Source organism: Rosa chinensis, chromosome 2 (assembly GCF_002994745.2).
Source record: "Rosa chinensis cultivar Old Blush chromosome 2, RchiOBHm-V2, whole genome shotgun sequence".
In the NCBI taxonomy this organism is placed as follows: domain Eukaryota; kingdom Viridiplantae; phylum Streptophyta; class Magnoliopsida; order Rosales; family Rosaceae; genus Rosa; species Rosa chinensis.
The window spans coordinates 19,182,523-19,326,701 of NC_037089.1; the positions used below are offsets into that span (position 1 = coordinate 19,182,523).

Sequence of the window (144,179 nt, forward strand, 5' to 3'; positions counted from 1 at the left end):
CCGCTAGGATCCTGCATGCCATCCGCCCGGCACACGCAAAGACACCAAAGATGTCACATTACAGCGGCATGACTGACCCATTTGTCCATATGGACACCTTTAAAAAAATCACCAATAACATGGGCTTCGATGACACTACCCTCTGTCATTTGTTTAGCGAAATGCTGGATAGTGAGGCAATGAGTTGGTTTTTTGAGTGTCCGCCAAGGTCCATTGACTCATTCAATGCACTATCAAATGCTTTCCTTTCCCGGTTCATCTTATTGGCTGCCAGACACCACAATACATCTCAGCTATTCAACCTCAAGCAGGGGGCAGAGGAGACATTGAAGGCGTTTGTCACCAGGTGGCGAGCGGCAACGTCCCAATGCCGCGATCTTAATAAAACAATAGCGCTCGCAGCTTTCAAACAGGGACTCCTCAAGGGACCATTTCTCTATCACCTCAACTACAACCATCCAAATGCCGCTTACAACCATGTCATGAGCGAGGCTGTCATCCATGCACAGGCAGAATTCATTACATATGGAGAAACCCCTACCACCACCAACACTTGTAAAGTCCACCCAACCCTCCTCTAGCCATCAGGAAACCGCTAGCAAAACTTCCGCCACGCCTCCAACTGATAAGAAGAGAGAGTGGCAGCAGGGCAACTACCAGAGCAAGTGGCAGAAGGACCAACAATATAATACGGGCAACAACTCATCTCAAGGGGATAACTGTAATAAGCAGGAGTCATCCCAGCGGTACGTAATCTTTACAGTCCTCACGGCCTCGTATGAAGAAATATATGACCAGTGCAAGGATCGGATACCGCCACCACCCCCAAGGAAATACCCAAGGGTGGGAAAGCCCAGAAACACTGGCAAGTGGTGAAAATATCACGAGAACAGCGGCCACAACACTAACAATTGCAACGCCCTCAAAACTGCCATTGAAACCTTATACCGAGACAGTAAGATGGAACAATTCAAGGTACACCAACCACCACCCGTGATCGCCAACATTGAGCCCTTGGGCCGCATCAAAACCATCGACGGTGGCGCTGCAATCACCAACATGTCTCACAGGGCAAAAAAGCGCTATGCGCGTGCCAACCACCCCAAGGAGGTGTGCAATATCTGTTATGAGAGGTCCGCTAAACTCCCAAAATCTGGTTAGGAGCCCATTACGTTCTCAGAGGAGGAGAAGCGCGGAGTACATCTATCCCACGACTATCCATTCTTGATCGACACCGTACTCAATAAATGGTCAGTGGGAAGGATCCTTGTCGACAGCGGATCCGCTGTAAATGTCATCTTCAACAGGTGCTACGACAAACTTCGGCGGAACAGAAAACTACTGCAGGATCATGAGCCGTTGCTTAGCTTCTCCGGCGATGTCACACAGCCATTGGGTTCTGACTACATGCGACTGGTTATCGGTGCCAGCCCACGAACGGCGGAGATCCATACAGAGTTCATCATTGTGGACTGCTTCAGTTCATATAATGCCATCATTGGTTTATCGGCACTTAACAAACTCAAGTGCATCATCGCCAGATACATGCTCCTCATGAAGTTTCCCACTCCCAACGGAACCGGTTGTGTGAAGGGAAGTCAACAATTAGCACAAGAGTGCTATTCCACAACCGTGGCACAATCAGCGCGCCGCCATGAAATCGGGAAATCATGCAGTGGCACCAGATATCTTTGAGGACCCCAGGGATGACGAGAAGAAGTATGTCAAAAAGGAGCCTGTCAACCCAGAAACATCCTTAAGCGTTATCAGCATCCTGAGCGGACAGTCCGTATCGGCGCTCAGCTAGACCTAGAGGTAGCGGCTGAACTCACCCAGTTTCTACGTGACAACGCCGCCGTCTTCGCATGGTCCTACGCTGACATGCCAGGCATCTCCCCCGAGATCATCACTCACAAATTAAGTATCAAACCATCCGCCTACCCTGCCAAGCAGCGGCGAAGGGCCTTTGATGAGGAGAGATACCGTGCCATAGGGGAGGAGGTTGCCAAGCTCTAGAGCATTGGATTCATCTACCAGGTAAACTACCCTCAGTGGATTTCCAACTTGGTCATGGTCAAAAAACCCAGCGGAAAGTGGCGAATGTGTGTCGACTTCAAAGCCCTCAACAAGGCATGCCCCAAGGATAGTTTCCCACTACCTCACATAGACCAATTGGTCGATGCAACCGCTGGGCACGAGTTACCCAGCATGATGGATGCCTTCTCCGGCTACAATAAGATGAAAATGCATTTGATAGATTATCCAACCCCGAGCAATCTTAGTTATTGGTGGGGGTTCGGTCCGTTAGCTTGTATTTGTTTAGTCATTCAGATACCCTGGTAACCAAGAGTGCACCTCCTTCACCACCGACTAGGGCCTATACTGCTACAATGTCATGCCTTTTGGTCTGAAGAACGCCGGGGCAACTTACCAGCGGCTGATGAATGCTATGTTTGCTGAACATTTGGGCGAAATCATCGAGGTCTACGTGGACGATATGTTGGTAAAAAGCATAAAGGCCAGCGGACACATGGCAAACCTCAGAATTATATTCGCCATTCTCTTAGCCTACAGTATGCACTTTAACCCAGAAAAATGATTCTTCGGCATCACCGCCAGCAAATTTCTAGATTACATAGTCAGTGAACGGGGCATAGAGGCCAACCCTGACAAGGTACAGGCCATCCTCAACATGAAGGCTCCAGAGTGGAAGAAACACATTCAGAGTCTCCAGGGCAAACTAACGCCCTTTCTCGGTTTATCTCCAGACTCACCGACAGATGTCTCCCATTTTTCAAAGTCCTGAAAACAACCCACAAAAAGTCATCGATTGGAACCCAGACTGTGAGGCAGCGTTCCAAAGCTTGAAAGAGTACTTGGCGGTAGTTCCGCTCCTCTTTATTCCTGTGCAGGGGGAGACATTATATGTATACCTAGCGGTATCGCAGACAGCGGTAAGCTGCGCCATTATCCAGCGGGAGGGCCAAGATGAGCTCCCCGTATTCTACTCCAACAGAGGCATGAACGGGGCCGAAACAAGATATCCACCCCTGGAACAGCTCGCTCTTGCACTCATAGTCTCTGCTAGGCTCATCCGCCAGTACTTTTAGGCCCACACAATCCACTTCTTAACGAATCAACTGCTGAGGCAGGTAATGCAAAACCTTGAGCACTCGGGGCGTCTCAGCAAATAGGCCATCGAGCTCAGCGAGTTCGACATTGACTACAAACCAAGAACTGCCATAAAGGGCCAGGCGGTGGCAGACTTCATTGCTGAGCTCACCAAGCGATAGATTAAACCCAGCACGAAAATAGTAACCGCTGAGGAACCAGCTCCCCAGTAGTCAGACTGGAACCTACACGTGGACGGCTCCTCTTGCGCCAAGGCCAACGGCACCGGAGTCATCTTAACTGGGCGAAGGGGACTAAACGTGGAATACGCATTAAAATTCAACTTCAAGGCCTCAAACAACATGGTGAAGTACAAAGCGCTCATCGCCGGCCTACTCCTCGCCATCGACTCGGGGGCTGACAGTGTCAACATATTCAGCGACTCCCAGTTAGTCGTCAACCAGGTCAACGACAGTTTCCTGGCCAAGGATCAACAGTTGGCGGCATACTTGGGTTACGTCAAGACGCTCCTCAAAAAATTCAAATTTCACACCATCGCGCAGATCCCCAGGGAAAAGAACGCCAAGGCTGACTTACTAGCAAGACTAGCAACCGCCCAACCACACCAAAGTCCAGTGGACACAAGGGTGGAGTGTCTTGACAGGCCTATCATCACAAAAACTCTAGCGGAAATCTTCAACATGGAGGCCAATCTCAGTTGGATGGACGAGATCATCGAATACAAGCGCAATGGAACATTGCCAGAGGACAAGGTTGAAGCAAGACAGCTCAAGCGGAGAGCAACCCTCTACAACATCCAGAATGGCAAACTTTACTGCCAGGGGTTCACCCACCCCAACCTCCGATGTCTAACCCCAGTGGAGGGAAAGGTCATTTTGACAATGATACACGGCGGAGAATGTGGCAACCACTCAGGCGCCAGGTCCTTAGCCAATCGTACAATGCGACAAGGTTGTGGCCGATCCAGATCTTGCTACAAATGTCAACAATATGCTGATCTCCCACATACCCCGGCGGAACCACTGTCGATCATCATTGGTCCATGGATTCACTCAACGTGGGGTCTTGACTTGATAGGAAAATTCCAAACTGCCACAGGCCAGTTCAAGTACATCATCGTCGCCATTGACTACAACAGCAAGTGGATAAAGGCAGAGCCACTGCGGCAATAACTACCGCCAAGGTAATTCACTTCCTCTGGAAGAACATTTATTGCCGCTGTGGTGTCCCCCACACAATCATCACAGACAACGGCATACAGTTCAACAATAGGGAACTCATATCTTTCACCGCTAACCTAGGCACCAAGATGAGTTTTGCATCTGTTGCTCACCCCCAAACCAACGGTCAGGTCGAAGCAGCAAACAAGATAATCAAGAAACTGCAAAAAAAAAGAAACTCGACGACGCCAAGGAGTTATGGGCAGAGAAACTTCCGGAAGTTCTGTGGGCCATCAGAACTACCCCAACTTCCGCCACTGGTGAAATACCATTCTGCATGATGTTCGGAACTGAGGCTGTCCTACCCATTGAGGTAACTCAACCTACCGCTAGGGTCGAAAGCTACTGCCCCGAGTCCAACGGTGAGGGCATCAACCTCAACAGAGACCTCCCAGAGGAAAAACGACACAAGGCCCATTTGCACAATTTGCAAAACAAACAGCGGGATCGCGTTTCTACAACACCAAGGTCAAAGCCCGGAACCTCCAACTGGGGGACTGGGTAATGAAGGAAGTCATTCCACCGCCAACAACACTCCGCCCAACTTGGGAAGGTCCATACAAAATTGGGGAAGTCGTTAGCCCCGGCACCTTCTTCTTAATGGACAAGGATGGCGTCACAACGACCCACCCTTGGAACACCGAGCACCTTCGATATTACTACAAGTAGTCATACCGCTACCTTAGAGCATCTTGGCTTAGCTAAATTTTTGACTCAACATTTAGCTAAGGGAAGCTACCCAACGGGTACAACCCTGCTTTTTTGTAAACGCTGACATATCAGCTATCAATGAAATGAGGAATTATTCAAACCATTGTCGCCAAGTCCAAGCACAGGAATCAAATGGCAACGCCAACAACATTCGGCAGACTACGTCCGCTACATCGTGCACTTTGAACAATTTTGATCCCTTTAATGTTTCATTGAGTCACAAAATAGCAGTCAAAACTCTAGCGGTTCAGAAACATTCAAACAATACAATCAGCAAACGCAACCACACTTGGAAAAATCCTAGAAACCAACTACCAATTGCATTTTAGGGGTCGGGACTCCCCGCCCAAGAACATTGTTGAATTACAAAGGCCTCAGCGGCACACAAGAAAAAAAACAAACAAAAAAACAAAGATAAAGGCCTCTGCGGCACTACTTCACACTATGGAGCTATCTTCATGGATGAGGGGTATCAGCGGCAGTCTCACCCTCCGGCGGCGATTGTTGCTCAGATTGATGGCTCGTCTGGTCAGACCCACGAGCGGTGGGGCTCAGTGTTATAATAGTACAATCCGCACGGGTGTGGGCAGCCAGAAAGCCAGCACGAGCGACCTCGGACTAAGTAGGAGGAGGGGTCTGCTGAGAGACGTCCGCCGGACGCACCCCACTCTCCCCACTACCTGAACGGGCAACCTCAACCTCGGCGCGAACCACACCCTGTGCAGGCGGTGCATTCTGACTGGACGACCCAACTGGTTGGGACGCCTTGACCCAGTCAATGGCGCCCTTTTGAGTCAGCAGCTCCACTTTGGCAATAGCACCGGCCTTTGCCGCCTCAGTCAACGCTTTCTTGTACTCCATCGATTGCTTGAACGCCTCCACAGCGGCAGACGCCGAACAATCCCCCTCCGCTCCTAGACGAGCAACCTCATCCTCCAGCCTCTTCACCTCAGCAGACTTAACAACAGAATCCCGCTGAAGGATCTCAACTTTTTTCACCTTTGCCGCCACTTGATCCTTCAGCAGGGCTATGTCTTGCTCTAACCTGGAGAGTGGTCATTCCGCGCCACGTCCCGCTCAACAGCGACAGACAGCTTGCCGCAGGCATCAGCGGCATCACATTCTGCCTTGGTCAGGTGCCGCTTTACATTCGCCATCCTGTCCTTGGCCTCCGCCAGCTCCCTCTGGAGACCCTCGACCTCTTCCCTGAGCTACCGCTCCACTCGGGGCTGCTTTGAGGCTACCAAGAACATCTCATGTAACCCAACGGACAAGTGCCCGAAGGCCGTGCTGTAGGGCGACTGATCAATGGCGGTTGAGCGTACGATTCCCTCCAGCCCGCCGAACCCCAGCCGCTCGCAGAGATGGAAGATAAACTCCCACTCAGGCTCCGTCAGGAATTTAGCATATACGGCAAACGAGTCGAGGTGGCTCTTCTGCACCTCCGGCCCAACGGTCACAATCGCCTTCGAGGGGGCCTGCCTTGCCTTCTTCACTGGCGGACCCCAATAGTCGACCGGGTCATTTTGTCGCCGCTTCCCTTGGTGTATCACCTGTGTCACACCAGTGGCGACGGGGAGCGCTCCCGTCTGCGGCTCCAGCCCTGCAATAGTCACTGGCCCCTTTGTGGGCGCCACTCTCTCCTTCGACCCACGCCTAATGGCGGGCACCCTCTCTTTCTGCTGCACTGGCGCAGCACGAACATTGCTTCCGCCTGCAACACGGGCGAGCCGTTAGGGCCGAGGTGTGAGTGATGCGGCATCGACAACACCACGGGAACCTCAGATAGGCTCAGCGCCAGTGTCTGAGAGTCGACGTTAGTCTTTTGGGCCTTTAGCCCAGAGGCATACATGCTCTCTAGGAAGTTGTTGATCTCAGCACTGTCCATGGTTTTTTTCGAATGCCTCGCGGCTTGCTCTGTTACCCGGCGGAAAGTCTGTACAAAAACAACGGGTTAGCTTGACGACAATCGAACTAAGACACACATCAACACAAGGTACTTACCAAGGGCTCGTGTCAACTGCTGACCGACCAACAGCTCTCAGCCGGTAAGTAGGCGGAGATCTAACAAGTTGCGGTTCTGCCAGCGGCCGCGGATCCTTGCCAAGCGGCACTCTTCATCGCACGTCAGACTATAGCACAGACCCGCTACAAAAGAAATAACAACGAAGCGGTCATTACAAAAAGGAAGTATTATGCAACAAAAATCAACTCTAATCAGCGGCAGACAGACAACCTCGAATAGGTTGGAATTCTGAATTAATCCTGAATGTCGGCTCCTCTGCATTCTACCCCGCTTGGTACTCCCATCCATCGGTGGCAACGCAGAAGGTCCCCCGCCAAGGTGACATGGAATCCTTCAAATTCTCTATCAGCTTGGGCGCCCCCTGGCGGCGACTCAGATTCACTTGCCCGCCTCATCCTTCCCGCTTCACGTACACCAACTCGTAGAAATGCAGCACCTCCGCCATGGTTGGACCCTCGCAACCTGACAGGCGCCATAGAGAGTTGAGCGCCATCAGCAACCGCCACATGTTAGGGCAAATCTACCCAAAAGCGAGGCCAAATTCGCAAACCAAAATCTGGAGGTTTAGCAGTAGCGGGAATGTCACTCCCTGGCGGAAGATCGCCTCATGCACGACAGCATGCCACGCTGGCAGAAACGACGCTCTCTCATCCTTCAGCGGCGGTCGCGGTTTCACAACGCCCGGTAGGAGGAACACCCGCTTGACGCGGTTGACGGCGGCCACCGTCATCGACCCTCCCATCTCATCAACTGCTGTACCGTCGCAGAGAACCCAAGCTAACTCAACCTCTTCCCCGCCAGCCTCTCTCACCCCATCAGCAGAACCGCTAGCGGCACTAGTGCTTGCCAACCTCTCCTCCCGCCTTTTGCGAGTAGCGGCATCCTCTCCTGCCCTAGAACTCTCATGACGACCAGCGCGACCCATGGCAACTTCCCAAGGTATGGTCTGTAGCGGTTCAATGCCTAGTGGTTCGGACCGGGAGATTCCTGCAAGGGCAGACTGACGCAACGAGTCAATAAACACCCTATTCGCCACGTTGAACAACTCGTCAGACCCGGAACCCTCACCGCTTGAGATCTCTACAACACTAGCCATCCCAAAACCCTAAAACTCAAACCAGTCAGTTTGCACAGGATTTAAGCTATCCCTTTATCACATACATCAAGGGGCATCAAGAACAATTGCCCAGAAAATATCAAAACAAGAACAGGAAGCACCCATATACTTAACCCAGATTCGACCATCTAGCAAATCCCTGAACCCCAACCCTCTACCAAACACCAAAACCCATCCCCAAAACTCTCTTTACACCCTCAGAGCACACCGGGGAGGAACAGAGTAACCCAAATTGAAAAAAAAAAAAAACAAAAAAAAACCCAGAAACCGACAAAAGCAAACGCAAAAATCCAATAAAACAGGGATGAGATTCAGAGTACCAACCTCAAAAGCTGAGAACTTGGGTGCATTCAAAGGCGCTTCTCTTCACTACAGAAGATCTTCGTGCTTCAAAAACTGAATACCTTCACTGAATCTTAGCAATCCTCTTCTCGGAACGCAGGGCGAAGCTTGAAGACGACAACACAAGGTAAAAAGTACGAAGTGCCAAGACACAAGGTTTCCCTCTCTTTTATGTCAACATCAAACTAATCTAGGCCGTCCGCAAAAAAATGACATCGCACCACAACCGTACACGTGCCACACAAATGCACTTATTTTCTGGGTCGCCACGATTACAAAATCAATAATTACTCGCATTAATGGCGAGACGACGGGCGTGCTGAAGAGACATTATCGCACACGCTAATCCAATACATGTAGGCCACGTGTCTGGCACCATCACACGAAGCGTTTGTCCAAGGTAACCATCGAAAGGAAAATTGTCAATCATTGAAGCACTCAGCGAGATAGTCTCCACTAAACGCAACTCTGCTAGCAGAACTTCTCCCCATCTTGCAAGCGAGATAGTCTCCACTAGCAGAACTTCTCCCTTTCTATCTTGCAAGCGCGATAGTCTCCGCTAAGCGTAACTCCGCTAGCGGAACTTCTCTCTGCCCATCTTGCAAGCAAGATAGTCTCCGGTAAGCGCAACTCCGCTAGCGGAACTTCTCCCTTTCCATCTTGCAAGCGCGATAGTCTCCGCTAAGCGCAACTCCACTAGCGAAACTTCTCTCTGCCCATCTTGCAAGCGAGATAGTCTCCGCTAAGCACAACTTCTCTAGCAGAACTTCTCACTTTTCATCTTCCAATGCGAGCTAGTCTCCGGTAAGGACAACTCCGCTAGCGAGACTTCTCCCTCAACACCTGGGAAGATCGTCACCCGCTGACCGCAACGCCATGCACCAGGCTGCAGCCAGGCAGGTCCTCACAACATTGCCGGCCACTTATCATCAGCGAGGGACTTCCGCCAGCGGCGATTCCCGAGGCAACGCCTCACTTTGATAACGACCGCAAAGAGGCGTTGCAGTCAAAACATGGTCTTCCGAGACAGGTAGGGGGTGCGTCAACAATCTTTGACCGCCCTGATCAAGCATGTTGACCCCCGCCACTTGGGTATCAAAGATTGGGTTCGCTACCCAACACCCTCACAGCAGCTCCCCTCAACAAACAATACACCGGCCAAACAGAGGTCTATCATAGCCCGGGAGTGGGGGACTCCTTAGGGGGCCTAGCAGGGGACCACCCGGAAGGGTATAAAGCGTTTTTCAGTAAGTCCATGGTTGACAATGCACTGACGCTAATTATGCTACTGCAAGTGTGGCGGAAGCAATGCTTCGAAACTGCTAGGCAACTCCCCAACCAAGAATGCCCTCCATGACTAGGGACTTGGGGACTTGTACTTACATAGGCATTTGCAAGCATAATTAGCTATAATGAGCCACGCTCATGCTACCACCAGTGATACCGACTCCAGCCAAAGGAGTGACCTACGGAAACACAGCCAAGCAAGCTACCGCCTGAACCCCGGCTTGCCCTCAGACCACCTCTGACGCGCCGCCACGCACCGTGCCAAGACAGCATCAGAAGCTCTAGAAACTGGGGACTAAAGCATATCAGTCCCACATTGAAAACATGGAGAAGATTAACTCTCTCCTCACCTGTTAATGTTCAGGTCCGGCGGTAGCCGACTCTTCACTTAACGCGGGTCCAGTGGGCGGACCGCTACTCCGAGGATTAGATGACCTCTATTTGCTGCAACACGAGAGACAGGGCGTTAGAGGGAGACGGCGCTGGGCGGTCTTCACTTCTCCGATGCCTAAGTCAGTCACTGTATATGGGCAGCATAACAATAAATAAGTAGGAATTGCGTAATTAATGAGGAGAGAGGAGAGGACCTTTTATAGGTGAGGAAGAGGTTGATCCTCTTCTTGTTTCCGATGTGGGACTGATATGCTTCGATTCCCAGCATCTGGAGCTTCTGATGCTATCTTGACGCGGCGCGTGGCAGCGCGTCAGCGGTGATTTGGGGGCGGTCCAGGGCTCGAGCGGTAGCCCGCCTGGCCGTGCCTTCACAGGTTACCCCCTTGGTAGGAGTCGGTACCTCTGGCGGTACCATGAGCGTGGCTCATTATAGCTAATTATGCTCGTTTTGGCACATGTAGGTACAAGTCCCCAAGTCCTCAGTCAATGAGGGCAATCTTAGTTGGGGAGTTGATCGGCGGTGTGAAGCGTTACTTCCGCTAGACTTGCAACAGCATAATTAGCGTCAGTGCGTTGTCAACCATGGATTTACTGAGCGAACGCTTTATACCCTTTCGGGTGGGCCCTTGTCAGGCCTGCCAGGGAGTCCCCCACTCCCTAGCCAAGACGAACCCCCGGATGGTAAGCAAATTGTTTGTTGAGGGGAAGCTGTGCGGAGCAGAGGGTGTTGGGTAGCGAGCCCAATCTTAGTACCCAGGTGACGGGGGTCAACGTACCTGATCAGGGTCGTCATAGACTGTTGACAAGTCCCCGTGTCCCGTAGGGACGATCTGACCGTAACGCCGCGTGGCGGTCGTTGTCAGAGTGAGGCGTAGCCTCGGGATTCTCCTCTGGCGGATACCCCCCGCTGGATGTAGCAGGAAACAGAGTTGCGTAGACGTGTTTGGAGGTAGTTATTAAGCGGAGTTGCGCTCAGCAACGTACGGGGTTTGCAAGATGGAGGGGGTTCTGCCGGCAGTGTCACGTGTAGCTGAGGCTGCCCCTTGCAAGTTGACGAGTAGAAGTTCTTCTAGCGGGGATTCGCTCAGCAGACTTCGACACTTGGAAAGTGACAAAGGGGGAAGTTCCGCTAGCGGGGTTTCGCTCAGCGGACTTCAACACTTGGAAAGTGACAAGGGAGAAGTTCCGCTAGCGGGGTTTCGCTCAGCGGACTTCACCACTTGGAAAGTGACAAGGGAAAAGTTCCGCTAGGGGGGTTTCGCTCAGAGGACTTCACCACTTGGAAAGTGACAAGGGAGAAGTTCCGCTGGCGGGGTTTCGCTCAGCGGACTTCAACACTCGGAAAGTGACAAGGGAGAAGTTCCGCTAACGGGGTTTCGCTCAGCGGATTTCAACACTTGGGAAGTGACAAAGGGGGAAGTTCCGCTAGCGGGGTTTCGCTCAGCGGACTTCAACACTTGGAAAGTGACAAGGGAGAAGTTCAGCTAAAGGCGTTTCGCTCAGCGGATACCGCAGGCGATTGGCGCCTTCTTCCCAAAAGTGGTGGCTTCTATTAGACGCTTCGTCCGATGGTGGTTTACACGTGGCGAACCCCTAAAGGGTTAGCGTGCGGAGGCGTGTCTCCTCCGCCTAGCCGTCTCCTCACCATTAATGTTGAGTAATGATGGATTTTGTAACCAAGGCGACGCCTTGGTTAATCCGGAGAGTAATTGGAGTCATGGGACACGTGTACGGCTGACACACGATGTCGTTTTTTAATGGACGGCGTAGGACTATTTGACGTTGACATAAAAGGGGGGGGGAAGTTGGCATATTTGACACTTTGCTCTAAACTTTGAACCGTACTCGTCGTCTTGAAGCTCTCTGCGTCTGAGATCGGAGAAGAAGGCTGAGGCGATATTGCCGAGTTTTCGTACGTGGAAGAACCGACGACCCCCGGCCCCGAAGAGAAGTGCTCACACTGCTATCAGAGACTCCATTGTTGAGGTTGGTATTCTGACTTATATCCCTGTTTCATTGGATGTCTGCCATGGCGAATTTTTGGGTTTTGGGTGTTCTTGTGAAATGTTCTTCGTTGACGTGCTGTAAGGGTGTGAGAGTGGTTTTGGGGATGGGTTGCTGTGTTTGACAGAATTGGGGTTTTTAGGGATTTTCTAGATGGTCGAATCTGGGTTTGAGTGCGTTTGTTCTTGTTTTGGTATTTTCTGGGTTGAGTGTTGTTGATGTTCTTGGGCACTGACTGATATAGGGATAGGTTAGATCTTGTGTGAGCTAACTGATTTGGGTTTTAGGGTTTTGGGATGGCCGACGTCATAGAGATTTCGAGCAGTGAGGATTCGGGATTTGAAGTGTCGTTCAGCGCGGCGGATAGAAATTTTATTGACTCGTTGCGTCCGTCTGCCCGTGCAGGAACCTCACTGCCAGAACCGCTAGAGGTTGAGCCGCTTCAGACCATACCGTGGGAAGTAGCTATGGGTCATGCATCGCGTCCGGAGAGTTCTAGGGCGGGGGAGGCTGCCGCTGCCCACACTATGCACGAATAGCGCCTAGAAAGCAATAGTGCCGCCAGCGGATCCGCTGGGGGGGAGGTGTAGCGAGGGAGGATACCGAGTCGACGTGGGTGTTCGAGGACGGCACCCCCGTTGACGAGGTGGGAGGTAGGATGACTGATGTTGCCGTCAACTGGCTGAAGCAGGTGTTCCGGTTGCCCGGCGTGGTGAAGCTGCGTCCGCCGACGGTGGAGGAGAAGGCCTCGATCCTGCCAGTGGGCCACATGGCGTGTACGAGGCTATATTCCGCAAGGGAGTGACCTTCCCGCTGGTGCCAAACCTTCATATCTTGGTGTGCGAGTTTGGCGTTGCTTTTGGGCAAATCTACCCCAACATGTGGCAGTTGATGCTGGCGTTGAACTCGTTGTGGCGGTTGTCAGGTTGCGAGGGACTGACTGTGGCGGAGGTGCTGCACTTCTATGAATTGGTGTACGTGAAACGCCAAGGTTGCAGGGGGCAGGTAATCCTAAGTCGCCGCCAAGAAGCGCCTAAGCTGATCGAGAATTTGAGGGATTCCATGTCCTACTAGCGGGGTACCTTTTGCGTTGCCACGACGGGGTGGGAGTACCAAGCGGGGTCGAACGAGGGGGAGCCGACGTTTAGAATTAAATCGGAGTTTCAGCCCATTCGAGGTCGTTTGTCACTTCCGCTGAACATGACTGGCGGGGTTTCCCCCCTTTGTTTTTTTTTTTTTACACAGCCTTGTACGCTGTACTGATCATGACCTTTTTGTGCAGCGGGGTTGCGGTACAACCTGACTCGTGAGGAGGAATGCCGCGTGGCACGCATCAGAGGTTGCTGGCGGAATCGTAACTTGCTGGACTTCCGTCTCCTTACAGGCTGGGAGTTGCTGGTGGGTCAGCAACTGACTCGTGCCGTTGGTAAGTACCCTCCGCTATATCACACCCTTGGTGATATTGTCATGCTGATCGGTTTGTTACTTTTTTTTTTGTTTTTTAGAAACTCCGCCGGGGAACAAAGCAAGCCGTGACGCCTTCGCGAAAGCCATGGACCACGCCGAAATTAACAATTTCCTGGAATCCATGTACGCGTCTGGGCTGGCGGCTCAGAAGACGGTGGTGAACCCGGAGACGCTGGCGCTGAGCCCGCCCGAGGTTCCGATGGTGCTGCCAATGCCGCACCAATCTCACCTTGGTGGCCTGCTGTTCAAGAGGGGACCGGCGTGGCGAGCGAGGCGGCGCTGCGGAAAGAGAGAGCGCCGGCGATAAGACGCGAAGTGCGGAAGAAAGCGGTGCGCCCAACGGAGGGTGTCACCATAGCGGGGTTGGAGCCGCCGACGGGGGGTTCGAGGCCTGCCATTGCTGGAAGCACGCGGGCGCTTCAGCGAAAACGCCGTCAACACGACTCGGGCTGGGAAGAGGAGGAAGTGGAGGTAACCGGGGCCCGCAAGCAGCCGAAGAAGTCGAGGCAGGCTCCTCCCGAGGCTCCGGCTGACGTGGCTAAAGCGGTGGGTACGAGGGGCTTGGACTCATTTGCCGCTTACGCCGAGTTCCTCAATGACTGTGAATGGGAGTTCCTGTATCACCTTTGCGAGCGGTTGGGGTTCGGCGGCCTAGAGGGGATTGTTCGGTCGACCGCCGTCAATGAATCGCCCTTTAGCACAGCCTTTGGGCACGTCGCCGTTGGACTACATGAGATGTTCCAGGCGGCGTCAAAACAGCCCCTAGATGAGTGCGAGCTTAGGGAGGAGGTGGCGGGCCTACAGAGGGACTTGGGGAAGGCCCAGGAAAAGTTGGCTGATGTCGAGCGACGCTTGACAAAGGCCGACTGCGATGCGGCAGACGCCCGTGGCAAGTTGAACGTTGCCATTGAGCTGCACTTGGAGCGGAACGAACAGTTCGCCAAGTTGGAGCAAGACATGTCCCTGCTGCAGGATCGGGTGGCCGCCAAGGATAAGAAAGTTGAGATCGTTCAGCGGGAGTCCGCCGCCAGACAGGCCGAGGTTAAGCGGCTAGAGGGTGAAGTCGCTCGCCTGGAGGCTGAGGGGAGCCTTGCTGCAGCCTCCGCTGTTGAGTCATACAAGCAGTCGGCAGAATACAAGAAGGCGCTGACCGAAGCCGCGAAGGCCGGTGCCCTAGCTAATGTGGAAATGCTGCAGCAGAAGGGTTCCATCGACTGGGCGAATCCATCGACTGGGCGAAAGCATCGATGCCGGTCGTGCATCCATCGAAGGAAGCTCCGCCTACAACAAGTACCGACCCTGCTGCCTCCCCTGGTTAGGTTGAAGGAGCCTGCTCGGGTAGCGGGGAGAGTGGCGGACTTCCGGAGGGGGACTCTCAGCGGACGCCTACCCAGTCCGAGGTGTCCCGTGCTGGGCCCACACTCGGGCAGATGGCACAATAAAGACCCCCAGTCCCACAGCCCGAGGGTCCGACCAGACGAGCCGTTCACATCCGCCGCAGGCCTCCAGTGGAGATGCTGAAGGTAGCGGAGCCGACCTCGCCAACCCTGCCAACCCCTGAATAGGAGTAGGAAAATTTTTGTAGCCGCTGAGGCATAAATATCTGATGTACTTCACTTGGGATATAAATGGAATTTTGGAACCTAAGCTCCTATACTTTGTTTTTTGTTTGTGATGATGTGTGTACCGCTAGAGGTCTTGACAATTTCGTTTTTGGCCATGAATAAAACATTAAAGGAATTAAAATTGGTCCAAGTGCACAATGTAGCTGACATAGTCCACTGACTGGCGTTGCCAGTTGCCCCCAGTGCTAGACTTGGTAACAATGGTTTGAATAATTCCTCGTTTCATTGATAGCTGTCTGAACAACATTTACAAAAGCGGGGTCGTACCCGTTGGGTAGCTTCCCTTAGCTAAATATTGAACAAAAATTTAGCTAAGTCAAGATGCTCTTGGGTAGTGGTATGACTATTTGTAGTAATACCGAAGGTATTCGGTATTCCAAGGGTGGGTCGTTGTGACGCCATCCTTGTCCATTAAGTAGAAGGTGCCTGGGCTAACGACCTCTACAATTTTGTATGGACATTCCCAAGTTAGGCGGAGTTTTGTTGGTAGTGGTATGACTTCTTTCATTACCCAGTCCCCCAGTTGGAGGTTGCGGGCTTTGACCCTGGCGTTGTAGAAACGCGATACCCTTCGCTTGGTCTGGAGATTGCACAAATGGGCTGCGTCTCGCTTTTCCTTTAGGAGATCCCTGTCGAGGTTGACGCCGTCGCTGTTGGTCTCGGGGCAGTAGCCTTCGACCCTAGCGGTTGGTTGGGCTACCTCGATAGGCAGGACGACCTCAATTATGAACATCATACAAAAGGGGGTTTCACCTGTGGCAGAAGTTGGGGTTGTTCTGATGGCCCATAGAACTTCCGGGAGCTTCTCCGCCCACAAACCCTTGGCATTATCAAGCTTCTTCTATAACAGCTTCTTGATTATCTTGTTTGCCGCTTCGACCTGGCCGTTGGTTTGGGGGTGAGCGACTGATGCAAAAAGCATCTTGGTGCCCAGATTGGCGGTGAAAGAGACGAGTTCCTTATTGTTGAACTGTGTGCCGTTGTCTGTGATGATTGCATGCGGGACACCGTAGCGGCAGTAGATGTTCTTCCAGAGGAAGTGAATTACCTTGGCGATATTTATTGCCGTCAGGGGCTCTGCCTCTATCCATTTGCTATTGTAGTCGATGGCGACAATGATGTATTTGAACTGACCTTTGGCGGTTTGGAATTTTCCCATCAAGTCCAGGCCCCACGTTGAGTGAATCCAGGGACTGACGATAACCGACAGAGGTTCCGCCGGGGCATGTGGAAGATCAGCATATTGTTGGCATTTGTGACAAGATTTTGATATCCGCTGGGCGTCATCACCAAGCGTAGGCCAAAAGTAGCCTTGTCGCATTGTGCGATTAGCCAAGGATCTGGCGCCTGAATGATTTCCGCATTCTCCGCCATGTATTGTTGCCAGCACGATCTTTCCCTCCTCTGGGGTTAGACAGCGGAGGTTGGGGTGAGTGAATCCTTGCCTGTAAAGTTTGCCGCTCTGCATGTTGTAACGGGTTGCTCTCCGCTGGAGCTGTCGCGCCTTGATCTTGTCCTCTGGCAATGTCCCGTTGCGCTTGTACTGAATAATTTCGTCCATCCAGCTAGGATTGGCCTCAATGTTAAAGATCTCCGCCAGGGTTTTTGTGATACTTGGCCTGTCCAGAGACTCTAACCTTGTGTTCGCTGGACTCTGGTGTGGCTGGGCGGTTGCCAGTCTTGCCAGTGAATCAGCCTTGGAGTTCTTTTCCTTGGGGATTTGTGTGATGGTGTGGAACTTGAATTTTTTTAGCAGCGTCTTGGCGTACCCTAAGTATGTCACTAACTGCTGGTCCTTGGCCTGAAAGCTGTCGTTGACCTGGTTAACGACCAACTGAGAGTCGCTGAAGATGTTGACACTGTCGGCCCCTGAATCAATGGCGAGGAGTAGGCCGGCAATGAGTGCCTCATATTCCGCCATGTTGTTAGAAGCTTTGAAGTTGAATTTCAACGCGTATTCGACGCTAAGCCCCCCTGGTCCTGTTAAGATGATTCCGGCGTCGCTGGCTTTGGCGCAAGCGGAACCGTCCACGTGTAGGTTCCAGTCTGATTGTTGGGGAGCCGGCTCCTCGGCTGTCACTACTGCCGTTCCGACTGGTACATCGATCTTGGATTCGGGCTGACGCTCGGTGAGCTCAGCAATGAAGTCTGCCACCGCCTGGCCCTTCATGGCGTTTCGTGGTTTGTAATCTATGTCGAACTCGCTGAGCTCAATGGCCCACTTGCTGAGGCGCCCCGAATGTTCAGGGTTCTGCATTACTTGTCTCAGCGGTTGATTGGTTAACACATGGATTGTATGGGCTTGGAAGTACTGGCGGAGGCGTCTGGCGGCAACTATGAGTGCGAGAGCAAGCTTCTCCAAGGGAGGATACCGCGTTTCTGCTCCGTTCATGCCCCTACCAGCATAGAACACTGGGAGCTCGTCCTGGCCTTCCCGCCGGACGATGGCGCAGCTCACCGCTGACTAAGATACCACTAGGTAAATGTATAATGTTTCTCCTTGCACAGGAATGGAGAGGAGTGGAACTGCCGCCAGGTATTCCTTCAGGCCTTGGAACGCCGCCTGGCACTCTGGGTTCCAATCGATGACCTTCTTGTGGGTTGTTTTAAGGACTTTGAAAAATGGGGCGCACCTGTCGGTCAGTCTGGAGATGAATCGAGACAGGGCGGTTAACTTGCCTTGTAGGCATTGGACGTGCACCTTCCATTCTGGGTCCTTCAAGTTGAGGATGGCTTGCACCTTGTCAGGGTTGGCCTCGATGCCCCGCTCACTGACAATATACCCCAGAAATTTGCTGGCGGTGATGCCAAAGAAACATTTTTCTGGGTTGAGGCGCATACCATAGGTCAAGAGGATGGTTATTATGATTTTTAGGTTTGCCACATGTCCACTGGCCTTTATACTCTTGACCAACATGTCGTCTACGTAGACCTCGATTATCTTGCCCAGATGTTCCACAAACATGGCGTTCATCAGTCGCTGATAAGTTGCCCCTGCGTTCTTCAAACCGAAAGGCATCACATTGTAACAATACAGGCCTTTATCGGTGGTGAAGGTGGTGCACTCTTGGTCGTCGGGATGCAACCTGATCTGGTTATAGCCGGAGAAAGCATCCATCATGCTGAGGAGCTCGTGTCCAGCGGTTGCATCGACGAGTTGATCGATGCAAGGTAGTGGGAAGCTGTCCTTCGGGCATGCTTTGTTAAGATTTTTGAAGTGGACGCACATCCTCCACCTGCCGCTAGCCTTTTTGACCATAACCAGGTTGGAAATCCACTGGGGATAGATGACCTGGCGGATGAACCCAATGCCCTGGAGCTTGGCAACCTCCTCTCTTATAGCACGGTACTTCTCTTCGTCGAAGGCTCTGCATTTCTGTTTGATAGGGTAGAAGGATGGTTTGATGCTCAACTTGTGTGAGATGATTTCAGGGGAGATACCTGGCATGTCTGCATATGACCAGGCAAAGACTGTAGCGTTGTCACGTAGGAACTGAGTGAGCTCTGCCGCCAGCTCTGGGTCTAATTGAGCGCATATGCGAACTGTCCGCTCAGGGTGCTCGTCCGAGATGCTGACAACCCTCAATGATGTTTCTGGGTTGACCGGCTCCTTCCTTACGTACTTCTTTTCGTCTTCCCTGGGGTCCTCAAAAATGTTTGGTGGCTGTGCCTGACTGCTTACCACTAGGATCTCATGGCGGCGGGTAGATTGTGATATAGTAGTAGAATAACACTCGCGTGCCAACTGTTGACTTCCCTTGACACAGCCTGTGCCGTTGGGTGTGGGGAATTTCATGAGCAGCATGTACCCGGCGATGATGCACTTAAGTTTGTTGAGCGCTGGCTGACCAATGATGGCGTTATATCAGCTGAAACAATCGACAATTATGAACTCCGTATGTATTTCAGCCATACATGGACTGGTGCCGATAACTAGTCGCATATAGTCAGAGCCCAGCGGTTGCGTGACGTCACTGGAGAAGCTAAGCAATGGTTCATGACCTTGGAGCAATTTTCTATTCCGCTTAAGGTCGTTATAACAACCACTGAATATAACGTTGACAGCGGAACTGCTATCAACTAGGATTCTTCCGACTGACATTTTGCAGAGAATAGCGTCGATCAAGAAAGGATCGTCATAGGGCAGATGTACTCCGCGTTCCTCCTCCTCTGAGAAGGTAATAGGCTCCCAACCAGACCTTAGGAGTTTGGCGGATCTTTCGTAGCGGATGTTGCAGACTTCCTTTGGGTGATTAGCTCGCGCATAACGCTTTCTAGCTCTGTGAGACATGTTGGTGATTGGAGCACCTCCGTCGATGGTGTTGATGAGGTCCATGGGCTCAATGTCGGCGATCACAGGTGGCGGTTGGCACACCTTGAACTGCTCAAGCTTGCCATCACGGTACAAGGTCTCAATGGCCGTTTTGAGGGCGTTGCATCTGTTGGTATTGTGACCGCTGTCCTCGTGGTATTTGCACCACCTGCCGGTGTTTTTTGGCTTTCCCGTTTTTGGGTATTTTCCAGGGGGCGGCGGTGGGATCTGATCCTTGCACTGATTGTATATTTCTTCATACGAGGCCATGAGGACCGTAAATACTGCATAACGCTGGGAAGACTCCGTATGTTTGTTGCGGTTGTCCCCATGGGATGGGCGGTTTCCCTTGTAGTGCTGGTCCTTTTGCCGCTTGTTCTGGTACTGGCCCTGCTGCCACTCCCTCTTTTTGGTCAGTTGGCGGTGTGTTGGAGGTTTTGTTAGTGGTCCCCTACTGACTGGAGGGTTGTGTCGACTTTGCTAGTGCTGCTGGTGGCGGTGGGGTTTCTCCATATGTGATGAATTCTGCTTGGGAATGAATGACCGCCTCACTCATGAGGTGGTCGTATACCGCATTTGGATGATTGTAGTTGAGGTGATAGAGGAATGGCCCTTTGAGGAGTCCCTGCTTAAAAGTCGCTGAAGCCATTGTTTTATCAAGATCACGGCACCGAGATGCTGCCGCTCGCCACCTTGTGACGAATGCCTTCAGTGTCTCCTCCGTACCCTGCTTGACGTTGAACAGTTGGCTTGTATTGTGGTGCCCGGCGGACAGTAGGATGAACCGAGAAAGGAAAGCGTGCGATAATGCCTGGAATGAGTCAATGGATTCCGGCGGGCATTCGAAGAACCAATTCATTGCCTCATTGTCCAGCGTTTCGCTGAACAAGTGGCACAGGGTGGCGTCATCGAATCCCTTGTTGTTGGTGACTTTCTTGAAGGTGTCCATATGGACGAAGAGATCAGTCTTACCGCTGTAATGCAACATTTTTGGAGTCTTTGCATACGTCGGTCTGACGGCCAGCAAAATTGCAGCGGTAAACGGTCCCGGCCTGAACGCGAAAATTGGATTTGAAGTTGGTGCTAGAGTGCCTGATTCTGCCCGGATTAACCTTTGTTCCAACTGCTGCATCCTTTCCAGTATTTGAGCTGTTACATCGCCGGCGGGGTCTAGCCGGGTACTCCGTTGAACTGATCCTCGCCTGGGAGCGGGTGGGTTTCCCTCTGTTCTTGCCCGAGGTCTCGAGCGGTGGGTGTGCAGTGATGACTCTGCCTCCTGTTCCAACATTAGCTGGGGTACAGGGGGCGGCCCCATTCCCGCTAGCTCCGGTGGGCGCAGCGGGACCTGCATATGCACGACTGGTGCTGGTATCAATGTTCCTGTAACAGGTCGGCTGTGCATGGTGCTCCGTGACTGCTCACTTCGTGCCGGGTTGGCGGTTGCCTCCAGCGTTCTCTTTAGCTCTTCAAAGAGGGACACAAGCGTGGCCACTTGCCTTTGGGCCTCAGCCTTTTCTTTTCGTTCTTGTTCACGCTCTCTGTTTGCTTTGTGAAGATCCGCCAATGCCAGCTCATACAGTGAGGCAAGGTCTTGGCCTGGCGAGCGGCTGTTACTTGGGTTTGTCTCACCGTCGCGGTTGACCGGGGTGGTGAACAACGCGCGGTTGATGCCTACCGTTGGGTTGGTGGGTTGGGGAATGGCGGACTGATCTGCCTGCTCGTCAGCGTCTTCCCCGCTACTGTTAGTCATGGTGGTGGTGGGGTGACCTTTTTTTCAAGGTTTCCCACAGACGGCGCCAATGTTAATGCTCAGGTCCGGCGGTAGCCGACTCTTCGCTTAACGCGGGTCCGGTGGGCGGACCGCTACTCTGAGGATTAGATGACCTCCGTTTGCTGCAACACGAGAGACAGGGTGTCAGAGGGAGACCGCGCTGGGCGGTCTTCACTTCTCCGATGCCTAAGTTAGTCACTGTATATGGGCAGCATAACAATAAATGAGTAGTAATTGCGTAATTAATGAGGAGAGAGGAGAGGACCTTTTATAGGTGAGGAAGAGGTTGATCCTCTTGTTTCCGATGTGAGACTGATGTGCTTCTATTCCCAGCGTCTGGAGCTTCTGATGCTATCTTGACGCGGAGCGTGGCAGCGCGTCAGAGGTGATCTGGGGGCGGTCCAGGGCTCGAGCGATAGCCCGCCTGGCCGTGCCTTCGCAAGTTACCCCCTTGGTGGGAGTCGGTACCTCTGGCGGTACCATGAGCGTGGCTCATTATAGCTAATTATGCTCGTTCTGGCACATGTAGGTACATCACCTATAAATGGTTCTCTCTTCTCTCCTCATTAATTACGCATTTAATACCTACCTACTATTACTTTGTCAACATAAATACATTGACTAACTTAGGCATCGTAGAAGAGAAGACCGCCCAGCGCGGTCTCCCTCTGACGCCCTCTGTATTTTACTTGACAGGTAGCAGAAACTGAGTATCATAGGTAGCGGTCCGCCCATCGGACCAGCGTTAACAAATGTTTAGCTACCGTTGAACTTTTAAGCATTAACAGGTGTGAATATTTTCCATGACATGAGAAATAATTAGGGCTTGATTCAAGTATTCATTTAGCTATTTCCGAATCAAATCATCTCCAAAATAAAAATCAAACCACTACACTACCTTGCATATATTCACCTTGAACTTTGGTTCACTTGTGAGCCCTTACTTATGACTTGTACATTTGCATATTTATCTAGCATCCTCTAGGTTTTTCCTAGCTAGACTGAGATTTTCCAATCTCTTTGATACGATATCCCCTACTCATAATCCCTATACTATAACTTGACCCTTATACTAGGCCTCGTCAACGGGCCGGGCCCGGGCCGGGCCTAATTACATTTTTAAATAGTCATGGGCCGGGCTTCATTGTAAATCAACGGATCCAAGCCCGTCCATATAAGGCGGGCCTTGCGGGTTTTTACGGGCCGGGCCGGGTAGCCCACCTGTTTATGCGAGTCTCAGACCATTTTATTGTGCAATATTTAGCCTCGTCCACAGCAACTAATTTTACTCAACCTCATTCAACTAATTGACAAGGTCTTGGGCTGAAATGGATACATCTCAGGTCATATTAAGGATGCTATTTTTTTCCTTTTAAAGTTTTAAAGGGTTTGGAACCTAGCCGAACTAGGAGGCTCATCCCAACGCCCGTTTTAATGTACTGAAATAAAATGACAGAATACAAAGTGTCCCAATTTACAACTTAGAACGAAAGCAAATTATTAATACAATTTCTATGAGTTTATCTAATTAGGCATATTGTCTTCCATTCAGACTTGGTATCAATGAGGCTCACAGCCTCACACTTAGAATCTGCCTGCAGCCCTGCATAATTGGTACAGCCCTGCAAAAAATTCTTGAAATGAGCCACTTATTTGTAATGCACGGACTACACAGAATAACCAAAACTCCAGTTTTATTTCTACTTGGGCATGTGAAACAAAAATTATTTGTAATATACAGGATATCTATGTATATATCCAATCAAGCACACAAATTAGATATATAAATATACAGGATATCTATGTATATATCCAATCAAGCACACAAATTAGATATATAAATATATATAGGTATATAGTTACAATTCCTTTTTGTTTGTGGTATATATCAGACCCAGCTGCATCAAGAATTGGTAACTTCACAAATATAACTCCTTATAATCTTAACAACACAAAACAAAAACCACTTCAAACAAAGAATCATGTTGCACGCATGTGAAACAAAACCAGAGACCAAAGACATCAACAAAACCAGTACCTGCTTGATCAAATCTTTGCTCTCAGATTATCCCCTCTTGCAGCCCGTGAGATGAGAAGGAGAGGAGCTCGCCGTGACGGGCTTTACAACATGAACATATCCAACTCACTGTGAAGCCGCCGTGTTCAAATCGTTGGTGGATATCCAGCCGGAGTGGAACACGCTAGATCAGATCCCATTCTTGACCTTCTCCAATCTCTCTTTCACTGTCCCTGAGTCGTGGCTGAGAAAGTGAGTCGATGGAGCTATGGAGGTTTAGGTCGAGAGGAGGTTGAGGAGCTATGGAGGTTTAGGTCGAGATCTGAGACTCTGAGTCATCGAGAGGAGGCTGAAGAGGTATGGAGGTTTAGGTCGAGAGGAGGCTGAAGAGGTATGGAGGTTTAGGTCGAGAGGAGGCTGATCAGGTATGGAGGTTTAGGTCGAGTCGTCGAGAGGAGGCTGAGGAGCTGTGGAGGTTTAGGTCGTTTAAATCTGAGAGGCTGAGGAGCTATGGAGGTTTAGCAGTTTAGGTCGTTTAGATCTGAGAGACTGAGACTCTGAGTCGTCAAGAGGACTCAGAGGAGGCTGAGGCTTGACTGCTTGAGAAATGAGAAACAGAGAAAGTGATCAATTTTAGGACTTAAGTTTAGGTTTAGGTCATTGTCTCACAGCTGGTATCCAACGGTACGATTAGAAAACGGACGGATCCAACGGTAGGATTAGAAAACGGTAACTTCACAGTTTTCTAAAAACATATATATAATTTTACATAATTTAAATATAAATCTATATTTATATATCATACACTACAAAGAGCAACCCCTATCAATTCAAAGAAAATGAAAAAACCGATCATTGGATGAGTTTATTACAATAAATTATGAGTGTGGTAAAAAATTTAGTCAATTTCACCATATTTTCGAATCCGATCGGATTGGTCAACCGTAGTCACTTATATGTTTTCTTGGTTGACCGGTGGCATGACAACCGCGAAACGTGCTTATTTTTTCACATCACGTTTGTATATATTCCATCGATGGATGTGCGTGAACATAAGATAAAAAAAATTAATTTTAATTACAAACACATTGGCCTATACCAATTTTCTTCCTAAAGTTGTATGACTTATACATTACATTTAAATTGTTTAGGTTCATTCTAAAGCAACCATGAAGTGGAAAATGAATTCAGAGAAACCAACCGCTCGATGGAGATATTGTAATGTTTTATGGTGGTTGTAGAAAATCCAGCCAATTTGGTTCTCGTTTTGAATTCGATCAACTAGGTCAAACGTAGTTACTCTTATAAACCTATATTTATATATCATACACTCCAAAGAGCAACCCCTATCAATTCAAAGAAAATGAAAAAACTGATCATTGGATGAGTTTATTACAATAAATTATGAGTGTAGTAAAAAATTTAGCCAATTTCACCATATTTTCGAATCCGATCGGATTGGTCAACCGTAGTCACTTATATGTTTTCTTGGTTGACCGGTGGCGTGACAACTGCGAAACGTGCTTATTTTTTCACATCACGTTTGTATATATTCCATCGATGGATGTGCGTGAACATAAGATAAAAAAAATTAATTTTAATTACAAACACATTGGCCTATACCAATTTTCTTCCTAAAGTTGTATGACTTATACATTGCATTTAAATTGTTTAGGTTCATTCTAAAGTAACCATGAAGTGGAAAATGAATTCGGAGAAACCAACCGCTCGGAAAATGAATTCGGAGAAACCAACCGCTCGATATATATAAACTCTCTATATATATATATATATATAAACACACACACACACACACAATATATATATATAACACACACACACATATATATATAAACACACACACAAATATATATCTATATGTGTGTGTGTGTATATATATAATATTTTACGGGTTTTTGCGGGCCGGCCCACTACCCACCAAGGCGGGCTTTTTAACCGGCAGGGCCAGGCTTTTAGCCCTCAGGGCCGGCGGGCCTCCATCGGCCCACTTGATCCGCGGGCTTTTTGATGAGGCCTACCTTATACTTGAGGATGACTATTTGGCTAACAAACAACAGCAACGAAACTATTGCCACCAAGCATAGGAAGCCACCACCTTTCAAACAAGTTAGTAATGACTTCATTTGTAGGCCCTAGAAGATGAGGTGACCCTCAAAAACTCTGGAGCACCTCGCCTATGATACGAGGTGCTGTGAATGGTTTTCTCAAGTTCAATACGGGACTAGTGGAAAAGGCCAGTAAGCATTCGAACAAGTGACATGCGTTTGACCAAGGACTGTTGCTGCGATATGCATTGCAGGCCCAACTAGCCCGTGTTCATAGTTAAAGATAATGAACGAAGACGAAAACTATGGAGCAAGGGATCAGTTACCAACTCCTCGCTCTTATTCTTATCGGTGAGAATTGTGGCGGGCACTCTTTAGGAATAAGCGCAAAGAATATGGAGAAGAGGGCTTCAATCACGACAGGATCAGGTTTGTTTTCGGAAGAGGATGAGATCCGGTACAGAAACGAGCCCATGGCCTTCAAATAAGCTATAGTCGTCAGAGCCACCTTCTGATCATGGGCCATTCCTACTATGATTTTGCAGATTTCTAGGTGCTCCTTGCGTGCTGGATTGGTGAAACGCATCAGGATCGCACCGCTGATGCTCAAGTCGTCATAGTTGGAGTTGGAATTTGGAGCGAGTAGGGTATCCATCCCTAAATTGAATCAATATGTGTCTATCTTGTTGATTGAGCAATAGGATTGGAAATTATGGGCTCTGGGGATATCGGATTTCAAACTACACATATAAGCAGTAATTTGGATTGGGGGTTTGTCTAAACTTTCCTACTTCAAGAGGGGATATCTTCCTAATTCCTTAGAGTCAGTGGGCAGTAACTTCACTTCAATCTCATGCCGGTTTCTATGGTTTTTGGCACATACCCTTTCCTACTCTCCAGAGGAATAGGTAAACGGTAAAAAAAAAATTATATTCCTATTATCCAAAGCAGGAATAGAACTTAATGGCGTCTATTTTCTTTGCAGGTTTCTTCATCCCCTTCTCATGTCCACCTGAATCCAACCACTGAAGATAAGGAAGAGCATCACCCACCGCCAAAAGCCCAATAAAGTAAGAAAACTCTCTCAATGCATCATGTACTCGACGCGCTTCTTCCTTCTGGTTCTCATCAGTGGTAATACAGTAGCGCTTTCCAGCAATCATCCTAAGAATCACATTGAGAGTCAAGTCCCCAAGCATTTGTTTCAACTCCACCAACACTACTCGATCACCATCACAGCTGCCCTCTGTCTTGTTGATCATACTAGTCGTGCTCCAAGCTTTGTACGTACAACTATTTGACTATTTCAAGAAGGTCCACACTTCAGACACTCGAATGTGTCCGAGAATCTAAAGCCGGTGGTTGGAGAGCAGATCAAGAGTCGCAATCTACGAATTTGTCGCCAATCTGGCCCTGAGGAAGTAAACCTAAACATGTCATTGTCACAACCTATGATTTGCACAGCTACCATTTTCTAGCGCGAGGAGGCTCTCAAGTCAAGGGTTGTAAAACATTCCTTGGCTACCTCACTGCTACTCACCACCAAAGTTTGATAGACACCAAGCCATACCGAGAAAAGTGGTCCATACTTGTCAGCCATGGCTCCAAATGCTATGTGGGGAGGCTGCGGTCCTCTGAACAAGGGAAGATGACCTACAAAAAGCCATGCACCCATTGCTTCAGGTGCTAATTTCGCCTTCAGCCAGTAGTTTCTTTGTGATAGATAAAAAAAAACACACAACGACTAGTGCAAATAATCCAGCGGTGATAGTGTTTTCATAAGGAACGAGAAAATACATCGATCTACAAGTGTTTGCAATTAATTAATCGAACAAATTGTGTTTTAGCATTTTGTTTCTTTTGGTTCCACCAATGTTCAAAATATCTAGTATCGAGGAAATGGTTCGGAAAATGGAAATTTCAATGGAAACATCGAGAAAGTTATGATATCGATAAATTTTCAAAAAAAATGATGGAAATTGGGAGAAAATCATTGAAATTTTAAGTGAAATTTTGTGAACTACTTTTTTGATCAATTATCTATTATATTGGGAAGAAAGAGAAAAAAATAAAACGAACGGTGACCAAGCTTCATTTCATAGTGAATTATAGTAATTTAGAGTAAATGTTTGAAGTTGCCCGTATAATATTTGGTACTTTTAGAATATATAATTCTAATTAGAAATTTTATAAAGTTGTAAAGCTATTCAATCAATAAATAGAAATGAATTAATATTACGCAATCAATAATATTTTGTCTTGTTGCTGTACAATCTGTTACTAATCAGGTTGGTGACCATTCTCTACTAAGTAACCTAGTAGATGACATCAAGGACTTATGTAAGTCCTTTCATTTATTGAATTGCTTCATGTAAATAGGCAAGCAAACTTTGTTGCACATAGGTTGGCTAGCCTTGGTTTTGAATCCTCTATTCAGACAGAGTGGTTCACTTCTGCTCCGACTATTATCTTGGATGCCCTATTGTATGATCTAAATCATATTTGATGAATAAAGTCTTTGTTCTTTCAAAAATAAAAGAAATGAATTAATATTTCTACAACATGGCAAAAGTATTTAGGAATGTTAGAGACAAAAAAAACTAAAAATCTAGAATTGCTGAAATTATATCTTAGAAGTTAGAGGTTTAAATTAATTGTCTAAAGAAATTAGTAATTTATTCTATCAAACAGCGTATTAATAATAAAAACAGTTTAGAAGAACTAAATTCAACTCCAGTCGAGTTGGTTGGGGTGCTTTTTGACTTGATATTGGAGGAGACAGGTTCGAGTCCTGACTCTGTCAATTTTTTTCTTGTATTTTGTCTGAGGAATATTCGCGAATATTCCCTAAAATTTCGGAGATATCGCAGATTTTTTGAAACTATCGCGATATATCGTGAAATTCTGAAAATATCGCACAAAACATTGTTGGAAGTCATCCAAAATATCGGAGCCTCAAAAAATGAAAATTTCTCCGATATTTCTGCTAAATTATCAATTTTTTAGTCATTTTTCATGGGCCTTTTAGTGTGGGCAGTCTTTGTGGTACTACATTGATCCTGCCAGTTGCTTATCTGCTATTCTTTGTACAATTTCACTGTGCCTTACACTTTGTTTCTTGTCCTTGACATCTTTGTGTTGCTTGTTTGAACTTGTTTGATAGTATAAGTTTCTTGTTAATCCAATGACGCTTCAACGTAGTCGATCTTCACGAGGAGTCGAGGACTCCTATGAATTGCATTTTGAGAATTTCCGGTTCGCCGATAAATGGACGAGAGTTGTTTTGTTGTGGGCAGCGATCCACCTTTTGGCTTTTTAGATCTGCTTTGGCAGTATCTTGAGCCCTTTTAGTGCTTTGGCACTCTTACACTACAGGAACCAGATAACTATAGCTAGTTCTGTAAGATGCCTCTTGGTTTTCAATTCTGCGATGAAGTGGAAAATTAGCCAACATATTGACCGCTGCTCTATTCAATTTTGATGCACATTAATTATACATACTTTGATTCCAAAAAGAATAGCGATCCACCTTTTGGCTTTTTAGATCTACTTTGGCAGTATCTTGAGCCCTTTTAGTGTTTTGGCACTCTTGCACTACAGGAACCAAATAACTATAGCTAGTTCTGTAAGATGCCTCTTGATTTTCAATTCTGCGATGAAGTGGAAAATTAGCCAACATATTGACCGTTGCTCTGTTCACTTTTGATGTACATTAATTATACATACTTCGATTCCAAAATGAATAGCTAAATTTAAAATTCTTCAAGATCTCTAAATGTGATCAAACAAACTGACTAAACATTATTCTTTTTGCTAAGGGTGCAGCTATTGCCACCCTACTAACTACTTTGTTCACTCTACATTCTCTTCTCACCCTATAAATTTTTTTTAGTTTCATGTTTATTTTGTTCACACCCAAAATGCTCTTTTCCAATATAGGATTTAGCTCGAAATCTTTTTCTATTTGGCTTCCTCAATGTCTCTCTCAGTTGTTTTTGGCTTCCTCCTCGTCTTTATCAATCAATCTCATGAATCTTATCAATCAGTCTCACTGAGTTCAACGATGAATGAAAAAATTAAAAATGAAGTTTAAGTACGTATTCTGTAGGGGTAATAAGAAAAATTAATTGTAATTTTTAATGGTCTTAGTCAATCAATCTCACCGGGTTTAACGATGAATGAAAAGATTAAAAATGAAGTTTAAGTACGTATTCTGTAGGGGGTAATAAGAAAAATTTATTCTAATTTTAAGTACGTATTCTGCGGGGATAATAAGAAAAATGAATTGTAATTTTTAATCTAATATTGTCCTTTATTGTAATTTCATATTAGGATATTGTAGTATTTTAATAAATCAAAAACTTGTAGGGTGAATAAAGTAGTTATTAAGGTGGTAATAGCCTAAACCACGTGGTGTGGTGTGCTGGTCGAGCGGCCTAGTCTGGAACCCTCAGTTCTAGCGTTTGATTCCCAGCTTCATCCCGTGGCCAGTAGATTTGAGGGATCTAGGTTGATTTAACACCAGGGTTCGTGCGTCTGCGGTGCAGTGATTAGTCTGGGAACGCTGGATACACTGCATAAGTGTGTGTGTGTGTGTGTGTGTGTGTGTGTGTGTGTTTGGCTCTACTGACGTCTTCCACTCAAAAAGAAAAAAAAAAAAAAGGTGGTAATAGCCGCACCCTTTTGCTAATTATCCTAAGAATAATCATTCATTAAGTTTCATTTTTATTGTTTGGGCAGAAATGAGCTCAATATGCAATCCCTCAATTTCTTTTTGTAATTATTGCAAAAGATTAACTACCATACATGATATACCACATCATATATGGCCCTTCTAGTGAGGGATCCCTATTTTTGGTCTTTTATAGGGATAGGGCATTTGACCAACTTTCCGATCATATTTTTTCATCTCAACCGTTCAGTTTTTAGGTCTTAATGTGTAGATCACTTCTGCAAATTTTCAGTCAAATTGATTATCGTTAAGGCATTCAAAATGGCAATTTAAGATTATAAGTATGAATGGTTTAAGTTTGACAGATTTGATTCGTCCGTTGATTTAATCTAGTTTGATACATTAACGATCACCGATTTCGCTGAAAATTTGCAGAAATGATCTATACATTAGGACCTAAAAGTTAAACGGTTGAGATGCCGAAATGTGATTGAAAAGTTGATCTAATGTCCTATCCCTAGAAAAACAAAAAAAAATGGATCCCTTAGTGGAAGGATCCTCATACACACACACACACACACACACACACACACACACATATACATATTTTATCCAGAGCGAGACCTCACTTTAAAATTTATAATAAGTGCATCAAACGATCCACTCCCATATGATGAGCTTGAAGGAAATAACATAGACATGAAATTATAGACACTTGGTTTATTTATGCATAAAGTTGGGAAGACAACCGAGGTTTGATAAGAACTTCAAGCGGAGTCGCTCTGATGTTTGTAAGACCAGAGCTTTCGGACATATCAACTGGGCCATTGGAGGGAGTCCAGATTTTGAATGCATGCAGAAAGCTAGCCAACGTGAACTGTACCGTTTGAAGGCCAAATGATAAACCAGGGCATACTCTTCTACCGCTTCCAAAGGGAATTAACTCAAAATGCTGACCCCGAACATCCGTGGTCTTGTGGGTGGTCAAGAATCTCTCCGGCTTGAACTCTAATGGGTCGGACCATATTCGTGGGTCAGTCTGAATCTTCCAAAGGTTTGTGATCAACCGTGTGCCCTTGGGGACATGATAGCCAGCTAGGGTACAATCCTCATTGAATTCATGTGGTGCCGATAATGGTGCTGCAGGGTATAAACGAAGGGTTTCTTTCACTATTGCTTGGATGTAAACCAGCTTGCTCAAATCTGACTCAGTCACAACATTTTCTCTGCCTATTACAGTGTCGAGTTCCTCTTGAGCCTTGTTTAGCACGTGAACATTGTTCAACAACAATGAAATTGCCCATGTCAATGTTACCAAGGTGGTATCGCTACCTCCTGCAATCAGCATCTGTAAAAAGTGCAATAGTTTGGTAGGATGGTCAATATTTAGAGTGAGATAGCTAGGTTAAATCTCCAAAAAAATTTATATATGAAAGTATGAAACTGTAATCTATTTTTCTACGAACAAGAACAAATCAACAAATTTCTTTATCCAAGTAGTAAAAATCACCATTTGAATAACTAATTGTGCAATGCTTTAGAGTATGTGGTGAGTGCTTTTCATTGTTTGGCAAATTTTCAAGTTGAAAAACTCAAATAACATCATATGCTCTGTAACCTAATTAATTTACCAATATTGTAAAAGTCATGGATTCGATTCTCACTGACATATGTAAAGGTATGGTGGGCCAAAGTTTTCTTTAAAAAAAAAAATAACTAATATATAAGTGATGATTATATATGAATACCAAGCATGTAGCTTTGTTGACGGTATCAGCATCATAACCACCGAAGTCTACCCCTTCAAGCGCTGAAATCATCGCGTCCATGAAGTCTTGATCATCATCCCCTTTAGCATCACCACCATTTGCTTTGAGTGATTTCCTTCGCTTGTGCTCTTCTAGCCACCCCCCAATAATGGCGTCTATTTTCTTTGCAGTTTTCTTCATTCCCTTCTCATGTCCACCTAAATCCAACCACTGAAGATAAGGAAGAGCATCACCCACCGCCAAAAGCCCGATAAAGTAAGAAAACTCTCTGAATGCATCCTGTACACGACGCGCTTCTTCCTTCTGGTTCTCATCAGTGGTAATACAGTAGCGCTTTCCAGCAATCATCCTAAGAATCACGTTGAGAGTCAAGTCCCCAAGCATTTGTTTCAACTCCACCAACACTACTCGATCACCATCACAGCTGCCCTCCGTCTTCTTGATCATATTAGCGGTGCTCCAAGTTTTGTACAACTCGTTCAAGAAGGTCTGCACTTCGAATACTCGAATGTGTCCGAGAATCTGAAGCCGGCGGTTGGAGAGCAGATCAAGAGTGGCAATCCTACGAATTTCTCGCCAGTATGGCCCTGAGGAAGTAAACCCAAACATGGCATTGTTATAGCCTATGATTTGCACAGCTGCCATTTTCGGGCGCGAGGAGGCTCTCAAGTCAAGGGTTGTAAAGCATTCCTTGGCTACCTCACTGCTGCTCACCACCAAAGTTCGATAGACACCAAGCCGCACCGAGAAAAGGGGTCCATACTTGTCAGCCATGTCTCCGAACTTTATGTGGGGAGGATGCGATCCTCCGAACAAAGGAAGGTGACCTAGAAAAGGCCATGCACCCTTTGCTTCAGGTGCTAATTTCACCTTCGGCCTGTAGTATCTTTGTGATAGATAATAGAAACACACAATAACTACGGCAAATAATCCAGCTGTGATAGGGTTTTCACAAGGAAGGAGAAAATCCATCTACAAGAGTTTGCAACTAATTAATCGAACAAATTGTGTTTCAACTGTTTTATGTGTATGATCTCGATCTCTCTCTCACGCATGGATTTATAGAGTAATGTGTGTACATATGGTCGATCAGACTGATTCAGTAGAGTTGCTACAATTTCGCAATCGGATCTAGATGTTAGATCTTGATGGAGACTTTGCACTAATTTAATTTGGATAGTAGGACAGTAGGTACATGCATGCATGTCAATGCTACCAAGATCTCATGGCCCCAAAAATGTCGTAGTAGGTTTCCAGATATATTATTCAACTAGCTAATAGTAATAAAAAGTTAAAACTATTAATTGGCACTGATAATCATTTAACTCTCTCTGACGCTTGGAACTTGGAAACTAGTTTAACTATTACATATGTATTACTGTAACGGTTCCTTTTCTTCACTAATTGATCACGAGAAGATTGATTGATAAATGTGTATTACTTTTTGAGCAAATTATTGATAACACTTTACCTTTAGTTGTTATCTTGATTACATTTATCTAATCAATTTGAGTACTTAAAAGCCACGTTTGTTTCGTGATTATTTTTCGCACTGTCATCTGCACACTAATGGCAAAACAGGCAACAAATAATACTATTCCACAAGGATATCAGTAGATAAAAGGTTGTACATACAATGCAAGCACGGAATGTTTTTCGGTTGTCTTCGGAGGGGGCGCTAATGCTCTATTCCTACGATTTTGGGAGTCCGTGTAAAAATTCTTGTGGGTCCCACTTGTCTTCCAACATACATAGTTAAATTTTATGTAATACATGTGAGATGAAAATAATATGTTAATACATCAGTTAGTGTGGAATACCTTTTAACTCACACATATGGCTGTGTGAAATACATTCTTAAGTCACACAAATATTACTACGTACTATTATACATTCTTAATTGGCACGGATGACTATATGAAATACCTTCTTAACTTACCTAGATTTTTGTGTTGAATACCTTCTTAATTCATACAGACGTCTGTGTGATTGATTAATGTACTCACACAGATTTTTGTGTGGAATAGACTCATATAGATATCTATGTGAAAATATGAATAGGCAATTGTTCAAGTAAACCCAAAATATGTGTCTTGCCCAAACTCTAAGTTATTTGTGCAAGTTATAATACGGTTTGTATTAGAGATATTCGTAGATATCCAATCATTGTATGATTATGTTTCTATGTATAACTCTGTTTCTATACTTGTATTCCTCTATATAAAGATACTCCTATTATCAATGAAAGCATAACAAATTCTCTCCCAAATATCGATTTCCTTAAACATGTTATCAGCACGAAGCCCTAACTTTGAAACCCTAAAATCAGAACCTTCAAACCCTAGCAACCACCGCCGCACATATCGAAGCCCTCGATCCCAGGAGCCCAGAACCACTGGCGAAACCCCCAGAACCGGCTGAAAACCCACCGAACCGACTACCAGAATTCCCTGAACCAACTGGGTTAGCCTCGCTCCAGCCCTAAATGCCCCCGCGCACCCCTGCACGTAGCGCCCGCAAGCAAGCCTCGCTTGCTGTCGACAGATCTTGCCTGCCCCAGCGCAGATTAGCCTCACCTTGACAACACCCTCGGCATCATCTCGGCAGGTCCTCGGCTGCGTCTCGGCAAGCCCTTGACATCACGCCTACCGCTCAGCACCAGCCTTCCGCAAGCCCTGCGCAGCCCACAGGCAGGTTAGCCTCGCTAACCCCTGCAGCAGCCACTGCCATCTGCCAGCCTCACTGCCAACCACCGCTAGCACCTAACTCTAGCCACCGCTGATTTCCAACCACCTCCTACAGAATTTTCCCGTGATATTCCGGCGACTTTTCGACCACTATTTTGAGGTATTTTTTGCTAAAAGTTCCCTTTTTTTTTTTCCAATTTCTCTTCTTTTTCTCGGGGACTTGCAACCTCCCTTCTTCTACCCCCTTTCTACTTCATAGGGGAGACCTAAGCTGAACTATAGGGTTCATGCTACCTCCAAGCTTGGAACTTGTTGAGATCTCCAAACTTAGAGTTTGTAGAGAATTTATGATCGACCACTTACATCATTGTTTCGATCTAATCCAATACCTGTTGGAATCTAATTTCTTAAGAGCAATCACGCTCATAAATCCCTAATTTCTTAGGAGTGATTACGCTCAGAAATTTCTATTATTTTTGTGGTAGCCTTCTCCGCACCGAAACTAACCATTTTTCATGTTCTCTTTCAGGATGAGTAACCTAAACAAACTGGACTTCGCTCCATTGGGAAACTCTGGCTCTGGATATCACAAGTGGGTTCATGATATCCGCCAGCATCTCAAGGCCATGGAATCTTGGATATGATTATTGAGCCTAGCCAGGACGTCCTAACTGTTGAACAAGCTCAAGGTTTGGAAGCAGATAGAGCAGCCTTGGAGGCAAATAAAGTGAAAGCCATCGTCCTAATGACTCGTCATATGGATGACTCGCTGCAGTATTAGTATATGAATGAAGAAGACCCCAGGAGGTTGTAGATCTCACTCGAAAAACGCTTTGGCAACGTCCATGACTCCTTGCTTCCTGACCTAGAAGTGAGATGGCATAGCCTCCGCTTCTGTGATTTCAAGTTAGTTCTTGACTACAACTCGGAAGCACTTCAGATTAAATCCTTAATGGAATTCTGTGAAAAAGATATCACAGATGCGATGCTGATTGAGAGGACTCTCTCTACCTTCTCCATTTCTGCTTTAATGATTGCTAAGAACTATTGAATCAATATTACTGCAGGACGGATCATAAGGTTTCATGAGTTCATTGGAGCCATGAATGTCACTAAAAAGCATGACAACATCCTTGTGAAGAACTATAATTCAAGACTCGTGGGAACATAACATATTCTGGAGTCCAATTATAGTTGCGCCCCTAAGGGAGGGCGCCAAGAGCGAAACCCTAAATCTAGGGACAATTCTGGACGTTCTAGTCCATATTTTTGCTCTATTGAGGAAGGTAACCGCCAAAATAGGGGAACACGGAACCGAAGAGGTCAACTTGGAAAGGGAGGGGGAGGTAACGCCTCTGGCCATGTTGGTGACACCACCAACACTAAGAGCCATCCAAATGATGCTTTCAAAGCACCTCAATCAATGGAGTCTGAGCACAAAGATATATGTTCCCGATGTGGACTATCCAGTCATTCGGCACACATTTGTAGAGCTCGTGAAGATACTGACACCGCCTACAAAGCAGATTGTGAATCAAGAGAAGCTCACTATGTAGAATAAGAAGATCAAGAAGGTGATCTAGAGTGAAGGATTGAAGACTTCAAATTTGGCTGGGATCAATAGATTGCTAATTCTATTTAAGTCTTTATTTTTTCAAGAGATGTAATAGGCAATTGCCATATATTTTTCGAGTCATCATGGGGGTATGAATGAAATTCTTTAATCATCTTTAATAAAGATTAAAAAAAATGCTATTGGTTTAGTTTCTCTTCAAGTAGGCTCATCCAAAATGAGTATGATGTCTAGGAAGGTTTTGAGATAAGTGGTACTTAAGCGAGCTTTGCTCCCCCGACATCTCTCTACCCACCTAGTCATATTTATTTTGGAGTTACCAAAAGAAGTCAAACGATTACTATTGTTTTGCATTAGCTAGTATTTAGATTAGATTCTCTTAATGGTTAAGAAACAATGATGTACTCCATTGACTTGTGAATAAAATTTCGAGTCTTTTCATTATGATTCCATTTCAATTCTAAGTATATTACTTTATGACTACGATGGTTGTTCCATCAAGTTTAGTTCAAGAATATGGAATAGCCCAAATTCCTCTTGCCAAATGGCACCTTGATTACCGTCACAGAAACTCTCTACGCTCCTAGGACAAATAGCACCCTATTGAGCTATTCGACCCAATGGATTCCATGCAGAAATGCATGTAGAGAAAGGAAAAGTGTTTATTTGCACTACCTCTAATGATTGCGAATAAAGGCGCATCTGAGAGAAACTAATGTGTCTCTCTAGTGGACTCTATGTCACCATTATTTGAGCTATTAAATCCAATAAAGTTATGAGAGAAGATCTCTTAAATTTAGACACATATTGGTTTTGTCATGACAGGATAGGTCATCCTAGTCATGATATGATGATCCGTCTACTAAAGACTTCACATAGACATCCATTCTTTCGAGCAAAACGAAGCATGAATCAAAAGTTGATTCCTGGACTAAGTGTGACCGCTGCAGCTACCTCTGGTGTAGCTGTCCACCACCAGCCTAGGCCTGGCACAGTCCATATCCATGACGTCATGGATGGCATCTATCATGGTGATTGCGCCCTAGGTGATGCTATAGTCACCAACTTTGCTTCCAATAGCGTTCCAGACGCTCTGGCCAAACCAAAATCCTCATCGGTTGCTTCTAAGGCCTCTCGCTCATTCTATAAAGCTTGTTCCTTAGGAAAATTAGGACTGAGACCGTCCTATGCAACGGATACGAAAATACTCATTCTGTTCTTCCATAGAATCCGAGGAGATTCTGTGGACATAACCAACTTGCGGACGTTTAAATATTTCATGATATTGGTTGACATGCAAACACGCAGGTCATGTGTGGTGCCATTGTCCACCTGTAAATGCTGCTTATACTACACTCCTAGCACATATCATATGACAATGGGCTCACTCCCCGGATCATCCTATTTAGTCAACTGGACTTGACAATGCTAGAGAGTTTATATCGAAGACTTTCTATGATTATTGCATATCACTAGTACTGATGTTGGACATCATATTCTTATGTACACACCTAAATAGACTCACGGAAAAGACTACGATGGTATCCCGGACATTGGTAATGTTCACCAATCTCCCTATATCCGCTTAGGGTGATGCAATATCGGTTGTAGCTATGCTAATTCGTCTACGACCCACTGCCACTCAAACGATCTCTACGTTACAACTAGTGACTGGGTACAAGTATCTCTTACTTACGCATCTTTGAGTGTGTCATTTTTGTGCCTCTTGCACTGCCACAGAGCACTAAGATGGGTCCTTACAGACTAATGGGTAACTAAGTTGGATTTGAGACTCCAACAATCGCCCGCCACTTAATGCCGTTGCTAGGCGATCTCCTTACCGCTAGACTTACAGATTGTGATTTTGATGAGATAGTCTTCCCGTCGTTAGGGGGAGATAACACCGATGTTCAACAGGAACGACAGGAATTGTCGTGGCATGTTCCAACTATGTCTCATCTTGATCCTTGTTAAAGTGACGAGATCACACATATCTACTGCAAACATGCCTGCAAGGATGGATGTCCCTACGAGAGGACGTAGCGCCACTCTACACGGAGGTAGGCATGGCACCAATGCCATAGAGAGTGACACTCTGGTGTTACAGACCATGGCCTAGGCTAGGATGCGTGGGAGGCCCATGGGTTCGAATGATACTTTGTCACCCACCAGGTCAGGATCTCGCCGCTATGTATGAGCTGGCATTGGTGGCCTCTACAAGGCAAACAGGGAGAGCGAACAAGAGCACAGAGAGAAGGTCGAGGCCTAAAAGCAAGTGGCCACGCTAATGTCAAAATTCGATGAACTAAAAAAGGCGCTGGAGGCAAACGCTAACCCAGTGTAGAGCGAGCAATAGCGGAGCACCAGACGTAGTCAACCCAATACCGGCCACCAATCCTACAGATACAGGTACCACTGAACCCACCAGAACTGGTAGGAATGGGTCCCCCTGCCCAGACTAATGTTGGAGCAAGAAGCAGAGTCACAGCCGCATACCAACCGCTCGGCAACTAGGGCTAGACTTGAAGGTAATCCACATGTCCCCAAGTAGGACCTGGTCCAGCGGAATCTCCAGCGGGGCCGTTGGCGACGCAACAGCCCTAATCCTGGAAAGGATACAGCAATTAGAGCAAAGGCTAATCCGGGCAGAGGCAGGCACCCCAGCGCCAATTCCAAATCCCCTCTTTACGTCCAGGCCAGGGCCATTCACTACAAGAATCCTGCAGGCCATCAGACCAGCACATACAAAGACACCAAAAATGCCACATTATGGCAGCATGACTGATCCCTTCGTCCATATGGACACATTCAAAAAAGTCACTAACAACAAGGGGTTTGATGACACAACACTCTGCCACTTGTTCAGCGAAACGCTAGATAATGAGGCAATGAGTTGGTTCTTTGAATGCACACAAGGATCCATCGACTCATTCCATGCACTATCAAATGCTTTCTTGTCTCGGTTCATCCTGTTGGCCGCCGGACATCACAACACAACTCAACTGTTCAACGTCAAGCAGGGCGCGATGGAAACATTGAAGGCATTTATCACCAGGTGGGGGGCGGCATCATCTCAGTGCCGCGACCTCGACAAAACAATGGCATTGGCAGCCTTTAAGCAAGGACTCCTCAAGGGACCATTTCTCTATCACCTCAATTACAATCATCCAAATGCTGCGTATGACCACGTCATGAGCGAGGCAGTCATCCATGCACAGGCAAAATTCATCACATATGGAGAAACCCCACCATCAACCCCAACACCGGCAAAGTCCACATAGCCCTCCTCCAGCCATCAGGAGACTGCTAGCAAAACCTCTGCTAAACCTCCAACTGATAAGAAGATAGAGTGGCAATAGGGCAACTACCAGAGCAAGCGGCAGAAGGACCAGCATTACAAAAAGGCAACCGCTCATCCTAAGGGGATAACCGTAACAAACAGACGGAGTCCTCCCAGCGGTACACAGTGTTTACAGTCCTCACAACCTCGTATAAAGAGATATATGACCAGTGTAAAGATCAAGTTAATCCCACCGCCACCCCCAAGAAAGTACCCAAGAGTGGGAAAACCAAGAAACACCGGCAAGTGGTGTAAATACCACGAGGGCAGTGGTCATAACGCCAACAATTGCAACGCTCTCAAAACAGCTATTGAGACTTTGTACCGTGATGGTAAGATGGAATAATTCAATGTGCACCAACCGACACATGTGGTCGCCAACATCGAACCCATGTGCCTCATCAACACCATCGACGGCGGTGCTCTGATCACCAACATGTCTCATAGGGCAAGAAAGTGCTATGAACGCGCTAACCACCCCAAAGAAATTTGCAACATCAGCTATAAGAGATCCACTAAACTCCCAAAGTCTAGTTGGGAACCCATTACCTTCTTAGAGGAGAAGGAGCGCGGAGTACGTCTACGCCACGATGATCCATTCCTGATCGACGCCATGCTCAATAAATGGTCAGTAGGAAGGGTCCTTGTTGACAATGGATCCGCTGTCAATGTCATATTCAATGGTTGCTATAACTAACTCCAGCGGAATAGAAAATTACTCCAAGATCATGAGCCATTGCTCAGCTTCTCCGGTGACATCACGCAACCACTCGGTTCTGACTACATGTGTCTAGTCATCGGCGCTAGTCCATGTATAGCGGAAGTACATACGGAGTTCTTCGTTGTCGATTGCTTCAGTTCATATAATGCCATCATTGGTCGAGCGACACTTAACAAACTCAAGTGCATCATAGCCGGATACATGCTTCTCATGAAGTTCCCTACACCCAATGGGACAGGCTGTGTGAAAGGAAGTCAACAGTTGGCACGAGAATGTTACTCAACAACGGTGGCCATGAGATCCTAACGCTAGGAAACAATGTACCAGCGGCCATTATTTTTTAGGACCCTCGGGATGACGAGGAGAAATATGTGAAAAGGAGCCTATCAACCCAGAGACATCCTTGAGGGTTATCAGCATCTCCGACGAGCACCCTGAGCGGATGGTCCGCATCAGCACTCAGCTAGCCCCAGAGATAGCTGCTGAACTCACTCAATTTCTACGTGACAACGCCGCCGTCTTTGCATTGTCCTACGCTGATATGTTGTCCTACTCTGGTATGTCGGGCATCTCCCCTGAGATCATCACACACAAGTTGAGTATCAAACCATCCTTCTATCCTGTCAAGCAGCGGCAAAGGGCCTTCGATGAAGAGCGATATCGTGCAATAGGGGAAGAGGTCGCCAAGCTTCAGGGCATTGGGTTCATCCGCCAAGTTAATTACCCTCAGTGGATTTCCAACTTGGTCATGGTCAGGAAGCCTAGTGGAAAATGGCGGATGTGTGTGGACTTCAAAGGTCTTAACAAGGCATGTCCCAACGATATCTTCCCGCTACCCCGCATCGATCAATTGGTTGATGAAACCACCAAACACGAGCTGCTCAACATGATGGTCACCTTCTCCGGCTATAATCATATCAAGATGCACCCCAGCGACCAAGAATGCACCACCTTCACCACCGACAAAGGCTTATACTGTTACAATGTCATGCCTTTCGGTTTGAAGAGCGCCGGTGCAACTTACCTGCGGTTGATGAATGTCATGTTTGCTAAGCATCTCGGCAAGATCATCGAGGTATACGTAGACGACATGCTGGTCAAGAGCATCAAAACCAGGGGACACATGGCAAACCTCATAATCATATTCGCCATTCTCTTGGCTTATGGTATGCGCCTCAACCTAGAAAAATGTTTCTTTGGCGTCACTGCTAGCAAATTTCTGGGCTACATCGTCAGTGAACGGGGCATAGAGGCCAATCCTGACAAGGTGCAAGCCATCCTCAACATGAAGGCTTTGGAATGGAAGGTACACGTTCAGAGCCTCCAAGGCAAACTAACCGCTCTCTCTCAGTTCTTCTCCAGACTCACTGACAGGTGCCTCCCATTTTTCAAAGTTCTGAAGAGGACCCACAAGAAAGAAATCGACTGGACCCCAGACTGTGAGGTGGCGTTCCAAAGCTTGAAGGAGTACTTGGCAGCAGTCCCACTTCTTTCTATTTCGGAACAGGGTGAGATACTATACATCTACCTAGTGGTATCCCCATCAGCGGTAAGTTGCGCCATCATACGACGAGAGGATCAGGAGGAGCTCCCAATATTCTACACAGGCAGAGGTATGGGCGGAAACAAGGTATACCCCCCTGGAGCAGCTCGCTCTCGCACTCATTGTCGCCGCTAGGCGCCTCCGCCAATACTTCCAGGCCCACACAATTCATGTCTTAACAAACCAGCCGCTGAAGCAAGTAATGCAGAACCCTGAACACTCCGGGAGCCTCAGCAAGTGGGCCATTGAGCTCAGCGAGTTCGACATTGACTACAAGCCAAGGACCTCCATGAAAGGCCAGGCGGTGGCAGATTTCATCGCTGAGCTCACCGAGCATCAGGATGAAACCAACTTAGGGGCAAAAGAGGCCAGCACAGAAATGGTAACCGCTGGGGAACTAGACCCCCAGCAATGGTCAGACTGGAACCTCCACGTTGACGGCTTCGCTTGTGCCAAAGCCAGCAGCTCCGGAGTCATCTTGACAGGACCAGGGGGACTAAACGTGGAATACACATTAAAGTTCAATTTCAAAGCCTCAAACAACATGGCGAAGTATGAAGCTCTCATTGCCGGCTTACTCCTCGCCATCGACTCAGGGGCTGACAGTGTCTACATATTCAACGACTCCCAGCTAGTCGTTAACCAGGTCAACGACAGCTTACAGGCCAAGGACCAACAGTTAGCTGCATACTTGAGGTATGTCAAGACACTCCTCAAAAATTCAAATTTCACACCATCACACAGATCCCTAAGGAAAAGAACGTCAAGGCTGATTCACTGGCAAGACTAGCATCAACCCAACCACACCAAAGTCCAGCGGACACAAGGGTGGAGTGCCTTGACAAGCCAAGAATCACCAAAACCCTAGCGTAGATTTTCAACATTGAGGTCAATCCTAGTTGGATGGATGAAATCATCGAATATAAGCGCAATGGGACACTGCTAGAGGATAAGGTCGAGGCACGGCAGCTCAAACGGAGAGCAACCCGCTATAATATCCAGAATGGCAGGCTTTACCACCAAGGATTCACCCACCCCAACCTCCGGTGTCTGACCCAGGAGGAAGGAAAGGTCGTGCTAGCAATGATACACGTTGGATAATGCGGTAACCACTCTGGCACCAGGTCTCTGGCCAATCGCACGATGCGGCAGGGCTACTTCTGGCCCAATCTCAGCTATGATGCCAGAAAGGTGTCAAGGTCTTCCCACAAATGCCAACAATACGCTGACCTCCCCTATGCCTCGGCGGAAACCCTGTCAATCATCATTTGCCCATGGATCCACTCCACGTGAGACCTAGACTTGCTTGGCAAATTCCCGACTGCTAAGGGCCAGTTCAAGTACATCATTATCGACATTGACTACAACAATAAGTGGATAGAGGCGGAACCGCTGACGGCAATAACTACTGCCAAGGTAACTCACTTCCTCTGGAAGAACATTTATTGCCGCTACGGCGTCCCCCACACAATCATCACAGATAACGGCACACAGTTCAACAACAAGGAACTCATATCTTTCACCGCTAACCTGGGCACCAAGATGAGTTTTGCATCTGTCGCTCACCTTCAAACCAACAGCCAAGTTGAAGCAACAAACAAGATAATTAAGAAGCTGCTAAAAAAGAAGCTCGACGACGCCAAGGGTTTATGGGCGGAGAAGCTCCCTGAAGTTCTGTGGGCCTTCAGGACTACCCCAACTTTCGCCGCCGGTGAAATACCGTTCTGCATGATGTTCGGAACTGAGGCCGTCCTACCCATTGAAGTCACCCAAACTACCGCTAGGGTCCAGGGCTACAGCTCCGAGACCAACGGCGAAGGCATCAAACTCGACAAAGACCTCCTCGAGGAGAAACGCCACAAGGTCCATTTGCACAACTTGCAAAACAAGCAACGGGTATCACGTTTCTACAACGCCAGAGTCAAAGCCCGGAACCTCCAACTGGGGGACTGGGTAATGAAGGAAGTTATTCCACCACCAATAGCACTCCACCCAACTTGGGAAGGACCATACAAAATAGTGGAAGTCGTGAGCCCTGACACCTTCTACTTAATGGACAAGGATGGCGTCACAACGACCCACCCTTGGAATACCGAACACCTTCGGTATTACTATAAATAGTTGTGCCACTACCCAAGAGCATCTTGACTCAGCTAAATTTTTGTTCAATATTTAGCTAAGGGAAGCTACCCAATGGGTACAACCCCACTTTTGTAAACGCTGATCTGTCAGCTATCAATGAAACGAGGAATTATTCAAACCATTGTCACCAAGTCCAAGCACAAGAGTTAACTGGAAATGCCAATAATATTCAGCGGACCACGTCCACTACATCGTGCACTTGGAACAATTTTAATTCCTTTAATGTTTCGTTAATTAGCAAAAGCACAAGTTAAAGCTTTGGCGGCATAGCAACGTTCAACCAACGCAATCATTAAACAATTCCACACTTGGAATAATTTCAAGGGCAAATAGCAAATACTTCATATATTTAGGGTCAGGACTCCCCGCCCAAAAATAGTCTTAGAAAAAAAAAAAAAAACCTCAGCGGCATTACAAAAAGCTACGGAGCTGTCTTCATGGATTGTTGGGTGTAACAGTAACACTCTCTTTGCCCACTAGCGGCTATGGATTAACCAGGCGACATGTCTGATCGGAACCACAGGCGGTGGGACTCGACGTCACCATGGTGCCATCCTCCCGAGTGTGGGCCGCTATGAACTCGGCACGGGACACTTCGAATTGGGTAGGAGGTGGAGTCCGCTGAGATTCATCCGTAGGTCCATGACCACTCTCGCTACTGCCAGAACGGGCATCTCCAGTCTGAACAGCGGCAGACCCGCCCACTGGCACAGGTAGCTGGCTCGACATACTGGCAGACTGGGATGCTTTCACCCAGTCAATAGCACCTTTCTGGTTCAGTAGGTCCACGTTGGCAGCGGCACCAGCCTTCGACGCCTCCTTCAGCGCTTGCTTATACGCCGAGGACTTCTTAAATTACTCGACGGCTACGGCCTCTATACGACTCCTCTCACTCCCCAGCAGGGCAACTTCATCCTCGAACCTTTTCAGCTCCGCGGCTTTGGTGGCAGAATCCTGCTGAAGGATCTCAACTTTCTTAGCCTTCGCCGCTAGCTGATCCTTTAGCAAGGCAATGTCTTGCTCCAACTGGAACACGCGGTCGTTTTGCTCGATATCCTGCTCAATGGCAACACTTAGCTTACTACCGGCATCCAAAGCATCGCACTCCGCCTTGGTCAACCGCCGCTCAGTCTCCGCCAGCTTGTCTTGGGCCTCCTGCAACTCTCTCTGGAGACCATTGATCTCTCCCTCAGTTGCCGCTCAATCCAAGGTTGGCTCAATGCTGCCAGGAACTGCTCGTGCAACCCAACAAAGAGATGTCCAAACGCCGAACTGAACGGCCACTGCTGAACGACCGTCGAGCGAACGGTCCCATCCAACCCGCCTAACCCGAGCCACTCGCAGAGATGGAGCAAGAACTTCCGCTCAGGATCAGTCAGAAACCCTGCATAGAAGGAGAATGAGTCTAGACCGCCCTGTAACACCTCCCCAGCCACAATCACAGGCTGCGTAGTTTGCTTGGCCTTCTTCTAGCGGTGGGCCCAGATAGTCTCCTCATCGATGACCTCATCTCCCTCGTCGACGTCATTCTGCCACCACTTCCTTTGAAGAATCGCAAGTGTGGCACCAGCGATGACAAGCCTCGAGGTTACCTGCAGCTCCGCCGCAATGGTAACGGGTTCCCTTCCTGACACCACCCTATCCTTCTACGGCCCACAACGGTTGGCAGGCACTCTCTCCCTTACCTTCTCGGGGGCGGCCTGCACCTAGACCTATAAATGGACCGGATTTGGATCGGATCGACCTAAATCCAAATCCGTTTACTTAAAAAAAAAATTTGATCCAAACCAGCTCCGTTAACCCGGCGGATCGTTGATAGCTCAATCCAAATCCGTATCCGCCGGGTTAACGGATACCCAATCCACTAATCCGACCCGTTATAATTTCAAATATTTTAAAATTTTAAATAGTAATATTAAATTTATATCATGATACCTCATAAGATATTAATAAAATATTAAAACAACATGAAAAGTATCACCAAAAGTAGAATTATATTATCAACATTCTTAATGCTTCTTGGAATCTTGGGTGATAGACTGTCCCTTAGATTTCTGTAAAAAATTTGTATTAGAAATTCTTCATATTTTATATTTTATATTTTTAAAAAATAATAATATATTAATAAAAAAATATTTTATTATTACAAAAAGGGGCCGGATCATTAACGGATCGGATCGACCTAGATCCGTATTTGATCCGTTAAAGAAACGGGTTAACGGATTCGGATCAGGATCATTAACGGATCAACGGATCAAGACTTTCTATCCAAACCCGTCCAATGGTCACGGATCTGGAGCGGGTCCGGATCAAAATCCGATCCATTTACAGGTCTACCTGCACCTTGCTCATGTCGGCAGCCCCCCGTTCTGCGCCAATTTTTGCCTGAACCACGGGCGAACCATCAGCGCCGAGTGAGAGTGGTGCAACATTGGCATCACCACAGGAGTCTCTGACTGGCTCACCGCCAGTGTCTGTGGATAGACGCGGCCCAGCGGCGTACATGCCCTCCAAAAAGTTGTTAATTTCGGCACGGTCCATGGCTTTATCGAAGGCGTCACGGCTCGCTTTATCTAGACAAGCACAGCACTAGTCAACATATATAAAAAAAAAAAAAAAAAAACTGAAGTAAATCACAAGTTGGCGGGAGATACTTACCGAGGGTTCACGTCAACTGCAGGTCGACCAACAACTCCTAACCAATGAGCAGGCGAAGGTTAAGAAGGTTGCGGTTCTGCCAACACCCTTTGATCCTCACTACCCGGCACTGCTCCTCGAGCGTCAAATTAAAACGCAAGCCTCCTACAAAGAAAAAGAGGCAATGATTAGAACAAAAAGCACAAAGGCATCATACAGAAAATCCGCCAGATATTGTCAGCGAAGATTGGCAACAACTACGGATCGGTTGAAACTCCGACTTGATCCTAAATGTCGGTGCCCCATCGTTTGCTCCTGCGTCGTACTCCCACCCCGAGGTCGCAACGCAGAAGGTCCCCCGCTAGGGAGACATTGAATCCTTCAAGTTCCCCATTAGCTTCGGTGCCCCCTGTCGGCTAGTGAGGTTCACCTGTCTGCTACACCCTTGTCGCCTCATGTAGACAAATTCTTAGAAATGGAGTCCCTCCGCCACAGTCTGCCCTTCAAAACCAGACAGACGCCAAAGCGAGTTCAGCGCCATCAATAGCCGCCACATATTAGGGCAAATTTTCCTGAAGGCAAGGTCGAATTCATACACTAGGATCTGGAAGTTGGGGAGTAGTGGAAAGGTGACACCTTGGCAGAAGATGGCCTCATGAATGGCAGAGTACCCCGCCGGCAAAATAGAAGCCCTCTCATTAGCGATTGGCCGGCGCAACTTCACCACGCCAGGAAGGCAAAAACCCGCTTCAAACGGCTGACCGCGGCCACAGTCATCGGCCCTCCTACCTCATCAACTGCGGTACCGTCAAGTAGAACCCAGGCTGATTCTATCTCTTCACCGCCAGCCTCTCCCCCCTCAAAGGAACCACTAGCGGCGCTGTTACTAGCTAGCCTCTCCTCACGACGATGGCGGCCGACGGTCTTCCCTCTTGCCCTGGAACACTCAGTGCACCCGGCACGACCCATTACCACTTCCCAGGGTATGGTTTGTAGCAGCTCGATATCTAGCGGATCGGATAGTGAGGTTCCTGCATGGGCAGACGGACGTAGCTAGTCAATAAATATCCTATCCGCCACGCTCAGCGACACGTCAGACTCGGAATCCTCACCGCTCAAGATCTCTACAACGCTAGCCATCACAAACCCTAAAACCCATGTCAGTTAGTTCAACAACGATCTAAGCTAACCCTATGGAAGTTTTCAATCAAGAACATCAAGAACAACCATACCCAGAAAATACCACCACAAGAACACAGCTCATATGCATCCAAACCCCAGATTCGACCATCTAGACAATACATAAACCCCAACTCTCTCCCAAAACATGTAAGTCCATCCCCAAAAAATCATTCTAGACCCTCAGCACACACAGGGATCGACAGAAATCACTTCAAACGGCCGAAATAGAAACTGACAGAAACAACAAAAAAGAGACGAAGCTCAGATCACCAACCAGAAAAGCGCTAGTGCTGATGCGCGTGGGGATATCCCTCTTCACTCCAATGGACCCTTTTCTTCGGCAGACAACGATCTCACTCGATTTACAAAATGAAACCCTCGAAATCCCAGACAATAGAAGAAAAGCTTGAACACAACGACTTAGGATTTGAAGTGAAGAAGATGGCAAAACCACTGTGGTTTCCCTCTCTGTTATGTCAACATCAAACCAATCTAGGCCGTCCACTGAAAAACGACAGCCATACACGTGCCCCACTACCGCACTTGGATTAAACTAAGTTTTGGGTATAAATATTCCTTCGCACAGTTCAACAATCAAGATAGTTCCAGAAGCATTGAGCTCTCTCAACCCGAGAGAGAGAGAGAGAGAGAGAGAGAGAGAGAGAGAGAACCAGCAACCAGTATGGAAGACCAGGCCAGAACCTTCGCTTCTAGCCATATCACGGAGGCAGACCACCGGCGTTCGCTTCGTCTCAACGACGCCGGCGCACCTCTGGCCACGGATCGTCCATGCACGGACCGTGGAGAGAGATTCGAGCTCAGAAGCTTGAAGCTTTCCAACTTTTCCTGCGACTCCGGCCACCGATTTGGCTTGCATTTGGTATGGAAATTCATCTTCTCGCCTTTCTCTACACATTAGATCAATTATTTTTCGAATTGGATCGAGTTTTGAAGATTTCGTTTTTGGGTTTGGTCTCGGGTTGTCGTGTTCTTCGACACCGGCGACTTTTCCGACCATGCTGGGCCCGGTTTTCATCTTGGCTGCACTTGTGGACCAGAAATCAAGAGGCTTGCTGGATTATTGGCGTCAAAATCCTCAACTCATCAGTTCCGACAAGAAGTTCAGTAAAGCGGAGCTTGATCAACGTAGACTTTCGAAGGTATAATTCCAAACCTTGAATTAAAAGGTTGATCTGGTGATGTTTCTGCCTTGGAATTATGGTTACTGTTGCCGGTTGGGTTTGGTTGAATTTGTGAGATTATGTTGTGTGGCTATTCGATGTAGCTTGCATGTACAGAGTAGATGCTTATGTTTTGGTTCGAATAGATTGTGGAAAGTTTGAAAAAAAAAAATGGTCAAGTTATGATCCTGGGTGTCCTTAGTATTTTGGGCACACCTTAATTGAGAATGAAATAGGTTTTAACAACTCAAGTTTTTCACCTCAAGAACATTTGTAGCTTCCGCTGTGTTTATACAAAAAGTTTTTCAAACAAAATGCCTAGCGGTTCTCTTGGATATAAATCGAGAGTTCAGTTTATGTTTTAGAGACTCGCGGCACTGTAACGAGCTCATGCTGGTGAGGTGCAGCTTGGGGAGTTACACATGTTCTTTTCGCAGATGATGCTATGGTCTTTTCACAACACAGGAAAAGAAGTTTAATTTCTCTAATGTGCTTCATGGAGGAGTATACCCTAAATCTGGTCAGTCGGTCAACAAGGAAAAGTCTCAACTTTTTATTGGCAAGTCAGCTCTTCATAAGCAGGAAGGGATCAAGCGAATTCTGGATATTGAAGTGGGTAATCTTCCCTTCACATATCTTAGGGTTCCAATTTTTAAAAGCAGGCCAAAGTCGGAGTATCTTCTTCCTATTGCAGACAAGTTTCGGTGTGAGCCAAGCTCTTGGAAGGGTTTTCAGCTATCTCAAGTTGGGAGGTTGCAGTTAATTGATTCGGTTCACTACTAGAATTTTTCTTATAGGACACCCTCCTATAAGGATGTCTATTGTTCACAAAGGCCACCAATGTCTTCATTAGCCACTATGCAGACATTAAATACATGACAGTGGTGATTACCCTAGTTTCCTTTGTAGCATAGAGCACCAAAATTGAAACGGTGCCTGGTTTTCAACTCAAAAGAATGTTGTCATGTCAGCTACCATACACCAATTATAGTGTTAATAGCCAACTGTTAGAACAATGTCTTCAAATGCCACATTATTAATATATATATATATATATATATATATTTATATATATTAAATTAAAACCATTAAGTAGTGGAATAGATCAATTATGTCTACAAATGTATTCATATACATCATCACATTCGATCAAAATCTAAAGTCGTAATAGATATGTAAATACAACTTATTGCACTAGCTTCACTCCTACAATAAGTTAATCAGACGACACTAATCACACAACAGAACTTAAATCATATGTTGTGTGTTTGAGTAAGCCTGATTGTACAATGGTATTAGGGATATTTTGTTGTCTGAGTGTCAACAAAGTGATAACTTTTTTATCAAAACTACATTGCACAACGGAGTTAGGTATTGTCTGTCGTCTGAGTGTTACAAAATTTAGCGGGGCAGATTTCCCTCCACTTTGGAGTCTTGGTTGGCTCTTAAAACATTGAAATTTGGGCTACTAGGTACAACGGGTTTCATTATCTCCGTTGCGTGATTGAAAAACTAATCACCAAAGTTTAATGAAGCTTGCTTGAATGTCATCTCCTAGATAGGCCTAGTGCAAGCTGTTCTAATTGTACAACAGATTTAAGATTTTCTGTTGTGTGAACTTGGAACTTGGCGGCAATATTTTGAGCCAAAATGTTGTAAGCACCATGTTTCCCTCCGTGATTTCACATTTTGATTTTTTAGTGCTGCATTCAGACGACAGTCAATAAGATGCCAGTTGTGTGAATAACTTTGAAAATTTTTAGCTAGGTTTAATTTTGCCACATCGTGTCCAAAAGAAAGGGAAGAGAAAAAAAACATAGCCCGGCCTCCTCTCTACACTCGACACTCATGAGCTCTCTCTCGACCTTAGACCTACAAACCCATCTTTTTTTAACCCTTTTCCAGCGAATGGATTCGATTTCATAAGAGCCTCTTCCTTCCCCTTCCTCACCATCACCCTCTTCTCCCTCACTGTTACCGTCCTCAACAGCCTGAGCCTCCTCCTGGTTTTGGTTTTTCTCCCCTTCCCGTGGCTTGCATTCCGGCATCAAAGCTTTCATCAGTCCTCTTCAGCTCGTCGGTTATCTGTGCCGAACAACCTGTAAGCAACTTCTCTTCGCTTTCTCAGATTTCCTTTTCATTGCTCCGGTTGTTGCTTCAACTAGATTTGGAGCCTAAAGCGTTAAATCCTTGAAATATCTGAGCGCCTGAACTTGAATTTTCGACGAATTAGGGTTTTCTTCATGTCATTGTAGAGTTAGACGAGTGTAATTGAGAATGAATCAATTGTTATACACTAGAATTAGATGGGTCGTGATTGTTAGGGTTTTACTGATTGTTGATTTTTTCGTTCTCTACCTATTTGATATAGTTAGGTGGTTCTCATTTTATGTTCACATTGATTTGGAGCTGATTATATCATCAATTGAGTAGTTTCTGAAATTTATACCATGTTTAGTTGGCCAGGAAACTAAGAATCAGCTTGTCATTTATTAATATTCTATCGGATGCTTCATGTTAGGGCTGGCCTCGGGTCAGTTCTCCAGTTTCAAGTAGTGAACCCGGAACCGGAACCGACAAGTGATCATCGGTTCGGGTTTGATGTTTTTTTTTACCAAGAACCGATATAGAACCGAAACGACCATTCTCGGGTCATTTCTCAATTTTTCAGTTCCAATATCAGCTCGGTTTTTAGGTTTTTCAGTTCCAATCTCAGATCAGTTCCAAACTTGGTTCCTCAGTTTTTCCATATAAAACACTGCTTTTCAGTTTTCAGCAGTTTCTAGTATCCAGTTTTCCTGATTTCCATACATACATTCAAATGATTCAATATTGCACAATCTATTCAATCATTCAAACTCAACATTATCTACAATCTACATATTCAACAATCAACATCAACATAGCAAATAATCAATTTCCTACAAACTCCCAAACTATCAAAGCATGAAAGATGAAACTGATGAAAGCATTAAACCATCAAATACTCAAAACTCTCAAACTGTCAAACACTCAACACTCAAGCAATTTCCAGCAATACAACTACAAACTGAAATAAGCAATTTCCTGCAAACTATACAACTACAAACTCAAAATCTGCAAACTGCAGAACTGCAAAATAGCATATTACAGAACCATGCAAAGCTACAAGTCTGCAATAATACACATTCCCAGCAAATTGCAGCAAATAAAAATAAACAATAGAGCGAATAGACTGTCCAATTTGAACAATGCAGCTGCGTCAATTTGCAGCAAACTAAAATAATGAAAGTCTGAAACTAAGCAATTCAAAGTCTCAAACTGAAACAAATAACCTAAAGTTGAAATAGTTTATCAATATTTCATCAGTGCACAACTGCAAACATATTTCCAGCATGGCTTCCTCTCCCTCAATGCAACAAGGCTTCCAGCCTTCTATCAATACTAAATCTACATAGAAAATTACAAATCTGCAGTCAATGGTATAGAATAATTTTAAAAAAATAAAATTGAACTTCAAATGAAGCAAAAATGTTCAGACCTTTATGCAGCCTTGATTGTTGAGTGAATTTGATCATCTTTTCTGCTTTTTCTTCTTGGTTGTAGGGGTTGAAGCCGAAGCCTCAGAACTCTTGATTTATATATTGATTAATAAATCGATTGATTCTATTTCTTGTATTTTCTATAGTATAATTGAATACTTAAGATCAAAGAAAAGTTATATAATTTAACCCGAAAGCAAATGTATAACTGCACCATACGGAGATAAAATGAGAGAGATGAGCAAGGATTATTGTGCTGTGGACATTGTCGAAGAGAAAGACTAAAAGCAACTGTCGTAACTCCCTTAAATACAGAAATAGAGGGTAGTGTTAGGGGGAAGAGGCTAGGAAAACCAAACATAACTGTTCGAGTGAATATAAACATTTTATTTTCTCCTTTTGGTTGTTGGCTTTCTCATTGATAATCAACAAGAGGTCAATAATAAGTCTTTGGTTTCGGGTATATTTGCTACACAACTACTAGTTTTCAACGAAAGTTGGAGATTGGTAATCTCCCTATACTATTTATATACTTCACATAAGTAGCTTCTGAAGAAGTTAATGTCCTTTCTTGATTATTTATATACTTCACATAAGATGCTTAAGTAATAAACCAATACAAAGACCAGAGCTTCATTACCTAAACCAATACAAAGACCTCAGTCAACAACAGATCCAAAACAATGGAATAACAGTGTATTATTTAGCAATAAACAAAGCTGTTCTGAATGCAGAAATGGAATACTAAAGACAGATTGATCGATCAACAATATTCATGGACTCTGGAGCTTACCAATTTCACTCAAAGTGCTCACGGGAAGAAATCAGAGGCTAAACTCGTTGGACTGCACAGCTGCACTCACTGCAGGACTGGGTTCAAACGAAAACGAAAAAGTGGTCAGATTTCATGGGCAAAGAGTCATGTATTGAAATTGCAGAGCGATGAGAGAAAAATGAAAGCTTACATTGAGGCATTGAGCCATGGCCAACACAAATCGAAGACGGATCGAAGACGCAATGGTCAACACAAAGCTTATATTGAGGCTTGAGCCATGGAAAACACAAATCAAAGACGCAGAGGATCTACTAAATCATGCATGTTTCTGGGTTCCAGACTTTGAGGGAGGTCGTCTCGCTCGTCTGGGTTTTGATCATAGGATTGCTGAGAGAGTGAGAGTCGTCTAGGATGGAGACTGAGACTATGAGAGAATGAGAGTTTGAGCCTTTGAGGGAACTTGGGAAGAGATAATTTTTAGGGTTTTGATCGAATGGATAGGAGATTATGAGATAAGATGGAAGGTTCTGATGGCATTTTGAAGTGCCTGATCACATGAGAAAGGGTCTATTTTACAGAAATAAGCTCGGCCTTATTATCCAATTATACACTGAAATCTGTATTTCGGTTCCAAGGAGGTTTTAAAATCAAGCACCGGAACCGAACCGAGTAGACATTGCAAGGGACCGAATCGAGAAAAATGCTAACACATATGTCGTAGAACCGAACCAAACCAAACCGACACTTTCGGTGCGGTTCCTCCTGTTTTACGGTTCTAAATCCCATCCCTATGTTTCAGTGTTCAGTTTATGTTTGGAGGTTTGTGATTGTGAAACATTGGCTATACAGGACGATGAGCATGACATGGATGTTGATACTGCAACTTCTGCTACCCAAGTTCCCAAGAAACATGCCTCGCCTGAGCTAGAGATTTAATGCTACTTGCTGGTGCTGATTTTTCTGATTGATCAGAAAGAATACAGTGAGGTAATGAGTATTGTCATTGTTACGTGTGGGTCTTGTAGTTTAAAAAGAAACTGGGAGCATTTGTGTTTGTAATAACATTTGGGTTGTGGTCTTGTAGGCTAAAACTTGTGCCACAGCTGGCATTGCTCGACTAAAGAACATGAATAGGAGAACTGTTGATGTCCTGGCATCAAGGCTTTACTTCTATCACTCTCTTAGCTATGAATATACAGGTGATCTCGCAGAAATTAGAGGGTGAGTTGTAGAAATTATGAAAATTTAGTTTTGGTTTCTTCAATTTCGTCTTGATGATGATTGAAAAGTTGCAATTTTACTATTGTACTTTATTGCTCTACAATTGGGATTGGTTTGGCTCAGTAGTTCTTGGTTCCTGATGAAATCGTCACGGCTGTATGCAGTCCATGCATTCACATGAGTTAGAAATATTGCATTGTTCATCGCTTATGGTTTCTAATGGTACTACAGTACTACCTAGATTTTCATTTGGCAAATAGATTGGAACTTTTGTACATAACTTACTATAAGCATTTCATAGTTTTGTGATCTTATAACTATTTCTTACATCCAAATTGCTTAAAAAACAATTGATCTTTACATAGATGTTATTTCTTAATACTCAGGTTCCTGATGAAATTCTAATCGACAGATGTGTTGGAAGGAGGCTAGACCCAGTTACAAGGAAGTTATGCCATGTCAAAAATTTCCCACCAGAGACTGAGGAAATTAAAGCAAGCAAGACTTCCTACCCGGCCTGATGACACTAAGGAAAAAGTAAATTGGCATCTTACATTTTACTCTCTTGTTCTTTATACAAGCTATCTTAGGCTGTTCTCTCATTTGCATATGTATGGCTTCATTGCAAAATCGAATTCATCATTAATCCATCGTTAGGTCTTACATTTGGTTGCTGACATGTAATTCAATTTCCGTTTTCATCTAGGTGAAGTCACGTCTTGAAATATACAAGAAAAATGCAGATGCGATCTTATCCACTTACTCAAACATAATGAAACGGGTAACTTAGTTACTATTCTCATTTTTCCTTTTATCTGTACTGTATGAATATGTGTAAGCAGCTTGCACTTTATCTCTTGAATACACAGATTGATGGAAACCATCCTAAAGAAGTAATTTTTGGAGAAATAGACTCCATTTTGTCTCACGTGCTGAACGATAAATAAAAGAAGAGGAAATTAGGTACTTTATGAGTTTTCCCTAAACTAGATGATTAATATTCTAGAGGGATGGTGTTAAAACTTGCTATGAGGTATTATATCTGGAGATGAGTTGTTCTCATATACCAATGCAACTTTCTTTTTTTTTCTCTGTCTCTCTTGAAGGAGATTGTTGATTGGTTTCTGATGACTATTTTTGAAGAGAACCATGATCTAGTATCACGCAGATTTGAAAACTTACTTTAATTTGGCTATTTGTTTTGTTTCAGTGAGTAGTTTAAGTCAGTCATCTTTCGTCCAGGTAAATTTTGGCTATTCTGTGCAATTTTCCATGGTTTTCGATGTCCAGATTATATTCAACTTTTTGATCAATAGTTTTTGCATCTCCTTTTATATTTTGCTTTTGCAAATTGACAGATAAGTGGAGGGGAGTTCCTACTAAATTGAATAACATCCCACACTCTAGAGACATCAGGAACTATTTTTATGATGATGTACTGCAAGCCACCAAAAGATCTATAAATGATGGAGGAATAGATTAAAGGTTTGCTTTTGTTTCTACTTAAGACGCATAATTGATATATGTGTGCATATATATGTGTATATAAGTCTGTATTTCTACATGTCGGCATACATGTTAGGATATTGTGCGTACATCTCTTTGTCAAGTCATGTGGTTATTCATGTAATGGGGCTGGATTAATTTGGCTTCATGTGTCATTCCATATTGGCAGGTGGAGATTCATATTCCAGAGCTGAAACATTAACATGATTTTGCATCCTTTATGCCTTTTGGAGCATGCTATGTAATTGTCATGTGTGAGCCTTTGATTAAAACTTCATCTTTAACGCAAAGTGTGTATTTGAACTCAATTAGCTGGGACTAGGGAAACTGAAATTAGTTAATATTGGTAATCATAGTTTAGGTGTTCTGCAGCTTCTGCAACTCAGTTACTAGATGAACAGCGAGGGTGTTGGACTTAACATCTCTTGATTTGATATGCTAGAGACATGAAGATGAGCTAAGAGAATCTATTTCCAACTCCAAAAAAGAGGATGAGCTAGGAGTGTGATGGAAAATCTGATTATATTGTTATATAGTAAACATTGGGTGTTGACTATTGTCGATCCCGAACAAGAAATTGTCTATTTTATGGATCCTATGAGGAGGCGATTACGCACTGGAGAATGGGTTTCCATTGTTGATAGGTAAGTCACAGTCATACAAGTTTGAATAATGCATGTTGGGTAGCATAGCTATTTCTTAAAACCTGATTGTGTGTGCATGTGTTCTGTTTTAGTGCAATATCCATGTATAATGTACACAAGGGCAGGAAAGGCCAAAGTTCACCTGTATGGAAAAATTTATCGGTATGTACATTTTGGCTATGTTAGATTCTGGAATGTTTAGAAATTCGCTATGTTGGATTCTAAAATTTGCTATGTTGGATTGTGGAAGCAAATTTGGATTAGGTTCCCATGATTATTAATTTGGATTCTTTTTTTTTTTTGCTATGCTGGATTTACTGCTTTTAGGGTATTCCTCCTCAACCTAACAGCAAGGAGTGTGGCTACTTTATCATGCAATACATGAAAGACATCATTGAGGATAAGGACTTTTCATTTGTTAACAAGGTACAATTAAAGCTTGTTTATTCTGTTTGTGTTCCAATGAGCTTTTTAGGGTAATTTTAACTTGGGTTACTTGAATTTTTTTCAGTGGGAGAGGAGAAGCAACCATGTTTATACCCAAGTGGAATTGATGAGATGAGGAATGAGTGGGCTAGGTTTGTGGTTAATAGATACGTGTAGAAGCCATCACATATGTTTTTGGAAAGCATGATGATTTTTTGCTTGTGCTGATAGATATCGATCACATGAAACAATTATCAGCTTTTGATTTATGCATGCATTGGTCTAGCTAGACTAGGAATGATTTCTTTGTTTGTTTGGTAGTTTAATTATCTACTTTGGATGTTTAGTTGTACTTGACAAATTCAACTTATATAGTTACACTAATGATATGGATCAATGTGGCTTTATATGTATTGTTCATTTGGTAATATGTACTATTTTTGTGGTAATATACATGCAGCATTGTTTCTGGAAAATTGTTCCAGCTAGTTAGGTCATGATTGAACAAACAATAGTTCATAACCAAGTTGTGAGAACTAAGCACAAACAACGTACCCTAAAATAATCACAAAACTGGTTTATAATGCTCACACAATGGTTGATAAAAAGAATATGTTGTCTGAGTACTCCTCACACAATTTGATAAGGCAATCTCAGTTGTCCAAGGTTCAGTCATACAACACAATGCAGAATAATATGTTGCCTGACTGTAAAAGGATTCAAAATTAAGGCTTCTTGTACAATAGTTACTAGATGTTAGCCAATTCGATTACAATATTCACACCACAGTTAAGACAATATAGTTGTTGTGTGAACTAACAACCAACAACAGAAAATAACAAAATTCTGTTGTGTGAGATTCATAACACACAACAGAAATATAATTATCCCTGTTGTCTGAATCAATCAACAGACAAGAGATATCATTTCATTGTAGTTGTCTATTACATATCTCAGACAACAAATAACAAACTATATGAATCTGTTGTGTGTTATGAATTTCAAACAACAAAGAAATCACAACTGTTGTGTGTTATGAATCTCAGACAACAGTAAATTTCATTTTTTGTTGTCTAAATGGCCATGTCAATGCCGAGACATCCCCGCGCATGTCATGCTAGGCACATGCCTGCTCAAAATTCGCACAACGGAAATAATTATCTGTTGAGGAAATGAATATTACACAACAACGAAATCACCGTTGTGTGATTTTTCAATCACACAACACTCGTTTAGACCACAGTGAGACTAATCATCACACAACTCCAAATCTCTGTCATCTGATTAACTTATTGTAGTAGTGCTTATCCGAGAATAAAGAAACTTATTGCAACTTACAAAGCTTAAACCTACCAAAAAGAGACATAGTTGATGTTTCATTTACTGGTATCAACACCAAATCTTCACCAAGCTCCAACAAGGCATTATTTTGCACAGTAGTCTGACATTTACTTTCATGCCTATCCAAAGTGTTGCGAAAAACTTGTTAAGTTCATCTGATATTCTCTCTGCAGGTAACAAGAGAATCCAGCCTAGCTTGCGAGCTCCATATTTAAAAGCACTACATTTTCGATAGAAGCTACCTGCAGAAAACACATGAATCATTACCATGTGACAGCACACAGAGTGAACGAGCAGCTAGTAGTTATAGTTCTCCAGTAAAATTTCATGACAACAACACACAGAGAGAGAGAGAGAGAGAGAGAGAACAGGGGAATACCTCTATTGACACTACGACCAAGGTGGTTGTTCTCTTTTAGTGGATCAATTATAAGGAACAAACTGGTAAGTTTGTCTCACACCCCTTTAATGGTACACAGTTTCTAATAAACTCTTCACCTATCAGTACATCATCCCCTCTATTATCTGGTACTTCAACTTCAGAGAGAGAAGAAACTCAGAGACCAGGACAATACAAAAGAGCCATCCAACATTACAGGCACAAGAGATATCTCTTACCCATAATATCAGGTAGGGAGGATTTGTAAACTGGTCCATTTAAACTTACACAGTATTTCTCCCAATCAAATTTGCTGAAGTAATCCAAAAATCTGTAGAGGATCTACAAAACAGTGACACATATTAAGTAATGTGCTTAAACAAGGCGATCAAACTTAAATGCTTTACCATGAGAAAATGATCTGAATTCTCATAATGGAGAATAGAGCCCTTACCAGTACCATAGAAAAATGAAAGTAGTCAGTTTCACTACTCAAAGCAAGAGATAAACCAAATGTTTGCAATAGATTATTTATGGCGTATGTACCTTCAGTGACTTGCCATGACACTCCAACTATAGCACTTTTAACACTTTCAATTACATGACCCAATTTGATAATCTGATTCCCCAAAAACATAAGGTCGGTTGATGAATGTCCTAATTAGTATAACTAGCAATGCAAAAATTATAAAACAATAAAATGATAGACATTAAACTCAAGCTGTGCAGCTAAAAAGGCCTTGACTCTCTAGGAAAGAACAAAATACTATAAGCTGAGCATATAAAAAAGCCTCGATTCTCTATAAAAGAAAAAAATGGGGGGAGTACCACCTTCAAAAGAAGGCAATTGCTTATCTTCTGTTTGATTGGTTCCTCCACTAGTTGCAGCCAGCATAATAAACAAATTATTGCAACCACTGAACTCCAATATCCAAATGAGAAACATTTTATAATTGACAACCTGGGAAAACAAAGTTACTTTCAAGTTTGCCCTTATCTTCCTCACTTTAGACAATGCATATGCTGATGCTAGTGATATTCATGACATGGGGGTCAACAGAGTAAATTAGATAGCATGAAATATACAGAAGCATCAAAAATGCATAAATCATTCCTAGATCGATACACATACTTGAGCATTGATAAATGAGACTTGTGGAGAAATTCGAAGAAGCTACTGCTAGCTAGAAGAATAAAAAATGAAAAGGTGAAATTCTCACATAGTCTTGAGATGAGAAATCGTTTAAGGAGGTGCGTGTGGGGCGTCCTGCGCAATCCAAAAACTAGAAGTCAGAGAAGGGTGTTGAATCCGCCAAATCGAAGCCCCAACAGCATCTGATGATCGATCATTGTCGAAACCCCCGATAGAGAGCATCGGATCCCGAATTCCTTGATCTTCTCCTTGAAGGCTAGATATAGATATAGAGGAGAAGATGAAGCAATCCTAGGTGAGCGTGGTTACAGAGGCCAAACATGGACGACGTCTCTGAGAAGATTCAGCCTTCAATCTCATTTCAAGAGAGCTAGGTCATATTTTGGTAAAGTGATCCAGAGTGCGTATTGTGGATATTGGGTGGGTTTCAACTTTCAAATACAATAAACAAAGTATAATTTTGGAACAAATTTTGGTTTTCCTGTTATCAACCATTCTTTTCATCTGACCAAAGACAAAGACCCATGCTTTTACTGAACAAGAGATGTAATTTGGGGCAAAACCCGTAAATATTTGTAACCAACCAATCCCCAGCGTACCAATTATGAATAATTTAATCAAATATGAGCATTGGGCCACCAAATGTTGGTGGCCACCTATCAAATTACACGGTGCAAAACTGTTCAACATGCACACCAATTCAGAATAGTGCCCAAAATTGGTGTCCTATAGCCCATTTTGTAGTAGTACGTGGTTATTCAAAGCCTCCTCCTAGTCTTCAGTTTTCAAGTTTATGCTTGGCCAAAATCTCTTCTATCCAAGGTGCAACGCTGGATAAGGAATTATTTTTGGAACGGTGACCCTCTAAAGATGGTTCTGCTTTGATTGCTTGGAATATTTGCTGCACTCCCAAAGATAGGGAGGCCAAACCACCAAGAATATTTTTAGACTCAACAGTTCTCTTCTCTTAAAGCGGGGTAGGGATGTGGCTACCAAATCTTCCCTTGGCCATCAACATCTTTTCTCCACTCCAGATTCCTGACTGATGGCTTATCTTTATTAACTTCTTACAAGAGATATTCTGTGTGGTTAGGTCTCAAACATTTGTGGCCTACTTTTTTACAGAATGCCTATTGGGTGATTGGAAATGGTCACACAGTAAGGTTTTGGAAGGATAATTGACTCTGGAAATTCTTTTTCTAATTCTTTGAATATTGAGGATGAGCATCTAAAATTCCTAGACGACAGAGTAAGTGATTTTATTGTTGAGGGTACCTGGGCCTTGCCAGATTTTTTTTGCTCTATGTACCCAGACATTGCTCATAGCATATTGCAGACCACCCTTTCTCTGAGTAATGATGAGGAGCAGGTCATTTGGATGGGAACGGCTTCTGGTTGCCTCACGGCAAAAGATGCTTATGTTTTTCTGACTGGTAATCTTCATGACTCAAGTTGGGGTAAAAACATTTGGCATGCGGCTATTCAACCTTGTAAAAGCCTAGCCACTTGGAAAATTCTCCCTAACAAGATTTTAAAGGAGGAACTTCTTTAGCGCAGAGGTGTTCAGTTGTGCTCAAGATGCTCTTTCTGATTTAAGGCAACTGAAACCACTCAGCACTTGTTTTCATATTGTCAGGTTATTTTGGGATTGTGGGACAGGCTTGCTAGTCTTTTTCAAAGAGACTTTGATCCGGGTATGTCTTTGACGGATTATTTTAAGGGCTAAATAATGGTTACTACCCTTTGATTTAGGTCTAAAATCAATTCAGTTCTTGGACTTCTAATTTCATCAAAAACACCCCTGTACTTTCAATTTTGATCTAATAAGTCCAATTCATTTATATTCTGTTATAAGTTCAAGTTATAGTTCCATTATTTGTTGAAAAACTATTTATTTGATAAATTTCTAATAGTGGGACTCACTCCAAAATTGATTATGCAAGCCACCTCAACACCACATCATAAAACATAGGTCATATATGAACCACGTCAACAAGTTAAATGACTCAATTGTCGGAAGACAAACAAATTGGACCTATTAGATCAAAATTGAAAGTGCAGGGGTGTTCTTGATGAAATTAGAAGTTTAGGGACTGAATGGATTTTAGACCCAAACTACAGGGTAGTAGTCAGTATTTAGCCCGTATTTTAATGCTTCTTTACTACTTGGCTTTGGCTCTTCTACTAAATTGCTTTGGTTTACTGCAGGTTGCAACTTATTATGGTGCATCTGGTATGAGAGAAATCGGTTGAGATTTAATGCAGGAGCCTTTTGCCCAAATCGCTTTAGCATTTTTTTCTCTAATGTCCTCAAAGATTATGCCAGCTTACATGCAAGCTCAACTACTAGCAATCGCCCTATTTTAGGCTATTGAGCTTCTCACCATTGCGGTCTAAGGCTCCTAGGTTTTTCCCTATCACTTGGGAGCCCCCTGATCCTCTAGGGTGAAGGCTAATACTGATGGGTCATTCAAAAACTTAAACCAAGCGGGCTCATGAGGGGTTTTCTGTCGTCATGATATGAATTTTTTAGGTGCCTTCTCTAAAAAAGTTGAAGCTTATAGTGCCATTGAGGTTGAAATCCTTGCTTTTTTGGAGGCCTTGAAAATTGCATGGAATAAATGGTGGAATTATCTATGGCTGGAGATAGGCTCTTTGTTGGTTATACATTATTTTAAAAACCCAAGTTTGGTTCCTTGGAGATTGCATACTCATTGGAGGAATGGTATGTATCTTGCTAATCAATTGAACGTCAAAGTGTCTCATATCTATCGTGAGGGGAATGTTGTGGCAGATGCTCTTGCTAATGATGGGGTAGATAATGTTGGTGATTTTCGGTGGAATGATGCTCCTCACTTCTTATTGCAGTCTCTTAGCTTTGATGCATCATCAAGATTTTCTTACCGAGGAGCATGACTTCTCCTCTACTTCCTCTTCTTGTTCATTTGGTACGGTTTGTTCCTTAGCTAGAGTTTCTTTTACTTGTGCTCTTTTACAGGGCTTACGCTTTATGCCCTCCCTTGTTTGTACAGTTTCTTTTTCCATTAATAAGCACGGGTGTGGAGCTGAGTCTCCTAACTAGGCTAGGTTCCAGACCCCTTATATAAAAAAAAAATATATATATATATATATATAAATAAAAGTAAAAAGCTCCACAACTCAATGAAAATATTAAACTTGACATTCCCAATAAGAGAGTTTTTTACATTATCAACAAGATGTTTTTTTACATTTCTAGTGAGATGACATTTCATACTTTAAATAAATTCTTGGCATAAAAAAAACAAGGATGCTTTCCAGGAACACAATGTTGTTCAAGGTGGAATATAACTAAGATTTTCCCCCTTTTAACAACAAAATCCTTGGCCAAGAACATGGTTTTGATGGAGCTACCATCAAATTCGGCAAATGACATCTACACAAAGAAAAACTTACCAACTCAGCTCAGCTGCGATTCTGGAACAATTTGATGCATTTCCGGGTGATATCCATCATTGATGGCTGGGGTTGGGATCACGGCTCCACTGCCTTTGTCTTGTGATGCCGTCTCAATCCCCGAAAAACCAGCTTCTTTCATCCATTGTTAACGTTAGGATCCGTGGGGATCTCTAGTTAGCTTTAGAGAGAGAGAGAGAAAGAGAGAGAGAGAGAGTGACACGAGATGTATAGTGGTTCGTCTCCCGCCATGGCGGGAAACTACGTCTACTTGAATGTTATACTAGTGTGTTGAGCCTTGCGGCCCAAGGGGATTACAAAAGATGTAATGGGATTGAGATGGAATGAATGAATGGTGTTTAAGTGGGAGGAGAGTTCCTTTTATAGGGGAAGGAGGCTCCCTCATTTACATTTTCTTAGATGTGGGACAAGCAACCACCATTTCTAGTCTAGAAAGCCTATTTGTGAAGGCATGTTGGCAAGGCCGGAAAGGTGGCTTCCCGGCGACGGATTTGCGACTTCCGGATACCGTAGCGTAGCTTGAACATAGGGCTACAAGATGCAAGTAGCGGTTGGGCCTTACCGTGGCTTGTGGGTGTCCCAAAGAGGGTGTTACTTATGCTTGGTGATGTAGTAAATACTCCATATTGTTGGAGGTATGTACAAATCCCCGAAGTCCCCAAGTAAGAGGACCTTCTTGGTTGGGGAGTTATAATCATGAAGTTACCAAGCATAAGTAAGCGGGCGGCACGGAGCCCCTACAAGTCCCCGAACTCGGTAAGCAAGAAGGGACTCGTTAACCTGCACAACAAAGACAAAAAAAAAAAAAAAAAACAGGCCTACGTAGAATGCTCGTTGCATTGGGCAACAAATGTGAGTTGTATGGATATGCGTTGGCATATATGAACGTATGGGGTGCGTGATACATGTTGATGCATATACGCGAATGGTGCCGAGTACGATCGATTATGACGTACAAACTCGAGAACGCGTATGGTCGTGTGAGCGTATGGATTGCATATGATAAATGTAAGTTGCATGAGCGGTGCGAAGGTGAGCGTTTGTAATTCGTGAATGATGAATACGTGAACGCTTGTGTCTGTTTGGTTTTCGCTCGTATTAATGGAACGCGAAAAGAATTTGATTTGTCGCGGTAGGTAAACGACAAATGGTAGAAAAATTCAATGTTCCATTAACGTGTGGTGTGTCGAGTAGACATGAGCGTAAAGCTCGATGATTGCCGGGAAGGCATGAGCGGAAAGCTCGTGAGCGGGAAACTCGGGGTTGCCGGGAAGGCATGAGCGGGAAGCTCGTGGGTTGCCGGGAAGGCATGAGCTGGAAGCTCGTGGGTTGCCAGGAAGGCATGAGCTGGAAGCTCGTGGGTTGCCGGGAAGGCATGAGCTGGAAGCTCGTGGGTTGCCGGGAAGGCATGAGCGGGAAGCTCAAGGGTTGCCGGGAAGTCATGAGCGGGAAGCTCAAGGGTTGCCGGGAAGGCATGAGCGGAAGCTCGAGGTGCCGGGAAGGCATGAGCGGGAAGCTCGTGGGTTGCCGGGAAGGCATGAGCGGAAGCTCAAGGGTGCCGCGAAGGCATGAGCGGTAAGCTCGTGAGCGGAAGCTCGTGGTGCCGGGAAGGCATGAGCGGAAGCGCGGGGTGCCGCGAAGGCATGAGCGGTAAGCTCGTGAGCGGAGGCTCATGGTGCCGGGAAGGCGTGAGCGGAAGCTCGGGGTGCCGGGAAGGCATGAGCGGAAGCTCGGGGTGCCGCGAAGGCATGAGCGGTAAGCTCGTGAGCGGAGGCTCATGGTGCCGGGAAGGCGTGAGCGGTGAGCTCGGGGTACCGCGAAGGCATGAGCGGTGAGCTCGGGGTGCCGCGAAGGCATGAGCGGTAAGCTCGTGAGCGGAGGCTCATGGTGCCGAGAAGGCTTGAGCGGTGAGCTCGGCGGTGCCGGGAATGCACGAGGGCGAAAGTCGGCGGTGCCGCTGAGGCACGAGGGCGAAAGTCGGCGGTGCCGCTGAGGCACGAGGGCGAAAAGCTCGGCGGTGCCACTGAGGCACGAGGGCCAAATGCTCGGCGGTGCCGCTGAGGCACGAGCGCGAAAAGTTCGGCTGTGCCGCTGAGGCACGAGGGTGAAAAAAGCTCGGCGGCGCATTAACGGGTAGCTCAAGGTGATGCCCTGAGGCATGAGCGTGACCGTTGCTAATTATGCTGGGCTGTATGTACAAGTCCCCGAAGTTCCCAGTCAAGGAGGGTGTTCTTGCGGGTTGATACCAAAGCGTAGCTTTGTGCCGTATATCAAGCATAATTAATGCGAGTGCGTTGTCCATCTAGAATTGGTTGGAGCGAACGCTTTTGCCCTTTCGGGTGGGCCCCTGCCAGGCCCTGCGAGGAGTCCCCCACTCCTGGCTATAGACCTCCGGATGGTCGGAAAATTGTTTGATGAGGGGAGCTGCACGGAGCAGAGGGTGTTGGGTAGCGAGCCCAATCTTTGGTACCCAAGCGTCGGGGTTAACTGCCGGATCAATGGCTGCCGTGGGCTGTGTTAACTAGTCCCTTTGCTATTTCTCGGAGGAGAAACTTGACTGCAATGCCGCGTAGCGGTCATTGTCATTATGAGGCGTTGCCTTACCGCTTGGCGGTTGAATGAAAAATGATAAACACATAGAGCAAGTAATAATATTTTGTTCGAGTGTCCCATGTTTATTTAATTGAGTTGCAATTAAAAAATAGAAGCATGGCATATGTGTATAGCATGTACTTGTAATGTGGATGCTAATATCATTTTTGCATTTTTTGTAGATATGCTAAAGGATCATTGAGATCGGTATGTGAAGCATGGCATGTCTAGTATGTGAGATCTAGAAAGTGTTGCCAAATCTATGAAATGTTGTAGGCATGCTTAAAAGTTATGGAAGCATGTAAAGATATATCAAGTGTGATATTCTATAAACATGCTTAGAAGTAGTAAAAGCATGGTATTGGCATGGCGGTAGCTCAAATTGAAAGAGCGTAAAAGATAAGAGGAAGGCACTTATCTTATGCCGATTTGAGGTTCATTTGCTTGTGGCGGATAAAGTATTCCGATAATGTACGTCAACTCGTAGTTGCGGTTGAATGCTCAATAGAAATAGTTGAATTTCCTTAAAACAAAATAGATGATTAATATGTAGATTTGTAAAATCAACACCAATATCTTGCACATGTACTTTGATAAAAATAGACCGTGTATATGCAATGTGGTAGTTGACTACAAACCTGTTGACTATATAAACCGAATGGTGGCATGTGCAGTATAGTAGATTAATTTGAGAAATAGTATATGACATGAATTATGGTTCTTGTGTAATACACAACATGCATGTGCATAAATATATAATAGTGAGGCTTAGTTTCACTTAGGAGTATAGCAGGTCATGGCATTTGATCATGCTCACGTGTATTGATCTGTACATGGCATTTGAATATATTATATTAAAGTATCATTGATAATATATAGTAAAATACAAAGTTGTCAGATGTATAGTGGCACTAGAGTAGCATACATGGTTTGGGATATGTTGCCGGTCTCAATCATATATAGTAGACCACGTATTGAAATTGTGGATGTGTGCTGCACTACTTGTACTCCTGCACGTGTATCTTTATCAAGTTTTGATAAGAGGTATCGAACTCGTGGTGTCCAAAGCTCCAATATATATATATATATATATATATACACACACATATATATATATATATATATATATATATCGGTGTGCACGATGTAGTGAGCAAGATAGGTGTTTGTAAACTAGAGGTCTGGAACTTCTAACAATTTGCTGGCATGCTTAGATAATTGACAGCATGTAGATATTTGAGATAGTTATTTAACTTATCTGTTTATTGAAGCTTTGCAGCGCGATTTCCTTGCGAAGGCTAGAAGGAGAGTGGAGTGGGTTTGCAACGCTGAGTGGAGTGGAGTGGGTTTCCAGATCTGTAATTCATTGCAATCGGTGATCTTGCTGTCCTTTTGTTTCTTGCTTGTTGAGAACGCAGCAGAGTTCATGATGTCATGCACAACAAGGACAGAGAGCTCCTGGCCTTGCAAAGGTAAGTGGGATGACGGCAGTGGAGATCCGAGTTTTGCGGCAGGAGCTCAGCGGGGCCTGGAGCTCAGCGGAGGAAGTACCGCTGAAGGAGAGTTGAGCTGGCAGCGGTGCCTAGCTGCTGTGGAGCTTTGCTGGCGGAGGTGATGACCAGCGGAGGTCACCTAGCGGAGTGGTGGCGCTGAGGTAATGAGTTGTGGCTGGCGGATATTAGCGGGAGAAGCGCCGCTGATGGGGCTCTAGCGGAGCAGTTGAGGCTAGCTGAGCTGGCGGTGTTGGCTTGGCCTGGAAGTAGCTGCTAGGCGCTGGCGCTGGTAGCCGATTGCTTGACGAGCGCTGGTGTTACCGCTGACCGAGAGCGGCGGTGCAGCTGAAGAAGTGTGGCGGTGGAGCCTTTCCGACGGTAAAGCTCAACGGAGCCTGCTGTGTGCGGGGTTTGTCCGCGAAGCTTTTGGTCAAGAGAGCTCTTGGTTGGTCAGCGGAGGCACGATGAATGTGTGATGAAGTTTCACGGGCTGCCATCTATCAAAACTTGGAGGAAGCTCCTGGCGGTGGTGATAGTCAGTGGAGGTCGACTTGCGAGTGTAGTCCGGCTAGCGGAACCCTTCTTGGGTGGATGGTGCTTGGAGCTCAGCGGAGGAGGATGCCGGCGGGGGGGGCCCTGACGGAGCGGAGATGGTGCCAGCGGAGTGCACTGGTGGGGTTGGCGGATGTCTTTCAGGCGGAGGATGACTCGGTCTGCGGAGAAGCTGTGGAGGTTGCTTCTGCTGGGAGTAGCTGGCGGGAAATGGAGTTTTGGTCCAGCGGTGGCTCCTAGCGGGGCAGCAGTGGTGGCTAACTGTTTGTTTTGCCGCTGGGTGTGGTTGGCGGAGAAGCCTTGGCTAGCTGTGGTGGTCAGCGGAGAAGGCCCTCCAAGGCTGGCTGGTGACCGGCGGATTGGAGCCTTATGCTCGCTTGGAGCTCGAGAGCTCAGCGGAGCCATGCTCAGCGGAAGTGGAACTTGTGCCAGCGATTGGTGGCTCTGGCCGGCGGTAGCGGAGCTGTGCTCGGCGGTCGGCGACGTCATGCCCAGCGGAGGAGGATCATGGGCGCCAGATGCAATGAAGAAGAAGGTGGGTGTAACTGCAAAAAAGAAGGCAGAGTGGCCATAGTAGATCTCTGGGTGTCCAGAGAGAATTGGCTCCCAAAATTTATTTATTTATTTTTTTTTTTTGGTGGTTGGCGTTGACCAACGATGGTCATCGTTGACCAAGCTAGCTCGGCGTTGACCAGAGTTGACCAGCCCTTTGGTGGGCGTTGACTGACTCCGCCGGGCGTTGACCGACCCATATGTTGGAGTTTTGATCAGTTTTTGCAAGTTTTGACCACTCCTTGGGCGTTGACCACGTGTTGACCGGCCATGTTCGGCGTTGACCAAGGGTTGACTTGGTAGATGGCACAAGTTGCCGCTAAGAATTTTATATCACTCAAAGAAAGAAATTATTTTGAGCTCGGTTAAGATGACTTAACTCAATGGTAAGTGACGAAGCCTTTGTGTTGGCTTCCCACAGACGGCGCCAATGTTAACGTTAGGATCCGTGGGGATCTCTAGTTAGCTTTAGAGAGAGAGAGAAAGAGAGAGAGAGAGTGACACGAGATGTATAGTGGTTCGTCTCCCGCCGTAGCGGGAAACTACGTCCACTTGAATGTTATACTAGTGTGTTGAGCCTTGCGGCCCAAGGGGATTACAAAAGATGTAATGGGATTGAGATGGAATGAATGAATGGTGTTTAAGTGGGAGGAGAGTTCCTTTTATAGGGGAAGGAGGCTCCCTCATTTACATTTTCTTAGATGTGGGACAAGCAACCACCATTTCTAGTCTAGAAAGCCTATTTGTGAGGGCATGTTGGCAAGGCCGGAAAGGTGGCTTCCCGGCGACGGATTTGCGACTTCCGGATACCGTAGCTTAGCTTGAACATAGGGCTACAAGATGCAAGTAGCGGTTGGGCCTTACCATGGCTTGTGGGTGTCCCAAAGAGGGTGTTACTTATGCTTGGTGATGTAGTAAATACTCCATATTGTTGGAGGTATCCATCGACCAATTTCAAGTGTTGCTAGTTCCTTCACCTTCCTTGCATTCTCTGCCATCATTGCCTCTTGCTGCATCTTAAACTGCTCCATTTGGGCTGTGAATTTTTTGTCCAACTCAGCAGCTTCCTTCCTAATTCTTTCCTCCCTCTAGGCAGCTTCAGTTCTCTCCTTTTCAGCCTCACTCCTTAATCTTGCGGTCTCCATGCGTTGTTCCTCAATTGTTGCTTTCAATGCTTCCATAGTGCTTGAGACACCTCTTTTCTCGGTATGAACATATGGAACATCACGCCAACGGACTCCTGCTCCAAGTCCCCTCACTCGGTGATGCTTCTCTACCCCAAGAACCTCTGCATAGATATCATCTCTAACTTGTGGAGTTATTTCGACATTTGAATTCCTTCTCTCCTCTTCCACCTTTTCCAAATCTTGTTGGATTCAAATTTGAAATTATTTATAAATAAACATTCGATTCATAAACCATCAGTCTAGTCATAATTGTATGTGCAGTATTAGGGAAAAGTGAGATGTTCTAAAAACCATAACAGAACAATGGCCTATAAAAGATTCTATTACATTCTGTAGCCTAACTAAGGAAGAAAATTCCCACGTATGAAACAATTGCTTTGTAAGCACAAGCATTTGTCAAATTTTCTGGACACACTTTTCAGTCACAGAAAAATGTAACGTGAAATACAGCTTGTCCTAGACAGGTTTCAAAACAAATCCAGGTCACGATATTTTATACTTAAGGTGTTTTTAATAGGTACTCATGTCATTGTTATTTGACATGTAAATACATGAACTTTGATTGTGGATGGCAGTATAAGTTAACACTCGAACAAATTTACATCCATAACATATATATTCAGCTAGCAATTACGCCCATCATAAACAATGCTGACAAATATCTGTACTCGAAGGGTGGAAGAATGGGAAATTAAATGAAATGCTGACAACTACTACACCATACCCTTCTCCAAGGAGTAAAATGATGACATTCAGTCTAACATATTTGAGATTGGTTTTTAGAGTCTTATTAGGTTTACGCCACTTCTAGACTAATACTCGAGTTCAACAGCGCAACACATAGATAAAAAGCTAACTAACAATTTTATGCACATAAACTTCGTCATTCCTAAGGATTACTTCAAGTATGTGTAGTATTACATGATATCAGTTGGGACACGGCTGTAGCAGCTCATCATGAATAGAAGCAAAAAAAAAAAAAAAAACAGAATAAGAACCAAACTCAAAGTACTCAAGCAACAGCTAAAGACAAGACAAAATGTATCATGTATCCTTGTTCAATAAGGCAGTACTGAAATTTGTATCTCTACAATTGCTTTTCAGTTGTTTGACACATGATGTACAATTGCTTATCCTAAGTACACAGAGGCCTCTTTTCAGGAAACTCATTTAAAGAACCAGAAGATAATGATGAAAAATGGGGTTTATGATGTACATGCATGTGACTGGAGTTGAAGCTTGTAATTAAGTGATATTGATTGGATGGTAGCGGGTTCTTAGCAGGCAATAACTGGACAGGACCCAGAGTCCCAGACTATAAATAGCCTCGTTGCATAGGCAAGGTTTTGTCTATTAACCGTCGGCCGGCCACCACCGTATATATAACAGCTTAAAGCCTCCAAACTAGGATATATGGTGACATGAAACCCACCCAGGGGTTCTATGTGTTTCAAGGTTAGGAAAAGCTTCATCGTTCCTCACATGGAACCAATGAGGATCGATGAAGGTTGGGAAATAGTTTCTTCTGACGACCTGGCGGCAAAAATATGTTTTATCATTTGTTTTTATACTTTTTACCTTCTTTTATAAAACAAAATCATTACTTTTCCGAGTGTTAATCAATCATCTTGTGCTCCTAAGTGAGATGTTGGACCCACGTTTTATTTATATTTCATTTTTGTGAGAAGTTTGTGTGCTGAATCCTTGTACTTCACACAATTTACAAAATGATGATGATAGTCTCACCTACCTTAGTTGTCTTGATGTGGTAAGATACCGACAAGAGAAGGTCCTGATTTCTACTCAGCTAATGGTGCTGGAAACTCGGATACAGAGATGTAATCGAAAAAAAACTCAGATACCGAGATTCATCAATTTTATACGAAGATGAGGATGTCATGACTCTAATCTTCACATGAGAAATATGAGATTGCACGTATCAAATCCATCATACTGGCATTCAAATGAGAAATATATGATAACAAGCTAGCACATGAACGACTAGCTACCTCGAGGAGTAAAAGTCGATATACAAAAGATTGAAGGGTTCAGCAACAGGTAAAGGTGGATGCAAGTCATACAAGTGATACAACAAGTCTAGATGCTGCATTGAGAGTTCAAATTTTTTTTTTTTTTTTATAAAAATAAAATAAATTTATTTACAGATAATGCTGGATCCTCTACATCTTTACATTGTACAAATTATATGCTTTTTGACTCTGGAGTGATGATGATTTAGTTGTTGATTGACCTCTTTACTTTACTCTTGTTTTTCACCCACACAAGCACAGTGTCCCAATTTGTGAGAGATGACATGCATGTTCAATTGTTCATGCTGCGATGCATTTGGAAATCCAAACCTGATTTCAAATTTGATTAGTTATTAAAGGCAGTTAGGGTTTAGGGTTTAGGATTTTAGTCTCGGAACATCATTTCTCATGATCGTAGTCAGGGTTATCTCAACCAATCCGAAGGGAAAATGAGGCAACGTATTGATGGGTTTTCTGTTCACTTTAATCACCACGTCAAGCTTCCTCAAGGAAATAAAATGTTTGATGAATTTGGGGCCACATTTAGCATCAATGACCTCTTAAATTGGATGTTTGCTGTGTAGTAATAGGGATTGGCATGTCAAGTTTCTGTAGTGGTTCCTTTGCTAAAAGAGGTGAACTCAACACGTTCAGAACACTATAATCCATAAACAATGCGACATATGTAGTCGGGATCTCAAGTGTCTGATGTTTTGTGTCTCTAAATTTCTGCAGTACATCAAATTTGTTGTCCTGCCTTTTCCTGTTATTAATATCCAGTCTAGACTAAACCTCATTTGAAGATGACAATAAAGCAACAAAAGGAATACAAACTGTGACCATGCATTCCTATAAGACAATACTTCACATTGTATATATAAGGGGAAATGTAGAGGCATTGACAGGTTGAGTTTACCAGCTGGTTACTGTGCTAACAAAGGTGAACACATCACATTATTCAGATGTCAGACCACTACAATCTACCAGTAATGCAAAAAGATAATGTAGTCAATGTCTCAACTGTTTGATGCTCTTCCTATATTTCTGTAAATTTCTGCAGTACATCAAATTTCTAACCTCTGCTCTGTTTGCAATTGATATGCGCGGTTTGAAATAAACCTCATGTCAACGTGATAGCAAAGCAACAGAAAAAGTAAAATGCTACCATTTCCACCACTCCTAGAAGTTTGATACCGTACAATACATAGGTGCTGGAAATGTGGACAAGAAGCATTGCAATCAGGGCCAACTTGGTAGCCGAGTAATACAACATAGCCATCTTCTGTGACTTTTTCAAAGCTCCATTCCTCTTTAGGTTCATCCAGCAAAGAAAGGCAATGAAGGAACAAAAAATCGACGAAATCAGAGTTATTGCATATGCTACAACAAACGTGATGAAAGCCGCCTTTCTTGTTAGAATTGCAGGACCATAGTCACTCCGTACATGGCGGAGCATGGCGAAACCTGCATACAAGGTTGTGGTAGCTAGAAGCGCAGCCACTATGAAAAAGGTAGCATAAGTCTGCAACACAAAGAAAGTAATGTAATTTATCTTGGAAATAAAACGAAGATTTGGCAGTGCAACTTTTTGCATTCTTGGAAACAAAACGAAGAGTTTCACAATCATTCATGAATCCTGACTAGCATATCAAGTAACAGCAGGATTAAAAGAGTAAATGATGTACAAGTACAATATAAATTAAGACTGCCCAAAACTCAAGATTTCCTAAATATACAAATACAGTAGTAAGAAGAACCAAAGCTATGTCGACAGAAATTTTAGAGGTGCCTAAGAAACAGAGAAATTCCTTCAAAGTGGATTCAATCAAACTAGATTTGGGCACATAGCTCAGGTTACCACTAATGAAATAACAAACAGGAATTAGATACTGCAAAATTTGACAAGTAGATCATACGAAGAGTGAATAAAAAAAATATCAACAGGATTTGAGAGATAAAAGTATATTTGAAAATTGTAACTACCCAATATCTGGAGTGCAACATATTGATTAAGAACTCTCTGAAGAAATGAAAACTATAAAACAGTACTTACAGTAGGATTGCCAAAGAGTAACAAGACCCGAAGATTCAATAAAAATATAAGCAAACTAGAATTAAACAAAGCAGAATCACTACAGCAGGCAAAGGATAAATATATTAAACAAAGTTTGACAAAATAAGGTTACATATAAACCTTTGTTGCCCTCTCCTTATCTTCATTGCCTTTTTTTGCAGCAGACTCCATATTTGGGGATCACTCCTGGGTTTACGACCTTTAGATACCCGTAAACCTATAAACAAGACAACGAAAACCGGTGAGAACCTGTGGGAAAGCTGTAAAAACCGAAGAGACTCGGTGTGTCTCGGCCGTACGGTGCGAGGGAAATTGGGTTTTCTGGATTTTATCTGTCTCTACTCCACCGACTGCAAAGGGTTCCTCAAAATGTTAGAAAAAAAGAAAGAAGAAGAAGATTTTATAATACAATAGCATTGCGTCTCTCTAAAGTTGTAGATTTATTAGTGAGGGTCTAAAATAAATCACACAAATAGTAATATTTATAATTCGCTCAACTATGTTAGTTTCGAGCCAAATTATCATTTACTCAACAACAATTGCATGTGGTGGCCCAATTTATAACCATCTCCATCCACTTGCAATGTACAACATGATCTAAATGTAGACCAACCTTAAACTTCAAAATTAAAAATTGATAATAAACCCAACTTATTGTTGCCTTCTTGGAGATGGATATTTGAAAACATAGGGTCCAAAAAGTGAACTTTAGGCCAAGGATTAGAGATGATTTAATACATAAAGTCGGTCTACTTCTATATTTAGTTAGTCTACTTAATATATCAATACGTAAATATTCTGATCCCATCGGGTTTCAAGTATAGTCACAGCCAATGTATATCCTGTTTTCCAAATAACAGATGAGACCAACCATATGAAGAGCTCTCCTCATCCCTTGCTCTTTGTATGGGAATTGAATTCGCTCACCACAACACTTGGGTGGTGATACCACCACTCAATAGAGTGTTGTCATGTGTAATACACTATAACTATGGTTAACTATGGTGAATTTAATAATGAAGAAAGAGAAAAGTAATTGTGATGTGTTAAATTTTAATTAGATCACAAAATTAATTATGGTGAGCAAATTTGAATCCCTTTGTATGTATAACTAACTAAAAAGAGAGACAAAAGAAGATCGTCTTACCTGGGGAATTAGAGAATAAGAATTAAGAAATGTCATCTACTTTAATTGTCACGCGTCATAATTTTTTCGCACTAAAATCTTTGACTCTTTCCACTTGCATCAACTCTCTGCTTCTGATACAAACGGATCCGCACTCATTCTTTTGCTCTTTCGGATTAGGAGAAGTGAACAGTAATTAAATTTCAAATGGGGATGTAGCTCAAATGGTAGAGCGCTCGCTTTGCATGCGAGAGGCACAGGGTTCGATCCCCTGCATCTCCAATTTTTTTGATGATTTTTTGTAGTTCTCTCTCCTTTAATCAACTCAATAATTTCTAGTAGTCAAACTATATCAGTGATTAGGTTTTGTTACCAATTCTCACAACAAAAACACATCTTTCCTACTAACATTTTCCAAATTATAGGGTGGGTCTAGAATCTACATAAAGGAAGCTCCCAATTAAGCAGCTGAATCCCTCTAATCATAGCAAAGATGAGTATCATAAAGCATTACAAGTCAAAAGAGTACTTGTCGGTTTAGCACAGATACCACATTGAGATAACTACTTAGATAATATCTTCAAATGCAGACTAGTAAACTAGTGCCAAAAATTAAGGGTTGCAAAATTACAGACCGCCATAGAATCAGATTTCCCCTAATTCAATCCTATCCTATAAGAACAGATGATTAGACTCGGCTACCAATCTTGATGCATTTAGGTGATAACAAAACGGCATAGTTGATAACCTGCAATAGAAACATCATCATATAAGCAACATTGCCATTTGCAAAGGAAGACCATCAACTACAAAAGCTAACAGAATATAACAAAAGGACTGGGGGTATCTTCAAACAATTTGTAGACCTTTTAAACAACTAACAAATTGCTGGAAATCTGACAAAATGAAACTCTGTTCTATAATGACAGTCATAATCAAATGGAAGCTGTAAATGGGGTTGAAATAGGGATTGAGATGAGATCTCATCCATCTTAATTCTCAACTCACAGAAACAGAACAAGGAATTACTACACTAAACTTTCAGAAACTGAGTCAAGGGTCTCTTTCCTAAAAATGGAAGACCCAACATTCAACATGGAAATGGCTTACTTGGATCTTATTCATTAACATAGTAAGGAATCATATACTAAATTTTATAGCAAGGGCTCTCCTTGTCCAAACCCAATAATCAACATGGAACAGGCTTACTTGGGTCTCAACCATTAACATGGGAAGGAATCATACTAAATGTTTCAGAAAATAAGTAAGGTTCTTTCTGCAAACCCAATAATGAAAATGGAAAGTAAACTTACTTGGATCACTGTTGATAAGCATAGCAGTGCCACCAAAGCTGCAAGTGCCTCCATTCCTCTTGTTCTTCTGCCAGTAGCTGTTGAAAGCATACGAAGCATGGGCCACAACAGACTCAGGATAGTAGCAGTTTCCGCTTGGCATAATCTCCTGGCAATCAGCACCACCAGCTCCACAAGCATAGTCGACAGCCTCCTGCAATGTGTCTGCCGGAACAGTAGGCTTGGCTACACACCACAGTTTATGCACAAACCCAATTCCAGGTGCCGGGGCTCTCGGATTACACGGTGGCAATTCGTAAGCAAAAGGGGGAGGGGTGGCTTGATGGTAAACAGGAGAGATTTCGGGGGCTTCGGGAAAAGACATTTCGACTGGGGGTGATGCTGTTTCAGGGATTGGAGGTGAGGCTGTTTGGGCTGGTGCTGGTGAGGCTACTTGAGCTTGTGGAGGTTGAGGGTTTTTGGCTACATTGGCAGGAACAGAGAAGCCAACAGAGGAGTGGAGTGGGGGGTCTGAGGTTTTGGGTAGTGGGTTTGGTCTAGCTGGAAATGGGTCAATGGAAGAGAGCTTTCTGGTTCTTGGTTTTGCCTCCTTTGGGTTGGTGACTATAACATTGATGTTCCTGAGCCCCAAAAATCCAAGCTTTTTAAGGGTTTCTGAGTGAGAAGACACCAGTTTAAGGGTTTCATCAGAGAAAGGTGAGACCTTTGGAGGTGGGTTCACAGAGTAGGTTGAATCTTGTAGAACCTCATGGGATGTCTCAGAGAGAGTTAGGACTTGAGCTGATTCTTGCCTTGCACCTGTAGAGATTAGAGAAACAAATACCAAGTAAAAAAAAGGCCTTCATTGTAGAAAATCAAAAGGAAAAAGGGGAAGACACAAAGATAATAACTGTAACATTGCTTAAACATGAAAATGGAACATTAGTTGAAACTGGGTTGAAGCTTATTTACCAGAAAGACCCAGAAACAGAAGCTGGAAGAAGATAAGCCACACCATCTTCACCATTGCTCTGGCTCTCTCTCTCTCTCTCTGTGTTCTCTGGAGTGACTAGTGAGTCAAAGTGAAAAAATGAGTGTCCTCTTATAGTGAAGGACCAACTTGACCGATAAAAAGCTAAAAAGAAAAAATAAAATAAAAGAGAGAAAATTGGAAAAAGCTGTCAAGCATAGCAGAGTATCCTAGAGTGCATTGTCTGGGGAAGTAGGAATCAATTAGCAAGAAGGGCAAGAAATCGAAATTACAATGAGGGGCAACTGTCCTTGCTCTTTCTTGGGACGCGTGGAACAATAACAAAAGCTGGTGTGGGAAGTGTAAAGGACAACAATGACAATTTGGCCAAAGCCCAGAGCCCAAAAACCAACAGAGAGTGTACGGTTACAACGGTCACATATGCGAGAAGGAAGAAACTAGTGTGGAACGCAGTCGTATTAGTAGCAGTCAAGGAGTCAACATTGGCCGTAAAAGAGAGGGCACAGCCTCACAGGTTTGAGTGGGGGCACAAGGAAAGTATAGGACAAAAAGGACTGGGTTTTCTGAGGTACCCTTCTGAAAAAGTTGGACCGGCAGCTCTGCCTGCTTGGGGGCCAAGCTAATCACAAGGATAGAGATTCACCACTGGCAAGGACTTTTCTTTGCTTCTCCTTGTTGATCAGGCAAAATAGTGATTGAATGACTTACCGTTGGAATTTACCTTTGTGCTGATGCATTTCATGAACCGAATGTTCTAGCGTTACCAATTAAAGTTTATAACGTAGTAATTTTAATCCAGTGTGGTAGTTTAAGTTCCCGTAATTTTGTTGCAGTAGTGATAATCAAGGAGCAAGTTCATGGTTTCTTGTATCTCTTTCATCAAATTAAACGAGCAATGCATTAATAAAGGCAAACAAATCTAGCATTACAAGCATCGAGCAAAAGAATGGTATTAAATCTGTGAAATTAAGTGAAATTGAAAAATTCTTCGATCTAGTAAATTTCATCCATTGATATATATATAAATAAGTTTTTTTAATAATAACAAAAATATACTTAATGTTATCCAGTCATCCATTCATATTGATGCAAGTGTACATTAATACACTGAATACTCTCTCATGAAAATGCCTCATCTTTGAAATAACAAAATGGAGTTTCTATTTATACCTCTAAAATTAGCATTTGAACCTCTCCACTTAACAAACCTCCAACTTACTTTTACAAATAATCAGTATGCTATCTACACCTGCCTAACTTTCCCACAATGGCCATCGTCCAATAAAATCAATAATTTTTTTTTTTTAATATGATAGCCTCGGAATCCTTGACCATGAATCAAAGTCCTCGAAGTATGCAGCTTAGGATTCGTGATGATCCCAAATTGGGATTCTTAGATTATGGGCCACTAGGCATTAGGAGCAAAATTGCTTCTTATTTTGAAATGAGAGAGGCTCGCCGCTTTGTTCTTACATGCAGCTAAGATTGAAGTTTTTTGCTTTGACAGCAGGGCCGTCAAAACAGTTGCAATTTTCATGAATCTAAGAAGAGTTCATTTTAGTTGGTGGCGTTGGTTCACTTCCCCTCCTTCAACAATCTCATCATCTGTTTCATGGATCTCTCTTCTTTAGTTATCAAAATTCAATGCTCACAAACTAGATCCCCCTCCGAAACCACAACCACATGGATAGAAGCTAGGAGGAAATCCAAATATATTTTTCACGATGCTGTCATCAATATAATCAAACGTTAGATAGATCCACAATATGCCTTAGAAATATTTAACATGGTTTCGGAGCAAGAGAGTTTCAACCACAATAACATATACCACATATGCAACTATCCTCAATAAGCCGCTCAACCCAAGAAGTTCAAGGCTGTTGATCCTTGTGATGATGGCGTTATGTTGTGACAAACCATAGATTCCTATTTATTATTATGGGAAGAAGAGATTTCATTCTTTTGTATCCTAATTAGTAATTTGACGTGAGTTGACAAATTCAATTATCATTTGAGAAAAAAAAAATAGGTCCAAATGGTTATTTTGGAGGTATAAATAGATCCTCTCAAAATAAGAAAGAAATCAAACCGCTAAGAAAAAAAAAATCGAAGTGAAGATGGATGGGCCATATTAGCCCTTCAGAAATGACCTGCAACTCAATAGATCTACTTGATTGGGTCCAATCATCAAACTTTTGAGGTCATGAAGCTCTCGGGCCCAAAATTAATCAGTTTGGGTAGTTTCCAGCTCACACAACAGTGACCAAAAACAATAAACTCACACAACTCATTCATGTTGATTTAACATTGAGCCTAAGTTTGGTCCCAACCTCTTTCCAATAACGGTGTAACTATACTACCGAGACACGGGCCAACTCATTAAAGAAAACAGTATGTCCATCTAGGCATCTTAAGTGTTACTACGATTGATAGCCCATTGTTGATTGTCAATATGATCGATCATGCAGCATTGCAGTACAAAGAAAGTATGGAAATGATCAAGATGTAATACTGCCCAGAACTACAAAACTAATAAAAGTAACCAATGTCAACATTATGCAGATATAACATTTTACAAACATCGATCATCTTTGGCTTGTAACATAAAACAAGGGGAGCGCTAGTTAGCCCCCAACCGTATCGAGCCGTGTTGATAAAGTGGCTAGAATAGAATCATCGCAAGGAATGAGCCATTCGTGGATATATGAAAGGAACCAAACACAATAGTGCCCAGATAATTTGGTAAAACTCCATCTCCATTGGCATGTTGATGTGGCTAAAATGAGGAAGAAAATAGAGACATTTGTGGTGTATGGGGAAGTCATAAAAGTGCATGATCAGACCCGTCAACCGACTTTAACCAAGTTATAAAGTGTTGGAGACCAGCAGGTATAGCTAGCTAGCTACTTGCCAAAATGATCACGAAGTGTGTTTGTGAAAAGGCATTATGAATATTGCAATAATTAGCATTGCAAGTGCAAATCTTGAGAACCAATCTATCACAACGAACTCTAATAATGTGTGTGCCTAATCGAAAGAAAAGATGGTATCGGGACATACTTGGCGTGTATGTTTAGCCAATTTGTCAATGATTAGTGTTCATGTTTTTCGTATTATTAGTGGAATACTAATTTTGCCTCCATTTCTGATTTCTCTACTGTCATCCACTTTAATTTCTGTTTGCATGGACATGAAGCAAAGCTAGATCCCTGACTTGGTTTATGAGATTAGAACCTCTCCACCCATAGTGACCCAAGATTGGGATATCTACCAACATGCCTTGCGAACTTGGTTTGTCTTCCTAGAAATTTGGGTCCTCAAATTGGCGCAAAATAAAAAAAAAACTAAAAAAAAAAAAATGCATGTCGAGTAATTTAGTTAAAAGAGACTATTAAATTCTTTAACTTGATAAATCTTCTTCAAATTAAGAAAAGTAACTCCTTGTCTGCTCTAAGTAGATGGCGAATTTTTTGCTTCGTCAAATGGTCACTACCGTCTGATAGCAGGGTGAGACTAATTGTCGTTAAATCTATCTTCCGATGGCAACATAGTAGGAAAGTTGTGCTTATGGTAATTATGTTATGTTGTAATCGGGTTACATATCGAGTTATCTTTCCGTTATGTCACTGTTATGTCAAATAAATGGAGTAACCAATAGTGCACTCTTTGCTAGTTGGTGCTTATTAGAATACATGTCTTCTGTAGAGATTTCTGATATTATTTCGGAAAACACTCTGGATGCTTATTGTAATCAGAGGTTTATGCTCATATGACCCCCTCCTTATATTCGACAATTTCATTAATAAAGACTTGAAAACAGCCGCAGCAGCCCTTTATTCAAAAAATAAAAAAAAACTAATATTTAACATTGTCGAATATCATTACATAGTTAAAATGATTTGACACATACGAATATTTTCTATCACTCAGCATTGTCAGCCAACTCCTACACAATTTTTTTTCTCAAACCCCACCATTATTACTTTTCAAATCTAAAATTATTCAATATTGCCTTCTTCTCAAATTCTTTATTATAATGCCCCAATGGTTTATTAGCGAAGCCATTACAAGCTAAATATTGCTTCCAAGACAGTAGGACCCAAAGAAGCCAAGAAATCACACTGAAGCAGCCTCTCAATCACATCCTACAACTACTAATTGACTTGGATTATTCACTGTCTTGTTTGGTCTTTGCTGTCACAACCACATTTCACATTACGCACTTGCTACTAGGGTTTTTGATGAACCTTTTCAATGATTTAAAGGTTGGCCACTACCCGACCTAATATGATTATAAAGTAATTAGCAATTTAATATGACCAAAGACCATTATTGAGATTGATAAACTCAAACACCAAGTGAAACTGTCGGTCAATAGTATCTCATAGAGACTATTAGAGCCAATTAATTGGTGTATTTGTCCTTTTTGCAACATAATTATATTTGATTTTGTCGAAAAAAAAAAACATAATTATATTTGATTTGAGCACTGTCCTTTGGTCCTATCCTAAATTCACAACTGTTTACATTATGTGAGAAGCAAATTCCTTTGTATGTACATGCTAATATAATTAAGATTTTATATCTTTTTCTTAAAATATGTTCATGCAGGTTTTTAGTCAAATTGGAAACTGTGTAATGTTTTATCTAATTATTTGTAATGTTTTACCATTTTGTATTATTAAATAATATTCAACATAAATTTTCTTCAAATATGTTCATGTAGGTTTTTAGTCAAATCGGAAACTGTGTAATGTTTTATCTAATTAATTGTAATGTTTTATCTAATTATTTGTAATGTTTTATCTAATTATTTGTAATTTTTTACCATTTTGTATTATTAAACAATATTCAACATAATTGAAAATTTACAAATTAATTTTCAATGAGAAACCTAAAAGAATTTATGATTATTGAAAGGGTGCGGCTATTGTCACCCTATTATTTTCTTTGTTCACCCTACTTGTTCATTACACCCTGCATTTTAATTTCAATTATTAAATTTTCTTCTCTAACCCATTTCTCTTTCCAGAAATATCTTTATATGACATATTCAATTAAAATAGAAATTTTTTTTAATGAAAATCTCTCATTTACTTTATATCAATTAAAAAAATAACAGATATTAAAGTTTCTTAATAAAATCATAATTTGATTTACTTCCATTTTTAAAATTTTTAAATTCAGTTTTAATGTTCGTCTATTTTAATCTATATCAAAAAATTAGTAAATTAACAGCTATGAGCAATGAAAGAAGAGATTGTTTTTTTTTCTTTTCGTGTTTTAAATTTTTATTTTCGGTGTTCATAAAGGATATTAAAATTTTTTGATGAAGTTAACACTAATGGTTTTGTGAATTGAATAATGAATTAACGATGAAGATGCACCAAAAAGACAGAAAAATAGTAATAAATTCAAATTTGAGTGGAGAAGATGAAGACTAATGTTATTCGATGAGAAATTAAGTAGTTTTGTATTTAATTAATTAACTATGTATTTAGTTTTCCTTACAGATTAATTGGCTTTAGAAAATTAGTGTACTTATTTGTAATTTTATATTTGGATAATATAGTCTTTCAATAATTCACATATTTGTAGGGTGAACAAAGAAAATAGCAGGGTGGTAATAGCCCCACCCTTAGGGATGGCAATGGAGTGGGTTGGGGATAGGGATCACAATACATTCCCCATCCCCGAGGTCATTTTCTACCCCCATCCTCGCCTCAATCCCCAACAAAAATATATTAGGAACAAAAATGTTCACCTGGTCAGTTATTGACCAAGAAAATAATGTTCAAGGGCAGAGAAAATTATTATTAAGTTGAGGTGTTTTGTTTTCCACCCTTAGATGTAAATCTAAGGGTTGTTGAGCATAAATTCTTTGGTCAGCAACTGACCAGGTGAACACCACTGATATTGGGGATTCCCCGTCCTCATCCCCATTGGGGACTAAACCTCCAAACCCGCCCCAAATCCCCAATAAGAATTTAATAAATAAAATAATTTTTTCTCATATTGCCTTTTTTAAAATCAAAATCTACAATAAATAAATTTAAAATGTGATTAAATTCATAAATCATAATTCAGTGAGTGCAAAAGTCAAAACACATTAAAGTAAAAGTGTAACCATTAAAGTAAAGTAGTAAATGTATATATTTGTGATTTATATTATAAAAAAAATTATAAAAAATATATATATAAGTTAAATATATGTATATATTATTGGGGCGGGTTTGGGTATAGGGATCACTAGGGCTGTCAATTCCGACACGACCCGATAACACGACTCGAAACCTGCACGAAATAAAGCGGGTTGAACCTGCACGATTAAAAAGCGGGTCAGCCGTGGGTCAACCCGCCGTGACCCATTTAATAAATGGGTCGGCTACGGGTCAACCCGCCAACACGAAATGAACTCGTATAACCCGATTATGCTACTTGTTCTTGAAAGTTTAGATGTTGGGAGTATTTGATCATAGGATTAGACAATTTGAAATATTTTGCTTTATAAGTATCGGATCTAATTATTTATGAATATATATAATTATTTATATCCTTCTTCTTGTGGATTTTTTAGTGAATTTAATCAATTTATGCATTTTTTTAGTTAAATGGGTCACATTGTTACTTAAATGGGTCACATTGTTACTTAAATGGGTCATTTTGTCTAACACGACACAACATATTTGTTAAATGGGTTAAACGGGTTGGAAATGGGTAACCCGTTTAATAAATAGGTTGGGTTTGAGTTTAAATTTTTGACACGATTATTAAATGGGTTGGGTTTGAGTTTGTATCTTACGACACGATAAATACCTTGACCCGACACGAACCCAACCCGACACGACCCATTAACAGCCCTAGGGATCACAATACCATCCCCGCCCCATCCCCAATCTTAGATAGCGGGGATTGGGAATCCCCATTTGTCCCCGAATTCTCCCCCCATTAGGGGCGGGTATGGAGCTTTGCCCCTCTGGGGATTTTTGTCATCCTTACGCACCCTTATTGAAACTTAATGTGTAGCTATCAAAATAACGACGTATGCACTTTGTCAGTAAGCTATGACCTGTTGGTAAATTTATTGTAAAGGTCATGGATTCAATTATCACTGACATATATAGGGTAGGGTGGGATAAAGGTTGAAAATATATATTAAAAAAAACGACATATGCACTTTTAAAATGGTGTAAACATTCTTAAAATAATAATAATAATAATAATAATAATAATAATAATAATAATAATAATAATAATAATAATAATAATAAATAAATGAATAAATCTTATAAGCTTAGCGGCAGAATATATCCAATACCTAGAGTTCTTGAGATACTGTAAAAATTTGAAGATAACGTATATATTTAGAGCAAATCCAACAGCATCCCTATAATTTTTGTATTATATGGAAGCAAAAGTCAAAACTTTAAGCAATTTTTAATCCCCAACTCTAACGGATTCTCTATTTTACAGCAATCTCTAAAATCTCCATAATTTTTCTTAAAATTTTAGAGATTGCTGTAAATTTAGGAAATTTCGTTTTCTCTTTCCTCACTATCTCTAAAATGGGGATAGTTAGGGAATCTATCGGAGCAAAAGAGACTCATTTTTCCCTAAAATAGAGAAAAATCAAAATATGAAGAAGTTGTTGTAGTTACTTTTATGCATATCGATGGTGACATTTTATGCTGTTTTTAGTAGTTGATGGGATCATGTTTATTAACGTTACACGGTACTTTGAGTAAAAAAATGGAGGTATCATAGAACTGACAGAAGAATATGTTCTATTCGATGATATGCATGCGGTGGCTTATCGTGCTAGACAACAGTCATATGTACCCAATGACAAAGTTTTTACTATAGTTAATTGGGTTGATTATATTATTGTTAACGGTTTAGTCTCATGTAGACACATGGTAATGGTTGTTTTAGATCCCTATAACACCTTAACAAGAAAGCATTTTACTTATAAAACTTGTATTAAAGTTATCAATAACAGGCAACCTCACGATCACCATGTTCCTATACTCGCGGGAAGTCAATTTGCACCTTTCTGCATCATTCTAAGATTATATGATCGAGTAAGAATTTTGTTTTGAATATATAATCGTAACCATGAACGCAAATATTAATGCAGCAAAATCAATTCAACGTCACCTTTAAAAAAAAAAAAATCAATTCAACGTCACTTCATAATTAAATATTTAAAATTACTATATACTATTTCTCAAGGCACGGTTCATTGGCTTATGAACAGTGACGGCTCCAGCCGAGCCGGCCATGGATGAAAAGTCGATTTTGTCCCTGCGTGCTGTTTCTTGCTTCGCAACTTGATTTAAACCTACATTGACTAAAATTCAAAGCAAAATAGTAATATCTTGTGAATACATGCATAGTACTTTTTCTTTAGTTCAAATACGACTGTTGCATAATCTATTAAACCAAACTAAACGATTGAAAAAGACTAAAAGAGACATTGAAGGAGGGGCAAAAGAAACTTGAAACTAAACTTAAAATATGCACTTAGGCCTCGTTTGATTTACGGAAAGGAAAATAATTCCTTTATCTTTTCCATGGAAAGGGAAATGAATCATGTATGATGGAATCATCAAAGATTTGACTCTTTCGAACTCTGTCAGTAACTCACTATAGACCCGAGAAACAAAGAGAAGATGTGTACGAACGAGATATCCAGCAATAAGAAGAAGGAAAATGATTGAATAGAGGAACTCCCAAACATTTGGCGATCTCAAATGTGTCGATATCAATAGTGACTCATTATTTCGATGAATCATATCTTTGGACAGAAGAAGATTATGTAAACACTTACTCGAAATATCACTTATCATATTCCATTGTGGAAGACACAATTTTTTCTGAAGAAATTTCTCAACAACTTTTCATTCCGATGTTTGATAACGTAAGAAAAGTTATCAAGAAAGTTGTTAAAAAGTTTATAAATAATATAATAAAATAATATGTTGTGATTCCTTTGAGATTTGGAAGGAACCACTTTCCCTCTTATTTTCCCTTCCTTCAGGAAATGATTTTATTTCCTTTTGCATCCCAAACGCAGAAAAGGAACAAGATGTTTTATTTCCGCGAACCAAACGTGACCTTAAAGAAACTCAAGAACATTGACTATAGAAACCTAATAACCTTCAATGAGTTCAATTTGATGAGGGTGATAAAAGCGGCCGACAGAGGCTTCATCAATGCTGTGATTCTATGGGAGCTTCAACGAAACCTTTAGTAAAGAAGCGGAAAGGCTAAATGGTTAATGATTTACCTTGGTAAATAGTATATTGAAGGAGGAGAATTCAGAGTACCGACGTGCACTTGCACCAACATAAATAAATGGTTAGATTACATTAAATACACTTTTTATTTATTCAAAATAAAGTTGATAATAAATATAAAGTATTGAGCTTATTTTATAAGTGTTGGGTCACTTGTACCGTCGGTGTATAGAATAATTTTCATATATTGAAGGGGTAAAAGAGTTGGTAGATTAAGCAAGGTAAACAAGGGAGTCTTAAATAAAAGCAAAGCTGTAACGGATCTTATTGTGAGATTTAAAGGACCAATTTGACAGCCTTTAGACATGTGGAGATTTGGACATTGGGAGCATTGACAAAACCTTAAGGATGAAGTATTTTATTTAACAACCACATTTATATTTATACGAGGAGGATAATATTGGCCTACAAATAAATTTTTCTTTTTAAAAAGAAAGAAGAAAAAGTGATAAAGCATTATGCCCTTGGGCGTGTGCATGTCCCCCAACAAAAAAAGGGACAAATAGGGGAGGGTCGGTGGATCAATCTATGAGAAAAAGAAACTAGCAAAAGCACAAAGAACAAAACGCTAACTTGGCCCTCATAGCTTTGTCCTAAAAAATCATTCTCAAAAAAGACGTTTGTCATAGATTAGGTGTAAAACCATTAGAGCATGTTCACCCATTGGGTCACCAGGTCACCTATTATTTACTACTTTTTAGTGTTAATTTCACAATCTGGGTCACGGGCACAGTGTATTTTGTGTCCTGGGTCACCCGGAGTCACTTTTGGGTCACCATCATGATCTGCAAAGTGACCTGGTGACCCAAGTCACCATGAAAACTATGCCCGTGACCCAGAGGGTGGAAATTAACACTAAAAAACAGTGAATAGTGGGTGACCTGGTGACCCAACGGGCAAACTTGCTCTTAGAAATTACCTCATGCAATATTGACTGGTTTAATAGAGATAATTTGTTATAAGAATTTGTGATCTCTTAATTTTCTGAGCGGAAGGGAAAAAGCTATTACATAACCAGCTTCACTTGTTCAACTGATAATAGCACTAGAACAAATAATAAAACCTAGTTTGATTCGCAGAAAGAAAAGTTATTTCTTTGTCTTTTCTATAAATAAAGAAATGAAATTTCAAAAAAACTTTCAACTTCAATAATTGGTAACATAAGGAAAGTTATCCGAAAAGTTCTTAAACAATTTGTAATTAATGCAATAAAACAATGTATTATGAGTAATAATTGAAAGAAAAAAAATGGGGGAAAGTGATTCATTTGAAGTATGGAATGAACCATTTTCTCTCATATTTTCCTTTGCTTCAGGAAAGTAGTTCATTTCCTTTTGCATCTCAAATGCAAGAAAAGAACAACTTGGGTGTGGCTATTGTCATCCTACTATTTTCTTAGTTCTATCTACAAACATTTGAATTATTAAATGACAATATTACTCAAGTACAAAATGACTAATATGTACACTAATTTTCTAAAATCCAAATTTGTAAGGAAAATTAAATATATAACTAATTAATTAAATACAAAGATTACTTAATTTCTCATTGAATAACATTAATCTTCATCTTCTCCACCCAAATTTCAATTTATTACTTTTTTGTTGTCTTTTTGTTCCCTCATTTTTAATTCGTTATTCAATTCACAAAAGCATTAGTGTTAACTTCATAAAAATCTTTGTAATGCCCTTTGTGAACAACGAAAATAAAAATCTAAAACACGAAAGAGAACAAAAAAATCAGTCACTTCTTCATTACTTATAGTAGTTGTTGTTTTTATTATTATTATTTTTAATAAATGGCTGGTGCGGCTGCCCTCAAGCCTTGATTAATGAAACTGTTGAATACAATTTTTTTTTGGGGGGGGGGGGGGGGGGGGCATTTAGCCCCTGAAATACTATCATAAGTCTCTACCAAATAACTGTATTTAACTAGGCACTAACTAGCAAAGAGCGCTCTACTGGTGACTCTATTTGCTTTGACATAGTAGTCACATAACGGAAAAATAATTCGATATGTGGCCTAATTACAACATAGGATAATTACCATACGCACAGCTTTCTTACTATGTTGACCTCGGAGGATAAATCTAACGACACTTTGCTTCACCCTGCCACTAGGAGGTGGCGACCATTTGACGAAGTAAGGAACTCGCCGCCTACCTAGAGAAAACAAGGCACTTTGGGTGCACATACAGGCACAAAGCCTGACTATCCCTACACAATTAATGCAGGGACTTACTACTCGCAAAATGTGCAGCAAAATTAAACAACATAAATAAGTAATAACTATAAAATAAAAAACAACATGATCTGGGCCCAAGCATTGAACCCAAACCCAACCTCCAACCCAGATCAGGCCCACAGGCCATATCCAAGCCCAGAAGACCAAGTCAGCATGTGAACCAACCCTCCCGGCCCAAGTCGGCGTCTGCACCAATCCGACTGCCCCACCTCTAAGACCGTCATCGAGTCGCGACTCCACCAACATGTCTTAGCCTTCCCCCCCCCCCCCCCCAAAAAAAATCAAGACATCGATCCCCGCCCGCCTTCCACAAATCGCCCCACGACACCGCTTTGATCCGGCAGAGAGACAACCCTCCTTCAATCGCAGCCTTTAACCATGCCGTGGCCCCAGATGCGGTTAACTTCCACCGAGAAAGATGAACCAAAGCTGTGTCTAGCCTCCGATCACCGGATACGCTTAACAACATTACAGCTCGTCCGCTCGCACTAATCGTGCACCGGCGAGGCTTGAGGCCAACTCCAAGGCGCAGCCGGACAGGCGTGCACTCTGACTACGACGTCTCTAGTTTCTCTCTTTAGGGTTTTCTCTCTCTATTCCTTTTAATAGGGTTGTATTTTGACATTACATGTTCATTACTTATAGTTGTTAACTTAAAGAGCTTTGACATGGTTGAAATAGATGAAAATTGAAACCAAAAGAAAAAAAATGGAAGTAAATCAGATTATGATTTTATAAGAAAACTTTAATAAATTTTAGTTTTTTTTTATTGGTATAAATTAAATAAGAGATTTTCGTTAATTTCTTTTTAATTGTATATGTTATATAAAGATGTTTATAGAAACAGAAATTAGTTAGATAAGTAAATTAAATAATTGAAATTAAAATGTAGGGTGCAATTAGCAAGTAGGGTGAACAAAAAAAATGATAGGGTGACAATAGCCGATACTTATTTTCCACGAACCAAACGAAGTTTAATTGTAAACTCAAAAAGCACACTAAAACTTAAAATCTCTAATTTTAAATAAAAAATAAACTTTATAAACGGTTGGTTCGAAATGAGTATGTCAAAATCTTTCCCAATTTTTTTCGTATTAGAGTGTTTTTCCAAACTTCAACTGAAGAATAATATTACTCACCCATTAGACGATATAACTTAAATTTACTTTTGTATTAGATTTAACAGTAAGAATTTATACCAATGTGTTAGTTTACGCCATGCGAAACTACGTGTTACTTGGGCCTTTACCTCCCAAGACCCAAGTCCAAACCGAATTTACGTTATGTAGCCGACCAAAAACAAATATTATTTCATGTGAATTAATATATATATATATATATATATATATATTTTTTGGGGACAAAATGTGAATATATTAAATGATTGTATTTATCACCAACAGTTTCTACTTTCTAGTTTATACTTTATGCCAGGATGAATTATGAACGTAATGTCATAAATTAATTTTTGTTTTTTCTAGTTCAGTATCATCAGTAGACTTCTGGTAAACCCATCTACCAATACCAACAGAACATCGTGAAATATTCCATCAAGATTACACGTGGGGTTCCTCCATGGACCACTGAAAAATGGTCCAGTGGTCGCACTCGTAGAGGATCTCAATATGTACGTAGCTTGGGGACTAATTAAACAATGATTAAGAAGCAGTAAAAGCAGGTACGACCCAGGATCCAACGGCAGACGACAGTACGTAATAGTAGGCGGGAAGTGGAAACATTAATGGAATATGTGCCTTGCCTTCTGCCTCGGCCTCAACGAAAGAGAAAGGTAAAACAATTAAAAAAAATAAATAAATAACAAATGGACGACGAAGGATATGAACGTGGAACCTTTTTATTTATAACATCCACGTCATCATCCATTTATTTCCACCACCACCCCAAAGTTGATTCTCACTTGCAGACTGTCATTCTCTTCGTAATAATTGTTAAAAATGGAAAATACTTTTATTATTTTTATTTATTAGTTTAGTATGTTAGTTATATATAATGGGGATGATCATAACAATTTGGTGGATCAATATGCTACCCTACTAGAAATTTAGGAAGAGTAGGCATTTTGTTTTGTGTAGAAAAAGTTTTACGTAGTTGACTAGGGAAAAAAAAAAAAAACCATCGCAAGATTTTTTTTTCACAATGCGTTGCAGGACTGTGACTGATAGCTGACGTTTCGCTATTGTGATATTTTGCAAAAAAGATCTTCAAAGTAGTTTGCAAGAAAAAAATAAGCAAAAAGAGATGACAATTATGCTGAATTTTCTATGAGTTTTTCTTTTGTAGTTCGTCTTTTTTTTTTTTTATTCTTTTTCATCTGGCTTCTCATATATTATAAATGATCAATGTATTCTAGATTTACTCAATGATATTATTATCTTGCAGAGTATGTATTTAGAGAAAAATTGACATTATGAATTTCTAATGGCAATATTACGAGAAAGAATGGCAATATTACGAGAAAGAAATGAATGAACTCGTTTTACCATTTGAAAATGCTACCAGCATTTAGTGATAACTGAGAAGCAACTTTGTTCGATTCCCATTTATATAACTTTCGCTTAAATACGGTAAATCCCAAAGAGATCATGTAGTAAATGCATTTTCATGGAATGTGAATGATCAATCCAAGGAAGCTCATGCGATTAAGCTCAAAAGGGTAACACCTCAAAACGGGTGTGGATACCGAAGTAATTTGGTAACTAGTAATAAAAACGGTCAATAATAAAATATTAATGATTGTTTGACACGTTAAGTTTGTTGTTAATTACAGTAATTAATAATTAATCCGCACCCAAACAAAAAATAGGCAAGAAAAAAAAAAACAGAATAAAATAGGGAAAATGCGGCTTCTAATACTACTACAACTACTGCTGAGGTCAGCGTCTACTTGGGCAATCGCACCGTATCCCCAGATCTCCTTCCAGCCAAAAGAAGCTTCCCCTCTCTCTCTCTCTCTTCCATTTTCCAAAAGCCAAAGAAGAACAAGACCAGGTGAATTGGCTGAAGAAGACCAACCAGACCAAGCCATTAGGATTAGAGTTTCATCATGAGAGCTCAATTTTTCTGCATTATTCTACTATCCATCACTCTCGTCCATTCCGCTTCTTCTTCTGAGAATCAAATTAACCGAAGGATTCTACACCAACCGCTTTTTCCAGAGAGTTCGTCTCCTCCGCCGGAGCTTCTATCCCCGCCTCCTCCACCGCCTCCTCCGCCGGACAGTCCCGACCAGCCATTCTTCCATGAGCTGCCGACTGGACCGACGACTCCCGAGCAGAGCCAATCGCCGCCGGCAGTGTCGCAAAATAGCACCGTTCCGTTGCCACAAGCGCCGTTGCCGACAAAGTCAACAAAGAAAGTGGCGGTGGCCGTCTCCGTCGGAATCGTCACGCTCGGAATGCTGTCGGGTCTCGCGTTTTTTCTCTACCGCCACCGAGTCAAGCACCCGTCGGAGACTCAGAAACTCGTCAATGGCGGAGGGAGCAGCTCGCAGCGGTTCGCGGACGATTCCAGAGCGGCGCCGTCGAGCTTCCTTTATATCGGCACTGTCGAGCCGAGCCAGAACTCCACGAGCAGCGACGCCATGAGTGGAGTGACGCCGGAAGTGAACCGGTCGCCGTACCGGAAACTCAACTCGATCAAGAGATCGGATCGGTACCGGCCGAGTCCCGAGTTGCAACCGCTGCCGCCGCTGGCGAAGCCTCCGCCGCCTCAGAATCCCGATTTGCCGTCGTCGATGACGTCTTCCGACGACGAAGAGAGCCACGCGACGGCGTTTCACTCGCCGCAGTGCTCGTCGATTAGCTACGACGACAGCTATTACACGCCGAAGCAGAGCAGTATGTGTAGTACGGTCAGTAATGGCAGCAATCAGTCTCAGTCTCAATCTCAGACTCTCAATACTAATTCGGTTCCTCACTCAAAACGGACTTCACCGAAATCTCGACTCTCAGTCTCTAACCGGGCTGCTCCAGCTCCACCGCCGCCTCCTCCGCCACCGCCAATGCCGGCAATTCACGACTTTCATCAAACAGTTTCGCATTCTCATAAGAAGCCAAAATTCTCAACCCCGCCACCACCGCCAAATATGAGTCTGCTTCAGTCAATAGCCAACCCGAGCCGCCAAGTACCTACAGCCCCGGTTCCACCTCCACCGCCTCCGCCACCGTCACGAAGAATTGGGGATGATTCAGAAACAGTTGTTGATGCTAAGCCGACTCCAGTATCATCAAGGCCACAATTGTCATCTACATCAACCCCGAAAGGCTGGTTTGAGAACGGGACGAGTAAAACCAAACCTCTTCACCGAGCTGAGAAAAGCTTAGGCTCTGCAGAGAGTTTCGAGAATGATGATTCTGGGGGAGCAAAGCCGAAGTTGAAGCCTCTGCACTGGGACAAAGTTCGAGCAACCTCTGATAGAGCTACAGTTTGGGACCAGCTGAAATCAAGCTCATTTCAGTGAGTAGATTAATCAATTCAGCAGACTAATCATCATGTGTGTTTTTATCTCTCATTTGCAAAATTCTGATTCTGGTCATGTCTAATTTGTTTGCAGATTAAATGAAGATATGATGGAGACTCTTTTCGGCTGCAATCCCGCGAATACGGTCCCAAAAGAACCTAGTACTACTACTACTACTAGAAGATCGGTTATGCCTCCTGTTGAGCAGGAAAACAGGGTTTTGGACCCCAAGAAGTCGCAGAACATAGCTATACTATTAAGAGCACTAAATGTAGCAAGAGATGAGGTCGTTGAAGCTCTTTCCGATGGTAAGTAGTTTCTTCTTTTCTATTTCGGTTAATCAAATGCCGTTTACAATTTGCTCAGTTTACTTTAGCAATACTAGGGCTCCCTATTATGTGGCTTCTTGTAAGCTCACCATATTATACCCGTATATCATGGATGCTTTTAGCATTTTAGGATTCAGAACTCAGAAAAATGTATATATAGATCTCTAGTAGCACAAACTGGTAGGTGGCTCACATTGTACCCACTGTTGGGAAAGAAAAGGATAATAGAGGATGCCAAAAACAGAAATGAGTGTTGAAAGCTTAATCAAGAAGTTATCATTGTTACTTGGAAGATAAGTATATAAATTTAACGGTATGATTCCCCACACGTTCATTATGTCAGTTTTGAATCATAACCAGGAGAGGGAGAGAGAGAGAGAGAGAGAGAGAGAGAGCAAAATCATTGAAAAACAGGTAGTCAGTATCCCTATGGACGAATCACTAACCCTGGGGTTACGATTAATGGGATCATTAATGGTCTCCAGATCCTACCAGCAACCATCCATCATGATAGGTCCTCTGCTGCTAGTTCTTTTTCTATCTTCAAAGCTGACATTGTAGTAAACCAGCAATTTTCTGAATTTTTTTTCAATCCCCTGCATCCTCCCTTTGTGACCAGCGCAGAGTGTCTTTAAAGTTTTCAATTAGAAGCCAAAAGTAGGTTCATGTTTACATGTAAGATCTTTGTTAGCATACATTGCCTTGTTGGATGTAAACTTTCGAGAAATTTAATGTTTGCACTATTGGAAGTACTTTGAAGTTTTACCTTATCTTTGACCTGCAAAAGCAGCAATGACTGCAACTGAGGTTTACACTAGCCTATACTCCTACTAGTTAAACACTTGAGGTGTCTTTGTGTGCATCTGCGCCTGTTGGTTTGTTTATAATTTTTAGGTACAGAAATTCTATTGACATGTGAAATATGATAGGCACCACCAGTGTAAGTTGTGTGACCTTTTAATTACTGCAATCAAAACATTCATGTTCATGAGAGCTCACAATATAAGTGTAGAAATAGATGTTATGTCACCTTTACATGAATAGTCCAACCATAAAAATAAATAATAATTCTTATATCATTTGCAATTTGTGTTATGACATAACAGGTAACCCAGAAGGCTTGGGCGCCGAGCTTTTGGAGACTCTGGTTAAGATGGCACCGACAAAGGAAGAAGAAATTAAACTTCGAGAGTACCAGGGTGACATCTCAAAATTAGGGTCTGCTGAACGGTTTCTGAAGGCAGTGCTTGATATCCCATTTGCTTTTAAGAGAGTTGAGGCAATGCTATACAGAGCTAACTTTGATACAGAAGTGAAATACCTAAGGAAGTCTTTTCAAACGCTCGAGGTATATTGCCTTAAATTTACAATTTTTGCTTCCTTACTATCTTAATTCTATGAATATTGACATAGAAACTCACACCAAGATCTAAATCTCATCATTATTCAGGAAGCAAGTGAAGAATTGAAGAACAGTCGATTATTCCTAAAACTCCTTGAAGCTGTTCTCAGGACTGGAAACCGAATGAATGTTGGGACCAACCGTGGTGATGCTAAAGCTTTCAAACTTGATACGCTCTTAAAACTGGTCGACATAAAGGGAACAGATGGAAAGACCACATTGCTCCACTTTGTGGTTCAAGAGATTATAAGATCTGAAAGTCCAGGTTCTGAAACAAAGGAGAACATCAAGACAAAGGAAGGTGATTTCAAAAAGCAAGGATTGAAAATGGTGGCAGGGCTGAGCAAAGACCTCGGCAACGTCGCAAAAGCAGCAGGAATGGACTCAGACGTCCTAAGTAGCTATGTGTCAAAGCTTGCAATGGGGCTTGAGAAGGTCAGACTGGTCTTGCAGTATGACAAGGCAGATGTAGATGGAAAATTCTTCAAGTCGATGAAGCTCTTTCTAAAAGAGGCTGAGGAGGAAATTCTTAGGATCAAGGCTGATGAAAGAAAGGCTTTATTTCTGGTGAAAGAGGTTACTCAATATTTCCATGGGGATACAGCAAAGGAGGAAGCCCATCCTTTCAGAATCTTCATGATCGTAAGAGATTTTCTAAAAGTATTGGACCATGTGTGCAAGGAGGTCGGGAATATGCAGGACAGAACACTGGTGGGTTCTGCTAGGTCATTCCGGATAGCTGCAACTGCTCCTCTACCAGTTCTCTCCAAGTATCACTTAAGACAAGAAGACACCTCGGACGACGACAGCTTTTCTCTTTGAAATTATGTGTATATGAAGCCCAGGAACCTTTAGGAGGACAACTAAACTAGATGAAACTACCACAGGCATCACCGACACATCCAACTGAATCAGCACCACCAATATATTCGTTTCTTTTGTTACAAGCATGTCAAAGGAGTAGAAGAATGCAGAAGGGGAAGGCACTTTTGAAAGTCTTTCCAATATAAAGGAAAATCCCAATCCACACCAAGAGAATTTCCGATTAGTTAATCGGGTAATGCTCCCGGAGAAGCAACAGATTTTGTATGAGAGAATGCATAGTCCAGAAAAGATGAAACATAATGTTATGGGAAGGGTATCATCAAAGAAGAAGATTTTACAGTCAAAATATTTTAGGTTTGCCTTTTCTGCTCCAAACACACATGCCCAATATATAGTTAGGATAGGTTTCTTCATTTAGGTCCCAGATTGAAGTCCCCACTCATTTTGAAGGGAGCAGGAATGTTTTCACGGTGGTTCAATATGATGTCGTGGTTGGTCGTGCATTTATTTGATAATTATAAAGCAATAAGTGGCTATTCCTATTCTTCAGCAAGTCTTTGCTTAATTGCTTTCTTCTTCTCTCTACCCCACTCCAATAATGTGTGAAAGTTTATTGGTAAGGGGGGAGAGACAAATTGTCAAAATTCTCAGATATTCAAGCTTTAAGGACAACCTATGGTTCATGAATCACTTTAGGGAAAGGTAACTAAGACTACTATCATGCTATACATCTTTAGGGAAAGAAGCAGAAATCCCGCCATTAATAGAAAACTTGAACAAAGCAAGTTTTTCTCCGGAGTTTCTAGCCGTGAGATTTAAGATGATGACAGTTTTATATAATTTCACATCCAAACTACGCCAATATAATTTCACATTTCTTTTTATTTTGTTAATTTTGTTTCATTCGACTTTCTGTTTTAAATTAGGTTGTCATTACTTATTATTATTATTATTATTTTTGAAAGGTGTCATTGCTTATGAGATGTGCCTAAATTGTAGTTGAACCAAATATTATTAATGAAGTTTGTATTGATAAAAAAAAGAAGAAGAAAAAGTGAGAATGTGTTTTGGGTCGTTGTCTTAAAGCTGTTGTGACGAGAATAATGACGCTTGAGTTTTGGAGATGGCCTGCTATTGCTGGCTGGGTTGCACGGCGGCGGCTAGGCTCTGTTCTATTTTGGTCTTGACGCTGGAGTCGAAGGTGTGGCAGGAGATGATGGCAGTTAAGTGGTTGGCCGGAGTCGTAGAGGTATGGCTGACGTTGCTGGTGTGGCCGGGGTCACAAGGGTGGCTGGAGTCGCAGGTATGGTGGCAGGTGGCTCCGCCTGGGTGCCCAAATTAGATTAGTGGGCTAGGTGTTTTGGCTGGGTTTGGGCCCAAAGCGGAGCCCAGTTGTTGGGCCTGTTTCCCCCCAAGGAGGATTTGGGACTCAAGAGATATGGTGCTTGATGCTTTGCTCAAATTTGTGACTCTTAAGTCTTATCTCTTCCGATGTGCTGCTTTTACTGTCAGGTAGATTGATCATTCCTAAATTCTATAAAAAGTCACATCATATGCACGTTGTGAGTACCACCATTACATGCCTTGGCAAGTTGTGTGTGTTTTTTTTAACGCTGGGACGAGTCTAGTTTCAGAGCAGTGGTCTACTGTAAAAGGACAAATTGTTGGTGTAGTACACCTTATGATTTGTACTAATTAGCTATAGGGTCAAGATGATTTTGTCCTCTGTATGCTCCCTTTTGGGATGCCTTCTTGAGTGATTTATATTGCTAATTTTCATTGAATTATTCCCTTCAAAAAAAAAAAATCATTGATATAATCTTTGACGACATTTATATATTTGGGTCCTTGACTCAAAGCACCAAAATAACAAAAAATTATCTCATTTACCCCAGCAACAGATTTTTGTTTCCACACACACAATTTAACACAAAATGACCATTTTACCCTCAACTCAATTAAATAACTACAACCACTGCCACTCAATATCAATCTCTCTCTGGTCCCGATCTCTCTCTCTCCCTCCTTCCCCATTTCCTACTGACCTTCGGCTTCGACGCACGAGCCAGGCCGTTTCCGGCTCTGGCGCTCGACCTACGCAGCCTACCTCTCTCTTCCAGACTCCGGTGTCGAGGACCAACCCGTCGGTGCTGCGCATCTCCGGCGTCGATCCACTCCCCAATCTTCACCTTGGTGCGACGTTGAGTTCTTGCTCAGATTCCGGCGTTCGATCCACTCTGCCGTCTCCTTGGCCTCATCGAGAGTTCGATTCACTCCGCTGCGCGTCACCGACGTTCGATCCACTCTGCCGTTGCTCCGGTGTCGTATCCTCCAGTGCTAAATGCAGGCTGGTGGCAGAGGAGGAAGGAGAAAGATGATTTGGCCAATTTCGCAGCTCCGGTGCCCAAATCAGGACGTGGAGTGGAGGAGGAAGGCCTCTGGGATGCTGACCATTCGTGGCAGAAGTTGCCGCACTGGAGGATTAGAGGTCACTAGTTCCTGGGTGCCCAGATTAGTTTATGGGTGCACAAATAAGTTTATGGTTTATTTGTTTTTTTTTTGGTAAAATAGAAAGAAAGAACAAAGAAAAAAAAGGTTTCATTAGGGGCTAATAGACGTCTATTGGGGGCCAATAGATGTCTATTCGGGGCAATAGACGTTTTAAATTGATGTAATCTCTCGTTTTTTTTTTTTAATCTAAGTTTTATTTTTGTAATTTTAAGAAGATTAGTTCGCATTTCAGTAATCGAAAAGTCTATTGGGGGGCAATATACGTCTATTGGGGGGCAATAGACGTTTTGAATTTATGTAATCTCCTCGTTTTTTTTTTCTTTAATCAAAGTTTTATTTGTGTAATTTTAAGAAGATTGGTTCTCATTTCGGTAACCGAGACGTCTATTGAGAGGCAATATATGTCTATTGGGGGGCAATAGACCTTATTGCTCTTATATTGGGGGGCAGTAGACATCTATTAGGGGGCAATACACTGCTGGGGCAATAGACGTCTATTGCTCCTCTATTGGGGGGCAATAGAGGTTTTAAAAAAAATCCGGTGGGCGGTGGCCGGTGACCGGATTCCGGCGAAGTCTCCTATGGTTTCTCTCTCTTTCATTTTCTCTTTGTCTCTCTCTTTCTCTCTCTCTCTCTCTAAGTAATAAAGGGGTGAGGGGTAAAATGGTATTTAAAAAAAATTAAAAACAAAAAAAAATCTTAATAGGGTATTAGGGAAGACTCCCTTAAAGTGTATTGGGTAAGAAAGAATAAAAAAAACTTAATGCAGTTAGTGGGAAAAAATCCCTAAAAATGGGGTAAATGGACAAAAACCCTATATATTTCCTATCGTTTTTTGTTTGACTTATATATTTTTTTTGGTCATATTGGAGGTGAAATAAACCATCTAGTATAGTTCTAACCTGATTTCCGAATCACCATTACCACTTGACTACCTATTTGTTAGTTTCTTCTTTTCAAATATGATTGTCTTGAATCTTTAGAACATTTTGCATGTAGACTCTATATGTAATCATTTAAACTTTGTAGTTTGACATATTTTAAATGAAATATGTTTAAAAATAACTTAAATTTGAGTTCAAATTTATACAAACACTAATGGATTGCCCGAGACTAGAATCTAGAACTACTCAGATAAACAATAAATAAAACATATTTATCAGAGGCAATTGTAAGATTTAACACGCGCATAACACGTGGAAGAAATAAGAATCAACAAATTTCTACAAGAAATTGTAAACCATAATAACATTGAGTAAATTGGACTGTAAACCTCAAATGTGTGAAGGATTCAGTTGGCCAAATATCTAAAGCACAAGCAAATGTTTCTAATTTCCACCAACATCTCATTCTATTATGGTGGTTCTACTCGAAAAAATTAAAGATAACGAAATGAAACACACAAGTAACTAAGTAAGAAAATAGTTAATGTCAAATATGAAGAGTATATCTAGCTTTGTTTATAAGCTTCATTCAGGAATCTGGAATGATACTTATTGAAAGATGATTCCAACTTCTTAATTATTTCATGTTCTTATCATCTAACCAAACATGCTGCTGTTGTGGGAAAATTAAAGCATGGGTTATACGTAACATCTTCATGCTTCTAAAATAAACAAAGATTTTATGACATTTACTGTAAATTATAAACTTGGCTGCAATTCACCCTAAAAATTTGTAGAATCCACCCTGGAAACCTTTCTTAAGGCTCGACCATCATTAAATCTAGGGAAAAAAAAATCATAAATAGTATATAAACTATACCTCTATCTTATCAATGGTACATGAACTTTATGTTTTGTCACAACCAGTACCTGAACTCTTCAAGTTCTTTTGAAGTGGTACCTAAAGCCACATTCGCTCACTACTCCGGCCAAAAATGGCACGTGAGGCACATGTGTCTTATTTATTAGGCACATGTTTGATATTTAGGTTCATTAATTGTTTGATTTGAGATAAGAAATTTTGAGTTTTTGCTTCATAGATCAAAAGTTAAGAAGAAAACGATACTAACTTGGGCCATGACATAGTTAACGATTAATACAAATTGTTATCTTTAACCTTGATGAATAAGACATTGCTCCTCAGTTGTCATTTTTGACTAGATTGATGACCAAATGTCACCTTAGGTACCACTTTAAAAGAACTCGAAGAGTTCAGGTACTGGTTGTGACAAAAAATAAAATTCAGGTACACTATCGATAAAATAAAAGTATAGTTCAGGTACTATTTCTGATTTTTATCCTTAAATCTAAGCTTAATTCCGTAGTTAACTTTGCTGCTAGATGTAGTGCTCAAAGCACAAGATCGGACCGAATTAACTGAATTGGCTCAAGCACATGTAACAAATTACGATCATCATTCATAAAGAGATAGGTTTGTTGGAACATGTGGGGATAGATTACCCTATCAAAAATCTGATTTACGTCACATGGTTCTTGGGCCTTGGGCCTCTTGGGCTCTAATGACTTAAATTGGAAAAGATTCTTATTGATTTAGTTTTCTATTTGATTAAAGTTCAGATAATCATTTGTAACCAAAAAAAAAAAAAAGTTCAGATAATCATTAGAGATCTTGAAACTATTCATGTGATTTTGAATGAACAGTTATTGTTGTCTATCCCAATAAATGTAACTATTCATTCTCTTTATATAGAGCATGAAATCAATGCAGACATTAACGAACTCATTCTTCTCTCTCCCTCTTCTTTCTATGGAGAAAACACAAAATAAAGTTCGTTAGGATCCAAGTCGAAGATTGACTTGAATCTGATTGGTGTATCCTACAAGATAGACGTACGTTCAAGAATTTCAAGCTCAAGAGTGAAAATACTTGGATGAAACGTTTTTCTGGGTTTCGGGGATTGATAGACACATTACAATCCTTGCTGGGCAGAAATCAAAATTTTCACACAGAAAGCACAATTTTGGTTAAGCAGTGAAAACCTCAATTTTGAGATTAAAAATACTGCGGGGCTCTTACTCTTGAGAATCCAAATAAAATCAATCAACTTATTGATGAAGATATGGTTCTTTACAAACACATATAGCTCTCTACGTGGCTACAATCTCTAGACTCACTAGAGAGGTGCTTGTCTTGAATCTTGACCTTCTTCTTCACTTGAACGATCTGCAAATATCGCTCCACTTGCACCACCAATCTTCTCTACTGATCTCGAGAGAATCAATGCATGTATATGAATGAATAATGAAACGCTTAGACACGGAACAAGTGTTTCATGGACTCCTATGGAACTCTTTCTAAGCAAGCAAGACACACAATAATCCCCACTCAATCAACGTTGCTTTTCTGAATATATTGAGGAGAAAATAAATTCTCAACAATTAAGACTTAACCCTAATTGGACTCCTACTAGGAAAGATCTTTTAATAAAAGATATCCAATTAAAATAAACAAATCCTAAATCACCTAGGACTTCAAAAGCACGATTTTATCAGTTGAAAAATATTTTTGTAAAATAAAATCTAAAATCCAAAAGATACTTTCCAAAATTGGACTCCCAAAAACATAGGGTTGACTAGGGCTCACATATTGCAATCCCGTGCTTATGCATGAGATGCAATTACCTGAAATTCTCCGAGGTGTTTTGTATAGGGATGCCAACACATCAAGTGTAAACCTTATGCCTACAAAGAGTAGAGATGAAATTCCATCTTAGGAGATTGCTACAAGCAAGCCTCTATCAATCTCAATCAAGTTAGTGATTTTATTACTTGTTTTATTAGTTTTTGAGTAACTTTCAATTCGATCACTCGTATAGTAGGATTAAGACTCTGGTTCACTCCTAATTTAGGATTGAAACCCTTTTGCAATCCTATTTTGTAACTTTATTTACATTAGTTTGACAAAAAAAACTTTAATTATACCAATCTGCAATCAAATTTTATTTTTCAAGGATCGATCCATTGCTTACTATCCCTGTTTTCTAACAAGGTTGTCAATTCATACGTAGTTGAAATATTTTTTTTAGGACAAGAATCTAAGTTTGAGTCAATTTTTTGCGAATTGAAGAGTTGAAAATAACCCTTGACACATAGCTTGACACTAAGATAATTTTATTAAAAGCATTGCCGATATTACATTATTACTTTATTGTATTAATCTATTAATTGGCACTCGTCAGTCCGGTCATACTATTATGTAAATTTAGGGGGGTGTATTCAGTTCAGATTTTAAAAGATTCTGTTTGAGTTTTTATAATCATTTACTTAATCCACGGATTGTTTAAATTCCATATGGACTTTGATTGATTCTAATGGATTGATTTACTAGTATTTGTTTAGATTTTAGATTTTACAAGTCCTTATGATATTTTTGTAGCTTCAATTTAGTCAAGGTTTATGTCGTATAGGCTAATCGTCTTTTTCTTAAATGTGCAGACAGCTCTAGAATAAATTTTCTTTGTTAGGGATTTGTCTCCCGGTTTGGCTGAAAAGGCAAAAGCAATGTTTATGTGCTTTGGGAGCTTAGATTTTGTTGTATGGATGATCCTAAGGGTGACTTAATTTGTAAGGTTGTGTGAATACTCATGCCCCTAAAAAAAAAAAAATCACTACTTGAAACAAATTTTTTTATACCTGAACAAGTTATAAAATCCTCTACATGCAATGTCATAGGCAACTAACTATGACAACCAAAACGATTTAGTGACTTCTAATTATTGAAGAAACACATCAATAAATATGTGATTTTCTAGTTTCATACTTGCATATCCCTTGCACACTTAAATAAATTTAAACTAAATTCAACTATCGAGTCGATCTAATTAGAAAAAGAAAAGAAGAATTAACGTTGGAGGTAATAAAAAGTAGGTTTTCCTTAGTTCGGCCTTTGCAATCTTAACTATTGACTCATATCTCCTTCAAATTCTTTCACATTTGTGTATCATGTTTGATTTTCAAGTACTCATTATCTCGACCTTAGGCATCAATTTTTTTTCATCTTTTTATAATATTACATTAGTCAAAATATTATACAAAAAATAAAGTAGTAAACTAATGACATAATTTATTTCATATCTAATTTACAAAAGAAAAGAAACATGTGTGGATGTATCGATCATCTTAACAATATCATTAAAAGTTACCTTCATTACCTAGAAGGACAGGCTTTTAGAGCTATAGTGATAAAATTAGAAAAAATTATTATATGGGAGCCGAGGTAAAGGAGGATAGTGGGAAAATGAGTCTAGGACAAAATGGATGATTGTTATCTATTAAAGGCTGCTTTTTCATTTTTTTTTTTTGAGGAATAGCTTCTGCATTTTTTTGAGTGAGAAGAATCCATCAAAATCTCTTAAGACGTGGCTGGATTATCTTTGAGTTTAGATATGTATAAAAAGCACTATAAAATCCTCCAAAATTCAACATTTAATAAAATCCTAAAAAATCCCTATACTTTTGAATATCGCCAGATTTGAATGGATAATTTTAAGTCAGTGAGTTGTGACATGTTGGTAAGTTATAATTCTAACATTATAAAAGTTATGAGTTTGATTTTCACTGACATATGTAAGGGTGAGGTGGGCTAAGGTTTTTTTTTTTTTTTAAAAGATAGTTTTAAATCTTAATTTAATACACTAAGATTTTGAAGGACTATTTAAAATCTCAATTGAATACCCATGGACTTCTAAAATACAAAATAATCTTGTATACTTTGAAATGAATACACCCCCTATTCTATCAAAAGTATGAAGATTCTTTTTTTGAATAGTACTCAACCCCCATTCATTAAAATTATTATCCCTCCCCCATAGTTGATATATATATTTTTTGAATAGAAGTTGATAACAATTCAATAACCAACAGCTAAAAAGCCATAGCTTACAAAACTTACATAAGAATTCTGGCAAGAAAATCCGGTAATACCTATCTAAGTTAAAGTAAACTAATTAACATCATTGGGTAACTCACATTTAAGCAAGCCTATCCAAGAATGACAAAGTTTCGCCTCCTACGGAAAGAAATCATTCAACTAACCCTCACTTGCCAATCACGCAATTGTGGTAGAAGTAAGAAACTAGAAACGTCATAGAATGCTCATAGAAACTGAATCATACTCACACAGGCTTAAACCCTAAAATAACAATTAAACAATAACCATCTCCCTCCCTGTCAAGTTGGAGCTTAGATTTGCACCTGCATTATTACTTGTATCTTTTGCCTGAATGTGTTTGCGTGGGCGGCCCTTTTTCTTCGGGGCTAGCCCCATAGAAACAGGAACCTCCACCAACTCACCCAGCTGAAACTCCCACGGAATAATTGCCAAACTAAGTTTGAATTGCCTCTTTCTCACACCCAAAGCCCTTGAGTGTTTGTGACAAAAAAAAATCCCAACAGAATCCTCCATATATTCCCTATCAGCATTAAGGCCCAACCATAATACCTGCCTCTCTGACCCAATAGTAGACCCATCAATATCCGGCCCAAAACCCGGCAGCCTTGGCCCAGTCAACCCGCCGGTCAACCCTAATTCAAAATTAGGGCTTCTCGCCGGTTTTTCCGGAAGGACTACCGCTCCACTGGTAGCCATAGCCTCTGATCCTGCTACCGTCTCCACAAGCGTCTTTCCTTCTTTTGGCACCGACTGACCCGCCGACGCTGTAAGAGTCAATCCCGGCCCACCGACTACTGCCACAGAAGTTGGTGAGTTTGGCACCGAACCAAACCCACGCTCCACCTCGTCTCGGTTCGACACCACCAGTGGCCACGCCTCCCCCTCAAACCTTTGATCACAGATGCCACCTCCATGCCCGAAGAATCCACATGTCGTGCAAAGCCCATGGCACTTCTTATACTGGAACTCCACCCATACTGAAACCGCCGTCGAAAACTCAAATTTCCGTCGCGCCCATATCCATTAGCGAACGTCCTGGATCACACGGATCCTCTGAACCATGTCTTTCCTCTACATAGCCCTTTGGTCAACCCAATCGAAAGTTCCCAGAGCACTAACGCCTTCTTGTTGCTCATAGCTATGCGCAAACCCCTGATAGCCACCCAAACCTCAAGAAAGTGTAGCGGTGCCGCATCGAGAGCCGAAACACCATCATAATCTGCCAGTAGTAACATAGAGTTGTTGTAGAACCATGGACCTCCTGAAAGAACCCGATTCTTCACCTCCCTATCCTTGAAGTGGAAGACAAAGATGTCCTCCTCCTCCTGCCGAATCAGAACTTTCTCTCTTCATCACCAAATGTTGGAGATCGCCGCTGAAAACGTCGAGATTAACACTGTTTTTTTGGATAAGAGCTAGCCACATAAATAGAAAAATAAGTCGTGGATCGCATCCTCTCCTCCAACAAGGCTCACAATAACCTCCTCAGAAAGTACAGGAGGAGCCATCGTCTCTTCCGTCATCTCTCACAGACTCGATCAATTGTGGCGGCTAGGGCAAAGAAACCCTAGCAGAGCAAGGAAGTCGACTTTCAGGCAAACCGTGGCTAGTGATCAGTCGAGGTGGGTTGCCTGGGGTCTAAACCCTACCTTACACGGCATGGAAGGTACACAAGCTATGGTTGCTTCCCTCAAAGTTGATGGAATCATGGAAGTATGTCAATCTATGAATCGCCAACAATAGGTTATTGGATGATGTTAGAAAAAGGAAACCTTAACTTCCCCTTTTACGATTTGTTGGCAGTGTATGAGAAGAAGCAAATCGATCATCATCTTTGCCACCATACACCTACCAAACAATGTTACCACTGAATCATGTGTGGCAAGAAGGTCTGAAACGATGTTTGGTGACTTGCCAATAATGCACGCGACATCATGACCTAACATTCAGTCCTTTGGGACTTTGCACTGATCTAAGAAAACATTGAAAGATTTCAATAAGTGGTGAACACCATTCTACATCTACATTTAATGTTGCTCATATAGTCATATATAGGAATACACACACACGTGTGTGTGTGTGTGTATATATATATATATATATATATATATATAGGGGACGATCCAAAGCAAGGATGAGTAGGGCTCAAGCCCTATCGGGAATTTTGAGAAATTTTTTTTTTTACCTACATATACTATATATGAAACTAGTTTGTTTCGTTGTTAAAGCCCTACCCATAACTGGAGATCGGTCTTTACTACCTTTGGCTACTTCATCATACTCTCCATGACTCCACTTTCATCTATTAGTGGGTGCAAGAATGTAGCAGATTCGGTCTTTCCATGACTCCGCTCTTCTCTAACTCTCCGCCATACTGTCCAAGAACCCACTCTCCTCTGATCGGTCTTTAAGGCTTCTTCTTCTCTATTTCACTCTGATTTAATTCTTGATTAAAGCTCTGGGTTGTTGCATTCATGTTTATGACCCAGTTTTGTTTTTATTTATTTCTTCAATTTTTGAAAGTTAATGGTATGCAGGAAATTTGCTCTTTGCTGACATCAAAACCAAGCTTGAAGCTTTGTTAAAAGTAATTTTGTTTTGACAAAGGAAGCTTTGTTAAAAGTATAACAATTCTGATGCATTTGTAGCGGCCCTTGCCTAATAATATATATCATCCTATTTCTGAATAAAGGGAAGTGAGTGATATGGAGCAAAGAAAAAGACACAAGTCCAATTCTGAACTGAGAATGGAGTTGGATAGGATTAGCAACTTTCCAGGTGATGTTATAGAACTAGTTTTAACATGTTTGTCATTAAAGAGCTACTAAGGACAAGCATTTTATCGAGCTAGTGAAGGTACAGAGCAGCTTTGCTTCCACATCTTGTGTTTGATTATAGATGTGTCTTTTTGTTTATATAGTGATCAATAAAAACTGAATCTTTTGTAGTAGCTTTGTAAATTTGAGTCTTTTTGTTTGTATGGTAATCAATAAAGGGTGTGTTTTTCTTCTAACTCATGCTTGTGTTTTGTTTTTTCTCTTATTCATGCTTGGGCTCTTATACATGAAGTTTGTGGTCTGTTGCGACTTGCAAGAGTTCTTTGTAGACATAGTGTTAATCAATTAATCAATTTCTATCACCAATAATTATTTTTTTTGTTAAGAAGTTCTAGCCCCACCAGATTTTCATTCCTGGATCCGCCCTTGTATATATATACAGCCAGTTGGGGTAAAATTATATAGTACCAACTAAATTAAAGCAGCTGATCCAGTTTGGCTTTCCTTTACAACAATTCAAATCTTGGTTCCCAAATGAGATTACAGTACGTATGATCTATATATATTTGGGTTTCAATTATATACTAGCTAGCTAGAACCGGCAAATTAAAAAGTGAAAATGTGCTTAGGTGTGCATTCTGATCATTTGAGTCATTTCATTGTTGTACATTGCCTTGGTTCAGAAGACTGAAGCTAGCTGTGGAGAATCTGCCATAGAAGATCAAATACGTACACTTGCACACAGAGGCCAAAGAACCAACCGCACAATAGGGAGCTTGCGTTCTAAGAGATTTATTGATTAGAATTTTCTTTGTTTAATTTCACAGTCCTGAGATATGCAGAATCATCACTTGAAATTTGAAAATGAGTAAACTTCTGAAGCTTCATTATTTCTATCTATTGATTACTTCAAATTTTATTAATTGCAACACTGAAGGTTCACTTGACGAGGATACATGCATGAATGCTAGTAAGTCAAATGGAGGCAGACGATTATGGGCACACTCCATATAACTTAAATCCAGTAGATGCATAAGCTGCAAGAGTAGTCGTAAGCCCGGCACACGGCATACAGCTGGCCACGTTATGGGCAACTTTATTACAGTATCGATAGGCATATCATCAAGGACCGACGTAGGAGCGTTGTATCTCCTCACACAAAACTCCTCTGAAATCAACTTCAGTCTCTATATATGAAAGTTCTGTAATCACCCCTGTAGCATGCCCTTTACTTTCCAGTAGGTGGAAAGAGTCACGTTGCTTCAGTAGCTTTTTTTTCTAGGTATAGTCACAAATTGTTTATTTCATATATAGTATGAACATTTCATTTTATTTTATTTTATTTTTGCAGCTGCATGAACACACTGTAATTCACAAAACTATTATATCTTGTCCATGCTTCTTAGTCAGTAAAAGCATGAAATAACTAAGAAGAGAGAGTCCTCAATAAATTGCAGCAATTGGAAGCCAACTGTAGAAAAAATAGAGCTAAAAACAATCCATATGGAAGAAGTACATGATTTTTATTGTTTAGAGCCGTTTAGACTTGCAATGGTTTCATTGGATAGAGTTCCAGAATAAGATATTGGGGAAAATTGAATTATTTTGCTTACTCTTGTCAAAAGACATGCATCTCAGGTAATAATAATATTTTGAAAGGAGTGGAAACCTTTGGAATAATCACAAAGGTGGAAGTAGGCTTAGATGCTCATTCTCAAATTATTATTGCACCTATCACTGCAATATTGTGAGCATTCACATAATTGGATTCAGATAATAGGAGTTGCAAGGGGTGTTCAAGTTGTATAGGGTAGTTGTTTACATCAAAGAACTCAAATTGAATTTTGCTTGTCACATATTTTTAGGGAAGATATAATCAAGTTGCACATACTTTTGTTAATTTTGGTTGTTATTCTAATGGTTTAGTTTGGTACCATATTTTATTTTTGATTCCTATAAAAAAGATTACTTGGATCTTCCAAATTTCCGCATTCGATAGATTTTTTTAGAAGAGATTTGGTTTGGCCTCCTTTATATTACAATTTATTTTGGTTGAATAAATTTCTCGATAAAAAAAAAAAAAAAGAACTGAGATACTAGTTTTATTTATTTATTATTATTTATTTTTTAGAAAGAAAAGTTTCATTGAATTAGCAATCGCTTAGAAGGCTGTGATACTAGTTGATTTCAAAGAATATATGTACGTATAGTTGCAGTCCTCGATCCAATGTTTAGACATTCACACAACTAGTCATAAAAAAAAAAAAATTAAAAAAGACCAAAGTACGAGAATTTATCAGCTGCCAAAAGTACGTAACTCCATAATAGAAGTTTTGAGTCTTCATAAGGCAATGGATACCTAGTGATAGGCCCAAGTACCAGACGAAGCTTTTACTTGTATCTTACCAAATTTTTTTGAAATTAACTTCAAAAACAGGAAGTCATTCTCCGCTTCTTATTCATCACAGATTGAGAAGGTACATAAGACACACTACTTAGATCACAGCAAATGTACAATGGAATCATTCCATTAGAAAAAGACGTCATTGCCACAAAGAGCTCACAACTCCCGATGATAAGAACGGCGCTCCTGCGATTTTCTTTGTTCTCAAAATCTTTTTCACTAACATCTTCCACCTAATCTCGTCTTTCTTACTCTGTTTCCTAATTCTCTCTTTAAAGTTCCTGCAATGAAATTGTTTCCAGAGTTAGTTATAAGTTCAGAAGTTTGTATACAACATAGCATGAAGTCTGAAAACAAAACAAACACCAATTAGAATGTGAAGTATCAATCCCAGCTAGATACACAATGACCCATGAAATCAAAATTCTTTTGCATACAGATGCAACCATGCACTTTCCCACAAGTGTTGGTCTCCTGATTGGTTATTGTGAGAGAATGGATGTATACATGAATGTCTCCATAGTAATTCCTACTCATATTGAGGTAACGTACATTGTTTTACATGTTTCTTTTTTTTGGTTTTCTTTTTGCATGTAAATAACTCTCCTCGATGCTTATTGAAACTCAGTGCGAAAAAATGAAAGAGGAAGAAGAAAGGAAGTAGGCAGACCTGCACAAAGGAACCTTACAGACATGGGAATCAGCACAAAGGCGGGAGTGTAACTCCAACAGCTGCCACATTCTCTTGCAATGGATACAACCACCAGGGACTCTCAATTTACAACCAGCAAAATGACGGACGAGCAATTCCAGTCCCTTACAGGCGACATATTTACAAGGATCCTTATTCTCTTTAAAGTCCTTATCGCATGGTCCAATTGTTTGACAACCATCTCTGTATATGTGCACAAGAGCCTCCATTGCATCATATAATAGCAGATATATTTTTCTCTCATTTATCTTTCTGATCCTCTCCTTTTTCCTCTGAAAATGAGTTCAAAGATAAAAATCATTAATTCATGAAGATGGGGCATGGGGTACTTGAAGAAAATAAAAGAAGACAATACCAAACGGATCGCTTACGTTATCTTCTTCAATTGCAGATTCCAAGAGTTCCTTTTCTAGTGTTGGGTGACTCTGCTTCATAACTTTCCATCCTTCAGTCACAGAAACAGCTTTAAAGTTCTTCAGGATCATACGGTGACAAATAAGGCTAAGCCGAGGGGCGTCACACAGTAATGCAAGTTGAAAAATATCAACTACATTCTCTTTGGTAAGCAAGCCACCTTCCAGCTTCTGTTCACACTCTCGCTTCAGCGGAGAAACCGCATAGAGATGTGAAAGCACCAACAAGGCTACAACAAACTCCTCCATTTCTTTTTCTTCATAGCTAATTAAACAGAAAACACCAGAAACAATCAAAGAACTTCAGCATTGTGCTTAAACTTTGTAGTAGTATTTTTCAGGTCAGTAAAACATTCAACAAAAAAGAAAACCAATTTTGGCTTTCCACATTAATTACAATTAGTATTCATAAATTGTAAAGGATGAACAGTCACCATGGACTCTTCATGCTAATCTTCTAGGTTCATCTATAAATTCTGACTTACACGTCAATTCTGAGGAATCAAATTTCCAGAAAGTACAGTTAAGTAGAAAAGGCACTCATTAGGGAAGAAAATGTTACCAGTAAGAGTACAAGAAACGAATAAACACTCTAACTGCGTCATATGGAAATCCTTGAATAGAGATTGTTCGTGGACGACGAGACACTTTTGGTTGCCTCAACAGGCCTTTCATTACAGGAGAAGCCATTCCCTGACAAAATAGCATCCAAATACAATGTGACCATGAAATCATATACCAATCCGGGAAGTAAATTACTCTTACAATTGGGATAGCTCTTGTTTACAAGTTTGCATTATAGTATTACACTATCGTTTTGGGTGAAAACATTTAAAAATAAGAAACCAATAAAGTATTGCCTTTAATAATGTTAGGAATAATGGACCAAATACAATTGTCCTGCACTGAATAATTCATTGTCCATTGTTTAGCCTCTTGATTGGAATATCTTTTCAAGTTACTTGAACCCAGGCATTTTGGGATAAGACATCTTCACAAGATGGTTTAGTTCAGGACAATATACCTTGAGCGAAATTCCTTACTCGTTAGGTGGAGATCCTAGGAGAAAATTCTTATAGGTGGTTAACAAATCCCATTAGGCAGAGCAGATCCAGAGGCAAAATGGTGACCCAGGTGAAATTCCTAACCTAGCAGGTATTGCTAGAGAAAATTCACAGTTTCACTAGTCAAGGTGGAGTTGGCTTTAGGCACAATATGGATTTACATCATGATCTGCCAACAAATTGAATGATAGTGTTACTGATCTAAGATAGAAACTTTGATTTGATTGGCGAAGATTGTAAGGCATTGTGGATCAAGTACAATTATGTCAATTGGAGTAAGTAATTCACATCATGTCTTATGTCTGCCAGTGGACAATTCAGTACAAGATTATGATTTCCCTGAAAATTTTGCCTTCCTCACTAGAAATTTATGTATGATCAATTAAGGCTCAAGAACTGCAACAGACTATTGACAAGAGCACTTATCGGATCCTAATCAATGTTAAACTTACAAGAAGGTTAGCATGTGCATAGACGATGCCCCCATCATCCGTATGAATAGCAACATCTGCTCTATAGCCTTCGTCAAAGAGGCGCCCCCATAAATCTGTTGTTGCCTTGGAGACGTAGTTGCACCTCCTTACTGGTGATGCATTCGATGATAACCTCTTATGAAAACTGTTTTTGACTGGACCGGGCCATGGTGGAACCATCGGAGAATCTCTGTTGTCAACTGTGGCTGATCTTTTGTGGATGTTGTCCGCCTGACACATTGTGTCTACTTGTCTAGGGTACAGTTCTGCAGAAGTATTATAACTATCAGAATCAGTTTTAACTGGAGGGTATGAACAGAAACACTTTTACAATATGAACCGTCATATATAAGGCAAATGTTGAATGGAATAGAGAGATTATATCTCTACTGTTGATCAAAAGGATTTAGTATGCAGAATACAATACACTGGATATTACTTTCGATATTATATAATATAGAAGTAGCTAGATGCATGCTATATGTTTCCCTCTCAATGAAGGAACAATCCTACTTTCGATCAAGAACACACAATTGCCTTATAAGGTATTAAAACCCAAGAATTATGAAAAAAAAACAAGTGGGGAAAACACACCATCCAATTTGTTGCACAAATGGTAAAATCATTGACAACTAGGAAAACAAAATTAATTACCACTGAATTGAATCATCAGGGATTTCGAGGTTGTAAAACAACATGAAACTGTGCATACTAGAAATCAGACAATCTTTTTTCTAAAAAGCAATACAATATGAACATTAACAGAATAAGATCTCTCCTAAACCCTAAAGAAATACAATGTGCAGAATAAGATCGATCTCTCCCAGCTATAATACATTTAAGAACCAAGCACCAACATAATTCAAGTCTCAAAAAGGCCTAACATGCTTTTCAATTTTTGGATCTAAATAGTACCAAAATGAACAAAAACAATTATTCAATTTTGCAAGTTGATCAAAATAATCAGCCGCCATCAATCAATATGCTTGATCACTTTCATTTCTATGCACAACTTGATAATACAATATCGAAAATTACATACACCCCACGTTCATATCTCAGAAAATGATCACGTACCCTAATTGAAGCGGTGGAAGAATCACTTCCTGACGACGTCGTTTCACCTCCGGGCAACCTCACCAGAGATGCCCGCCCTCTGGCGGCAAAGGAGACAAAGGAGATAGAAGGAAACAAAACCACCTCTCTCTCTCTCTCTTTGTCTCTCCCTCAGCGTTGAGGTTGAGGGAGGACTTGGGGCACTCACTCGACACGTGAAAGAATTCTGCAACATCCAACTCCCCTACATATAAGATTCACCAACCTCACAGTGCCCATCTGTAAGTCTCATTGGGAGCCCAAGAACTTCGGACGAGAGAAGGATCAGAACGCTGCCGTTTTGGTATTTTGCTGTGTCCTACGCGCTTTCCCGCGTTTCGCATTTCATTACTGCCAACTACTTTAACGGTCATTATGAAAAAGCACGGGGTAATCTGCGTGGTTGGGGGTCAGATTTTCAGGGTAGTAGGCGATATTTTAGCAAACTCCAGCTCATTTTGGCGGTGGTGGCTTCCGGTTTGCCATTTATCTCAAACACGAGATTTGGGTAGTAATCAAATCAATGCAGCGATTTACTTTGAGATAAAACCTAGTTGGTTGGTGATGCAACCGTGCATGGGATGGCAATTGAATAATGAGGCCACGAGGGACACATGGTTTAACGGTTTAACTTCTTGAATGTTTTAAAAGTAGAAATTGCTTATGGCTTTGTAAGAGTTTTATTTTTCCAGTATGTCACCGTTGTGAAGTAAATAGAGTTGTCCCCTTTAACGCACGTCACGAGGATTTGGGTCTGCTAGGGTTTCTGTAGACGGGATATAGAGTTTTTTAGGGTTTCTGGCCCTAAATTTCTCGATTTCGTCTTGTTTTAGTGCCGGTTGTGGTGTATTGTTAGGATTTGTGATCAGGATTTTTGAGATGGAGGAGGTGAAACGTAGGTTTGTTGGTGCTCTGGTTCTTTCAGAAAGGGAGTCACGAGGTTTGAAGATAGGTGGTCTGGCGGCAAAATCGGCGAAGAAGTACCAGTTTGCGATGATGTGCAAGGTTTTGACGGATAGGCAATTCCATCGCGCGCAGAAGCTTTATTGATCTTTTTTCACGGCTATGGGGGGGGAGATATGGGAGTTGCTATCAGCGACGTGGAAGGGGATCGCTTTCTGGCATGTTTTCAGTGTGAGGATGATATGAGAAGAGTGTTGAACTGATGGGACTTTGATAAGTCTCTTATTGTTATGGCTCCAATGGGGAATGTAAGATCAGTTACAGAGGTGGATTTGAATTCTGCGATGTTTTGGGTTCAGGCATATGGAGTCCCATGGAACTACCGTACACCGGAAGTCGCGAAGGATATCGGTGGTATGCTTGGAGTTTACAAGGAGGTGAAGGCGGATGATAAGGGGTGTTGTATTGGACAGTGCGTGTGTATTAGGGTGCGCCTGGATATTTCCTTGGCTTTGCTGAGACGCACTATCGTTGAGTTCCCGGAATTTGGTGATCAATTGGTTGAATTCCGGTATGAAAGATTACCGGAGTTTTGTCAAGAGTGCGGGTTGATTGGACATCCAACTAGAATATGTTTTGAGAAATTGGGTATCAAAGGAAAACCTGAATCAGAACGTCCTTTTCCTTTGACCCTTAGGGCTGATACGAACATGCATGGGAAAAGAATTGGCCCTAGAGTAGGTCGTAGTTATGTGGATGCTACCTATAGTGAGGGTGATGACAATAGAGAAGGAAGTGGAGCTAAGTCAATCTGGTCTACAGGTAGGAGCAAACAATCATTTAGTGGTGGTTCGTCACGGGTATCAAAGTCTCTACAGATTGAGGGTCTATGCCATGACACTGCAACCTCTCCGGTGAAAGAGGTGCTCGATAAACCCAGGTCTGTTGGTGTCGAGTTTGCAGAGAGAAGGTTGGTGGTGAAAATTAGTAGGCATGATGGGGGTTTAGTAGGTAAAATAGTTCCAATGGAGGAGGTGGGAAGCCAGAGTGTAGGTGATATTGATTCGGATGGGTATGGTGATCAGAGACTCCAGTTGACTATTCAACCGACTATGAACATGGTAGATAGTGACGCAGTTCGTAGGTTGGGTCGGCTTTCAGGGAAGCCTTTAGTCAAAATGCTCATTATGGTGAGGGTGGTCCGTTTGTGGTGTATGCTTTTAATGCAATGGATAAGGGTAACGTGGCTACGTTGGAATTCTCTTTAGGTGCCAATAGAAAGTCCTCAGTCGGCAAAAAGAATCTGAAGGGCAGGAAACTAATATCTGTGTCAGCTAAAAGAAAGTTGAGATTGGAAGGGGCTCGAAATGAAGGTGATGTGGAGGTTGGGGGGGGGGGGGGGGGGGGGGGGGGGGGGGGGGGGGAAGAGGAAGGTGGAGACGGATGTTGTGGAAGGTGAAGAACAATTATCTATGAAGGTGATGCTTTCGTCAGGTGTCCCTGAAGTGGTGGGTGCAGCGGGGCTGCCCCACCACGAGCAATGAGGATTTTGAGTTGGAACGTCCGAGGGATGAGGGGATCCCGGACGTTCAGAGACCTGAAAGATCTCATCCGAGTCCATAAACCTGATTTGGTTTTTCTTATTGAAACGAAGATGACATCATGTCAAATGGGAAAGTTGAAGTCACGATTGGGTATGGATGAAATTCTTTCAGTACCGAGAGATGAAACTAATGGTGGTTACTCTGGTGGATTATGTAGGCTCTGGAGGAATAACATTACAGTTTCCTTTATTTCTTCGAGTTTTTATTATATTGATACTATGGTTACGTGGGAGGATGGCTATAAGTGTAGGGTGACGAGGTTCTATGGTGAATCGACTACTAGTTAGAGACATTTATCATGGGATTTGCTGCATAGTTTGGCTGGGGAGTGAGATGGACCTTGGTTGTGTTGTGGGGATTTTAATGAGATTTTGTGTGTCAGCGAAAAGACGGCTCCGACTATTAGATCGCAGAAACAGATTGATAATTTTTGACATGCCTTGGAAGATTGTGGTTTGTATGAGTTTGCATTTAGGGGGTATGAATTTACATGGGAGAATAGGCGGGAGGGCGATGCTAATGTGAAGGAAAGAATTGATAGAGGATTTGGTAATTTGGAGTTAATTCACGAGTGTGGAGGATTCTTGGCTCATCATCTTGTCACAATGGCCTCAGACCATTGTCCTATCCTTATTGAACCTGAACCTCCTGTGGCCAATGGTGGTAATAATCAAAGACGAGATAGAAGGTTTTTGTTTGAGGAAATGTCGGCCAAGGAGGAGGAGTATGGTCTTTTAGTTCAACAAACATGGGCTGATGGTAGTAATGGTGGAGTAGTTGTCAAAATTAGAAGGGTGGCTGAGAGATTGAAAATGTGGGGAAAGGAAAAATTTGGTAGTGTACGTCGGCAGGTGAATGAATTAAGACTGGAGCTTGATGATTTGCAGTGTCAATCACCTTCCCCTGAAATCATGCAAAAGAGAAGGGAAGTGGAGATTAACTTAGACAAAGTGTTGGAGAGGGAGGAAATTATGTGGTGTCAAAGATCTAGGGTTAATTGGCTCCAACATGGGGATCAGAATACTAAATTTTTCCACAGCTATGCAAGGTAGAGGGGACGTACCAATAAAATCTCGGGTATATTGGGAGAAGATAATCGATGGAGAACTAGTACGCATGATATTGGGTATGAGTTTGTAACATATTTTCGGCAATTGTTTTCCTCTTCTGGTGGGCAGTTCAATGATAGTATGTTCTAGGCCATTAGTGCAAGAGTTTATGAAGCTCATGTGGATTCACTTTCAAAAAGTTTTACAAGGGCAAAAGTGGAAAGTGCTCTCAAAGGAATGGGAGCTACAAAGGCTCCAAGACCGGATGGGATGCCCCCCATTTTTTATCAGAAGTATTGGTCTGTTGTGGGTTCAGAGGTGGTAGCGAGATGTTTGGATTTTCTTAACGGACAAGGTTCTATTGTGGAGCTTAACCATACTTTAATTGCATTAATTCCGAAAGTTGCAAGTCCAAAGAAGGTGACGGAGTTTAGACCGATTAGTCTCTGTAATGTGTTATATAAGTTGGTGTCGTAGACTTTGGCTAATAGATTGAAGTTGGTGCTTCCGGATGTTATTTCTGATTACCAGAGTGCGTTCATACCAAATAGGTCTATTCATGATAATGTGATTGCGGCCTTTGAGGTAATTCATAATCTGAAGAGGTGAGGTAAGAAGAGTAGACAGAAGGTGGCGTTGAAGCTAGACATGGCTAAAGCCTATGATAGAGTAGAATGGAATTTTCTAGAAAAGATGATGGAGGTGTTGGGTTTCCCTAGTAGATTTGTGGAGCTTATTATGGAGTGCATACAAACTGTTACGTATTCTATTTTACTAGAGGGAAAAACTTTTGGGATGGTGAGGCCTAAGCGAGATTTCCCCATATCTCTTTATCATTGTTGCTGAGGGATTCTCTTCTTTATTACGAAAAGCTGAGGCTGATAATCAGATACATGGTGTTGCAATAGCGAGGGGAGCTCCTTCTATATCTCATCTGTTTTTTGCAGATGACAGTTTACTTTTCTGTGATGCTTCGAATGAGGATTGCATGAGGCTAAAGGAGGTTTTTGGGATGTATGAATTAGCTTTGGGGCAGAAAATTAATACAAATAAATCTGCTATCAGTTTTAGCCCGAGAACATCACATGGGGTGAAGGAGGAGTGTTGTGAAATCCTTAACATGAAGATGGTACCGTGCCATGAGAGGTACCTAGGATTGCCTACAATTACAAGGAGAGATAAGAAACGTACCTTTTGGGGTGTGGCGGATAAGGTTTGTGTTTGAGCCTGTACATACCGCTTATATCACATACCGCCAAGCATAAGCAACGACCTCTTAGGTGGGCCCTGCGACATGGTTGGTCCCCCTTACGACATGCATCTGGTAGACCGACACCCGAGCTACCTCGCCATGGCGGAGGTCGGCCGGTACCTTGCTAGGGGGCCACCCTCCCATGCTCTCCAAGAGGCTTCAAGAGAAGCAATATGTACATTGTATCCCACATCGGAAATATAGAATAGATGGGGACTTTTTTAGCTATAAGAGGAAGTCCTCCCCTTCTTAGATGAGGATGGATCCATGATCCCCACACTTGTATCATTACAAAGGTCACTTGACCTTACTCATAGTAAAATACCCAAGTGGATGTAGCCTTGCCCCAAGTGCAAGGTGAACCACTATACATCCGGTGTCATCTCTCTCTCTCTCCCCATCATGCTTCTTAGTTACCGTATTCTTCAGTAGAAACATTGGCGCTAGAAGGAGGGTTCCTATGTTTGGGTATGAACCTCCGACCTTGAAGACAAGCCATTCGGGTACATGAGCCATTCGGCTACATGAGTACATGCGGGTACTTGAGTCAGCGGGTACCTCCACCCCTAAGCCTCCGGTACTTTCACAAGTCCGCGGGTACCTCCACTCCTAAGCCTCCGGTACTTTCACAAGCCAGCGGGTACATGTACATCACCGTACCCTCAACCTCACTCCCATGCTCCACTTCTGAGTCTCTTGAGTCGGTGGGCACGCGGGACTCTCACAAGTCAGCAAGTACATGCACATCCCCGTACCCCGTACTCTCAACCCCACTCCCAAGCCCCTTCTCCGGGTACTATGAGCCCTCGGGTACCACGAGTTAGTGGGTACACGGGAACTGATACAAAAGGCCGTGTCGCTCACTCGTAGCTCCCTTGCTTGGTCATGCATACAACCAAGCAACAATCTCTAAGCCTCGTACTTGCTCGTCCATGCATTCATCTCATCGCCATGCAACACACCACAAGCCACCAAGATGCAACAAGTCCAAAAATCAAGGTCCATTCCTGGAGTAGCTAGTCGTACACATCAACTCATCACGGAGATGATGATGTCTACTTGGATCGGGTTCATCTCTTCCAGGCCCCTGCTAAACAACTTAGGCCCGTAGCATTTAGCATCCTGCACGACCTGATCACACCCGGGGCCTACTAGCCTTGTAATATCATGATTGAGAGCCCGGTACCCGTAACCTGGCCTGCACCCATGCCTCCTGCCGGATTCTCATCACCAAAAACCTCGACTTCCGGCACTACTTGGTAACCAGCAACCTAACCCGATACCCTATCATCAACATTTCTGCTTCCGTGACCTTCACTCAAACTCGCTGGATTCCTAGGCACCGTCGACAGCTCGGGGATCCAACCTGCAAACCCACTGAGTCAACAACCTGTCCGGTAATGTGCCAACGCAGGATCTCGACTCGCCCAAGGCTCCAAGTAATTTTGAACACGATGTCATCATATGTGTCACCTCGGGTACTCACACACCTGTCCGGGACCTGCTGGATTCTCTCCCTTCTCTAGGAACTCTCGCCGGCTTCCTCACTATCAGTATCACATGTACCAACAAATCATCATTCTACCCGGGGCCACGCCACTGGGTAAAGGAGGCCTACCGGCCCTCATTCAACCCCATTGGGTTAAGGAGGCTCAAGCCCTCATCAATCCCACCAGGATCACGGGCTCACTCACCTCATCGGGTACATGAGGCCACGAGCTTATTTACTCCACTAGGTATACGAGTCAGCCCAAACCTCATCCGGTACCGGAGGCCAACGCCACCAGGTACCCCCATGGGGTTACGAGGCACAATTCCTCATCCTACCCGGGGCCACGCTACCCTGTACCGGAGGCGAAAGCCACCGAGTAAAGGAGGCCTACAGGCCCTCATTCAACCCCATTGGGTTAAGGAGGCTCAAGCCCTCACGTGACCCCACTGGGCCAAGCTGTACAAGCCCTCATGCTACCCCATCGGGTACGAGAGGCATCAAGCCCTCACTCTACCCTATCGGGTACTAGAGGCATCAAGCCCTCATGCTACCCCATCGGGTACGAGAGGCACCAAGCCCTCACACTACCCCATCGGGTACACAAGGCACCAAGCCCTCACGCTACCCCATCGGGTACACGAGGATAAATCAAGCCCTCAACCTAACCCATCGGGTACTCGAGGCTTAAGCCCTCACTCTACCCTATCGGGTACTAGAGGCATCAAGCCCTCATGCTACCCCATCGGGTAAGAGAGGCACCAAGCCCTCACACTACCCCATTGGGTACACGAGGCACCAAGCCCTCACACTACCCCATCGGGTACACGAGGCACCAAGCCCTCACGCTACCCCATCGGTTACACGAGGATAAATCAAGCCCTCAACTTAACCCATCGGGTACTCGAGGCTTAATCCCTCATCCTACCCTATCGGGTACTCGAGGCTTAATCCCTCATCCTACCCTATCGTGTACACGAGGCTCAAGCCCTCAACCTAACCCACCGGGTACACGAGGATCAAGCCCTCAACCTACCCCATCGGGTACTCGAGGCTTAATCCCTCATCCTACCCTATCGGGTACTCGAGGCTCAAGCCCTCAACCTAACCCACCGGGTACAAGAGGATCAAGCCCTCAACCTACCCCATCGGGTACTCGAGGCTTAATCCCTCATCCTACCCTATCGGGTACACGAGGCTTAATCCCTCATCCTACCTCACCGGGTACACATGGCTCAAGCTCTCGTTCTACCCATCGGGTACATGAGGCTTACGCCCCATTCTGGCCCCACCGGATCAATGAGGCTCAAAGTCCTCATAAATCCTCCACCAGGGCGAGGTATCCCAACGGGATTACTAAAGGGTAGCTCCCTTACAAAAATCAAGGTCCAGTCCCTTGCATCTAAATCCTTGCCCCGGGCGAGGTACACCCAACGGGTAAGCCAAGGTCTAATCCCTTGCTTTTGAGTCATCTCACCTCCCGAGTATTCTCTACACTTGGGGGACTTATTCATACCACTTATCACAAGTGGAGGTAGTACCCGATCGGGACTATCATTGAGCTTCACGCTCATACCTGTCGTGCTATGGTCTATTAATGGAAATATTGAAATTTTTCGCCTATTGTTGATCGCAACAATTAAATTTCTTTTACATCCCATTAATAAGACCATAGGACAAAACTCACACCCGCTCAACATGAGTGAGCTCATCTCTTACGTTCCCATTGCACATGAGCCAAACAATCGGGTTATGGCTTATACGTTTGGGTTAAGTAAGTTAGAGTTCCTTCCTCTAACCTATAATTGGGGTACTATCATGGTCACGCCATAGTCTCGCTAGTATTGTCAATGGTTACTTCGATATCGGAGCTTCATTCTCAGCCTTACCGGCTTCGTTGAACGTAACCTAAATCCAAATTCCTGTTTTACTAATTACGTGACTTGGGGGACTCAACGAGTAACAACACTCCCGATCCTAACACATGTGCATCACGTACATACAACATATACATATCATTACGTATGTGTCATCGTGTTCATCACACATCTTTGCATCATATGCACTTCGTTGTACTATCATAACCATACATTTTCAACTTATACATCGCATGTGCACACACACAATGCGTAACATGCATCTCATATAAACGTTCATGCAACTTGATGCCATTTGACTCAAATGTCACTTCGATTGCCCTTAGCGCAATCAATATGCTTTTTGTGCACTCATCTTATTTGCAGGTACTAGCTTGATGAGGGCCCCGGGGCAGCAACATACCCGTAGAGTCCCTTCTTACTTACGGAGTTGGGGGACTAGTATGGGTATGACGTTCAACAAGGTCATCACTCATACTTGGCGGCATCACATTTAAACTCCCCAACCAAGAAGCGCCTCTTACTCGGGGACTTGGGGACTTGTACATACCGCTTATATCACATACCGCCAAGCATAAGCAACGACCTCTTAGGTGAGCCGTGCGACATGGTTGGTCCCGCCTACGACATGCATCCGGTAGACCGACACCCGAGCTACCTTGCCATGGTGGAGGTCGGCCGGTACCTTGCTAGGAGGCCACCCTCCCATGCTCTCCAAGAGGCTTCAAGAGAAGCAATATGTACATTGTATCCCACATCGGAAATATAGAATAGATGGGGACTTCCTTTAGCTATAAGAGGAAGTCCTCCCCTTCTTAGATGAGGATGGATCCATGATCCCCACACTTGTATCATTACAAAGGTCACTTGACCTTACTCATAGTAAAATACCCAAGTGGATGTAGCCTTGCCCCAAGTGCAAGGTGAACCACTATACATCCGGTGTCATCTCTCTCTCTCTCTCCCCATCATGCTTCTTAGTTACCGTATTCTTCAGTAGAAACAGAGCCCAAAATTATTTTTAGCAAGATCCCTTAGGGGATTTAGCACGGTGGGACAATACCTGCGGCCAAAAAATAAACCTACTTGGGTTTGGGTTACAGCTTCATCCATTCCATGATCCATAAGGAAAACGAGTCTTTATTGGACTCAAGTAGCGGTGATCGAATAGGAAACTTCAATCAATAATCCTTCTATGGCAAGGAACAGTCGAAACCCTAGGTATAAATACCAAGTTTCAAGGACGAATACGGGACAACTCTTTAATCAACTAATCTCAAAGATTATCAAAGTCTCTCCGGAGCAAACCTACCTGCAACCCAGCGAAGCAAGGGTAACGCCCTAGCAACTCAGCGAAGCTAAAGATACGCTTTAGCAAATCCGTGCTTTCTCCAAACTTCCCAGTGATTTCTCTGCTCAACCTACGACGTTGAGTATCGATTCAGTGACGCGAAGAGATCACAACCAAAGCCCTTATCCGTAAGGCAAGAAGTCCTTTTCTAGAAGGCAAAGAAAAGAACCTTGTGACGAGGTTGGTGCTCTCCTCGTCCACATCGTTTGATTGAGAAGTCAGGTCAAGGGATTCTCCAACGACTACAGCACACTTGCGCACACGCTCAAAAAGAGACAGTTTGCACCCATATTGGTTTTTGAGCCAAACATTTTGGCACTCCCAGTAGGACCTAATAGCGTTTCTTCGTGATCGTAACCATTGGGAAATCAAGCGCAAACCCTTACCAAAAGGTTTACGTTAATTGCCCAATTAACCGGACGTCCAGTTACAGGCCACACTCTCGTGCCGACTGTCGTGGTCTGTCCGACGAACAGAGAACACAAAAGTTCTCACTCAACCCACCATCACCAGACATGTCAACAGAACAGGGTGGAACTCCCCAGCCCGCTACTGAGGGCAACAAAAATCCTCCTATCCAGCCTAATGAGGCTGGCAACGTGGCCAACACCGCCCAAGTGGCCGCGAGTGAGGAGACAACTGATTCCTCTGTGCCCATTATTTCCTCGATGAATGCTAACATTGAGGAGCGGCTTGCTATCTTTCAACAGAATAATTTGCATATAATGAAAGGATGGAAAAAGCCCTCGCGGAAGAGCGCCGAAGGCTTGATGAGGTTTCGATCTCACTGCAAAATCTTGAAGTGAGTTCGGGACAAACGCAGGGACATTGGCAAGACATGTACAAGAAAAGCCAGGAAAACCACAAGGAGCTCGTGGATATGATGACCGGTCAGGCCACTCAGAGCAAGCACATCTCTGCTGATATCGCAAACCAAGCCAAGCATACTGCGTTAGAATTGGCGGTTCTTCGCAACGAGGGATCCAATCTTGCAATCCAAGTCGCCATGCAGAGAGATGAGTTGGACCAGGCTAAAGAGGTTCTGAATAAAGCTTTGGGGGATCCTAACGCTATTCTTGGTTCGCTTGGACAACCTTCAGGTACTGGCAAATACTTACCTCCTAATGCTCGGGAGAAGACTAGCGGCAACATCATTACACCATCTGCAGCCGCCTCTGCCTCAGCAACAAAAAGCAAGGACAAAGCCCTGGTAATTGGGGGTAACAAGGCTATTCCGCCGCCCCCACAAAAGAGTAGGACTCTGAAGACCGTTGAAGGCAGTCCTGCTAATCCTGTTGTGTTTACTCAATACGACAGCGACGGGGCGGAGAATGTATATGAAGAACTTCCAGGGAATTACTATAGCATTGACCAGGCTGGCAATCCAATCAATATAACAGCCCTGGTAAAGGACGTGACCGCGCCAGCTATGACCCTGCAGCAATCCACTATTCCCCGGATAATTCACCTTGGGGAAGGAACAGTGGTAGCTAGCCAGGCTGTACCTCTGCAGAATGCTCGCCAGAATGTAGCGACACCTCCTCCTCCTGGTTTGGACTATGTGAGACGCGAAGAGGTTGAGGAGATGATCAGGTTAGTTAACCCTAGGGCCCACCTAGACGGGGTTTATGAGGGACCTTTCCCACCACATATAATGCTCGAGCCTTTTCCCAGAGGCTACAAAAATATCATATTCTCTACTTTTTCAGGAGAGGATACTGAGGATGCGGCAACCCATCTGGCCAGGTTTAGGGTGCAATGCGGCCAATACCAGAATGATGACATCCTTAATTGCAGGATCCTTGCCACTTCTCTATCTCGCGCAGCTTTTAGATGGTTTTCTAAACTACGGCCAGGGTCAGTGGCTGATTGGCCAGCAATGGAAAATCTCTTTCGAGAGACTTTTGGAGCTATAGAGCCTGAGGTTGACTTTGCCTCTCTCACCTAGATCGCTCAACAACCCACCAAGTCTGCTGTTGCTTATCTTCAATGCTTCCAGATCCAGAAGGCTAAACTAAGTATGGTATTACCTGAGAAAGAATTAGTGAAATTGGCGATAAAACGATTGGAGCCACACCAGCGAAAGAAGCAACATGGCAATGTGATCCAGTCAATAGGAGAGCTTATCACAAAGGTAGGTAGCTTTGAGCATCTCCTCAGAGAGACTGATTCTAGGAAAAATGCATCCAAAGGGACATATGTGCCAGAGAAACACCGTACAGTGGCTGCGTTGCACTACCAGCCGACTACTTAGGATCCTTACTATCATCATCAAGGGGAAGAAGTTTGCCAGGAAGAAGATGATGAAGAGGAGAATGATGTCTCCGCGTTTGAGCTGACAGGGAGGAAGAGCTCAACCCTCAAGCAATTGAAAATATCTAAGGAACCTGTCAAACTCAAGTCTGTAGCCTTCACCAAACCTGAGTTCGTGACGTATACATATGATGCCAATAAGGCACATGAGATTTTAGATGAAATGATCGCCGCGAAGATGGTGAAGACAGACTTCAGACCTTTCCCTCGACTAGATCAGCTGAAAGGAAAGAAGTACTGCAAATTCCACAACTTGTGGAACCATAACACGGCTGACTGTTTGAAGCTAAAGGACCAAATTCAGGTATAGCTCAATAATGGTAGTTTGCAGATGGAAGCTCCGGCGACCACTGCAGCACTAGTAGACCTGAACCCTTTCCCGGACACCGAGATCAATATGGTTGATGTGAACTGGACCAAAAAGAACCAGAGAAAACTAACCTTAGATTTGACTACAAAGGGACAAGAAGAGAAGACAGAAGGGGATGAGACCCCTGTAAAGGAGAGAGCTAAGCCAGTCAGCGAAGCCTCACCAGTAGTCCTTTGCTCGCGATGCAAAGAAGAATATGACATCCAAGTGTCGCATGAAGAAGTTGAGCAGACGTTTCGTTTTGGCTCTTTCCCGCCAATCAAGTGGGCCTCACCGTCACGAAATTACCAATCTTCGAGCCCAAGATAGGGTCACCGTCATCCCCAAGGGACTCCAACTTGTTCAAGAAACTGAAAGCGGCTGCAGCCGAACAGAAACAAGATGGAAGGGCTAGGAATGACCACAAAGATATCCTGACCAAGCCGTACATTCCACCTTCTTCAACTTCCTCCATCAAGGAAGGCAAATAGTACACCAGAGAGAAAGGGAAAGCGGTGGAGATTAGCCCTCCAAGAAAAGGAAGCTGTAACGAAGGTTCGGAGAAGCCAGGCGAACACTAGAGGCTCTGGATCAGGGCCTGATTAAGCCTTCGCAATTGGTCAAATCACCTGAGCAATTTCAGAAGGAGATGGAGGCGCTAGCCGCTAAGTCATTGGTGGCCCTCCGTAATTTTCAAAAGCAAGCATGCTCGGAGTCAGGGGCTTCTAAGCCTAGTGTTTTCAGTAGGATCATGAAAGAAAGAACACCTCCACCAGCCAGGAAGGAAAGCTCGCCCACTAGGCGGCCACATATCAGGCGCAGGTTGTTTTGCGAGGAGCCATAAACCAAATCCTCAGTTTTTGAGAGACTGGGGGGAAGGACAACACTACAGATGCCTTACAGTGGAGACCTAAAAAGGTTCAAAGTGTGGTAGTCATGCCCCCAAAGAAGAACCCAACAGAGGAACAAAGGTCGGACTCACCAAAGCAGGTTGCCGCGACACAGGAACACAAGCAGTGCCAGGTAAAAGGCCTTATAGAAGAGTCGTTAGTAGCTTCATTGGTTAAACAATTCAACACTGACATACCAGTTGATGAGACCAAGCTCGACCTTGACGAGGAGATGGACGAGACAGAAGTGGTTGACACCTCTGCAGCATGGTTTATGTACTTCCCGTGAGATATGCACTACCAGTTGCCGCACAAGAGTGTGTGTGTTAATGCTTAAAGTTCAGCGGTAGCTAAACCTTTGTTAACGCTGGTCCAATGGGCAGACCGCTACCTATGCTATTCTCAGAGTTTCCGCTACCTATCAGGTAAAATATAGAGGGCGTCAGAGGGAGACCGTGCAGGGCAGTCTTCTCTTCTCTGATGCCTAAGTTAGTCAACGTATTTATGTTGACAAATTAACAATAGGTAAGTATTAAATACGTAATAAATGAGGAGAGAAGAGAGAACATTTTATAGGTGAAGAAGGAGCTGATCTTCTTCATGTTTTCGATGTGGGACTGGCATGCTTCAGTCCCCAGGTTCTGGAGCTTCTGATGCTGTCTTGGCGTGGCGCGTGGCGGCACATCAGCGGTGATCTGAGGGCAAGCCGGGGCTCAGGCGGTAGCCTGCTTGGCTGTGTTCCCGTAGGTCATTCTTTTGGCTGGAGTTGGTATCGCTAGCGGTAGCATGAGCGTGGCTCATTATAGCTAATTATGCTTGCAAATGCCTATGTAAGTACAAGTCCCCTAAGTCCCCAGTCAAGGAGGGCAATCTTGGTTGGGGAGTTGCCTAGCGGTTTGAAGCGTTGCTTCCGCCAGTCTTGCAAAAGCATAATTAGCATAAGTGCATTGTCAACCATGGCCTTACTGAGAAAACGCTTTATACCCTTTCGGGTGGGCCCCTGCTAGGCTCCCACTCCTCGGCTAAGATAGACCTCCGTTTGGCCGGTGTATTGTTTGTTGAGGGGAGCTGCGCTGAGCAGAGGGTGTTGGGTAGCGAACCCAATCTTTGATACCCAAGTGGTGGGGGTCAACGTGCCTGATCAGGGCCGTCGAAGATTTTTGATGCATCCCCCTACCTGTCCCGGAGGACCATGTTTTGACTGCAACGCCACGTTGCGGTCGTTGTCAAAGTGAGGCGTTGCCTCATAACGCGCCGCTGGCGAAAGTCCCTCCGCTGATGATAAGTGGCCAGCACTGTCGTGAGGACCTGCCTGGCGGTAGCCTGGTGCATGGGGTTGCGGTCAACGGTGACTGTCTTCCCAGGTGTTGAGGGAGAAGTCTAGCAAGCGGAGTTGTCCTTATCGGAGACTAGCTCGCTTGGAAGATGAAAAGTGAGAAGTTCCGCTAGCGGAGTTGTGCTTAGCGGATACTATCTCGCTTGCAAGATGGAAAGAGAGAAGTTCCGCTAGAGGAGTTGCGCTTAGTGGAGACTATCTCGCTTGCAAGATGGAAAGGGAGAAGTTCCACTAGCGGAGTTGCGCTTAGCGGATACTATCTCGCTTGCAAGATGGAAAGAGAGAAGTTCCGCTAGAGGAGTTGCGCTTAGCGGAGACTATCTCGCTTGCAAGATGGAAAGAGAGAAGTTCCGCTAGCAGAGTTGCGCTTAGCGGAGACTATCTCGCTTGCAAGATGGAAAGGGAGAAGTTCCGCTAGCGGAGTTGCGCTTAGTGGGAGTTTATCTCGCTTGCAAGATGGAAAGGGAGAAGTTCCGCTAGCAGAGTTGCGCTTAGCGGAGACTATCTCGCTTGCAAGATGGAAAGAGAGAAGTTCTGCTAGCGGAGTTGCACTTACCGGAGACTATCTCACTTAGTGCTTCGATGATTGGCGATTTTCCTTCTCGATGGTTACCTTGGCTAGACGCTCCGTGTGATGGGGTCCGACACGTGGCCTACATGTATTGGATTAGCATGTGTGATAACGTCTCTTCAGCACGCCCGTCGTCTCGTCATTAATGCGAGTAATTATTGATTTTGTAACCAAGGCGTCGCCTCGGTTAATCAAGAGAGTAAGTGCATTTGTGAGGCACGTGTACGGTTGTGGTGCGATGTCGTTTTTCAGCGGACGGCGTGGATTAGTTTGATGTTGACATAAAAGATAGGGAAACCCGGAGGTTTGACACTTCGTACTTTTTATCTAGTGTCGTCGTCTTCAAGCTTTGCCCTGGGTTCTGAGAAGAAGATTGTTACGATTCCGTGAAGTTGTCAATCTTTGAAGCATGAAGATCTCCTGTAGTGAAGAGAAGAACCTTCGGTTGCACCAAAGTCTTCACCTTTGAGGTTGGTATTCTGAATCCCATCCCTGTTTTATTGGATTTCTGTGTTTGCTTTTGTCGGTTTCTGGGTTTTTTCTGATTTGGGGTACTCTGTTCCTCCCCGATGTATTCTGAGGGTGTAAAGCGAATTTTGGGGATGGGTTTTGGTGTTTGGTAGAGAGTTGGGGTTTAGGGGTTTGCTGGATGGTCGAATCTGGGTTTTTGAGTATATGGGTGCTTTCTGTTCTTGTTTTGGTATTTATCGGGCAATTGTTCTTGATGCTTTTGGATGTAAGTGGTAAAGGGATAGTCTAGATCTTGTACGAACTAACTGGTTTGGTTTTTAAGGTTTTGGGATGGCTAGCGTCATAGAGATTTCAAGCGGTGAGGATTCCGGGTCTGACGAGTCGCTCAACATGGCGGATTGGGTTTTTATTGACTCGTTGCATCCATCTACCCCTGTAGGAACCTCCTGGTCCGAACCTCCTCGTGCTGGTCGTCCTGAGAGTTCTAGGGCAGGAGAGGATGCCGCTACTCGCAAAAGGCAGGAGGATAAGCTGGCGAGTAATAGTACCGCTAGCGGCTCCACTGATGGGGTGAGAGAGGCTGGCGGGGAAGAGGTTGAGTCAGCCTAGGTTCTCCGCGACGGTACAGCTGTTGAACAGGCGGGAGGGCCGATGACGGTGGTGGCGGTCAACGGAGTAAAGTGGGTGTTCCGCCTGCCAGGAGTTATGAAACTGCGACTGCCGCTGAAGGATGAGAGATCGTCATTCCTGCCAGCGGGGCATGCCGCCGTGCACGAGGCTATCTTCCGCCAGGGAGTGACATTCCCGCTACTGCCAAACTCCAGATTTTGGTCTGTGAATTTGGCATCGCCTTTGGGCAAATTTGCCCTAATATGTGGCGATTGCTGATGGCGCTCAACTCACTTTGGCGTCTGTCCGGTTGTGAGGGTCCAACCGTGGCAGAGGTGCTGCACTTCTACGAGTTGGTGTACGTGAAGCGCCAAGGATGCAGTGGACAAGTGAATCTGAGTCGCCGCCAGGGGGCGCCCAAGCTAATTGAGAACTTGAAGGACTCCATGTCACCCTGGCGGGGGACCTTCTATGTTGCCACCACCGGCTGGGAATATCAAGCGGGGTTTTACGATGGAGAGCCGACCTTCAGGATTAAGTAGGAATTCGAACCTATCTGAGGTTATCGGTGTGCCGCCATTTAGAGTTGATTTTTGTTGCGTAATAATTCTGTTGTAATGACCACTTCATTGTTTGTTTTTGTGTTGTGAGCCTGCACTATAGCCTGACGAGTGAAGAAGAGTACCGCTTGGCAAGGATCCGCGGCTGCTGGCAGAACCGCAACTTGCTAGATCTCGGCCTACTTACTGGCTGGGAGTTGTTGGTCAATCAGCAGTTGACACGAGCCCTTGGTAAGTACCTTTGTTGATGTGTGCCTTAGTTCGATTTTCGTCAAGCTAACCCGTTGTTTTTGTACAGACTTTCCGCCGGGTATCAGAGCGAGCTGCGAGGTAGTCGAAAAAGCCATGGACCGTGCAGAGATCAATAATTTCCTGGAGAGCATGTACGCCTATGGGCTAGAGGTCCAAAAGACCAACGTCAACCCTCAGACATTGGCGCCGAGCCCTTCTGAGGTTCCGGTGGTGTTGTCGATGCCGCATCACTCACACCTCGGCCCCGACGGCTCGCCTATGGTGCAGGCCGGGGTTGGCGGAAGCAATGTCCCTGCTGTGCCAGTGCAACAGAAAGAGAGGGTGCTCGCCATTAGGCGTGGGTTGAAGGAGAGAGTGGCGCTCACAAAGGAGCCATTGACTATTGCGGGGCTGGAGCCGCAAATGGGAACGCTCCTCGTCGCCGCTGGTGTGACACAAGTGGTACACCAAGGGAAGCGGCGACAAAACGACCCGGTCGACGAGGATGATGGGGTCGATGTGGAGACCATTGGGGTCCGCCAGCGGAAGAAGGCAAGGCAGGCCCCCTCGAAGGCGACTGTGAACGCTGGGCCGGAGGTGCAGACAAGCGACCTCGACTCGTTTACCGCTTATGCCGAATTCCTGACGGAGCCTGAGCGGGGGTTTATCTTCCACCTCTGCGAGCGGCTGGGTTTCGGCGGGCTGGAGGGAATCGTGCGCTCAACCGCCATTAATCAGTCGCCCTACAGCTCGGCCTTCGGGCACTTGTCCGTTGGGCTACATGAGATGTTCTCGGCAGCCTCTAAGAGGTCCCGGGTGGAGCGGCAGCTCAGGGAGGAGGTGGAGGGTCTCCATAGGGAGCTGGCGGAGGCCAAGGATAGGTTGGAGGATGCGGAGCGGCGCCTCACCAAGGCAGAATGTGATGTCGCTGATGCCCGCGGAAAGCTATCTATTGCCGTTGAGCGGGACGTGGAACGGAATGACCACGTCTATAGGCTAGAGCAAGACATAGCCCTGCTGAAGGATCAAGTGGCGGCAAAGGTGAAGAAAGTTGAGATCCTTCAGCAGGACTCTGCCACTAAGTCTGCTGCGGTGAAGAGGCTGGAGGATGAGGTTGCTCGTCTGGGAGTGGAGGGGAATCGTGTGGCGTCTGTCACTGTGGAGGTGTTTAAGTAGTCAGTGGAGTACAAGAAAGCGTTGACTGAGGCGGCAAAGGCCGGTGCTCTTGCCAACGTGGAGCTACTGTAGCAAAAAGGTGCCATTGACTGGGTCAAGGCGTCCTAACCCGTTGGGTCGTCCAGTCAGAACGCACTGCCCGCGCAGGGTGTGGTTCGCGCTGAGGCCGAGGCTGCCCGTTCGGGTAGTGGAGAGAGTGGTGTGCGTCCAGTGGACGACTCTTAGTAGACCCCGCCTCCTACTCAGTCTGAGGCCTCCCGTGTTGGCTTTCTGGCCGCCCATACCCGAGCGGATGGTACCATTTTAACGCTGAGCCCAACCGCTCGTGGGTCGGATCAGACGAGCCTCCAGTCCGAGCAACAACCGCCGCAGGAGGGCGAGACTGCCGCTGATGCCCCTCATCTATGAAGATAGCTCCACAGCCTGAAGTAGTGCCGCTGAGGCCTTTATCTTTGTTTTTTTTTTTTTTTTTTTTTTTTTTTTTTTTTTGCGCCACTAAGGCCTTTGTAATTTTATCAATATTCTTGGGAGGGGAGTCCTGACCCCTGAAATGCAATTGGTATTTTGTTTCTAATTTTTTTTCAAGTGTGGATGCGTTTGCTGATTGCATTGTTTAAATATTTCTAAACCGCTAGAGTTTTGACTGCTTGTTTTGTGACTCAATGAAACATTAAAGGGATTAAAATTGTTCCAAGTGCACAATGTAGCGGACGTAGTCCGCCGAATATTTTTGGCGTTGCCAGTTGATTCTTGTGCTTGGACTTGGCGACAATGGTTTGAATAATTCCTCGTTTCATTGATAGCTGATATGTCAGCGTTTACAAAAAGCGGGGTTGTACCCGTTGGGTAGCTTCCCTTAGCTAAATATTGAGTCAAAAATTTAGCTAAGCCTAGATGCTCTAGGGTAGCGATATGACTACTTGTAGTAATATCGAAGGTGCTCGGTATTCCAAGGGTGGGTCGTTGTGACGCCACTACAAAAAAAAATTCAATTGGCCACGGCGCAAGGCCGTCGCCGAAAGCCAAATTGCCGTCGCCAATGACCAACGGCGACGGCAATGTCGCCGATGTCGTTGGTGGCGTCGCCATTGCTATTGGCGACGGCAATTTGGCCGTCGCATGAACTTTGGCGACGGTATTTACGCCGTCGCAAATAGCAATGGCGACGCCACCAACGACATCGACGACATTGCTGTCGCCTAGCCATCGCCGTTGGTCATTGGCGACGCCAACAATGCCGTCGCAAAATGCATATCATTGATTAAAAAAAACCTGGCATGCAATTTTGCATACCAGATTTTTATTTTTGGAGCAAAAGAAGCCAAATAATAAATTTTATATAAAATGCACCAAAACATGAATACCAGATTCAAATACATATATAGCTGATAACCCTGTTTGATCAATTGAACAACACTTGTCATCAACCAGAGAACAAAAGAAAATAGAGAATGCTTTCTAAGTACTTGGCCCAACACAGTACAACACCTTCTCTAATATTAGTGATGATTTCTGCACATTTCCAATGAGAGATATTATTGATCGGTGCTGAAGATTGACAACAACAATTTTCTCCAGTCCTTCCACAACATGGTCAAGTTCCTGCCAACGTGCTTTACCAATGGTTGTAACTGTCAAATCACTACCATCTCCACCCAGCGTGGTCACTGCACATGATCTCCACCCCTGCAACCAGAAAAATTAAGGGTGGCGTTAACAACTAGACCCTTTTTAGGAAGAAAATACATGTAAAATTTGGTCGGTTTCAGAAAGACCTTGATCAACTAGACCCTTTATATATGTTTGATATCCAGAAGAAACTGTCAAGCAAAGTAATATTCTGCCATACCATTTGGTGGAGAAAGTATGTCAAGCAAGTAATATTCTGCCACACCAAAGGCCAAGATATGTAGTCAATGTCACAAAGTATGCTGCCATACCATTTGCCTGCACCTGCAAAATTCACAGGTTATATTAGAACATGAAACTTCGAATATACAAGTGCAACTATAGTACTAAAATATAGCAGTCTAGTCAAACAAAGGAGAGCTCAAAACAAAAATCAGTCTCCTTGATTTTCCTGCACCAACAAATCGCTAAACTGCTCAAGCTTCCAATAAAACACCAACTTCAATACACAGCTCCACTGGATTAAATAGAACGCAATAGAATGATGGGTTAACTAAAACCATTACAATGAGCTTCCACCTTCAGTTTCGATGTGGACAAGAGAAGTAACCAAACATTGTAAGATGATCAAATATTGCATATTCAACCATTGTAAGATGATCAGATCATGCATAAATAAAATAAACTAAACATTAGACTATTGTTTCAGGAACACTAGGCTAGCTTTTATTTACTTTATTTATTCACAAAGCATGTGTACTATTCCAGAAGTATATTTAATACATACCAAGCTGAACCAAAACCATAGAAGTGAGACAGGGAGCCAAGATAACTAGCACTCTATAAAAAGTATAGTGAAACAAACTAACCAATTCATATGAACAGGTGGGGTGATCAACTCTTCACTTACTGCAGCATTGCTAAATCTACTGACACTTCTCCCTGAAGATCACATCAGAAACAATTTCATTACATAAATTTGTGAAGGGTAAACAGAGGAAAGAGAAAACCCACGAGAGCTAAACAAAAGACTGCAAAAAGTAAAGAATACAAAGGTAAAGGTGGTGTCACCTTGAGAGAGAAGCTTAGAAGCAAACCTAGCAGAGAGAGCGAGAGAGTAAGGAGGAGACTCTCCGAGCTGCCATGTCCACAGACAATAATAACTCTTCAGAGGCCCTTATCCTCTTCTTGTTATATTACAATGTCCTTTATTTCTGCGCAAAAAGAATCCCAGTAAACAAACTCTTTTCTCTCCCTCTAAACCAGTGGAGTAAGTCTATAAGCAAGTGACTCAAGTATACAGTTTTACAAAATCGTAATAAGGTATGGAGCATAAACCACAGAACATGAGCATTTGATTTTTTTTTTTCGCTGATCAAATACGGTATGCAGACAGTGGCGGAACCAGGATGGCAAAATGGGTTAGGCTAATTTTAAGTATGAGTAAGGACAATGAAAATAGTTACTATTTTCTTTCGTTAAAAACAAAAAAAAAACAAAAACAAAAAAAGAGAAAAATTATAACATACCGGTCTAGGGACGAGGAAACCGGAGAACAAATTCCAGAAACTCATGAAGAAGCCCATGACAATTGCAGCGATTTGATGGCCAGGAGTTAGGGCAACCACCATCATTCCATACATTGAGAAGTACGTAAAACACATGAATATAAAGTAGTAGAAATACAAAAATTTCTCAACTTTAAATTAGTAGCCGATCATGGTAAATAAAAGAAAGGAATAAATGATGGTTTGTATAGCAACATAAATCGTCTCAATGGCCACCTTCATCACAAAATGTTCATAAAAAGTTAATAAATAAATAACAAAGCAGAATGTATAATTTGGTGTTTGGCAAAAACAAATACAAAAGTGAGTCTATGTTCGAATAGATTACCTGAGCAAATGCATAAGGCAACTCTGAATACATTCCTGCTGCTCTTTCTCGGTAGAAAACTGTTCTCTCAATCGCAACCACAGATTGCACAGCAGAAGCATTTCCCTCTCCAAGGAAAAGAACAGCAGAATAGGTTGCTCCCAGAAGGTTAAGAATATCTTGTTGTTTCCCTCTGTTGACAAATCATATGTGTGAGAACTCTAGGAGGCAATATTTACAGAAAAAGGAATGGGATCCTCTACAACTTTGTTCAAAACAAAAACAATTTTATGGAGGTCTAAACTCAGATTGGAGAAAACTTGTAACTCAGTCGCATATTAAAAGAACACAAAAAAAGAAATTGACAAATGGAGTTTATAGTAAGTTAAAGTTCTTAAACTTACAACACGTTTCCTTTCTTCCAGAAGATGACACCAAAAAGTACGCCGATGAGTATTGTGGTGAAAAACCTGATGGCATTGCACTACAAACAGAAATATATATATTTTTATCCAATCCAATTGACCAAACATTTCCATGACCAAACATAATTATCCAATCCAATTGACCAATTCCATTTGACCATTTGTGTCTTTCATACACTGATACACAGAGACACAGACTCATATAAATATATAATCATTATTCATTAATCAAACAAGCCACAAGGCCACAAAGCAATTTCCATCCCTCTCTGTCTTTCAACGAAGCAGCCAAGCAATCAAGCATATAAATTATAATTAAAAAAAAACTGATCAAGCTGCTTAGCTGCATATAAATATATAATCAATTAACCAAAGAAGCCACAACCCACAAAGCAATTTCAATTTTCAAATGAAGACTCACAGATTCACAGTCCGCACGTTCTCAGTTTCTCACCTCCTTCCTCCTGTCTACTCCGACTGCTCGTCTTCCTGAGTTCCGGCCTCCGCTCTCCCCAAGACTCCAACTCTCCAAGAGTAAGATTTAAGACTATTTAATCAAAAACAGAGTTAGTTACTGAGATTGGGTTGAAAATTGAAATAATTGGTTACTTGACTTACTGGGTTCATGAAATTTCAGATGAGGGACTGAGGGAGATTGAGAGTTGTGAGATGAAATTTCAAATAATCAAATCTATTAACTGGAGATCGATGGGTCGGAGACCAACATCCCAACAATGAAGTATAGAGAGAAGGTTTACTTACAGTGGGTCGAAGCAAAGCCGTGGGTCGGCGGTTCAGCGGTTCGAGATTACGAATAGGAAGACTGAGACTGAGAGGCTGAGGGAGTGAGATGACTGACTGAGAGGTTAAAGCTAGCTTAGAGATAAGGCCGAACTGTCGAACTTTGCGGTGGGTCGGCGGCGACTGAATCTGAGGGACAGAGGGAGTGAGTCGAAGAGAGGCTGAGGGTCAGGGTCAGTCGAAATCTCGAATAGAGGCTGAGGGAATGAGGGATTAGGGTTAGCGACTAGATTTAGGTGGGATAGTAATCTCCTGCAACAAACATATCGTAAGCATATTATTTTACTACGGCTAACTCTTTCCGAAGTAAACCATTGGGTTTGCCACGCCCAGTGGCGACGGCAGTTGTTACCGTCGCAAATATTTTGCACAATCGCGACCCCTCAGTTTTTGCCGTCGCAAAAGTGGAGGCATTGGCGACGGCAATTGAAGGCCTACGCAAATTGGTGAAGCTAATACAATTCTTTTTTGTAGTGCGCCGTCCCTGTCCATTAAGTAGAATGTGCCGGGGCTAGCGACTTCCACAATTTTGTATGGACCTTCCCAAGTTGGGCGGAGTGTTGTTGGTGGTGGAATGACTTCCTTCATTACCCAGTCCCCCAGTTGGAGGTTTCGGGTTTGACCCTGGCGTTGTAGAAACACGATACCTGCTGCTTGTTTTGCAAATTGTGCAAATGGGCCTTGTGTCTTTTTTCCTCTAGGAGGTCTCTGTCGAGGTTGACGCCCTCGCCGTTGGTCTCGGGGCAACAGCCTTCGACCCTAGCGGTAGGTTGAGTTACCTCAATGGGTAGGACGGCCTCAGTTTCGAACATCATGCATAATGGTGTTTCACCAATGGCGAAAGTTGGGGTAGTTCTGATGGCCTACAGAACTTCTGGAAGCTTCTCCACCCATAAACCCTTGGCGTCATCGAGTTTCTTTTTAGCAGTTTCTTGATTATCTTGTTTGCTGCTTCGACCTGGCCATTGGTTTGGGGGTGAGTGACAGATGCTAAACTCATCTTGGTGCCCAGGTTAGAGGTGAAAGATATGAGTTCCTTGTTGTTGAACTGTGTGCCGTTGTCTATGATGATTGTGTGGGGGACACCATAGTGGCAATAGATGTTCTTCCAGAGGAAGTGAGTTACCTTGGCGGTGGTGATTGCCATCAGTGGCTCCGCCTCTATCCACTTGCTGTTATAGTCGATTGCGACAATGATGTATTTGAACTGGCCCTTGGCAGTTTTGAATTTTCCCATTAAGTCCAAGCCCCACGTGAAGCGAATCCATGGACTAATGATGATCGACAGTGGCTCCGCTGGGGCATGTGGGAGATCAGCATACTGTTGACATTTGTGGCAAGATCTCGATATCCTTCTGGCGTCGTCGCCGAGCGTAGGCCAAAAGTAGCCTTGTCGCATTGTACGATTGGCCAGGGATCTGGCGCCCGAGTGGTTTCCACATTCCCTACCGTGTATCATTGCCAGAACGACCTTTCCCTCCTCTGGGGTTAGACACAGGAGGTTGGGGTGGGTGAACCTCTGGTAGTAAAGCTTGCCATTCTGGATGTTGTAGCAGGTTGCTCTCCGCTTGAGCTGTCGTGCTTCGACCTTGTCCTCTGGCATTGTTCCATTGAGGTTGTGTTCGATGATCTCGTTCACCCAACTGGGATTGACCTCAATGTTGAAGATCTCTGCTAGGGTTTTTGTGATGATAGCCCTGTTAAGACACTCCACCCTTGTGTCCGCTAGACTTTGGTGTGGTTGAGCGGTTGCTAGTCTTGCTAGTGAATCAGCCTTGGCGTTCTTTTCCCTGGGGATCTGTGGGATGGTGTGAAATTTGAATTTTTTTAGGAGCATTTTGACATACCCCAAGTACGCTCCTAACTGTTGGTCCTTGGCCTGGAAACTGTCATTGACCTGGTTAACGACAAGCTGGGAGTCGTTGAATATGTTGACAATATCAGCCCCTGAGTTGATGGCGAGGAGTAGGCCGGCGATGAGCGCTTCGTACTCCACCATGTTGTTTGAGGCCTTGAAGTTGAATTTTAACGCGTATTCTACGTTCAGTCCCCCTGGCCCTATCAAGATGACTCCGGCGTCACTGGCCTTGGCACAAGCGGAGCTGTCCACATGTAGGTTCCAGTCCTATTGCTGGGGGGCTGGTCCTTCAGCGGTTATCATTTCTGTGCTGGGCTCTGCCTCTATGTTAGGTTTGACCTAATGCTCAATGAGCTCAGCAATGAAGTCCGACACCGCCTGGCCCTTCATGGCGGTTCTTGGTTTGTAGTCAATGTCGAACTCGCTGAGCTCGATGGCCCATTTGCTAAGATTCCCCGAGTGCTCAGGGTTCTGCATTACCTGCCTTAGCGGTTGATTCGTTAAGACATGAATTGTGTGGGCCTGAAAGTACTGGCGGAGGTACCTAGCGGCGACGATGAGTGCAAGAACGAGCTGTTCCAAGGGGGATATCTTGTTTCGGCCTCGTTCATGCCTCTGCCGACGTAGAATACGGGGAGCTCATTATGCCCTCCCGTCGGACAATGGCGCAGCTAACAGCTGTCTGCGATACCGCTAGGTATATATATAATGTCTCCCCCTGCACAAGAATAGAGAGGAGCGGAACTGCCGCCAGGTACTCTTTCAAGTTTTGGAACGCTACCTCACAGTCCGGGTTCCAGTCGATGACCTTCTTGTGGGTTGTTTTCAGGACTTTAAAAAATGGGAGACATCTGTCGGTGAGTCTGGAGATAAACTGAGAAAGGGCGGTTAGTTTGCCCTGGCGACTCTGAACGTGCTTCTTCCACTCTGGAACCTTCATGTTGAGGATGGCATGTACCTTGTCAGGGTTGGCCCCTATGCCCCATTCACTGACTATGTAACCTAGAAATTTACTGGCGGTGACGCCGAAGAAGCATTTTTCTGGATTAAGGCGCATACCGTAGGCCAAGAGAATGGCGAATATAATTATGAGGTTTGCCACATGTCTGCTGGCCTTTATGCTTTTTACCAACATATCATCCACGTAGACCTCGATGATTTTGCCAAGGTGTTCAGTAAACATAGCATTCATCAGCCGCTGGTAAGTTGCCCAGGCGTTCTTCAAACCGAAAGGCATGACATTGTAGCAGTATAGGCCCTTGTCGGTGGTGAAGGAGGTGCACTCTTGGTCACCAGGGTGCATTTTGATCTGATTATAGCCGGATAAGGCATCCATCATGCTGAGTAGCTCGTGCCCAGCGGTTACATCCACCAGTTGGTCTATGCGAGGTAGTGGGAAACTGTCCTTGGGGCATGCCTTGTTGAGGCCTTTGAAGTCAACACACATTCGCCACTTTCTGTTGGGGTTTTTGACCATGACCAAGTTGGAAATCCACTGAGGGTAATTTACTTGGCGGATGAATCCAATGCTCTGGAGCTTGGCAACCTCCTCCCCTATAGCATTGTATCTCTCCTCATCAAAGGCCCTCCGCCGCTGCTTGGTGGGGTAGGTGGATGGTTTGATACTTAATTTGTGAGTGATGATCTCAGGGGAGATGCCTGGCATGTCAGCGTAGGACCATGCAAAGACGGCGGCGTTGTCACGTAGAAACTGGGTGAGTTCAGCCGCTACCTCTGGGTCTAGCTGAGCGCCAATGCGGACTGTCCGCTCAGGGTGCTTGTCGGAGATGCTGATAACCCTTAAGGATGTTTCTGGGTTGACAAGCTCCTTTTTGACATACTTCTTCTCGTCATCCCTAGGGTCCTCAAAGATGTCTGGTGCCGTTGTATGATTTCCCACTGTTAGGATTTCGTGGCGGCTCTCTGATCATGCCACGATTGTGGAATAGCACTCTTGTGCCAGTTGTTGACTTCCCTTTACACAGCCTGTTCCGTTAGGAGTGGAGAACTTCATGAGTTGCATGTATACGGCGATGATGCACTTGAGTTTGTTAAGTGCCGGTCGACCAATGATGGCATTGTATGAACTGAAGCTGTCCACAATGATGAACTCCTTATGGATCTCCGCCGTTCGTGGACTGGCACCGATAACCAGTCGCATGTAGTCAGAACCTAATGGCTGTGTGACGTCACCAGAGAAGCTAAGCAATGGCTCATGATCCTGCAGTAGTTTTCTGTTCCGCCAGAGTTTGTCGTAGCACCTGTTGAAGATGACATTTATAGCGGACCCGCTGTCGACCAAGACCCTTCCCACTGACCATTTATCGAGTATGGCGTCGATCAAGAATGGATAGTCGTGGGGCTGATGTACTTCGCGCTCCTCCTCCTCTGAGAAGGTAATGGGTTCCCAACCAGATTTTGGGAGTTTAGCGGACCTCTCATAATGGATATTGCACACCTCCTTGGGGTGGTTAGCACGCGCATAGCGCTTTTTTTCCCTGTGAGACATGTTGGTAATTGGAGCACCACCGTCGATGGTGTTGATGAGGCCCAAGGGCTCAATGTTAGCGATCACGGGTGGTGGTTGGTGTACCTTGAATTGTTCCATTTTACCGTCTCGGTATAAGGTTTCAATGGCTGTTTTGAGGGCGTTGCAATTGTTAGTGTTGTGGCTGCTGTCCTCATGATATTTGCATCACTTGCTAGTGTTTCTGGGCTTTCCCACCCTTGGGTATTTCCTTGGTGGTGGTGGCGGTATCTGGTCCTTGCACTGGTCGTATATTTCCTCGTACGAGGCCGTGAGGACTGTAAACACTGCGTACATCTAGGACGACTCCTGCTTATTACGGTTATCCCCATGAGATGAGCGGTTGCCCCTATTGTAGTGTTGGTCCTTCTGTCGCTTGCTCTGGTAGTTGCCTTGTTGCCATTCTCTCTTCTTATCAGTTGGAGGTGTGGCAGAGGTTTTGCTAGTGGTTTCCTGATGGCTGGCGGAGGGTTGGGTGGACTTTACAGGTGTTGGTGGTGGCGGGGGGCTTCTCCGTATGTAATGAATTATGCCTGTGCATGGATGACAGCCTCGCTCATGACATGGTCGTAAGCGGTATTTGGATGGTTGTAATTGAGGTGATAGAGAAATGGTCCCTTGAGGAGTCCCTGCTTGAAAGTTGCGAGCACCATTGTTTTATCAAGATCGCGACACTGGGACGTTGCTGCTCGCCACCTAGTGACAAACGCCTTCAATGTTTCCTCCGCCCCCTGCTTGAGGTTGAATAGTTGAGATGTATTGTGGTGTCCGGCAGCCAATAGGATGAACCGAGAGAGGAAAGCATTTGATAGTGCATGGAATGAGTCAGTGGACCTCGGTGGACACTCAAAAAACCAACTCATTGCCTCACTATCCAGTGTTTCGCTGAACAAATGGCAGAGGGTGGCGTCATCGAAGCCCTTGTTATTGGTGACTTTTTGGAGGTGTCCATATGGACAAAGGGGTCAGTCATGCAGCTGTAAGGTGATATCTTTGGTGTCTTAGCGTGCGTCAGGCGGGTGGCGTACAGGATCCTGGCGGTGAATGGTCTTAGTTTGGAAGCAAAGAGTGGATTTGGTATTGGCGCTGGGGCGCCTGCCTCTGCCCGGATTAGCCTTTGCTCTAGTTGTTACATCCGCTCCATTATTAGGACGGTTGTGTCTCCATCGGGTCCTGCTTGGATGTTCTGCTGAACCAGCTCTCGCCTAGGGACAGGTATATTACCCTTGGTTCTGGCCCTGATTATTGAGCGGATGGTGTGTGGCTGTGACTCCGCCTCCTGTTCCAACATTAGTTGGGGTTCCGGAGGTGGTCTCATTCCTCGTAGCTCTGGTGAGTTCAATGGTACCTGTATCTATATGATTGGTCCGGGTACTAATCCGCCGGTGTTGGGCTGACTGCGCCTTGTGCTCCGCGACTGCTTGCTTTGTGCTGGGTTGGCGTTTGTTTCCAACGCCTTCTTCAGCTCGTCAAATCTTGACATCAGCATGGTCACCTGCTTTTGTGCCTCAGTCTTTTCTCTGCGCTCCTGCTCGGGCTCTAGATTTGCCTTATAGAGGTTCGTTAGTGCCATCTCATACATAGCGGCGAGGTCCTGCACCGGAGGGCGGCTGCCGCTCGGCTGAGCCTCAGCTGTAGTTTGGGTTGGTGGGATCTGGTAACTGACTTGGGGTTTCCCGCTGGGGTTGACCGGCGTGTTGAATAGTGCACGGTTAATGTTAACCACTGGATTAACGTTGATCGTGGGGTTGGTGGGGTGGGGATTGGCGAACTGATCCGCTTGCTCCTCAACGTTTCCCCCACTATCGTTAGTCATGGTGGATGTGGTGGGATGGCCTTTGTTCAACGATTCCCACAGACATCGCCAATGTTAATGCTTAAAGTTTAGCGGTAGCTAAACCTTTGTTAACGCTGGTCCGATGGGCGGACCGCTACCTAAGATATTCTCAGAGTTTCCGCTACCTGTCAAGTAAAATACAGAGGGCGTCAAAGGGAGACCGCTCTGGGTGGTCTTCTCTTCTCTGATGCCTAAGTTAGTCAATGTATTTATGTTGACAAAGTAACAGTAGGTAAGTATTAAATGCGTAATCAATGAGGAGAGAAGAGAGAACCTTTTATAGGTGAAGAAGGAGCTGATCTTCTTCATGTTTTCGATGTGGGACTGACATGGTTCAATCCCTAGCTTCTGGAGCTTCTGATGTTGTCTTGGCGCGGCGCGTCAGCGGTGATCTGGGGGCAAGCCAGGGCTCAGGCGGTAGCCTGCTTGGCTGTGTTCCCGTAGGTCACTCCTTTGGCGGGAGTTGGTACCGCTAGCGGTAACATGAGCGTGGCTCATTATAGCTAATTATGCTTGCAAATGCCTATATAAGTACAGTGTGGAAGCGGAAGGAGGCAGCGAACAGCCTTTGTAGATTACCTCAGCAGCCACTACACCTGTAAAAGAGGCTGTGTTCCTGGAAACAGAGGATGCCAACAGCAGAAAGTTCTTCCTGAGCTTTACAAAGCCAACACCTGCTATGGTCCAACACATGAGACCTCTATATATCACGGCGGAAGTTGGCGGCACCAAAGTTAGCAAGATCATGGTCGATACTGGAGCTGCAGTTAATGTCATTACTACAAGGACTATGCACTTGCTTGGAATTAAGAAAGAGAAGATTCAGTCTATGTCCCTCACGCTTAAGAACTTCGCGGGGACTGTAACAAAGACATTGGACCTATTATTCCTGCGTATCAAGGTCGTCCCCTTATAGGGGGTTTATGCTTTCTTTGTGACAGACTGCTACGCGGCTTATAGCGCCATTGTAGGCAGAGACTAGATCCACCGGAGTTATTGTGTTCCGTCAACTGTTCATCAGGAATTGATTATGTGGAACAGGGCTACAAATAAGGCTGAAGTGGTTAAGGCTGATCTTCGCCCGCTCTCTGTTTCTGCGAATTACGTAGATGTCAGGTACTACTTGGAGCCAATCACTCCATTGCAGGTCAGTGGCATTGATGACAAAGGCCGCCCCACAGGGGTGATGACCTCTGAATTGGCATAGTGGGGGCTCACGCTCATGAAGGAAGCCCTGGAAAGGCCTGGCCATGCTGTGCCCAAACCCTTAAATAATTAATGGATTACAACCTTCCAGGGAAGGGTTTGAGGCCTTCCACTCTTTATACGAGAGATTATCCTCATATCTGGTGGAAAAAGATGCCTATGATCGAGTCGTGACCTTAGAAATAGTTAACGAGGAGCTCTCTGACCATGAGAAGGAAGAAGAAGACATTCAGCTCACCCCAGCGGCATTGGATGACACACCTCCTAAGGTCAGGGACCCTATTGAGAAGGTCAATCTTGCAACAACTGACGAGCCCATGGAAGTGGCTACCAGTGCGTATTTAGAGCCTAGCGAGAAGGAGAGGCTCATCGACTTATTGCTGGAATTCAAGGTCTGCTTCGAGGAAAAATATGAAGACATGCCAGGCCTGTCACCGGACTTGGTATGCCATCAGCTGCCAACACTCCCTGACAAGAGGCCTGTGAAGCAAGAGCTGCGAAGAATGAATTCAGAGACCCAAGTTCTAGTTAAAGAAGAAGTCGAGAAATGCATAAATAAGGCATTATCAAGGTGGCCAAGTACAATTAGTGGCTATCTAACATAGTGCCTGTTCGCAAGAAGAATGGCAAGATGCGAGTCTGCGTGGATTACAGGGACCTTAATGTGGCTACACAGAAAGATGTTTATCCCATGTCGGTCGCTGATATGTTGGTAGACGCAGTAGCGGGACATGAATTGTTGTCCTTCATGGATGGAACTGCAGGATACCACCAGATTCCGGTCGCGGAAGAAGATATACATAAGACCGCGTTTCGCTACCCAGGCTTCGCAGGAGTTTTCAAATATGTGGTCATGCC

At 43.4% G+C, this 144,179-nt stretch overlaps 5 protein-coding genes, 2 long non-coding RNA genes and 1 other non-coding gene across 8 annotated transcripts; 3 read left to right on the top strand and 5 right to left on the bottom strand.

The window, feature by feature from the left end:
• Positions 1–30,882: 30,882 nt before the first annotated feature.
• Positions 30,883–32,968, bottom strand: LOC112189343 (cytochrome P450 CYP82D47). The gene is made up of 2 exons (XM_024328654.2): positions 31,911–32,968; positions 30,883–31,510 (listed from the first exon to the last, which is right to left on the bottom strand). The coding sequence occupies exons 1-2, from the start codon at positions 32,901–32,903 to the stop codon at positions 30,887–30,889; spliced, it is 1,617 nt and encodes a 538-aa protein (XP_024184422.1). The 5' UTR covers positions 32,904–32,968; the 3' UTR covers positions 30,883–30,886.
• A 29,427-nt stretch (positions 32,969–62,395) lies between these two features.
• LOC121051441 lies at positions 62,396–63,478 on the top strand. The gene is made up of 3 exons (XR_005805734.1): positions 62,396–62,628; positions 62,772–62,851; positions 63,293–63,478. It is a non-coding gene; the product is annotated as an uncharacterized LOC121051441 (long non-coding RNA).
• Positions 63,479–72,633: 9,155 nt separating this feature from the next.
• On the bottom strand, positions 72,634–74,237 carry LOC112188440. Its single transcript, XM_024327556.2, has 2 exons — positions 73,960–74,237; positions 72,634–73,287 (listed from the first exon to the last, which is right to left on the bottom strand). Exons 1-2 carry the CDS (start codon positions 74,008–74,010, stop codon positions 72,886–72,888), a joined length of 453 nt encoding a protein of 150 aa, XP_024183324.1. The 5' UTR covers positions 74,011–74,237; the 3' UTR covers positions 72,634–72,885.
• Positions 74,238–75,174: 937 nt separating this feature from the next.
• On the top strand, positions 75,175–75,247 carry TRNAA-UGC. The gene has a single exon. It is a non-coding gene; the product is annotated as a tRNA-Ala (tRNA).
• A 178-nt stretch (positions 75,248–75,425) lies between these two features.
• LOC112187328 (formin-like protein 13) lies at positions 75,426–77,415 on the bottom strand. Its single transcript, XM_024326081.2, has 3 exons — positions 77,230–77,415; positions 76,279–77,076; positions 75,426–75,713 (listed from the first exon to the last, which is right to left on the bottom strand). The coding sequence occupies exons 1-3, from the start codon at positions 77,282–77,284 to the stop codon at positions 75,682–75,684; spliced, it is 885 nt and encodes a 294-aa protein (XP_024181849.1). The 5' UTR covers positions 77,285–77,415; the 3' UTR covers positions 75,426–75,681.
• Positions 77,416–91,608: 14,193 nt separating this feature from the next.
• LOC112187327 (formin-like protein 6) lies at positions 91,609–96,372 on the top strand. Its single transcript, XM_024326080.2, has 4 exons — positions 91,609–93,267; positions 93,365–93,579; positions 94,707–94,948; positions 95,051–96,372. The coding sequence occupies exons 1-4, from the start codon at positions 91,856–91,858 to the stop codon at positions 95,822–95,824; spliced, it is 2,643 nt and encodes an 880-aa protein (XP_024181848.1). The 5' UTR covers positions 91,609–91,855; the 3' UTR covers positions 95,825–96,372.
• A 12,885-nt stretch (positions 96,373–109,257) lies between these two features.
• On the bottom strand, positions 109,258–113,328 carry LOC112185551 (BTB/POZ and TAZ domain-containing protein 4). Its single transcript, XM_024323812.2, has 6 exons — positions 113,115–113,328; positions 112,017–112,303; positions 111,063–111,193; positions 110,459–110,765; positions 110,046–110,359; positions 109,258–109,656 (listed from the first exon to the last, which is right to left on the bottom strand). The coding sequence occupies exons 2-6, from the start codon at positions 112,275–112,277 to the stop codon at positions 109,515–109,517; spliced, it is 1,155 nt and encodes a 384-aa protein (XP_024179580.1). The 5' UTR covers positions 112,278–112,303; positions 113,115–113,328; the 3' UTR covers positions 109,258–109,514.
• Positions 113,329–134,521: 21,193 nt separating this feature from the next.
• Positions 134,522–136,319, bottom strand: LOC121051953. Its single transcript, XR_005807588.1, has 4 exons — positions 135,855–136,319; positions 135,072–135,639; positions 134,689–134,860; positions 134,522–134,576 (listed from the first exon to the last, which is right to left on the bottom strand). It is a non-coding gene; the product is annotated as an uncharacterized LOC121051953 (long non-coding RNA).
• Between the last annotated feature and the right edge of the window lie 7,860 nt (positions 136,320–144,179).

Coding starts and splice junctions, on each gene's coding strand:
- LOC112189343 (XM_024328654.2), bottom strand. CDS start 32,903: ATGGATTTTCTCCTTCCTTGTGAAAACCCTATCACAGCTGGATTATTT. Junction 31,511..31,910: donor TCAACAAAGCTACATGCTTG/GTATTCATATAT, acceptor CACTTTTTACAG/ATGCTGATTGCAGGAGGTAG.
- LOC112188440 (XM_024327556.2), bottom strand. CDS start 74,010: ATGGAGTCTGCTGCAAAAAAAGGCAATGAAGATAAGGAGAGGGCAACA. Junction 73,288..73,959: donor ATAAGGAGAGGGCAACAAAG/GTTTATATGTAA, acceptor TTTGTGTTGCAG/ACTTATGCTACCTTTTTCAT.
- LOC112187328 (XM_024326081.2), bottom strand. CDS start 77,284: ATGGTGAAGATGGTGTGGCTTATCTTCTTCCAGCTTCTGTTTCTGGGT. Junction 77,077..77,229: donor TCTGTTTCTGGGTCTTTCTG/GTAAATAAGCTT, acceptor TAATCTCTACAG/GTGCAAGGCAAGAATCAGCT. Junction 75,714..76,278: donor GCTTATCAACAGTGATCCAA/GTAAGTTTACTT, acceptor TTTCTATTGCAG/GTTATCAACTATGCCGTTTT.
- LOC112187327 (XM_024326080.2), top strand. CDS start 91,856: ATGAGAGCTCAATTTTTCTGCATTATTCTACTATCCATCACTCTCGTC. Junction 93,580..94,706: donor CGTTGAAGCTCTTTCCGATG/GTAAGTAGTTTC, acceptor ATGACATAACAG/GTAACCCAGAAGGCTTGGGC. Junction 94,949..95,050: donor AGTCTTTTCAAACGCTCGAG/GTATATTGCCTT, acceptor ATCATTATTCAG/GAAGCAAGTGAAGAATTGAA.
- LOC112185551 (XM_024323812.2), bottom strand. CDS start 112,277: ATGTGTCAGGCGGACAACATCCACAAAAGATCAGCCACAGTTGACAAC. Junction 111,194..112,016: donor ATGCACATGCTAACCTTCTT/GTAAGTTTAACA, acceptor CTATTTTGTCAG/GGAATGGCTTCTCCTGTAAT. Junction 110,360..110,458: donor CTGCAATTGAAGAAGATAAC/GTAAGCGATCCG, acceptor ACTCATTTTCAG/AGGAAAAAGGAGAGGATCAG.